The following is a 144,179-nucleotide window of genomic DNA, read 5'->3' as shown; positions in this document are numbered from 1 at the left end:
CATCGGGTGCCCTCCTTAATGCCCATCACCAGCTTACCCCATCTCTCCACACAGCCCCCCTCCAGCAACGCTCAGTTTGTTTCCTAGAGTTAAGAGTCTCTTATGGTTTATCTCCCTCTTTGTTTCCATCTTACTTTATTTTTCCTTTCCTTCCCTTATATCCATCTGTTTTGTTTCTTAAACTCCACATATGAATGAAATTGTGTGAGATTTTTCTCTGACTTATTTCACTTAGCATAATACCCTCTAGTTCGTCCATGTCATTACGAATGGCAAGATTTCATTCTTTTTGATGGTTGAGTAATACTCCATTATGTGTGTGTATGTGTGCATGTGTGTATCACACACCACATCTTCTTTATCCATTCATCTGTTGATGGACATCTGGGCTCTTTCCATAGTTTGGCTCTTGTGGACACTGCTGCTCTAAACATTAGGGGGCAGCCCCTATAAGGTATCATTTTAGTCTTATATTGCAGAGAAATAGAATGTCATGGTGGTTAAGAGCTCGGATCCTGTATTTAGGACTAGTTTCAATTCAGAATCTCTATATGACCTGGAGCAAGTTCTTTACATCTCCATAGATTTCTCCCCCCCTTATTAATATAGTAAGAATAAAAATAACTGTATTTACTGTATATGATTTTTTTTAAGTGGCAAAGTCATCTTGTATAGTACCTGGAATATAGAAAGCACTCAGCAAAGTTTTGATTGCAATTATTGTCCTTCTTCTGGCCCCAAATTGTCCTGCGTTATTGCTATTAGTATCTTCATGTTAGGCTCTAACTAGATGTAGGCTGTCTCCAAAAATCAAATTCACAACTGAAAGAGTAAGAATCATTAGGCAGTAATGGAAAATTGGAAAAAATAATAGTAATAAACATAAAGGTTTCTTTTTGAGATTGATGGCCCCGTTACCCGTAATGTTACCTGTAACGTGCTCAACCACCATATGGCAAGCACTCAGGAAGTACTCTGTTGGGAGGACGGTCAGTCTGCTTGTTCCACAGTGCCTGGAACCTAATTGCTTCTCATTAATATTTGTTGACAGATGCCAATTAGATAGTGTCGAGTGATAAGTTCAGTTTCTGACACTGATCAAGCAGTCAACAAATGGAAGCACTCAACTAGACTATTCCAGAGTCTTCCTGGGACCTGTCTCCCCTCCCGTCAGTTCCGTTTTCATTTGAGTACCAGTGTTTTTCTTTGTTGGAAACATAGTCCTCTTATTCACTGTATTCACTTATATCATGGATCAGGAGAAAGCCCATGCTCTTTTCCATGGCATTCAAGGCCTCCTGGATCCTGGGCCCTGCCCAAAGGGGCCCTGTCATCTCCTGCTCCTATATTCTACACTTCCTGTGCCTCTCTGAGCAGCCTGAGGACCCTCTTTCCTCTGCCCCTTTGACAGGCTGTGGTTACTGTCTGCTATGATCTCCCAAGTCCCAGCCTGAAACTCCGCTCTAATATTATCTTTTTGTGATGATATTTTGGATGTTGTCCTCATCCATCCCAAGCAATTTTAAGCTCCTCATGCACATCTTTATTATGTATATGTGAAGAATACATGTATATACAGATATATATGAATAGAATATATGTGTGAATATTATATATATTCTCACAACAGGCTGCACTGGTTTTTTAAAAAGATTTCATTTATTTAAAAATTTTATTTATTTATTTGACAGAGAGAGAGAGAGAGAGAGCACAAGCTCAGGGAGTGACATGCAGAGGGAGAGGGAGAAGCAAACTTCCTGATGAGCAGAGAGCCTGACATGGGGCTCAATCCCAGGACCCTGGGATCATGACTTGAGCTGAAGGCAGACTCTTAACCGACTGAACCACCCAGGTGCCCTTAGGTTTACTATTTTTAATGTGTCTATTAGCCCCACCAAATTGTCGTCTTCAACATATCATTCCTCAGAAGAATTACCCTGCCACCTAGTTTAGTGTCTAAGTGTATTCCAAGTAAATGTAGACTGATATATATCGTGATATCTGTCATTGCTGAGTGAAGGAGTGAGAGAGAGACTGACTGACTCACTGGCTGACTGACTGAATGAGTAATCTTACACGTCAGGGACTGTGTCTATCTATGTTGAGTTGAGTGGGGTTGGCATGATCACACAAGTCTGTACATATTTATGGGTTGAACAAGTGTTATCTGGTGATGAGACTGTCTTTTTGTGTGTGTTCTTTTTCTCTTTCTAATGTTTATCGCTTTGGCTCTGTGACTTCAGGTTTAGACATAGTAGGTCAGAGTGAAGGGTAGAGAAGAGATGGGTCCCCAGGGCTGGAGGCTGTGGTTTCTCCTGTCTCCCTCTACCTGCAAGTAAGGATGTGTCTCTTGGGATGGAGAGTTCATTCCTGGCATTTCATCCTTTGTATTCTTTTGAAGCTAATCTGAGAAATAGGGATATCCTCTTATCTGTAACTCACATTTCCAACCTCCCTTCTTAACCCCAGGGAGGCCTTTCCCAGTTGTGGAGGCATAATGTAGCTGAAGAGGTCACTGGGCGGGGCAGGGGACTTGGGTGTGGATTACAGCAGGTCACTTGAGCCCTCTGGACCTCTGTGCCTTCATTTATTAAAGGAGGCTTTGCCACGCCCCCTCTAGTCTTGATTATCTCGTGTTATACAATGACTATGGAGCTGATAAGGATGATCACGCAGTAGTAGTAGCCTTAGGAGAAGGTCATGGGGAGATCAAGTCCTCCAGGCAAGCTCTTGCCTCCTGTGCGTAAAATCAAAGAGGGCACATTTTGCTAATGTGCTTTATCTTGCCCATCAGCCCTGAACACTAATTCCATGGGCTGATCACAGTCAGCCGTCCTCATCATCTAAGGAGATGCAATCCCAGGAGCAGCTGCCCTCTGACCTGCTGGCTGGCCTGTGCATTACTCAGCCTGTCACTGGGCCCAAGACTGGCCCACTGCCTGCCGGGAGCTCTTCAGTCTGGAGCAGCCCCAGCGCCGGGGATAAAACAGGATGCTTGCTGGGAGGGGTGGCAGGGTGGAGACCCTCAGGCTGGGAAGATGATACAGGCCAGAGCAAACACACATGCTCAGCTTGAGTGCCCGAGGAAATGTGGCTGTATCATGATCAGGGACAAAGAGAGTGGCTGCGTGGGCCCCTGGGAGAAAAGTGTCTGGCTTGGTACCCAGACACTAGGAAAAGGTCATGGTTTTGCCAAACCAAACAATCGAGGCATGAGGGACAGGCTTGGCTAAGTCAACTCTCTGTCACCATTGTCTATCTTTCCCATTCAGTGCAGAGCTCTGGCTACAATAATGAAAAGGAGATTTCAAAATCTCAGTTCCTGACAGGATCCATCATGGGGGAGACTGAACACCACAAAAAGCCAGCCTGGGCCGGAGCCTGATTCAACAAGCTGCTCATCCCAGTGGGTGGAGCCTGGAAAGTTCTTCTCTAGCCGCTGTGGGTCTGGAGGGCCCCAAGGCAAATCCTTCTAGAAGGAGTTCCTGAGTTTTGATGGACCTTAGGTCAGGTATCCCCATGTTCCTGGAGATGAAATGAATGGAGAAAGGGGGAGATGGGGAGATGATGGAAACCAGAAGCTTGAAGAAAGAAAGGACGGGGGTGACATCGAGAATGAGTACATGACGGGGGTGCCTTGGTGGCCCAGTCCATTGAGCATCCAGCTCTTGGTTTCAGCTCAGGTCATGGTCTCAGGGTCGTGAGATCGAGCCCCGAGTTGGGCTCCATGCTCCGCAGGAAGTCCACATAAGATGCTCTCTATCTTCCTCTATTCCTTCCTCACTCACACGCATGTGCACACTCTCCCTCTCGATCTCTAAAGAGATAAATAAATAAATAAATAAATCTTAACCAAAAAAAAAAAAAAAAAAAAAAAAGAACGAGTACATGACCAAAGCTATCAACCATGGTGCTTTTAGGTAGCAAATGGGCTTTGCAATAGCTCATGACCCTGAGCAAATTTCTTACTCACACTGACTGAGCTTCCACTCTCTCATTGTGGACACAGGAAATGCAAGGAGCTCCTCATCAAATTCAGTTTGAAAACAGACGAGGGATTGAAAAGTCTGAAATATTACAATCACAGATGCTTCAAAGTACTACTCCTTCCTTTCACCAGTGTACATGATGTCATGCACTCATCCCCTCTTTGGTTTGGACTTGGGACACTACTGGCCGCTTAATCCAAAGACTGGAACCCCTTTCAAGGCTCCAGCCCGTTATGTGGAAGTCCTTCATCCTTCGGGCTGTTTGAGTCTAGGCAAACTGCTGGACTGGAATAAGATTACAGCTCCTGCTGGGATAAATCAGTGTTGCTGGACTCTAAGGAGTGGCTGGAGAGATGCTTGCAAAACCCAGTAAACAGGACATGGAGGAAGTCAGGAGCTGGACTCAGGCTGTTAACAAGCTCCCCCCTCATTGTCAGGAAACGTGGGGAGCTGAGGGCCACTGAGCACACAATGATGCCTCGGGAAGTGGCCTTTATAAATACCCAGGGGTCAGGGCCAGGCCCGAAACAATAGGGGAAATGATGATGGAGGGCAGTGGGTGTGGGGGGTGGGGAAGGCCAGGATGATTCCATCAATGACAATAGCTGAGCAGGCAGTTGGTGGGGGTGGAGGGGCTGGAGGTGCAGAGGGAGGATTGGGGATTGTGAACCAAACAATACAAATTGCCAGGCAACTCAGTAGCCATAACACAGGGCAGTGGATTCTGTAAATAGTCCCCCGTGTGTCCCATTGTTCCTTCAAGAACTTCTCCCTGGCCCCTACGTGTGAAAGGTCTGTGTTTTGCTCCATTTACAGGAAGCTACTCCAGCGTTCAGAGGACACCATTCCTCACCAGCGGTGAGAGTGGCCTATTCGGCCAGTTTCTGCCTTGCATTCATCCTTTTAAGCAAACAGGCACTATTTTTTTTTTTTTTTTTTTTTTTTTGGTCACTTTCCCAGCACGAGTTATTAGTTGCTGGTCAAGCAGGCAAGTGAATGGCTATGGTAACGCTATCTAAAGAAACTACCTAATTTCTTTCATAGATCAGTTCCTAGTTCTTTCCATGATAAGCTATAAAGGGGACAGATCATTTACATTCTTTGGGCTGCAATTTTCTTTAGCACATGCGGCTTGTTATTGAGGGTCTCTAAGTTGCTATACTCAAGGAAAGAAAAGATTTAGATAAACCCAATTTTCCCCTCCGTCTTTGTCGAGCCATTATCTGTTGAGCATTGGAAGTTCATCTTTTAGTCCAACAAACATGTGGACATGTTAGGGAGGGAGCACTGATTGTATCTGTTTGTGGAACATGTATGATTTCATGAAATTCAAAGAAGGATAAAGGAAAGACGTTGTCATCAAATGGCATTTTCAATCCTACTGTGTGTTCACAAATAATAACGTGATTTCCAAGTACAGAGTTGTGATATAGGACTATACCTCAAGCAGAAATTGTAAACTCACCACACTGAATATTCTATATCTCTGTTCATGTATTTTCTAGCACTTCATTGTAAACAGGATTAAAGATCTGATTGGGTTATCAATTGTTTCATACCACCCCTTTCTCTAAATTGTAAGCTCTGTGAAGACAGGGGTTAGGTCTTTGCTGTTCATGTGGTTTTCCCGGTGCTCAGTGTAGCTCTGCCCATGCAATTGGCTCTTAGTTGGCCACGTGTTGAGTGACTAGTGGAAAGAATGTTCTCTTGCTGAGGAGTTCCTTCTCTCTATACAGACTGTCCTAGCAGCCATCTGGAATCTGTGACTGGGGACCGGCTTCCTGTAGGGGCCTTCCCACAGCCCTCCAAGTGTAGGGATGGATTCAGCAGGAAGCATCTTCAGGGTGCCTCCAGAATGATGGGGTTCACTAAGCCAGCTGTGTCCCCCATGGCAGGGAATCTGCTCTTGAAGTAGCTCCTGGCATTCTTTTTTTTTTTTTTTTAAAGATTTTATTTATTTGACAGACAGAGATCACAGGTAGGCAGAGAGGCAGGCAGAGAGAGAGGGGGAAGCAGGCTCCCTGCTGAGCAGAGAGCCTGATGCGGGCCTTGATCCCAGGACCCTGGGATCATGACCTGAGCCGAAAGCAGAGGCTTTAACCCACTGAGCCACCCAGGAGCCCAGCTCCTGGCATTCTTAATTGACTAAAGTTGTCTAAATGGGAGTGAAATAAATTATGTGACATTCAAAAGAGAATTAAGCCACTTCCTAACTACTTTAATACTTACTGTTTATTATACACATTTAAAAAACACAGGCTTGATCGGCTAAGTGGGTTAGATGGGTGATGGGGATTAAGGAGGGCACTTGTGTTGAGCACTGGGTATTGTATATAAGTGATGAATCACTGAATTCTTCTCCTGAGATCAGCATCACACTATATATTAGTTAACTAGAATTTAAGTAAAAATTCAAAAAGAAAAACAACAACAACAACAACAACAACAACAAAACCTAAGCCCATGTAGGCTTTGCCTTTCAGTGGGAAAAGATTAAACAAGACATGAATTTAGAGCTAGCTGAGACTATCCTAATTCTAACCTTAACCTTCGCATACTGCTGGCGGAAGTATAAACAGGTATATATGCTCTGGCAAGCAATTTTGTACTAAGTTATATCAAAGCCTTAAAATATTTATATTCTTCAACCCAATAATTTTATTCTGAAAATCTTTCATAAAGGTGGACAAAAATTTATAATCAAAGATGTTTATTGTAGCTTTACAATATAAATTTAAAAAGTAGGAAATAACTTATCTGGTAGTAGAGGATATTTAATTAAAGGGCTGATACAAAAATAATAGAATATGATGATGCCATTGAATTAAATTATTAAATTAATGGTATCATTAAAACTACTTTTATATAAAGTTTGGATCAGTGACTCTTATTTGACAAAATGGGAAATGCAGGCTACAAAATATATTCAGAATATATTCTCAATTATGAAAAAAATACATATAAATCTAAAAAAGTCTATAAGCATTGTTATAAAACATTAACAGTGATGGTTTCAGGATGTTAGAATGGTGGTTTTTCTATTTTTCTTCTTGATACTTTTTTCCTTTTTCTAAAATGGTTCATTGTAATTATAGACATATATTCTGTAATAAGCTTTAAAAAGTTTTCCTTTGGTGAGTTTATCTTTAAAATTCCAAATGTAGGGGCGCCTGGGTGGCTCAGTGGGTTAAGCCTCTGCCTTCGGCTCAGGGCACGATCTCAGGGTCCTGGGATCGAGCCCCGCATCAAGCTCTCTGCTCAGTGGGGAGCCTGCTTCCCCCTCTCTTTCTGCCTGCCTCTCTGCCTACTTGTCATCTGTCTCTCTCTCTGTCAAATAAATAAATAAAATCTTTAAAAAAAATAAAATTCCAAATGTAATGTTTCTCTCTTAATCTCTGGAAGGAACTATGTAGGCATGAGGCCCTTTATGAAGAAAAAGAGAAAGGGAGGCAGACAGAGACTCAGTGTTGTCGGAGGAAATATTCTTTTGGTTTTGGAAATGATCACAAGGGAATCGCAATTATAATATACAAAGACATACAAAGTACCTGTGCTCTCCCTGCCCCCTTTCTTGACAAGCCATTGAATGGAAGAGGAGATCATTCATAAAGGATGTTTTCAGCAGAAGCTCTGGAGAGTGGCAGCCATGTGCCAACTTGAGATGAAGTTCCTATGGTCATAATGATTAGACGTTGGAACCGTCTTTGACATTAGAAGGTTTCAGAGGTCTGTTTTCATGAAAGAATGAGCTAAACAAAGTACAAACAGAGACACCACGGCACGATAGTGATGAGCTAGCTAACATTGGTTGTGACCTCACCATGTGCCAGGCCCTGGTCTTAGTGTTTGGTCTGTGCTAATTCCCTTAATTATTGTGGGAAACCCGTGAGTGAGATGATATTACTATCCTCACTTTATAGATTAGTAAATGAAGGCATAAAATATTAAGTCACTGGTCTGCCATCACAAAACTACTGAAGAAATCAGGAATTAAATCCAGGAAGTGAAGCTTGGAGTCTTTACTTTTTTATCATGATACAACCCTTCATTGATAAGCGTTCAGAACAACAGAAAGGCATTACATTATTCCCAGGTGTTTGTATTCTCATAGCCACGAGACTCATTCAGTAGGACAAGAAATTGCACTTTGAGAAAGAATAATATTGTAAAAGGAAATAATATTGTAAAAGGAAATATTGTAAAAGGAATATTGTAAAAGGGAAATTTCCCTTAAGACCTGTAGTCCCATTCAATATTCATTCATTCAATAAATATTTACTGAGGGCAGGATGCCCTGGCAAGAGAGATAAAAGACTTACTCTAGAAAGACAGACAAGTAAGTAAATGATATGCTGAAGGCCACTGCACACCTTTGATGGACGTACTCAAGATTGATCTAATATCATGGACATTTTAGAAAAGACACGTTGACAATCTGAACAATGCAAGAAGACTACAGGGAGAAAGATTTGGAAGTAACACAGCAATCAGCTCCAAGGACTTCAAATCAGTCATCTAAACTGGATGAAAAAGATAAAATTGTTGACTATCATAGTTGCAGTCCCATCAAGAAAGAGATGGTACATTCTAGCTTTAATAAGTTTAATATAAGGATTATTTACAGAGTGTGGGAGTGGGGCTTAAGAAATGAAGTGGGGATTGAGCCAGGCCCTGGGGTTGGTAACATCAGGAAGTAGGAGACTTTATCACTCCAAACCTGATGGGCAGCAAGAAGGAATGATTACCAGAACCCCGGAGGGCTGTGTGGAAAGGGATGCATGGTAGGGTCTGCCCTTTTGTCTAGGAAACGGCCAGACCATGGCGACCCTGCAGGGATGGGGTAGGAGGGAATACATGAAGCACCTTGACTGTCTTTCCTTATTCCAAGTCTCCCACCAGCGCTCACCAAAGTCAAACCCAGCGGGCAGCCAAGGAGCAAGGAAACTCTTATTGTTCATGTCCTATAAGTCAGTCTCCCTGGCTTGTGCTTGGGAAAGGGAAAGGTGTTGCGGGGGAGCATGTGGAAGGTATCTACCTCAGTAAGCATTCACACCTGGTAACAAGAGAGGGGGGTAGAATCTGCCTCCTGTCCCAGATTTGGGAATCAGGTCATTATTTCCAGGTCCTGAGATGGGAAACAAAAGAACATGAAGGGACACATTTTGAAGCACACATGACAAATTCATATAAAATTTCCAGTCTGTAGTTATTGTATGGAGAGAGGGCAGGAGTTACAGAAAACTTGTAGTTACCATGAGTTTCTATAGGTGGGAGTCCTAACTATGGTGGCAGGAGAGGTAAATCAGGAGGATATATAGAGAGTGACTTGAAGACATGAGGAAGTGTTGGGGGGGATGCGGTGGGGACAGAATCGCCAGCCCAAAGATGTAATGAACATAATGGCAGTCAGAAGGAGCAGCGTAGGGGTTCCAAATCCATCTACACCGGGTCTCTTCCTACGGGCCAGGATTCTTGGGTTGGTGTTGGCTTTATATGGACTCCCACAGTTCCCAAGGGAGAATGCACAGTGATTGGGGTTTTAAGCTGAGGAGTTAAAGATGAGGCCTCAGAATAGAACCATCCAAAGATGACCTTTCCTCTCAAAGCCTTCCTTACCTTTCTGCAATAGTATTCGTTGACCGCATCGCACCTCACAGGGTGTTTTTAAGGATAAATGAGATAACGTCTGTGAAGCCCCTGGAGAGGAAGCCCCAGTGTAGATAAGTGCATGCTCGGGTATTTTTAGCTGAGCATTGGGTGTTCAGGATGTGCCATTTTTTTTTTTTTTTTTTTTCAGGACGTGCCATTTAGCAATTCCTGGAGCCTTGAAAAGGAAAGAGAAAGGGGTGGGGAGACAGGGAATCAGTGGCATACAGCACATGTTGTTTTTCGAGAAATCCCTCCCACCCCGAGTGTAAGAATCCACGTCAAAGGAAGCAAACACCATGTGTAGATAAAACAGGAAGGTGACAGGTTTGCTTGCTTGCAACCAAGACTGGGGGGGATGGCAGTCCGGGCTGCGTGTTCACTCTGGTGGGGGGCAGAGGTCCCGTCGCCGGCTACTCCGCTGATAATGAAACCAGGGTTAACTCACTCTCTGTCCTGTGTAGAATGGCAGGAAACATCTTCATCACCCATGACTCCTGGAGAGAGTGGCCGGGGCGTGGGGGGGCGGGGGGCATTTCCTGTCAAGATTCCGGAAAGGGTGCTCGCTCTCCACGGAGGCAGGAGCACCAGCGCGCTGACCCGCACAAGCCCGGCTGCAGGGTGACCACGGGGCCCGGCCCAGCCTCCTCGGACCGTATCTGCTTCATAAGCACAAAGCCTTTGAGCAAGTCATAACAGGAACCTTGGAAAGATAACGTACTTGGAGAAAAGTCTTGGAAGAGTTCATCCAACTGCTTCGTCAATGCTCTTTTGCCTTTTCTTCCCTGCTCTGTAGTAAAAATGATTATTTCTCAGTCCCCTGCTACAGATCTGCATCTCCTTATATCTGAAAAGGCAGTTGCGTTTGAGCACCTCTCATGCACCGGCCCCGAGTTAAACATTTTGTGTATATTGTGTCATTTAACACTCCCTGCGAAACTGTGATTTGTTGATCCATTTTTTCATCAATTTATTTATCGATATATTGATCCATTTTCCCAGGCAATAAACTGAGGCAGATAGCTAAGACCGAATAGTGATAGTTCGATCCGGGTTCAGATTCTGTGTCGCTGTATATAAACAGCATGGCGTTCAGGAAATAATTTCAGCTTTCCAAGCTCAGTTTCTTTATTTATGGGTTGGAGGGCATGGTTGCCATTACAGGATCATTATGAAAGTTAAATGAGATAGAGCAGATGAAATTTGAATTTAGTCGTGTGTTATGTGTGTCTTCTTTATGACTATTCTGTTAAACTCAGAAGCCAAAAAAGACACGGAGTAAAACTAGGATGTCTTTCTCAGGCTGCTTGACCCCAGGCATTCAATTTATTTCAGAGTAAAATCCATGGGAGAGAGTAATTTTATGTTGACTTTGGCTATCCTGTTAGTTTTGCTTTCTTAAAACAGAAAGAGTATGCCCTCTGTAGATACCTGCAGAGATAATCTAGCTATGCCTTTTTGATTGTGTAAGATTATCCCTTGGTTTGTGAAGCAATGACAGACAGAACCTATTTTGAGGGAATGAGTGATGAAACTCGTATCACATCCCCTGGTCTCTCACGGTGAGTGGTTTAGTATCAAGCCAGCAATCACCTGCAAGATAAAGGATTGGGAGATATGCAATTTCCTTAGAAGATAGGAAGGTTTTAATTACATGAAGTCCTAAAACATTAGCTTCACCAAGGACCCAATTTACTTAATTACAAGTAGGAAATTAGGAGCCAGTTCAGTCAAGCTCAAATTCTCACAGCCAGCAAAGGGTAGGGGCGGGATTAGAGCTCAGTACCCGTAACCCAAGGTTCTTCTCACTGTATGGGATTCAGATTTTGCATTTCCTGTCCTCCACATGTTCTCTTAGTTGAGTATCTCGTACCCCTTTTCTGAGTATTCTCCCCCTAAAACAATGGATTCGGTTTGTAATAGGGCTTTCCCAAGGGAAACATTCATAAAATATTTGTAATGTGAAAAAAACAATGGTGTACCTGGAAACACTTTACTAAGCAGTTTCTCGAATCTCTGACTGGCTCTTCCTGTTACTAATACTTGGACTTGGATCAGTTAGCTCAGATAGTGTAGACAGCCATTCACCTGGAGCAGGACAACGCAGAGCAATTGTTCTCCCCCACCCCCCTCCACCTTCTTAAAAATGTGTCATTCTTTCCTCTCTTCTCAGGATTGTCCCTCATTTGAGGAATATTAACTATTGCAATTGCCTTCAAGTAATCACACCCCCCAATGACAGGTCAGTCTCTAGCAGCAAATACTTCTTACCGGTGGAGAATTAGACAAAGTGACAAGGTTAATTCCCAACAGGACACGAGGATGTTGGTGGTGTGAGGCTATCATGCTCGGGGAGGCACATCAATTACTTCCCTGACAGTCCAAAACGAGTGGGGGAAGGGCTTCATCTGTGCCTAGAATATTACCTCCTCTCAACATGTATCAAGGCCTTTGATGTTCTTCGTGATGTGAGTGGGAGGAAATCAAGGTGCTTTCTTGAAACCCGGCTTTGGAAATTCCATTTGTGCGAGGTTTGAAAATGATTGGGTAGAAATGAACTCCAAATGTGAAAGGGAAAGACATGCATTACGTGCCCTGTGCGACTGGAGTCTGTTCTTCTGGCAAACCTTGCCAAGACCCATCAGGCACGGAGGGAATTATCAGCTTATCAAGTGGAAAGGTGAAATGAGTTTTATCATCTTCTCACAAAAATGACAATTCTAGTGTCAAGTTTCATTTGGTTGATAAATGTCATGTGGGGAGGGACAGCAGCTGGCCCTCTTGGCTGGCCTGCGGGCAAGATGGCAGAATGGAAGGACTTGAGGGGAAGACGCTAGGATTTGGAGAGAAAGGCCGGTTGAAATTCGTGCTCACCTGAGAGTTACTGAGCGATCAGTGAGCCTAAAAGACAGCCATATTGAGTTGTAGCACCACGTCTAGCATGTAAATTTATGTCCGTATCAATTTATGTCACCCGCCACGGTGAAATCTCTGACAAATCCCAGTGAGGGACTGAGGATCTTGATGCTGCCTTTGGCATCTTTGTTGGTTCATCCCACAGATTCTTGAAGTATTTATACCAGATATAAAATGGTTCCTCAGATTCTAAACAACTGCGTATTTTTTTTAAAATTTTATTTATTTATTTGTCAGAGAGAGTGAGCACAGGCAGACAGAGTGGCAGGCAGAAGCAGAGGGAGAAGCAGGCTCCCTGCTGAGCAAGGAGCCCGATGCGGGACTCGATCCCAGGACGCTGGGATCATGACCTGAGCCGAAGGCAGCCGCTCAACCAACCGAGCCACCCAGGCATCCCTAAACAACTGCGTATTGTTCCATCTCTAGTATGTGAACACCTTTTTTTCTTTCTTTCTTTCTTTTTTTTTTTTTTTAGTAGGGAAGGGCTATTGATACTTAATATAAGCCAACTTCAGTTGATACTCAGGGAACTTAGGTTGAGTGAAAGAATGCCCAGTGAACACAGTGTTACAGAATTTGATTCCTTCCTTTAACACCTTACTACTCAAAATGTGGTCCACAGATCACCAGCATCCTCACTATCAGCAGAATTGTAACAGAAAGTGCCAAATCTCGTGGGCTCACTCCAGACCAACTGAATCAGAGTCTGTATTTTGCAAAATCCTCAAGTGATTTTTATGCACATTAAAGTTTAAGAAACTCTGCTCTCAGACACCATGACCATGAGCTGGATGGTTTATACCAGGTAAATGGTAATATCTTTTATGTCTTCTAATCTTAATTATAAAGAATCTTCTAGATCTGCATAACTGAAAGGGGCAAATGTGTGTATGTATAGCACAAAGCATGATCACACCATTTTTTAGGGGGAAAAAAAAACCTGAAGCTTTTAAAATAGCTTAATGAAAAATCTCTCATTTCTCTTTTCAAATATTATTATTGATATATCAATATACCTGAATTCCTTAGAGGGTTTTGAACTCCTGGAAAGTAAGGGTCAGATTTCAGGCACTTCTATATATCACTACAATTATGCACATAATGATTGTTTGAAAATGCCTATTGAACAGGCTCAAACTTCTGGATAAAAATATTCTCTTTCACAGCACCCAAAGGTTCTTTCTCTAAAACACTAATTACAGTTTATAATTATGTATTTCAGTGCTTGCTTCTTACATGTCTGCTCCTTCTGCTAGGTATCAAACTAGAGGAAAACAGCACAAGGTTTGTCTCATTCACTTTGGTATTGTGTTTGTCAAACCAAGGAGATCAGGGTGGTCCCTGTGGCATGAATTCAGATGTGCCAAAGGCATCCTTAATCAGATCATGATTTTACCTTTCTATTTGGAGGGGAGGGGAACGACAACAACAAAACCAAAAAACCAAAAAACCATTCTTTATACACAATCTTTATACAGAAATCCTGCTTCTGTAAGAGTAATTGTGTGAATTATCAACAGTTGTCAGTTTCTGACCCCCTGGACGGCTTAGCAGATTGAAAATGTACATTGCCTCCTGGAAGCCCCAAATTTGGCCTCTCTTTGCTCCACCCCCCCTCACCTTCAGCAAGAAGTCGTTGCCAATTCTCCGAAGTAGAAACGTTCAGTTTCAAGCCCTAAGAACAGTCAGGGGTGTTCTTCCCCGCTACCCCCACACCCCCACCCCGCCCCCAGAATTGCCTCCTCAGAGAGAGGCTTCCACACGTCTGCAGTACCAGCTCCGTCCCTAGATTCTTCTGGCACCAAACCCATCTTTCCTTTCCAGTTGCTGCTTCTTTGTTGGTGCAGGAGAGCGCTTCCTCCCGCTCTGGGGACTTGGGGTTTAACCCTGCCCGTGTGCGCTACTGTGTGTTTGCGGTGCTTCTCTCGCCTCCTGCGCCATTCTGTGGGTGTTTTTCTTGATCAGAAGTGGAACCACTGACTCTCCATAGCCGCCGATGTTTGTGCAATTCTCTGCAAAAATGGCTTCAAGTGTTACCTTGCCTGCTCCACTTCGGGGCAACCACAATGATGAGCAGGCACGAACCCCCCGACACACGCATGTCACCTCCCTGCCGGCCCCCGATAAGATCAACAAGCTTCGGGCTGCAGGCGCTGCACTCTGCACCTAACGAGTGGGGGGCACTACGCACTCCCTCACGGGGGAGGGGGGAGGGGGAAGAGGAGGGGCAGGGAGAGGGGACTTGCTTGGGCTGCCACTGCTCCCCCAGCGTCCCTCTTCCAGGAGGGGGAGGAGGGGCATGGCTGAGTTTGCGGGGGGGGGGGGGGGGGGGGGAGGGTGGTCTGAGGGTGCATTTCAGAAGCACAAAGGGGGCCAGAGGGACTGGCGACTTCTCCACATCCCATCACAATAACCAAGAAAATGGCTTACCCGGTGAGCATTTATCCTGAGCCCCACAAATTGCTACAGTGTTTACAAAATAAATATATAAATAGGCTCTCTGGGCCACCTCTCATCTCTCAAAGTATCTCTGCTTCCGAGCTGATGGGCGGAGACCCGCAGACGTCAGCATCTAACCCCAGGCAAGAACTCACCACCCTTGCAGCCCCGTTAAGGTGGGTGGTCTGTGGGGTGGTATTTCTTTTCTTTTTTTTTTTTTTTAAAGATTTTATTTATTATTTATTTGAGAGAGAGACAGTGAGAGAGAGCATGAGCTAGGAGAAGGTCAGAGAGAGAAGCAGACTCCCCGTGGAGCTGGGAGCCCGATGCGGGACTCGATCCCGGCACTCCAGGATCATGACCTGAGCCGAAGGCAGTCGTCCAACCAACTGAGCCACCCAGGCGTCCCTGTGGGGTGGTATTTCTGATAGATTTTTCAAATTTTTGTTTTGCATGTTACAAGGATTCCTTGTGACTCAAAAGGGAAGAGTAACCCTTGATTGGGACAGGATTAGATAGTAATTGTCTCATGGGCAGGATTATCTGGGTCTCATCTTCATTACCAAAGTCATGCTCAGTAAATTCAAACTGACATTGCCCGGGGAATGGAACCCTCAGTGTCAGGAACCTGATAACCCCTGACACAAGGAGCAGGTGGAAGGCGTTTGTGTTTAGGAGAAGACGAGAGGTCCAGGGCTGGATGGTGTGGGGGTGGCTTAAGGGACTTTTGTTTGGTTGAACCTAGGGTGGTAGGAGGCGGGGATTTTTTGCACACACCAGGAAACTGAGGCAAGGAGCGGAAGACTGGATCCAGGATACACAATGAGTCAGCCGACACAAGAAAGGTGCCATGGCAAGGGAATTATTTCCCCCTAACTCTGCGAAAGACGGCTGGTCATGAAAAGAAATTATTCATTTACATTTTTTTTTCCAGGAAGACAAGAGCTATTAAGTTTCACTCAGAAGAAGAAAGAAATGGACATCTGCAATGTTCCAGGTTTCCTAGATGGAGAATCTAATGCTATGAGAGAGGTTAGGCAACTTGGCTGAGGTCACAAGGCAAATGTGTGGGGTGGCAAGGAGGACGTTACCAGGTATGACTGTCAACCCCACTGCGGCCCCATGTCTGACATGCAAAACTGGCAGACAAGGCTTTAACTCTGCCCGGTGAGAGCTCACACCTAATTGTAGAGGGTTTCTGGCTGTCCCTTCCCGGCCTGAGGGTCGAGCCTTTTCTCCATGGGTTCTGTTTAGGTTGGGAAATCTGCAGAAGTTCCTGCAAAGGGGTGTGCTGACACCTTCCATACATTGGTCACAGCTGCCTGCTTCTCTTCCCAGGCTCAGCCTTTCTCCTTAGCCACACATGCTTGGCCCCAGGAACAGGTACTCCTAACATGACCTATTAGTAACTGCGAAAGTGTCCCCTGTCCCTGCTCCAAGGCCCAAAGAAATCCACCAACCGTCATAGCTGCCTCAGTAGCCACAAGAATGAAATTGGGAGACCACGTACTGAGCATGATCTTACACTTCTAAAAAGAGAACAAAAGCAACAGGAAGAAATGCAAGTAAAATTCTGGTAGGCTTCTGGCACTGCTTATAAGCAGTGCCCAGGAAGGAGACCCTGGAAATACCTAAGGCAGTCACTACGCCTGGATATTGTTGGGTTCATCCTGGGAAGGGCAACTCCAGCAAAGGGAGCCCCTCCTCCTGGGAATTTTGCACGGCTCTCTGGGGCCACGATCCCTTGGCCTCTCTGTCTTAGCTCACAGTTGGCCTGTTTCTCTCTTTCCAGACAGAGCTAAAGGTGCTAACTCTCTGCTGTTCCGAAAGGCTTTGGGGGCACTGCTTATCACAACTGGATCAATCATTGCCAGACTTTATTAAATACTCTCACTTCTGACCTTGACCAGCAATACTGCTCACAGATCTCACAATGCCAGATTCCAAGGTTCCAAAGATTGGAGCCGCTGAACCAAAGTGTTGAGAGTCTCCAGGGGAGTTTTTGCTTGCAAACAGAATCAGAAATTCCTGGGCAGGAGAAAAGTGAGGAGAGAGCATGGGGACAAAAACAAGTGTCCCCCCACCCCTCCTCGGCATCTTCTTGGAACACCTAATTTCTTGTCCCAGTTTCCTTTTCTTCAACACATAATCAGCAATAGGACAGGAGCCATTCATATGTATTTAAGAACAGTCACCTCTGACTGTCTCTCAGAAGCCGCTTTCCTCTCTCAACACTCCTCCCTCCCAGAGGAGCTGGAAAAGTTGCCTAGGTTATATGATCTTCATGCTTTCAGAAGCTTTGGTGTGAGTCAGCCCGGTTGCAGATCTCTCTTCAAAAATTTTGAACTGCAAAAGAAAGGCAAGTTCCATCCCCAAGGACAGTGGCCATGCAAATACTTCAGGTCACGATCGTTTGGTTTTGTTCAATCACAGATTTTCAAAACTGCCAAAACCCTCAGAGTTTCTCTCGTCTGTCATTTTATAAGAAGTAAACTGAGGCACTGAGCGGTGAAGCGACGTGGCTTTTACAGAGGAAACTGGACCTGCTCTCTGGCCCCGGGGCTCTCTGCCGAACCCGCTCATGACTGTCATGGCAGCCTCCATCTTTCTTTTTATTGAGTGCATGAGTGCAGAATCAGAGCAAGAAGGCTTTAAAGCGTTCCAGCATGACTTGATGCTCTTGTCACCTTTTCCTGCTTGTTGTTTTTGTATTCAGTTACAAATCTGGCTCTGACCCTTTTTGAAAGGGGTCACTGAAAGTGGTAAGGAAAGAGAGAGAGAAATAAGCTTGGTCGTGACCCAATCAGTCCATGGTTACTAAGTTTCTCGGGAATGGAGCCCTTTTCATGAGGTCGAAAAGTGGACGTGGAGGGAAAGCAGGAGCCATGGAGAAAAGATCCAAGGAAGGGCGAGACACCTGGCAACCCCCCTCGTTCTGGGGTTACAGAAGATCCAGTGGCCCACATTGGGCCCGAAGACTAACCAAAGCACGGTAGGAAAGCAACATCCACAGAAAACATTTGTTGCTGCAGAATTCTGATAAAGATTTGATTCCATCACTGGCTAAAAGAGGCAGGAAGAAAGAAGATAACTTTTAAGACAGTTGTTAGGAATGTCTTAAAAAAATAATTTTTCTTAAATTTTAGAACTTACTAAAAATGAGACTTCTTACCCCAGACCCCCAACTCCAGAGAGATTTTGTATAATTTAGTGTGGAGACCACTGGTAGTGGTGTTCATACAATCATCCAGTTGTGTTTTTTTTTTTTTTTAAATTTTTAAAAAATAAACTTTTGTGGGGGGTAATTCTAGCTTTACAAAAAAGTTGCAAAGATAATATTGAGAATTCAGTATAGCCTTCATCCCATTTCCCTTATTTAAAAAAATTTTTTTTAAAAGATTTATTTATTTACTTGAGAGAAAGAGGGAGAGAACAGGGGGAGTAGAGGGAGAGGGACAAGCAGACTCCACACTGAGCAAGGAGCCTGACACAAGGCTCGATTCCACAGCCCTGAGATCAGGACCTGAACCGAAATCAAAAGTCGGATGCCACCCAGGTGCCCCTGTTACTTCTCTTCTCCTCCTCCTTCTTCTTCTTCTTTTAAGTTGTGGCAAAATATTCATAACAAATTTGCCATTTAACCATTTTTGAGGGTACAGTTCCGCAGCATTAAACACATTCATAGGTTGTGTAATCATCACTGCCTTTGTCTCCTGAAGATTTTCATCTTCCCAAACTGAAACTCTGTACCCATTAAACAAAGACTCCCCTTTCTCTCCCTCCCCACCCTGGACACCACCCTTCTGCTTTCTGCCTCTGTGCATTTGACTTCTCTATGTATCTTATATTGGCGGGATCGTGCAATATTTGTTTTGTGACTGGCTTATTTCCCTTAGCATCGTGTTTTCAAGGTTCATCCATGTTGTAGCACATGATAGGATTTTCTTCCTTCTTAAGGCAGAATAATAATCTGTGATGTGTATATATAGTATATATGTATATATGTAGTATATTTAAATATATATACACTACCTTTTATATATATACTATATATATTTATATATACTGTCTATTTATATACATTTATATGTGTATATATATGTAGTCTATCTATATATTGATCTTATCTATATATTGATAAGCAATATATTTATATATATATCTTTATTAACACTTGGGTTGCTTCTGTTTTTGACTATTGTGAACAGTGCCGCTATGAATGCGATCTGTAAATATCTCTTTGGGTCTTTGCTTTCAGTTATTTGGGGTATATACCCAGAAGCCTAATGTGAATTTGTCACATAACCATGGCACATTATATTCACTAAACTACAGATTTTATTCAGATTTCCCTGCTAAAATATAATCTTTTACTAAGCACCCCAGGGGACTCTGGTTTATTGAGTTAAGGTTTTAGAAATATTGATTTATTTAATTTAATTAATTAATCAATTAGTTTTTTTATGATGGATTTAGTTCAGGAAGCAGTGCTGGCTATTGGAACGACAGTCAGCCCCCATGCTGAACCCAGAACAGTTTCAGTGGTGGCCTTTGCAACTCACTGCCTTTCACTGGGCCCAACTCTCCAACCTTCTAAGAAGAATGATCACATGGATGCCTTGAGAATTTTCTGGAGAATTCTAGAGAGAAGAAGTTCAAGGATCTCAAGTTGTTCTATAGGTAAGAACTTCCCAGCCAGCAGCTATCAAAGGGGAAACTGGCCAGTATTTCTGAATCTTAGAAGCAGACTCAGGAACAGTAAAAAGCCTTGAAAGAAATGTGACTGGAGGTTTCCTCTATCTCTTGTTTGTCCGGGATTGTCTGACTCAGGGTCCAGACTGGGGACATCTGCCTTCCATAGTCACTGAGCACAGAATCACAAGAAATGGTCTTTGCTTATAGTGGGTGGGATCCATGTTTCACTTGAGGAAGCACTTCTGATACAACAGTGGGTGACCCAAATCTTAAGTGCCTTGGTTTCACTTTCCCAAGCAAATGACTCTTGTGTAGTTTCTCAAGTAACTACTGCTAGTTTTACTGCTTCATTTACTCAACAGATATTTATTAAGAACAAAGTATGGGGGCACCTGGGTGGCTCAGTGGGTTAAGCCTCTGCCTTAGGCTCAGGTCATAGTCTCAGGGTCCTGGGATTGAGCCTGGCATTGGGCTCTCTCCTCAGCAGGGAGCCTGCTTCCTCCCGCCCCCTCACCTCCTCTCTGCCTACTTGTGATCTCTCTCTGTGTCAAATAAATAAATAAAATCTTAAAAAAAAAAAAAGAACAAAGTATGTACCCAAACTCTATGAGGCCATAAAGATGCAGGGATTGGTCAGTTGATCCTCTACCCTTTAAGACCCGTGCAGGCTAGTGAAAGAAACCTATGAAAGAAAGGTGCCTATGTAAATACACTTCAGAGCAATGATTATTTCAAATTGCGAGTTATTTTTACATGAGTTTAGTGTAGCTTTGACTAAATGTCAAGAGGCCTGGGACCCTTTTACAGCAGCATCAAGTACTTATGAAGGAGCATGGGAGTATTTTTCTGTCAGAACCAGCTCTACATGGCTTTACAGCAGTGAGCCTCTGAAGGTAAACACGGAGGAGACTAAGTCTAGACGATCGCTGACTTAGGACTGTTCAATGTCGGATTTTTCAACTTGACAGTGGTGTGAAAGCAATGTGCGTTCAGTAGAAACTATACTTCAAATTTCGAATGCGGATCTTTTCTTGGGCTAGTGATTGATCTGTGGTAGGATCCTCTCTCAGGATGCTGGGCAGGGGCAGAAAGCCGCAGCTCCCAGTCAGCTAGGTGATCACCAGGGCAAACAAGCCATACAATTACAACCTTCCTGCACCCATCCAACCATTCTGGTTTTCTCTTTCCGTGCAGTATGCAATAAATTACATGAGATAGTCAATATTTTATTAGAAACTAGGCTCTGTGTTAGTGAGATTATTTTGCTCATGTGTAGGATCATTTAAGCCTTCTGAGTCCCTGTAAAGTAGGCGAGGCTGAGTTATGATGTTGGATAGGTTAGGTGTCTTAGATGCATTTTTGACTTAAGGCATTTTCAACTTGCAATGGGTTCGTTGGGACCTAACATCATCGTAAGTCGAGTAAGATCTGTATGGAGCAGAAGAGCTTAAAGGTCTATAAACATGTGAAGGAGCATTATTACGGCTGCCCCAGGCATATGGTATTCTTCAGGCATCCTTTCAACTCAGTGTTTTCATACAAAGATGTGGGAGAAAATGGAAAATGAACCCAGGGGGCCATCTTTATGATGCTGCTTTAGATGTACACAGGGATGTGCGTTTCATGGTGGAAGCATGTGAACCCCAGAACAGGCAACCCAAGACACTCCAAGGAAGTATTAAAACAGGGAAATGAGGGGAATTCAGAGAAAGGGGAGGACCTGTGCCGAAATCTGGTTTGGCTTCTAGTCATCTCAGTGACTTGGGAAAAGCCCTCGAGGGCCCATAACAAAGGTAAAGGTGGTCATGACCTCAGCACTAACATCCTTACACCTTTTTGGAGAGATGTCAATTCCTGGGGACCCCCTTGTGGCAGCCCTGACTCAGAAGGAAACTCATCAGCATCACATCACAACATCACAGACCACTTCCTGAAGGGCTTTGGGTTTTCCCTAGAAGGCTCTTGTTCATGTTCAGATCCTGCCAGGAACAGAGGAGATCTGCTAGGCAGGCCAATTTGAAACTGAGACCTCCTATATAATAAGCACACACACCATAACACATAAATAAAGAATAGCTATAGAGCTAGGAGGAAAAGGAACAGAGTAGACGTTGGACCTTTCTGTATGTGTGTGTCTGTGAATATGTATATACACAGACATGCACAGCAGGGGTGTTTGGGGGGTTTGCACAGGTGGACAGGGATGGCTGGCTGAGGAACCCCAGCGAACCATGTCATCAGAGTTAAGGAAGAAAGACACCATCCTTTTTCTGAGGACAGAGAGTTTCTTAGAAAGTAAAGAAATGCAGACCGTCTTCATAGCAGCTGTCTTATCCCCTCAATCTCATTACTCCTTGTTAGCACAAACCATTCAGGACAGTTATAGTGAAAGTCCTGATAAGGAGGAAGTGATCACTTTCAAACTAATCTAGTGTATCTGTCATGAGATGGTGATAAACAAGGACGGTCTAACTGTTAAGTAATCAATGACATTGATTTGTAATTGGAGATATAGTATTAGTTCCTCCTTAACTATCTCTCCTACCACCCATCTCACACACACACACACACACACACACACACACGTGTGCACACACACAAAGGGATTAACCAAGTTGAGTCTGGTTCTTTTTTTCTTTTTCTTTCTTTCTTTCTTTCTTTCTTTTTTTTTTCTGTACTGATTGCATCCAGTATTTCTCTTTACCAGAGAATTTACCACATGATGATGAAATTAACTGTTCATGTGTCATCTTCTTCACTCAACTATATACCCTTCCAAGATAGGGTCAACATATTATCCCCTTAGGGGTACCTGGGTGGCTTAGTCTGTTAAACACTGTGTCTTGATTTGGGCTCAGGTCATGATCTCAGGGTCCTGGGATTGAGCCCCATGTTGGACTCTGCACTCAGCAGGGAGCCTGCTGGAGATTGTTTCTCTCTTTCCCTCTGTTCCTCCCCCAATTCTCATGCACTCTCTCTCTCTGTCAAATAAGTAAATAAATCTAAAGAAGCAAGCATATTATCCCCTTAAAACCTTACTGACCAACACAAAAATTTCTCCACAAAAGGGGTGAGTATATCAGGTCTAGACTAGTTCTGGAGTCTCGATCGTGCCATACTCACAGATGACTTTGACGAGGTGTTTCCTTCTTTGATACAGTCTGTTCTTTTTAGATGAGTGGCCCATGAGGAAATTAGCTTTTTAGTCCAGAATACAAAGTGGAAATACCACCTCTAAGAAACCTACATGCATCTTTCCATGAGGAATATAACTTTGAAACATAATTAGAGTAATACAAACGTAAGACAATTCAGGTCAGTCTCTTTTGTGAATGCTTTCAAACCTGAGAAGCCCAAATAATGATTACATGCCAGAAATGAACAAATAAATAATCCTTTTACCATGAAAAATATACTATTATAATAAAATTCACCTGTCTCTTTTTATTTTTAAATTAGGTTATTAGAGAATATGAAGTTACAAATATGGCTAACGTTATATTTCTGTTGGAGAGTGCTGTTCAAGAATATACTATTCCAGTATCTAAAACCAGTTTAGGGGAAGAATGTTAGGATGCAAATCAAAGAGTAAGGAGTCCAATTTCTTAATCATCTTAGAAGGAATACATATTATTTGCATGTGAGGAATAAAGATTATAGGAAGTGAACTCCCTTCTACATGGGGTGCAAATCTCTTTCTTTTCCAGGTATGAAGCAAAGGAATTTTGGTAGAACTCAGAGAGGATTGGGGACCCTAAACTCAGGTGATGGTATATCTCTAATATACTATCATTTTAACACGTAATCAGTGTAAAATTATTCAGGAGATATTTTGCATTCTTTCCTTTGTACTAATTGTTTGAAATTCATTGTATATTTTATACTTACAGAACATCTCAGTTTGGACCCGTTACATTTCAGTGCTCGATAACACATGAGGCAGGCGGCTACTGTCTTGAAAACCACCATCTATGAAGCCCCTCACAGCAGAAAAAGCTATCTGTTTTCTTATGGCATATATGGTTTTGTGGAGAAGATACAAGTAGCAGAATTGAGTTGAAATATGATATTTGACAAGTTATAGTTACCAAGTTCTTAACACTTTTTAAGCTTTATTCTAGGCACTGGCAATATACTTGTGAACAAAAAGTCAAAATGTCCTTCCTCACAGAGTTAACACTTTGATAGTGGGAGACAGACAGTAATCTAGGCAAACATTTAAATTTATTTTAATGTCAACAAATAACAGGGAAAAATTAAAGTTGGATAAAGAGGATACAAAATGTTGAGGTAGGAATTAGGTTTTACAAATGGTTGCCAGGGAATATCTCACTGAGAGGGTCATGCTTTGTTAAAGACTTTCACATTGGTAATATTCCAAGAAAATTATGGCATTGGAGAACTTTTATTTTTATTTTGGTAAAGAAGATTAATAATGAAAGATATAAATTAATATGATTTAATGTTTAAATCATATGTATATGTATATATATATGAAACAGAATGAATAAAAATAAAAAAGCTTTCATTCGACTTTTTTGTGAGGACTGACCATGTGCTAAGCATCGGGGATGCAACAAAGAGTAAAACATTTAGTCTCTGCTTTCCTGGGATTTGTATCCTAGAGAGAGAGAATATTCATATACTAATTAAGTACTTGGGATGATAAATATGTAATTAAATATTGGGATCAGTACTATGACTTCATATAACTGAAGGACCTAAAATCAGACCTGAGCTAGACAAAGGATTTCAGAACTTCCTGAGCCAAAAATGAAGGGAAGAGTGGAGAAAACATTCTAGGAGGAAGGAGTAGCCTGTATAAATGTTCTTGGTAGTGTATTTGGGAAACAAAAATATAGCTTGTCTAGCTGGAGTGAGGGAAGAGCTCTACCAAAGTGAAGCTGATAGCGAGTGTACCACAGAGTGATTCAACAATTCCACACGTCACCCCATGCTCATTGTGTTTGTCTTTATCTGACTGACTTATTTCACTTAGTATTATGCTCTCTAGCTCTATCCATGTGGTTTCAAGTGGCATAATTTCATTCTTTTTTATAGCTGAGTAATATTCTATTATATATATTATATATATAAATGCATGCCATGAGCAGGAGTTCATCATCACTTATCATCCAGGAAATGCAAATCAAAACTATAATGAGATATTACTTCACCTGTCAGAATGGCTAAAATCAACAGCACAAGAAACAACAGGTTTTGGTGAAGCTGTGGAGAGAAGGGAAGGCTTGTGTACTGTTGATGGGAAAGCAAACTGGGGCAGCCACTGTGGAAAACAGTATGGAGGTTCCTCAAAAAGTTAAGAATAGGGACGCCTGGGTGGCTCAGTTGGTTGAGCAGCTGCCTTCAGCTCAGGTCATGATCCCAGCGTCCTGGGATCGAGTCCCACATCGGGCTCCTTGCTCGGTGGGGAGCCTGCTTCTCCCTCTGCCTCTGACTGGCATTCTGTCTGCCTGTGCTCGCTCTCTCTCCCTCTCTCTCTGACAAATAAATAAAATCTTTAAAAAAAAAAAGTTAAGAATAGAGCTACTCTACAATCAAGCAATCACACTACTTGGTATTTACCCAAAGAATACGAAAACACTAATTCCAAGGGATATGCACACCCCTCTGTTTACAACAGCCTTATTTACAAAAGTCAAAATATGGAAGCAGCCCAAGTGACCATTCATTGATGAATGAATACAGAAGAGGTGGTATGTATGTCCAATGGTTTGTTTCTTTTAAACATTTAAGGTTTTACAGAAGGTAACTTGACAAGGTTTTGTGTTTAAATAATCCCACTGGCTGCCGTATGGCGAATGGATTGGAGGGGCTGACAGAAACCAGTAGGTAGCTCCTGGACCTGTCCTCAATTCAAGAACAGAATATACATCTTGTATGTGTACTCCTTGTGAAGAGAGATTCAGCAGGCTTTAAGATACTGTGACTCTGGGGTGCCTGGGTGTCTCAGTGGGTTAAATAAAGCCTCTGTCTTCGGCTCAGGTCATGATCCCAGAGTCCTGGGATCAAGCCCCGCATCGGGCTCTCTGCTCAGCGGGGAGCCTGCTTTCTCCTTCTCTCTCTCTCTGCCTGCCTCTCTGCCTACTTGTGATCTGTCAAATAAATAAATAAATAAAATCTTAAAAAATAAAAAAGATGCTGTGACTCTTCAGATGAAGTGGATGAGGGTAGTCTCTAAAGACTCAAGCCCTCAGAAAAGAGGCTGTTAGAGGATTTTGCACCACATCATTTGGAAATGAAAATGTTGAGAAGATGCAAATGGGACAGAGCTCTAATCAGGGAAAGTTCTCAGAGAATGTGAAGGGAGTTTGGACGGCTCAGGATCATAGTACATTAGATAATTTAGAAGCTACATATTAGCCTTTTGTATTAATTAAATTTCTCTGCAGGTTTCAGTTCTGCTTATGATAGCTTCCCCCCACACTTTGTCTTTCTTTTCTTTTCTTTTTCTTTTCTTTTTTTTTTTTTTTGATGAAAATGAGTAGAGTGCAGGAGGCAGTCATTAACTAGTTTCCCCATTTTAAAATTATTTCTTTGGGCCCAAAGTGACCAAGATATAAGGCCATTGAGGTTCTTGGAAAGTTGTTGTTGATCAATACAATCTATATTATGTTTGGACAGGTCACATTGAGTGGCGCAATATAATCCATTCTAAAAACTTGGTAAGAGATCATCTAATTTTTCCTTATAGCCTAATAGGACAGACGATTGGATTTAAAAGGTTTTTTATATTAAAAGAGTTCTCTTAAAGTTTTCCATTGACTGAAAGTAACCAGAAAAGGATGCTATGGAGTTCCAAATAATACAAAATCTCTTATATGGGAAAATCTTGTTGGAATGATTGATAATAATGATAGCTATTGAATGCTAATTACGTCAACTCTATGTTTCCACATGTCATCTTCACAATAAACTTGCAGTATAAGCATTCCTCTCTTTACCAAGTTATAAAGAGGCAAACTAAAATGTAGAAATATCATATTTACCTCACATCATTTGCCTCAATAATTATACGAGTTGGGTGTTATATAGAGCTGGGATATGAGCCTCATCAGTGCGTTTTGGGAGCTCATGTGCTCACTTAATCCTAGATTTGTGTGTTTTCCCTTTACCCCGGCAAGCACGAGGTGAGTTATCCCATTGAGGCTCACAAAGTGAGAGCATCTTTTGAACTGAAAGGGTGTTGAGTAGATGTTCTGCATAACTATGGCCACAGAGAGTTTTGGGTTGTCTTTGAAGCTCTGCTTTCCAGGTTGTCCCTTAACCAAGCAACCTCACTGCATTCTCTTGCTCATCGGCTCCTGCCGGTGATACCCTGTCTGAACCTCTCGTAATACATAAATGGTACACGTGGGCAACAGATGAGCTCTGTCCATCTCCCTGAGCTCTCACAAGTGTTCCTCAGGGTGCAAAGACAAACACTCATATAGAACGTTCCCCACTGAGAGGCTTAAGCTCTTTTTCTTTTATCCTCTTGTTGGTTTCCACAACTGTCAACGTCTACAGTGTACCTCCAGATTACTTATTTTCCAATTGAAATGATTCCAGGTTATCTATTTTATTTGAAAATTTAGACTGATGTGATACTCCTTTTGGCAACAAAAAAAGGAAGAATCATTCTGAAAGTCACATGAGTATGTGGTGATGGGAAGGAAAACACTGAGTTTAGTCAACCAGGACACTTAACTGAAAAAGAGCCTCGGGCAGAGAGAGACCCACTATACATCGAAAGGCATGAGACTGTCTGGGACTTCACTGTACCTTCCACTTCTTACCTTAGGAAGGAATTTAATTAAATAATTCAGCAAAACTGAACTTTGTTTAAAAACGTTTAAAAGCTACAAGAAAATCCCCAAAGAGTAGAAAAGCCAAGACAGGAAAAATTATAGCCTCTTTAAAAGGCCCATCATGGATTGAACTTCTAACTTGAATCCACCCAAGAGATGAAAGTCATAACAGCTGTTCTCAGGCCAGAGCCAAGTGTAAGCTCTGAGTCCATTTGTGCTGGGGCTGCTATGTTCTTCTCCTAAACATTCATTAAACAGGGTCATTTGGTTAGTCATTCATCCATCACTCTAGAGCTAGGGAGATCAAGCAAATATATGTCAGAAAGTTGGTCTTTGTCCCAGGAGGGCCCCTTAAGCTCTCCTCTTTCCCTCCCCACCACCCCTCCTCAGCTCACTGCCCCTCATGGACCTCCATGACTAATTTCCCATATTTTATTCCCTGACACTGTCCATGATAAGTAGGTCACCTCAGGACTCATTCCATTTGAATAAAGGGCCTTGCAGCCCAAGACTCTGCTCAGTGATACACATTCCAGAGCTCACCTTCAAAGCCATGTCTACCGTCCCTGCTGGACTAGAATGGGGAGGATACCGTGGAGGTATAGGGGACCCAAGAGGCCACAGCTTTGTTTTATATTCACACCGTTACTGCTACCTGCCTGTCCCTTCTTGTCCCAGTCTTCGTTTCATTTCTGTTTTCTTTCTTTATCCTTTGTTGGGGAATTGCTCTATGTAGTCAAGCGCCATTTTGGTTTCTCATAATGAAGGGAGGTAGCGCTGGAGGTGTTCAGGCATAAATTTTCAGGGAACAGCCAAAAAAAAAAAAAAATGGGACAAGAGTCTTCTAATTCTGTCACAGCCCTTCTCACTGATAGATGGAAAATTGTTCTGTAGAGGAACAGTGTCATGGGATTTGCCTTCTTCACAAAAACACATCTTAAGACCAGCAGTTGATTGTGATGATGGCTCAAAGGGATTCCTAGATCTAAGGGACCAAATTCAGAAAAGCTGAGCATAAGACATTGAGGGACCTGCTGAGGCAAAGGAAAGGGAGGGGGCAGAATTGCTTATATCAATAGCGTGGCAATTCATTGCAATTGGGACTTCATCTGAAAATAATATTCAATCTAATATACTTCATTCTGTCGGTTCCACTGTCTGCAGGCTTCTCTTCCATCAGCTAATGGCTTGGTCTCTCCAGTGACTCTGAGTCTGGGAATGAGGGGTTTATGCCACAAAGAAGAGTGGAGAAGAGCAGATCACTCAAAGGAGATAAAAATGGGACATTGGAAGCACAAAGCTCTTCCTAGAAATAACGCCCAATACTCTTTCTTATTTTTGTAGACTTCTTAAGCTAGGCCCATTGGAACTTTTATAGCATATGTGTAACAAAAAGAACCCAAAACTTACATTTCCCATTCAGATGTGCACCCAGAAGCTGAATCCCTGAAGTACCTGTGACTCAAGTCCCTAAACTGTTTGGATCCCTGGGCAAAGACAAGTGTTCTTGGGTGCTGAATATTGCATTCCAGAGGGGTAAGCCAGATCTGTCTATTACTATCCTTGCTCTAAAGTGCAACTCCTTATTGATCTCTTTATAGTCATTCATTAATTTACTTATTCATTCAACAAATATTTACTGATTAGCTGCTCTGTGCCAGGCACTACTGTGGGTCCCACTGCCAGGAAGGTAAACAAGACAAAGTCCCACCTCTTAAGAAGCATACATTCTGTAATTGTGCTTGACACTTCTACAGCACCTTTCATATGTTTGTTTGTTTTTTTTAAGATTTTATTTATTTATTTGACAGAGAAAGAGATCACAAGTAGCCAGAGAGGCAGGCAGGGGAGGGGGAAGCAGGTTCCCTGCTGAGCAGAGAGCCTGACACGGGGCTCGATCCCAGGACCCTGAGATCATGACCCGAGCCGAAGGCAGAGCCTTGAACCACTGAGCCACCAGGTGCCCCCTTTCATATGGTTTTGTCAACACCCACGTGGATGCACTTGGTGGAATGGTTTTCTCCAAGCTCCAGCCATTGTTTCCTTCTATCAGAAGGTCTGCGTTAAATATCCAACTCTTCCCTTGTTCCGACTGCATAACCTCTTTCCACAACTGTCCCAACCTGTCCTTTCACGGACTGCTCTCCTTATCTGTTAGAAGCTCTTCCTTCTGTACCTTTGTTCCTGTTCTTGACTTAATGCTTGTAATTGACTAATTCTTCTCATATCATTTTATGCACAACATCCTGTCTGCCCAGTTACACTGAAACTTTTCTGCATCCAGGGTCTAAGTCTTTAAATTCTTATTTATTATTCTTGAGCAACAAATCTAGGAATGTAGTACAACTAATGGCCTCATACAGCCAGGCTCCCGCCTCTAGTCCTTTCATCGTGTTATTTTTGCTGTCAGCTATTCTGCTCATCAAGGGATGTCTATTAAACAACACTGCTTCGCTTCTTGCTTTCTCCTGATGATTCTTGAACATCTGTACTATTCACCACTTGAGCATCTGTATTATTCACTGTATCCCCTGCATGCAGCAGAGTACCGGGCACAATAATGGGAAATTACTACTTCTTTCTTGATTCCCAGTGGACGGACTGATTGGCTGGGACAGAAGTAACAATCCTCTTAGTCTGTAGTGTGGCCGATCTTTAGGAATACGGTGGTATAGGCTAGAATTCGGGGGTCCTGCTTACTGAGTTCTACAAGTGCCTTTCGACTAACTTGGAGAAGCTGATGTTGGAGAAAAGTTGGCCACTGAGGCATAGAATGATGATAAATATGAGAGAGTCAGATGTCACCTCGTGCCCTGTTGAATGATTTCACTTTGGCTGAAAGGCCCAGACTGCATTTTTACATTTGACTTATAAACATGAGAGAGAAGGGGGGCAGATAGGGGAGGGGAGGGAGAGACAAAGATGCTACACTTCTGGCTTGGACGATTCAAGAAGAGGCAAACCAAGGAATGGAAAGATCTAGAATGTGGAAAAGGAAAGGAAACAGATTCTCTCCTAGAGCCTTCAGTGGGAATGTGGCCCTACCAACACGTTAATTTTAGGATTTCTAATCTCCAGAATCATAAAACATTAAATTTGTTTTGTTTGAATCACTAATTTTTGGTGATTTGTTACAGCAGCAATAGGAAACAAATACAAGATAGCAGGGCACAGTGAACCCAGAGAGTTCTGGAACAACCTTTGGTTTGGGCAAAAAACACGTATAACCCAAAATGTCATATACCAGAGTAGAAGAGCTGGATTATCTCAGAAGAGGAGGGATCCCTGCTGTATGAGGCACACAGTGAAGTGCTGATTTTTCTCAACGTCTGTAGAGAACAAAATTACTCTTGAGACAGAGGAGTGGCGTTAAACCCCATGCTAATTTTGACCACATAGACCTTGTCCTAAAAACCCAAAAAAGACTTTTGGGTATGGGAGGGAGATTGAGCACATGGTTTATATACTCAAAATGAAAATAAAAGGAGGTACAAAGAATCTGACCTATAATACAGAGAACGAGCTGGGAATTGCTAGAGGAAAGGGGGTTTGGGGGATGGGCCAAATGAGTGAAGGGGAGTGGGAGATACAGGCTTCTGGCTGTGAAATGAATAAATCATGGGGATAAAGGGAACAGAATCAATGGTATTGTGATAGCGGTGTGTGGGCCCAGGTGATGGATACACTTGTGCGGAGCATAGCATAATGTATAGGATTGTCGAATGACTGTGTTGTAAACCCAAAACCTGCTCAAACTTAAAAAATAAAAATAAAAATGTAAAATTTAAAAAAGGAGGTACAGGGTGGGATCTATGTACAACTTTATATGAAATGTGATTTTTGATATGTTCTTAAAGTCTCATTTGCTCCTAAAATCTCCATTTCCTGGTTATCGTAGTATCTGGGTTAAAGGATTGTCTCCAATCTCCATAGTTTTGGTATCATTTGCAGAATAGTCTTACTATAAAAATTTACTCTATTTAAACGGATTCAAAATATATAGACACCCATGAACTAATGGAGGGTGATTTTCTTTATAAAAGCTGTCACGTGGTTCTATGACTAGGTCTCTGAGATGTTCTTTGATTGGTACAATATCCAGCACACAAGCTCCCAGCAGGAGCTCCTTCATCCCAAACCCAGTGGGAAGTCCCTGACCTTCACTTAAAAGAGATGTAGCAGCTAGAGTCCAGAGTCAACAGGTTTGTTTAATTGACCCTGATTCTGTGTGGCTCACATCCACTCTCTTCTGTAGTTCAGTTTCCTTTCTGTTCTCCCAACCTCCCTTCAGACAGTCCTGACAGGCACTGCCCAGGATTCCTGAACTAACTCTACTTGTGTGTTTTTCTGAAGACTTTATTGTTTAGAACAGTGTTTGTTTCACAGCAAAATTGAGCAGAAGGTGCAGAGATTTCCCAGATCCTCTTGCCCCCACACAGAGGTAGCCTGTCCAGTTATCGACATCCCCCGCAACCCCTCACAACTACCCCCCCCTCCCCCCCCCCGCTGCCCAGAGTGGTGCATTTGTTACAATTAATGAACCCACATTGACACATCATTACCACCCGAAGTTCATAGTTTCCATTAGGGTTCACTCTCAGTGCTGTACATCCTATGGGCTTGGACAAAGGCATAACAACGTGTATCCGTTGTGATTGTATCTCACAGAGTATTTTCACTGCCCTAAAAATCCTCTGTGGTTCATCCCTCATTTCTCTTGGCCCCTGGAGACCACGGATATTTCATCGTCTCCATAGTTCTGCCTTTTCCAGAATGTCATAGACTAGAATTATACAGTAGGTGGCCCTTCCAAATTGATTTTCACTTAGTAATATGCATTTGGGGTTCCTCCATATCTTCCCCTGGCTTGATAGCTTCTTTCTCTCTAGTGTTGAATAATGGTTCATTGTCTAGATGTACTATGGTTTATTACTCATTCATCCGCAGAAGCACGGCCTGGCAGCATCCAGACTTTGACAATTATGAACAAAGCTGCAGTAAACACCCATGTACAGGTTTTTCCATGAACATAAGTTTTAACTCCTTTGGGAAAATACCAAGGAGCAAGATGGCTACATCATATGGTAAGGCCATGTTTAGTTTTGTAAGAAACTGCCCAATTGAGATTCCCCAGTGGCTGTACTGTCTTACATTCCCACCAACAATGCGTGAGAGTTCCTATTGTAGCAGGATTTGGTTGTGTCTGTGTTTTAGATTTTGGCCATTCTAATAGATGTGCAGTGGTTTCTTACACGTTTTTGCCTTTACACCATAAACTCTTTAATGACAGGGACTGTGTCTTTTATCTTAACTCATAGAAATAAGGAAAAATAAATCCTAAAGTCTGCTCAACCTTGCCTACTATGTTACTGTATGATCCTTCCCAGATTATTTTATCTAACAATGAATGCATCATTCCCATAACTCTTAAAATCTAGCCCCCTTGAGGGCCAGGATCATCACATCATTTTTCGCAAAAGAAAGACGGAAGACTGTTATAGACCTGGACTTGGAGAGAGAGAGAAGGTGGCTCAGTCAGGGAGTGGGATCCTCCCCGCTGGAGGTGTGCACTCGATGTTATGCAACGTACACAGGCACTGGGGACAGGTGTTCTAGCACATGGCCCCTAACCTCCATCCAGCATCACAATTCTATGACCTTTGTCATTCAAGTTGCACCCTCTGAGAAATTCTATCCAGCCAGGTCTTTGGCTGTAAATGATACCAGAAGAATGCAAGATCCAAAGTGATATTAGGTCTGATTTTCTCTTCAAATTCATCTCGTTCTATTCTCTATCCTCTATGCTGTGTCTGGCCATAGTAAAAAAAAAAAAACCTTGTTGGTCCTCCTGTATAATCTGATCTCCCCCACCTTTTGGCTGGACTCATGGAGCAGAAGGCAAACCTTTGGTCTGTCTTCACGGGCTGTCCCTCCCTACACCACAACTTAGATATTATATTTTCTGTGAAGCTTTTCTTGAGCTCCCACGACCATTCCGAGGGTCCTTGCCTGCGTTCCCATCCTACTCCGAGCTTCTCACAACTGCATCTTCATTTACTGTTCATTTGTCTATGTCCAGGAGCCTGCAAGCTTCTGAATGGCAGGGAGGGCCTTGCTCCCCTGAGACCCCCAGTGACTCGCATACTGCCTTGCATATAGTAAATGCTCAATAGGCATTTGTAGAACACATGCTTAAACACTTATATTTAACAAATGAATGATTGAAGGCCCAAATGCGTCAATTGGACACTCAACGTAAGCCCAGTTTTTAGTTGCCACAGTTATACATCAGTAATAGTTTAATTAGATATGGAGAGGGCGAGGGAGACAGAGAGAAAAATACAACTGAGAGCACTGTGTGCTGAGATATTATTTCCTACTTTTATTCATAAAGGCCCACAGTTCAGCCTTACACTCCCAGGCAGGAGACCTGGGGGAAATTGTCCTCTGTGTGGACACTTGCCTTTTTCCTGAGTGAAGCTCTGTAGCAGGAACTTGGAAGAGTAGAATAGTGTATCAACTCAGGGCACCTGGGTGGCTCAGACGTTAAGCATCTGTCTTCAGCTCAGGTCATAATCCCAGGGTCCTGGGATTGAGCCCCACATTGGGCTCCCTGCTCAGCGGGAAGCCTGTTTCTCCCTCTCTCACTCCTCCTGCTTGTGTTCCCTCTCTCCCTGTGTCTCTCTCTGTCAAATAAATAAATAAATAATAAAATCTTTAAAAAAATTTTAAAAAAAAAAGAGTGTATCATCTCCCCCAGCCCTGACTCCATGCCTGGACAAGGTGAGCAGCTATCTGCATGGTCTGATTGTACAAATTCCAGAACTTTGTCCATAATTAATCTCTTCTGCCAGGTTGCCCTGATGCTTGTAAACTCTGTAACTAAAATCACTCCTCTCACTAGAGTAAGACTGCATCTCTAGAAGTTCACTTTTTACACCCAAGGCAGGTCCCCAAAATGGCTGTCACAATCAAGGTTTCAGGAATGTGGATTTGTCAGCCCTAGTTCCTATCACTAGAGAGCTGTGCCCTGAGAAAATGGATGATGGAGAGATTCTTGGTGAAGGACCTGATGTCAGGAAATATTCGGGCTCGAGGTTCTGAAAGCAGCTAGAGGCGGAAGGTGCCTGTGTGAAACTCCGTGTCAGTTCAGGAAGCTTAAAATCTCTGGCATCCGCTGAGGAAGAAACGGGGAAGGTGAGTGAGGACAACCCAGCATCTCAGTTTTGTCATGGAGTCGTCCCACTCACCCCTAAAACAGGCTTTCCAAGTTGGGGTGCATTTTTCTTGTACAAGCTATCACAACATATCTTGGTTTCTCTGTTTTCTTGTAAAGGTGTAAAGTTCTCTGTCTACTGGGTGTGCCTCACCCCATTGCCACAATTAGAAGTGTAACATTCTGACTGCGCTTTTGAAAATAGAGTGAAGTTTTGTGGCTACGTATTTTCTCTGACTGCGAGGAAAGCAAACAAAAAATACAGACTCGATGTGTTGCAGGAAAGGCTTGAAGCAAACAATAAAATATTGATCGACGGAGGTTATTAATAGGATATGGTCACACCAGTTTCGTTTCCACAGAGATGGGAGAAGCTCTGCTAAATCCTGCTCTGTGAGATATTTCTCTCTTCTACGGGGAACTTTCTTTCTGGGACTTGGTATGGGAGAGACTGTCCATGAACATTTTCCCCTTCAAGCAGAAATGCTGAAGAAAGGTCAAGTCTTCATAACTAATAACCACAGATAATAGAAACTCCATATACTCCATAGAATCTGCATTCCCTGTAAATTTCTAGATTTATTGTCTTAGTTGTCAGGCTTACTTAATAATACCTAATAGTTTCTGCTGCTTTTCTGTTTGCTCATGTACCCCAACCCAGAGCTGAGAATTTGAGGAAGACATAACTTTCCTGCTGCTGACCTCATGCTCTGTTTCACACACAGGAGTAGACTCAAAGTGATGGTTCTCACCAGTCATTTGTTTTTCCCTAGAACTTATTGGAAGATCAAGAAATGTTGCTTCTAATGTCTCATACAGAGTGAAAAATGTGCTTTTTATATTCTACACTGACCATCACATACAGTTAAAAAAATCCAACTGTAGCTAAATTTTGAAAAAGGTGCTTCAAAGCCTGGTAAGTAGTGTCATATGTATTTTCTCTTTTGATTCCTCTAAACTCAGAAAATAGTGCTGACTCCATTTCAGAAATGAAAATGGAGGCCCCAAAAAGTGAAGTGACAAGGCCATGCTGCTCACAAGGGACTGAGCTGAAACCAAAACTTGACTATAGATCGTATTCTTTTCACACCCACCAGTGAGGGAGACAAAGGTGGGTTGGCCACCTAAGTGTTTATTATGATGCCTTGCAGAATGCCAGGCCAAAAATCAAACAAAACCTTACATTAAAGATCAAAACCTCCCTGAACTCAAACCCCCAGAAAGAAGGAAATTAAGGAGGAAAAAAGGAGGCAAATCGAGATGGATATCTCTGGGCGATTTCACATAGGAGTAGTACTCACCTCTGACTGGCCTCATGGTCTCCAGGATCTTCCTAAACCAATCTCTGGGGCATGAACTAATCAGACTGAGAGTGCAGGAATTTATCTATCCTCCTATTCCTGCCAACTGCTGATTTAAAGATGTGAATCCACTCGATTATCTAACAGTTAAGAAGTGAATCCAAATTTCAATGACACGGAGATGAGAGCCCAGGGCAACACCAAGGACTAGGACTGGCAATTAATTAGGCAGATAGCATCTTACATTTGGAAAGGACCTCAGAGGTCTAATCCAATCCTGCTCCTAGTACAGGAATCCTTCCATGGCCTTCTCTCTGTGGATGGGAATTTTCGTGTTTCTTGAAGCAGCCATTCTTCTATGACTAGATGAGATCTTGTGGGTACTAGGTCTTGCCTCCATGGAATTGAGCTCTATCCCCTTTTAAACTGTAAGTCCACCTTTTGGACCCAGTTCTTCCCTCTGGCACTGTAATGAGTATGGTTGCTTGTGCATTTAGGCGCTTTTCCCAATATGTGAAGTCATGGCTTTCTTAAGTCTCCTCTCTAGCAAAATAGACTCAGTTTCTCCCACACTTTTGTATTCACTAATTTTCAGGCCCTCCATAGAAGGTTTTTTGCTTGGACACCCCCCACCCCTCCACCACCTTTTTAGTGACATAGTGACATACAGTCTGTTTTCCCTGCTTAGTCTGACCCAGTATTAACATACTTTCAATACCTTTACTGATCATAAGCTCCATAGCAATGAGGCTATACATATATATTGTGTTTGGAGATGGTATCACTCCCTGAGCTCTGTAACCCCCTGGAGTTTACCAAATGAGAACTGGTTTTCATCATGTCATCTACCTCAGAAGCCACACCACCAGTGAGGGGGCCAGATCCAGTTGTCAAGATACAGGCCACAACTAATACACAATTGTCCCTTTGAACCAATTTTTGCTTCCATAAGCTTTTTGTTTATCTAGTATTGCATCTCTTAAAATACAGAGGAAAAAAAAAAACAGGTAAGAGACTAGTTCACTTTGACAAATAGCCTTTGAAAGAGACCAAATGACATTCGGAAAGTTGGTAAAAGCCACCAGAGTCAAAGCAACTTCTCAAAAAAAAAAAAAAAAAATTGTGGCTATGCTATGCTCAACCAGGCCACACCTGTTTTGAGAAACCACCAAGTGTTCTTCAGATAAACAGAGATGCCAGGTCTGACAGTCTCTAAGGCAACCAGATACGGATCATCATCACACATGTGAGAGGCAGAAAGAGACAGCAGTGACAAACATGAAGTCTCGTTCTCTCATCTGCTCAATGGTGTGGCAGCTGCTGGAGACAACTCTGCCTCCGGAGCCCACCCCACATCTAGTTTCAAACCCTAAGTTCTAATTGTAGTGAAGAGAATCCTGCAGTTGGGAAAATATCCAAAGGATCTGGGACCCAACCCTTAAGCAGGCATCCTGTCCCCTAATGTGGACTTCAACATGGACTTCTGAGTAAAGAAGACAAGGCGTAGCTCCTTGCAGTGTTCACAATAAAACAAAATGTGTATGCAGCTAGAATTCATGAGGGTATACACTTGGGGATAAGCCAGTGAATCTGGGCAGGAAGAAAGAGACCGCTTATCTAATTTGGCTCATTGATGCCTAGATTGGATTTTTCTTAAGAAACCACCATCAAAATATACCCATGTCCCTGCATTCTGAGTGTTTATATCTACTGAAGATGTGTAATATCGTAGTTCCCATTCTGTGACATTTCCAACTTGTGAAATTTTAACAAGAATGATGCAGACGAACATTCTCTAGGAAGTTGACAGATACGGGATGGATCCAGGAGTTGGAATGGGTGCGTAAAGGATGCTTTTGAAATCATTGCACTGCGTTTACTTAATGCCTGGGTTTTCTTGTTCCCTAGATTTTGTGCTTCTCTGTCTTGTTCTTTGGTGCCATTCCCACTATTCCTAGTGTCACGCTCTGCACCTTGTTCATACTCAAGAAATAGCTGTTGAACCGAGTTACTACGTTGCTTTGAGGAGATACAGCTCAAAGACAAGGAAGATAAACCGAAATCTCATGGCTCAGGAAGAAATGGGAAAGCATACTGCAAAGATGGACTAATTAATGAGTTAATGAACTTTGAAAAGGTAGAATCATAAATGCTAATGATAACTATTTGTTTATGAAGCTTAATTATAAACAGAATAAATAAATTCATTGATCTAGCTGGTCAGAGAGCAACCATCTTTATTAAAAGGCCTGAGCAGGGCAAGAACAGTTAAACAGAGATGAGTGGAGGGCAAAATGTGTACAATCAATCATGGTGGTGAATATAACCGGTTTTATATCAATACCAAGGCATGTACCATAGAGACATCAAAATAAAATTGTCAATATCACTCAGACAGTGTTTATTTTATATTTTATTGTCACAAACTTATGAACAAGCCAAGAGACAAAACCAAAATCATAACAAGTCCTATCACCAAGAAATAAAATAGCCATTTGAGTAGTCTCTCTCTATATATCCTTTGAGTTTGTCTGCAAATATCACAATACTTAACCACACATACACACATTTTTTTTAATTGGACTAACATTACCCATGTTATTTTATAGTTGTGTATCATACATATTATGTAATAATAGACATTTAGGTTGACTCCAAGATTTTTTCCTACTGTTTCTCTGTTAAGCCTATTGTTGAGTTTTCTGGCAAGGTTCTGCAATTTATTTTCTTGCTAGCAGTATGTAGATGGGCCTTTTATCTTCTACTGTAGAGGGAAGTGTGACCGTAGCTTAAAAATGATATGATATATATATAGATAGATCTATCTATATCTATATCTATATCTATATATCTTTCCATTAATTTAAGAACTCTTGCTATTGAAAAATAAGAAGGATTTAGGGGAAGTGACTTATTCATCATATTTGTGTCCATTGATTAGGCCCCTAAAGTTGATCCTTATAACACTGCAACATTTTTTAAACATAAGGTTTTGAGTCAGTTTAGGATAGCATTATCCCAAAATATTTTTGCATCACCCAAAGTTAAATGAATATTATCACTTTTAAGAAAAAAACCCTCAAAGTTACATATTCTTATTTATTAAAAAAAGCGACTAGAAAAAATATGGGTAAAAATACTAAAGAGTAAGTACTCTGTGGACAGTGGATTCTACTTTATATTGTAATTTCCATCTGGTTTTACCTCTGCTGCCCTTCTCCAGAGGCATCCTGTAAGCTTTTTGCTTGTGTTCCATATCTGAGAGACTCTCCTACGAAAGCCAGGATGGTGGGTCAGCTGGTGAAAACACTAGCACATGTAGTGAGAGCAAAGCTGCTCCCTTTGGGTTATCTGGTTTTGAGTAGGAGACATGAGACACTCCTTTACACACCCAGGTCATCTGTCTCCTGCCCCCACCTAGTCAGTGGAAGAAAAGATGGAGGTTGGATGGCTCAGGAAAATTTGTCACCACAACTAGAAACAGTGCCTAGCTTAGAAGCCTAACCGACTTCGGGTCAGGAGTGTCACCCTGATGTGCAAAACACAGCAGCTTTCTTCACCCAACACCTTCCCCACTGGTCTTTCACTCAAGTGCTTGGAAATAATGACAGTCATGGCGTAGGCTTGGCGCTGGCAACTGTGCCATGAAAACTAAGAAAAAGAAACCTTTTAGGATGGAATCAGGAGGCCAGCAGGGGGAGCCCTACCACTTGTTGCCATGGCCCATCCAACAGGAAGGGACAGATCTCACAGGTGAGTATTACTTGGGTGTCTCAGCAGCAGGAAGGAAGTTTTTCCTACCCTGGCAACAGCCCAGCCAATGAGAGCCCACCACAACTCAGCCAATGAAAAGCCGCTATACTTTGAAACCCCAGGTTACTCCAATGGACATTTTGTTTATAACAACTTTCCCAATGTTCCTCTTTCCTCTATAAGAGAGTGTCCCTGTCCTTTATTCCCTGGACTTGCTTGTGGGTTTGCCAAAGACTGTCTGGGATTGTAATTCTCTGCTATTTTTGGATAAAGGGATTTTTTAAAAAAGGATTTTATTTATTTATTTGACAGACAGAGATCACAAGTAGGCAGAGAGGCAGACAGAGAGAGGGGGGAGCAGGCTCCCCACTGAGCAGAGAGCTCAATGCGGGGCTTGATCCCAGGACCCTGGGATCATGACCTGAGCTGAAGGCAGAGGCTTTAACCCACTGAGCCATCCAGGTGCTCCAAATAAAGGCATTTTTTGCTGGTAAAATATCAGGAAGTTTTATTTTGAAGGTTGACAGTATGGGGATGGAAACAGCATAGTTCTTACTTTAAAATGTCCCCACAGCGCTTGGGTGGCTCAGTGGGTTAAGTGGCAGACTCTCAATTTTGGCTCAGATCATGATCTTGAGGTGCTGGGATTAAGCCTGGAGTTGAGCTCTGTGCTCAGCGGGAAGTCTGCTTGAGGAATTCTCTTTCTCTCCTCCCTTCGGCCTCTGCCCCCTGCTCCTGCTCTCTTCCTCTCTCTGTAAAATACATAAATAAATATATATTTTTAAAGATTTTATTTATTTGTTTGACAGAGAGAGGGAGAGCGCACAAGCAGAGGAAGGGGGGTGGTGCAGAGAAGCAGGCTTCTCCATGACCAGGGAGCCCCATGTGGGGATCCATCCCAGGACCCTGGGATAGTAACTTGAACCAAAGGCAGACGCTTAACTGACTGAGCCACCCAAGCACCCCAATAAATAAATCTTTTAAAGTAAATAAAAAAATAAAGAAAATGTCCCCATTTGTAAAAGAATTAGTACTTGTTCTTATTTAACAAATGTTTCATTTCTTTAATTAGTGATGACAAGGTTAGTGTAAAATAATGACTCTTCACTCTCCCTTTTTTTCATTCTCGTCGGCCTGGGAAGAGGAGAGCTTAGAGATGTTGGGGTCCAACTATGTAGGTCTGAGTCTTACATCCTCTACCTATGATTTGTGTGACCTTGGTAAGTCTCGTAACCTCTCTGTGCCTCAGTTTCCCCATTTACCCAAAGTGGATAATGATTGCGCTTTCTGGCTAGCATTGTTATGAGGATGAAATCAGTGAATTCATGTCAAGTGATTTTAGAAGAGTACTTACCATGGGTTAAAGACTCAACAAATGCTAGCTGCTACTGTCATTGTCACTCCTCAGTTCTGAGCAATGTTTGGACCCACGACTTAGTGAATGACTCTCATGGCAAACTTGGTGCTGTTTCACTGCAGCTCGTGTTGAGAGCGAGTCTAAGAATATTTACTGAAAGCTGTAATTCTAAACCCTGGAGGACCCCAAGGCATTAGCAAAGACTGTGGGAAATTTGTAGCGGACACCAGAGAATCACTGCTTTCACTTACATGATCATTGCTTCACCAGCCTTTTCCCACCCCTCAGTGCAAGACAAATCCACAGAGTAATAAAAAACATGCATGACAGTTGGGTCAAGAAAGCAGCATAAAGCAGAAATCAGCAACAGAGCTGCCCACGCTGTTCAGCGGGTACTGTGATGCCCTGAGTTTCTGTCCCCCTCCTCTTTTCCTCCTGTGACTAAATGAACAGGCTTCAAGCATGCAAACATATGTGCACACGATTCCCACAGCCACTTAAAGGAGACCCTGTGCCTGGCCAGAGTGATCTGCTTCCTTGTGTCAGGGTGGGGGCTGGTGGTGGTGGTGGTGGTGGTGGTGGTGGTGATCTCTCTGGTTCCAGGCACTGGAGGGAAGCACAAGAGGAGATGGCTTCAGGGCAGGGACTGCAATGTGGTCTTGCCTGGAATACTTAAATCCCCCTCTCCCTCCCTTGGTTTTCACTTGCATCAGAAGCCAGGAGAGTAGAAGACTGGGTTTACTTGGTCAGGTCAACTTAACTTATCCCCTGGGTGTGTATAATTCCCTTCTTAGCCCACTTGTCATATATAATACAAGAGCCAACCACTTCTATGTGGGCCATTCCAAATATGTTTAAGAACACACTGTTCTTAGATTTACTGTGACTAGTGTAAACTGATTGGAAAGGATCCTCTTGTACAGTTGGGAATGAAGGTCTTTTTTCCTTAAATATGTGTCAGGAAGCTTCTCTTCTCACCTCTGTCTAGCTTCCTTTTTGATAGTACAATGAGACAAATTAACACTCCATTTTTAGCCAGACTGATTGCCAGAAAAGTCAGGGAGCTGGAGAGTGCTTGAGAAAGGCCAGTATCAACTTGGGGCTGGTTTTTCCAGAAGTAAAATAAATAATAGGCTTGGAGCCCAGGTTTCAAGTTCATCACAGCAAGCTCCTCTTCCCTGAGCCCAATTCCAACTTCCAAATTACAAATGAGCAGAATCCTCATAAGCATTTCAGCTTTGAAAACAGAAGTCTTGGGTTTGGGTTCTAGCTCTGCACTCACTTAGCAGTGCACTTGGACAAGTCATAACCCCTGAGATTGTCTGCTCATCTTTAGAACAGGTGCTGAAAACACCCACCTCTGCGTGGGGACTAGGTGACGTCATGACTGTGAACCATTTTGTTGCTGTAAAACATAAAAAAAAATATGAAGAGGGTTTACTGCTGATTAGGACATATAGATGCATGACACTAATACATATGATTTCACTTATCTGGGGAATCTAAAAAAACAACAAAAAAAAACCCCAACTGAACGAACAAACCACAACAACAGCAACAGCCAAACAGACTCACAAATACAGAGAATAAACTAATGGTTACCAAAGCAGATGAGTGACACAGGGAGAGGGGATTAGGAAGTTCAGAATTCTAGTTATAAAATAAGTAAGTCACAGGGGTGAAAAGGACAGCATAGGGAATATTGTCAGTGATAGTGTAATGACTTTGTATGGTGACAAACAGTGACTTCAGCTATGGTGTGGAATGCTGTGTAATGTCACACACCTGATGAGGATATAACACTGTAGGTCAACTATACTTCAACTAAAAATTGAAAAAAATAAAGCAGAACTGAACCCTCAGGCCTAGAATTGAACGGTGCTATCTCTTATGGCAAGTTCTGAAGGTGAAAGCAGATCATCTGCGAAGAGACTATGAACATTCTACTATACAGAACCTTGTAAATGTATCGAGGTTAAGACACAGATGGCACAGGAGGGAATGAACACTTCCGTGAAAAGGAGAAACGCTCCTTTGCAGATCATTAAAAGCATTCTCATTTGCCTTTTGTCACTGGAGAAGAATTCCAGTTTGATGCTCTTCCCACAGTTGTCCCTCGGGATTAGATCCCGTGCTGGCCTGGGTCTGCCACCCGCACATTCACTGGGAGACCTTGTTCTTTACAAGGCCGCTTTACCGATCCCAGCAAACTTCCATGTTGTCTCAAGTTTCCACTTGCAGATGAAAAATGTACTATATTTTCTGCCATTTGTACTTTAGACTGCTTCAAATAATGAGGTATTATTTTGATACCACCCTTCTGTGTTTCTTTGTTCTAAATAAAGAACTCAACATCCTATCAGTATTCATCTTCATTACTCTCTGGAGAGGCAGGCGAAGGCAGGAGATTTGGAAAATGGAGGCACGGATGTTTAAACCATTAGCACAGAGACTTATCCAAAGTGACCAAGTGAGTAAGAGGCAAAAATGGAACTCGTGGAGATCTGGTCCGGTCCTAGAGATCCCCCGGGAGAAGCATGGCTGCGTAAACACGTGCACGGCCAACATTTGCAAGAGCAGATGTTTCTTCACAAGCCTACTGTACAGCAAGGCCCACCCTTGCCTATCTGTTCCTATCTGCTTTTATTATGCTTTGGGGCTCTAGCATGATAAGACTTCCCATATGGTACTTGTATTAACATTAAATAATGGTCATTGTATTGTGTATGCTATCACCATAGAAATATTTACTTAGTTGAACACAGACACCGGTCAAGCAGAGTGATTGAAAACAAGCTAATCATAAAAACCATTCATGCTCACATCTATTTATAAAATCTGTTTCGTTTGTGCCAGTTAAGTATAGGCTTTGTTCTAAACAAACACGCAAACCTTCTGCACATCCAGAGACATGAAAGGCGCCCGCCTCCCCCTCTTCAGAAAGCCTGGCCATGGGGTGTGGCCTGTGCTGTGTGTGAACTAGCAGGCATGCTTTCTGGGGCTCAGCTCCGCTCCTCTGAGGCTGAAGCTGCTGACCCTGGCTTTCAGGGTGCCTTTGTGTTCTCCCCTCTCTGGGCTCTCCCGGTCCTCTGGGTCTCAAACTTGGATGTGCTCAACAGCAGCCTGGGGGTCTGGAACAAATGGAGTTGGTCTAGTTCCACACCAGAGATCCTCTCTGGGTGGCTGAGGAGCTGGGGTGCAGGAAATGGATTTTTAGGAGACCCTCGGGTGGTTCTGGTTTTGAGGGTGTGTATTTTCCACTTGAGAAATGGCCCTCTGGACCAGGCTCCTCCAGGACTCCTTTCCCCCTGCCCACCCCCTCAGACCCCAGCAGTTGCCATGGGGATAGAGCTGGTGCTACTAAGCATTGCCTTTCCATGCGCCTAAATTTTGTCTTGACGGATACCAACGATATACATAAATGTATATTCCTTCCACCCTGTATAGCAAAATGTGTGAGAACCTGGGTTTTAGAGTCAAACAACTTGAATCTGTCTCTGCAACATACTAATCATCTGGCCTTGGGCAAACTATGTAGCCCCTCCAGGCCCCTCTGCCTTTTTAAATATACGAAATGGGGATGGGGTGCCTGTGTGGTTCAGTCTGTTAAACGTCTGCCTGTGGCTCAGGTCATGGTCCCAGGGTCCTGGGATTGAGCCCCATATCAGGTTCCCTGCTCAATGGGGAGTCTGTTTTTCCCTCTGCCCCCTCCTCCAACTCATGTGCTCCCATGCATACTCTCTTCTCTGAGTCTCTCAAATAAACAAATAAAAAATATTTTTAAAAATACAATGGGGGAGGGGCACCTGGGTGGCTCAGTGGGGTAAGCCTCTGATACAAGATATTAATACTGATTTCACTTACCTGGGGAATCTTAAAACAAAACAAAACAAAGCAAAAAACAAAACTAAATGGCTCAGATCATGATCTCAGGGTCCTGGGATCAAGCCCCATGTCGGGCTCTCTGCTCAGCAGGGAGCCTGCTTCCCCCACCTTACCCCCCAACCTGCCTCTCTGCCTACTTGTGATCTCTCTCTCTGTCAAATAAATAAATGAAATCTTTAAAAAACTACAATGGGGATAATAATAGCACCTGCCTTATTGAGGACAATGGTCACAAGGCATGTAGAAAATGCACACGATCCATGCTATTAGTATATCTGTTTCAGAAATGAAGTTGAATTGAGCTGTCCTTTTGGATCAAAGAGTCTGGGAAAATGCCACCTGAGGAAATGTGGTGTGGTGCAAAGGAAAGACATGACCTATGTTGATTCCTGGGGCTGCTACCAAATGCCTGAGTGACCTTGGGCTGGTCCTTTGTCTCTGGAAGAATCTATAAAATGTTACCCGTGAAATGAGAGGGTAGGTCTAAAGCAGTGATTTGCGAACATGAGGAGCAAGGGATTCCTGTCGAATCTCAGTAAAATGATGAAATCTTTGTGTTTATACACACAGCATTCATCGACATACAAAGACAAAGTTTTCTCTATATTTTTTAATTTAAAAAGTGGATTTATATTTATTAAACTCAGCCCGGTTGACCCGTGTTTGGGAAATAGTCCTGCTTCTTTTGTAGGAGAGATATGATGGCCTTGCTCCACATGGACTCAGTCAAAGTCAGCCCCCTCCTGGGGCTTTAGTCCAAGTAGCCCCAGCCCAAGTGGACTCAGTTAACCTGGCAGCAACTCACATGGGCTGAGTCAAAATGGCACCCACTCAAGGAAACTCTGTCCAAGTGTCACCAGCCCACAAGGCCTTGGTCCAAATGGCACCTACTCAGGCGGCCTTGGGTTGCCTGGCTGGGTTCCCATGGTACCCTCCTGTACCCTCTCAGACAATAGACAGTGTTTGGCAAGTCATGCAATAACACTGGGCTCCCAGCAGTTGCAGTCTTTCAGAGTGGGGGAGCCACTGGTCCAGATGGCTGTGTGTGTGTGTGTGTGTGTGTGTGTGTTTTATTTGCTTGTTCATCTTATAGATTCCACTCAGTAAGAAGGTAGATCCGGAAGCCATTCTGGATAAATAGGGGTTGGGGACTATTTAAGAGCTCTTCTTTCTCTCCCTCAACTCTAGAAAAGACCTGCAAGGAAGCTCTCTTTCCTCAGGAAGTAGTTGCAGGGCACCTACTGTAGCAGGACTGTTCTAGATGTTTGGGGTACATCACAGAACAAAACTCCATGCCTTGCTGGGGAATGCCACCTCTGAGGTCACAGTTGGGAGGTCACAGCCTCTTGGTGATGACAACTTAGTCTCTTGGGTTAGGATCCCTGGGAAGACCCAGGATTAAAAAAAAAAGAAAAAAGGAAAGCTTGCTTTCGCCGCCTGCTCTCCGCCTTTACCTCCTCTCACCCCTTTTCAGTCGCTTCGTTCTGTATCCTGCACATTTTCACAAAACTGGCAGCTGAATTTGTGACTGTGGACAAAAGCTTTTCTCTTTCCAGAGTTTGTTTCCCTATTTACAAGAAGAGGGGCTGGGACTCTAGAGCTCCAGTCCTCTTCCAGCTCTGTAATTGAGTCTAATTAACTCAGCAGAAATAACACCACCCCATTTAGCCCAACTGTCTCCTCATCCTCCCCCTATATACGCAAATAAACACTTGGTGGTGTCTTAGAAATGAGCCAAGCGATGTTAGCATAACTTTGAAGCTATGCTGGTTAGCAGAACCCAGTACTACCTCCGTCTTTAGATGCCAATCTTTCAACGGACATTTGAGAACCTTGCTTTCCTCGGGCCTGGCCAGGGATCTGTGGACAGTGATCGCTCTGGAGGCCAAGGGAATGACATCAGGAGCTGCTGGGATGCTTGGGTGTTGGATGTAAAACAAACTGAGAAAAAGAGCGCTCCCCCCCTCCCTACAGCCCCCATCACACTGTCCTTTATCACATCTGCTTGTGTGGCATTGAAATGCGAGTGGGAACCGTGTTCCCGGCACATGGTAGATGCTCAAGGAATATGTGTTGAGTGAGTGAGCAGACTCTAGTCTAGTCCTTTGGTTCACGTGGTTCTACCCACCCTTTACCAGCCAGCTCTGCTTTGGGGGAATATGTACCATGCTGGGTGGAGTCATCCACAAACAAAGTTGAGAAGAGGCTAAAGTCAATCACGTCTCTGTGCCAGATTGTTCCATGTTCTTCTTCCTTTAGCTCAGTGTTCTTACGCTTACCGCTCTTCGACACCTGACAAAGCAGCGAAGGCCTTTCCGATGTGCAGTCCTCTAAAGGGAAATGGATCTTTAGCAAGGACTCTGTAGGCCCAGGCACCCTGCAGTGGCAAGTGGGGGGGGTTACTTTGGGGAAGCACAGGCCGAGCCTGCTACGCCTGACTTCCACCTGCCACCAGGACCAACATCGGAGCAAATTCTACTTGCCCTCTACCTGGCACTTCCAAGGGAGCCTTTCCAAAATGATCCTGCCTGGGAGAAGTATCTGATATACGAACCCATGGAGCCGGCCTTAGTGAACGCGAAGTGGTTACATTAAGGATTGGGGTTCTGTTTATTGACAGGGTCATGGCCTCTCATGGTTATGACCCCCGAGGGACCCCGGCATGGAAACGGGATTTGTAACGTAACACTAACAATAACACACTAGAGACAGCCGTGACAGGGCCTGTTTCTCCTACATGCTGCAGCTGGCTCCTCAGGATGAAGACAGAGCAGGGAGCGGGCAGGAGACAAAGGGGCAAGCATGGAGTCCGTGGGCCTGGAGGTCCCCAGCCAGGAGTCCAGCAGGGGCTTCTGCAGTCCCTGCTATTGGAGAGTTGCCCCCTGCTCCTGACACCTGCTTCACTCTAACCTGTCTGGAAAGTGTTGTTGGCTCTGGATGCCCACCCCCTCCCAGCCAGCTCCCAGCCTCAACCCAGGAACCCCCTCCACAGATCCCCCTCTCAGCAAGCAAACCTGCTCTCCATCCACCACACCTCCACTCCTTATCCCTTGTGAAGATGGTTTTTTTTTTTTTTTTTTTTTTTTCTCTTTCTCTCTCAGGGACTGTGGAGGTAAGAAGACAGAGCATAGAAAGGAAGAGGGGGAACCTGAAATCCCAGGGATTTTTTGGCGGCGCAGACAAAACTCCAATAGGATGTTCCCTGCAATTCCCGCCCTTGCCTCTTGGGGGCAGGGTTTGGGGGACTGGGGTGAACCAACTGAGGCAAAAGGGGTTCCTGAAATCACATCTCCTTTAGCTTTTCATCTTGGCTTCTTCTCTGGTCTGCATGAAAGGAGAAATCTGTGTGACCTCTGGGGCCAGACACAGGAGAATTTCCTGGTTGGCCAGTGAGTGGAGGGTTTAGAAGAATAGCCATCATTTCTGCTAGTTTTCCCATCAGTCAGTATGTCAGCCCTCGTCCATCTAAAAAGCATGCAACACCAGTGAGTGGAGATTCTAGGATAACCTGGCATTCATTCAGTGGTGGTTTCCAGAGGAAATAGTTAAGAAATTTTTTCTCCATCGTGCACTCTGGGAGTGTCGATTTCCTTGAACTGAGGCGTCGTGAACAAGAACAGTGTCGGCAGCAGCCCCCCAGTGGTCTCCACTGAGGCCCTCCCTTCCTGAAATCCTCTAGTATCTCAAGTTTCCAACAAGTTTTCTTTTCTGATGCCAGCATTCAACCAAGCCTGGTGTCCCAGAGGTCCTCTCAGGGCTAGCCCTTCTTTGACCGCATGGTGTTGTCTGCTTGGCGGAGAAGCCAAGGAACTCAATGATGTGCTTGAATATTAAAAACAAAACAAAACAAAACAAAACAAAACAAAACAACAGCAACTCAGCCCTGAACTTATCTATACACTTAGCTTCACACTCACATAGTAAGGTTGCAATGGTCACTAGGAGCTGGGCACACCCAGGTTTCACAGACAAAAGGAGGGACCTTCAGAGATAGTTAATTTGCCACCTCATTGATTTTCCATATTCGATGATCAGAATTGAAACTGAATAAGGTTTCTCCCGGCCTTTTGGTTACTCTGTGGAGATTTGGAACAATCTACTACATTTTGTGCCTTTGGATGGCTAAATTTCTAGATGAGGAAGAGGTGGCTGATAACTCAAGGTGACTTTTAAAAATTCTTCCAGAGAGACCACTCAGTGTGTGCACAAACTCACATCTGCCTCATAATTCAATTCCCACCTCACTCGAGATCACTTCCTAGAGGTGTTTTCTGTCTGTCTTGGATCCTACTTTGTACCCTTATATCTCATCATTGTTCATTAGTTCATGGCCAGTTCTTATTTCCCTCAAATAGTGGCATGCCCTCTGAGGGCTGAGGCTTTAGGAACGCTGACACCATTCTCAACAGGTTGAGGCAGTCATGCTTCTGCTCAGCACATGCGTGTTGGCCACACAGGAGAACCATCACGGCTTGAAATTCAGTGTTTGCTCAGAGCCAGGGATTCTCAGAAAGGCAGCCAAAGAAAAGAGGCCTAGATCATTTGCAAGTAATTTAGATATTATTTTTCTCATCTGTGCATGAAAAAGACATGCTTAATGTCTTATTTGGGTCCATTTTTTTGACTCCTCTCTCTCAACTCTCTCTATCTGTCCTCTTCCCCTTCCCCCCCCTTTTACAAAAGTAGAGACAAAAGTTACCGGAAGTCTCAATTGTCAGACTTCAAAGTCTTTGCTAAACATTTGACATTTGACAGTGTGTCCCCCTCCCTTCCTCCTCACCCCCATCTCGCTTGCCTGGGCACAAGCCTCAGAGAGATAACCATATCAGGCAGAATAAATGAAGCTTGTTTCCTTCCAAATTTGCTTCCTCCCACACAGCATGGCTCTGGGCCTTGGGGTTGGCAGTGCACCTCACCCCAGACCTCTCTCTATTGACTTACGTGGAGGCAGTGGGAGAGAAATGGCAGAAAAACCCGCATTCACCAGCCAGAAATCATGGACCTTCTGCATCGGGAAAATTGTAACAGAACTCTTGTCTCACATTCCCATTTTATGGATGAGGAAAACAAGCCCTGAAGGAGCTCAGTGAACTATCTGAAACCAGAGTTAGACACCCCAAAAATAAAGCAGGTACTAGAAGCCAGAAGTCTTCTAATACCCAGTCTGGTATTCTTTCTGCCTCCACACAAAGTCTGAGAAACTACAAATTTCAGCAATAACACTGAAAGTTCAGAGGGTGGACATCTCCAGTATTCAAGTAGACTAAACTGTCCCATGAACTCATCATGGGTGATACAGAGACCTTTGTCCTCTGGCAGCCTGCCCTGGAGGACACCTAGAGTAGCTGCTTCCTATGTGACTAGGGGTCTGTGTAGGAGGGAGGTGGCTGGGTTCTCTGTAGCGTGCGAGTGTGCAATAGATTCTCATGTGCACTGTGTGGTGTTACCCAGGACGTGACTCCTGCAGCCTGCTCCCAGCCCACTGGACACTGGTTGGGTTTCATGCTGAAACGTTATGGCAGTCGCAGCCAGGAAAGGGAAACTGGAGCCATTGGAAACAGGGCTGGGATCCTGAGGAGTTAGAGTACACAGCTCCCTACTGGGAAGCACAGAGGATTGCTTCAAATACCCTTCAGAGGGACCGAAATTCCACCACTGAAGTTTTTTTTTACTTTAGGTCTATAGGGGATTTTAGAATGGAATCTATAGAAAAATAAAAATGACTCCAAAAATGGTAACTCCTCTCCTCACTAGGAATTGGAAGATTGAATAGAGATAAAAGTTGGAGGAGGAAAATGGAAAGAAACCCCCAAACCTTGGCTGTCTCCATTCTCCTCCTTCTAGCATACTCGTGAGCGCACACACACACACACACACACACACGTACTCACACACACACTTTCCCTTGTGCTGTCCGGAAGACAAAGAGAGGTTGGCAAGCCTTCCTTCATCTGCCACCAACTGGCTGAAATAAATCTCTCATCCAGAGTCGCCTGCCCACTGTCACCTTTGTGGGGGCATCAAGAGAACTAGCTCAGTGAGGACGCCCGTAGCTTCTAACCAACCTTCCGCCTTTTATAAGGGTTCATGAATCTGGCCTGCCCCAGTCCTCCTGGGCACCTGTAGCCCTCACATCGAGACTAGTTTTGTGCTTTTTAAAAAGTATATTCTTGTCCCACACTCCCAGTCTCCAGGGACCCTCTGAGGCAGGAGAACCTCCCACTTGCTCACCACCCCGCCTGTTGTGCTTCCCAGTCAGCAAGGGCAATTTTTCAGAAAACTATTTTTAGAAATAGTAACCTCAGAATAAACACAGCACACCAGATGCTGGTGTTTTTCTGGGGCAACTGAGCTGAGGATCATTTGTTTAAAGAGAAAGGTGGAAACAGCCAACCTTGCAAAGGCTGTGGGTTGCAGATTGCTGGGTTTTACTCCCCCTAGTGGCGCGATTTTAGAAGACACGACTCCCCCTTGACCCAGACTGGTAAGCCTTCATTGTGGGCAGAATTTTTATGTGAGCTAGATTTTACCTCGAGGTTTCTAGTTTGAAGAGCGAGGATGGATTGCACCTTAATCTGACGGGTACAAGATGTGCTAAGAATATTAGGGCACTTTCTCTGCTTATTTTCCTTATGTCTAGAAGGATCAATTGCTAAATACAACTTAATGTTGAAAATGAGGTTATAGCAAACCTGCTAGGTATTTTTGTTTAAATGAAACCTATTCCTTAAACAGAATATGCATATAATAGAGGGAACTGATAAGGCAAATACCACAGCATACACCTCTTTCCTAAGTCAGGGTCAGTGGTTCTGCTAGCTTCATAAAAGGCAGGATGTAGAAGAACAGGAGAGATGGGGGGATTTGTTAGCCCAATATTGTAAAGAAAGCTCAACAAAACACTAACAAAAAAAACCTCTCTGGCCAGAAGACTTGTAAGACCAGAAACACATTACCTAAAGTCACAAGGTTTAATCATATTTCTCACAATAATTTTTTTTTCTCGGTTAAATTGGTATAGCCTGCAAACAGACAACAGAAGAAACTAAAGGACTTTTGTAGATGTTCTCAATGATCAGATCGACAGCGCAGTGCTGTAAGAGTCTTCTTGCTGGGGGAAGGCTGTAAGTGGAAAGACCTTCACTGGCCTGAAGACCCTAATCCTCAGGTCAAAGATGGTCCCTCCGTGTGGAAAGAACAGATGGACAATTCTCTGGTTACATTATAAATGACTGGGTTTCTCCTACAACTTGGCTGTGGCTCACTAGTATCTGGGTGACAGAGTAAAACCAGAATGACAGTGGCTGACAGGAGGGAAAACATATGCAGTAGTCGATCAGCCAAATCATGCTCATAACTCAGCCCATTTTGAGTCACTTTTTGTAAATTATGGAACTGTATTCATTCATGCAACAGAAAGCATTCCATTCACAAAGAGTTGAACTGAGCTGACAATTGATTCATTATGCGTTCTTTGCTGAAAGGCAGACTGGTTTTCCAGAGTAACAGCCTCTTCTTTGACTGTCCGTCTCTCTCTATTCATATTCACCATCTTTGCATATTTTTACTCATAACTTATCTAACTGCTAGCAACTACTGTTAGGGAGACCAGCAGATCCAACCCCCATAGCCCGTGGGTTCCAAATCACACATTTGTCCTCTGAAATGGATAGTCACATAGAGCATGTTGGGGCTGATTCTCCTATACACGCTGCTGAGCTTCCCTTTGTTGTCACAGAGAAGAAGAGATACACTCCATCTGACCCTGGGAGTAAAATCATACCCAGTTGAGAACCACTGACCTAAGAAGAGGTGATGAGATTGGGAAAGATTTCATTTTTTCCTTTTTTTGTCATTTTCTGCTCCCCCTACCATTTATATTTTTCAACAGTTAATTCTAGAAAACCTATACTATGGAGTAGGTTTTATGGTTTAGTAGCGAACAAAAATCAAATTCCTGTCCTCAAGTACCTTATATTCTAGTACATGTGTGAGAAGGAGACAGAGCGTAAGCACAAAACAAATATACCTGAAGGTTCCTGAGAGTGACAAACATCATGATGAAAATAAAACAAGGTCATGAGGAAGAGAGTGACTAGGTCAGTCTTGACAAGGAAGCATGAGGCCCCTGAAAGCCCTGAATACCGGATCTAGTGTTTCGCTCCATCTTGAGTCTCAGCAGATGAGAGACACTGTCATGATTTTTCCACATAAAGATGTTCAAACGAATTAAACACCATAACTCACTTGACTCTATGACATAGGACCGTTTTAACACATGAAAAAGTAGAGAGAACATAGTCTCAGAATGAAGGGCAATCTTCTAGGTACATTTCAATTTTGTACATAACTAACTGGACCGTCTTATTTTCTCCATTGCATCATAGACCAGTACCCACTATGTAGGTCGAATATGGTTCTAAGAACAGCATTTTGTAAAATGTGGACTCCAGGATTACCTGAAGATGTGATGGGCTATGAGACTGGAAGAAAAAAAGTTATGTAGAAGATCACTCCAAAATTTTGTATGAACAAATATTTGAGAGAATCATTAATAAGATTTAGGTAGAGGAGGTAGGTTTGAATCCATAAGTCTGGATTGAAAGCTGACCCTAAGATGGTGGGGGTGCCTCCTGATAAAAGGTTTGGTGACTAGTGGTAGACATAGTATCAAGGTGAAGGTTAAGAGTTAGGACCACAAATCTAGATTTTCATAATCATTCAAATGAAAATAATCGAAGTCATTGGGATGGGCACAGTCTCTAAGGGAGAAAGGAAGAAAGACAGGAGACTAAGCCCAGAATATTGGAGAAAATCACCAGGCGGAAGTTAGCCACAACTCAAAGGATAGTGGAAGACAAGGAGCCACGAGGATGAGTGAAGCAGAGCAGCCCAATGCCAAAGACTGAACTGGTTATAAGAAAGCTGGGGCCCAGACTGTAGACACCATCTTTTTAAATGTAAAAGGAAGGGCTGAAGATATTTCATGTGCTAGTAAGATAAAGGGAAGTTTTTATTTTATTTTATTTTATTTTTTAGAATCATGGTGATTTGGACATATTTATAGGGAAGAGAAAATTCATGATACATGAGGAAAAAGTAGTAAAAGGGCAATAAAATGCCAAGAGGATCTTGTGGCTTTATGGATGAATACATTTTGAAGATAAAGGGGATCACCCTATGCCTTAGAGAAGAAGATGGATCTCATGGATGAAGATGTTGAGATGTCAAAGCAACTAGAAGAGGAGAGTCACAAGGGAAGAGAAAAGATGGGAAACGAAGCCCTCATACATGGCCTCAGCCATCTGCTCTAAGAGGCAAGGAAGGACTAGGGTTTCAAAGAATGAAAATGTTTTGTTATAGCCCTGTGGAAATTTAGTGAGGAGTTAACAAGTTAAACTGAAAAACAAAAACAAAACAAAAAAAACATAACCAAGAAGGACTCGGGGACCAACTGGCTTTAAATAGCTTATGTTTATTATGGACCAAATCAGCACCATGTCGCAAATTTCTTGAGCTATGCTTGGCTGTTGAGGAAAAGGCAAAGAGAAAGCAAGAGTCAGGCATTAGCCCTAGAAGCAAGAAGAAAGGTAAAAGAATTTGAGGTGTCCAGTGTTTTAGAGGGAGAGGCACTGACAGGGCCACATCTGGCGGGAAATGGGTGGAACAGTAGGGAGATTAAGGATATGTTGAGGGACAACAAGTCATAATAATGGAAGAGCATGTTCAAGGGTTTCAGCAAGGAGCCTTGTTTGTGTAGTCGGAAAGGAGGAGGCCTAAGATTAAGATTAATTCCACAAAAATGTTTTGCTCATCAGCTATGTGTCTGATTGTTATGGTTAATAAGATGTGAGAGGTCCCTGCTTTCATTGATTTATATTCTAGTAGTGAGAGCAGAGGGCAGGACAGGATAGAAAATTTTTTTTAAAAATGGGGAAAACATCAAGCGATGATGATAATTTAAATAGAGTCCCATGATTGCAAGTGGCTATGGTTGCCATATGCTGGGTAGGAAAGGAAGGTCTCTGAGGAAAGACATTTAAGTGAAGATCTGAATGATTAGATGGAGGTGGTCATGGGATGATTTCACAAGACATGCCTATTTTATGGAGTGGGGAAACACAGGGGAGACAGGCATCAAGGATAATTCCTAAACGTTTGAATCAAAACAAGTGACACTTTTTACTGAGATCAGGAAGACTACAGAGGAGTAGGTTTAGAAGGGGGTGAGGATTGGCAGAAAATCAAGAATTCTCTTTGTCACATAAAGCTTAGCATGTCAGATGGGTCATCCTGAACACAAAGATGTTCTAATGAAGAGATGAAGAGATGATGAGTGAAGGTCAGTAGGGGTTGTGAAGGTCAAAGAATATAAAGAGTAAAAACCTTGGGTTGTAAATATCATCCTTGTTCAATATCCTTGAGGTTGTTATAGATGACAACAGGATATTAGTTGGAAAAAAAAAAAAGAACTTGCAGGAAGAAGTGAAATTTCATGAAATAATGGCAAGTTTTCTTGATGACATCCTAGAGGCTAGTGGATGGTAAGGAAAAGTTTTCTATAGATAGATAAATAGATAATAAACAGATGATCGATATGTGTGTGTGTATACATGTATATATTTATATGTAAAGCAGTTGAAAACAGTAGTTGATGGAGACTAAATAATTCTACTTGACAATAATTACAATAATATTTTAGTAATTGAGCAAGGATGCTCATTAGCAGAGAATGCGTAAGAGAGTAACAAAAATGTAGGCAGTCAGCAAACCTGTAATAGATGACAGCATTATTGTCCCATTAAATAAAGCAATCTACTGAGGCAGATAAAGCCAGGACATATTAATAATAGTAGCATATAGTAGGATCCATTAAAGGATTTAAGAAGATCCAATGTTGCAATTCTTACAAGTTCAACCTAATATTTCCTCTCCTCTGCATCTACTTGTGTGTGTGAGTTTGTGTGTGTGTGTGTTCTCAGCACAGTTTTTGGCTACTATTTCTCTAAGTAAACATGTGATTCTAATGAAATTTGCTGAATTTCAAGCAGCCACACGTGTAGGAAAGCTGCCCAAGTTGGATATTTGTGGAATGCTGATTTTCCATACGTATCAACATTTAGTAATTATCATCAGAACTATTCATGCACATTTAAAAGTGGAAATAAATTTAAGAGAGTCAACAGGGACCTCAGATGACCTATTGGGTAACCCTTAGAGGTAATCAGTCCGTTCAATGAATGCATAGCCATTGAGCCTTGTGTGACTAACCACTCTTCTTAGCTCACTTCTGGAAATATTCTTAACAGAAACATCTGATGTTTCTCCTTTAAAACCCCACACATAGGGCGGGGTAGCACTTTTCTAACTAGTGAACTACAAACAAATCATAATAAGTATGCTTCAAAATTGACACTAGTCTGTATTTGTAAACTTTTATAATTTTCTAAGTTTCCCAAGACCTATTTCTTCATATTTTTAAAAATCTCTTTCAAAGGATTAGCATATAGGTTTTAAATAACACCCACTGACAAAGTATATTAGTTATTGATGGCTAGCTGTGAAAGAACAAATATTTATTTTTGGTGGATTTCTGTGAATCAGGAATCTGGAAGAAGCTTAGCCACACAGTTATGAAAAAGGGTCTATCTTAAGGGTAGAACCAAAATGTTGGCAAGGGCTGAAGGCATCTCAAGGGTCAACTTAGGGTGGACCCACTTCTTAGATCACACATATGGGTGTTGGTAGCCCTCAATTCCCTGTCATGTGGGTCTCTCCGCAGAGCTGACTCCACAGAAGCTAACATGGAAGCTAGCTTCTCCCAAGGTGAAGCGATCCAAGAGAGATGGGAGAGAGAACCTAGTAGAAACTATTCTTCGAAGTGACATCCCATCCCTGCTACAATATTCTATTCATTAAAAACAAATTAATGACTCTACCTAATATTAAAGGGAAAGAGAACAGGCAAGAGTGTGAATATCAAAAAAGGGCCATCGGGGACAATCTTATAGACTGGCTTTACTCACAATTGCCAAAACTTGAAAGCAACCAAGATGTCCTCCAGTGGGTGAGTAAATTGGTATATCTAGGCAATGGAATATTATTCAGTGTTGGAAAGAAATGAGTTATCAAACCATGAAAAGACATGGAGGAAACTTAAATGTCTATTACTAAGTGGAAGTGGAACCTTAAATGTATATTACTAAGTGGAAGAGGTTTGAAAAGATTACATAGGGGATGCTTCCAACTGTATGATATTCTAAAGAAGGCAAAACTTTGGGAAGAGTATAAAGATCAGTGGTTGCTAGGGACTGGAAGGAAGGGCGGAATGAATAGATGGGGCATAGAGGATTTTTAGAGCAGTGAGAATATTCTTTGTGACACTATAATGTTGGGTGCATGTCATTATATATTTGCCGAGACCCATAGAATGTACACTGAAAGCCAGTCCTAACATAAACTATGAACTTTGGGTGATAATGATGAGTCAGTTCTAAGAAGTGCACTACTCCAGTGGGGGATATGGATAATAAGGGAGGCTCTGCATATGTAGGGCCAGCAAGTAAGAGGAAAATTTCTGTACCTTCCTCTTAATTTTTCTGTGAAGCTAAAACTGCTCTAAAAAATAAAGTATTTAAAAAAGATACCCAAAAGAAAAGAAAAGAATGTAGATGCAGATTAAACTGATTCCAAAACTTCATGTATTTCCCAGCATATCAAGCTGCAATATAATAGCATTATATTGATAGTCACATGTAAAACTGTATTTAAACTGTTAAAATAACTCAATATGGTTATGGAAATGGCTTACAAGTCTGCCTTTCTAGAGCTTTATTTATCCCAAAACATTTGCCAATGACCACTCTATAAGTCATATGCTTTTATTACTACTGTCAATCAAAAGTGTTAAAACAAGGTATCTATATTGAGGTCTTTTAAAAAGATGTTATTTATTTATTTATTCATTATTTATTTATGTATTTATTTGAGAGAGAAAGTGTGTGTGTGTGAGCAGGGGGAGGGACAAAAGGAGAGAGAGAAGGAGAAAATCTCAAGCAGACTCCTCACTGAACACAGAGCCTGATGTGGAGCTAGACCTCACGACCCTGAGATCATGACCCTGAAATCATGACCTAAGCTGAAATCAACAGTTAGATGCTTAACCGACTGAGCCACCCAGGTACCCCCACTGAGTAGTTTATAATTCAACAGAGAAAAACAAACCAATGACCAGATGATAACAATACAAACTGATATATAGAACACACAACTATGGAACCCAGAAAAGAGATGCCCATGGATATGATATTTGAAATGCAGGGCGGCCTTAATAAACAAATAAGAACCAAGGAGGAAGGGCAGAGATAACTGATATTCCAAGTAGAGACAAAAGCATGCTGAAAAATATATTCTCAGGATAGTTTCATGGCTTGAAAGTGTGTGTTCTTTTTACGATCACTCCTTATTAGTTTTGTAACCTTGGGAAATTTTGAATTTTGGACTTGATAGCCTCATGTTTAAGATTTTATTTATTTATTTGACAGACAGAGATTACAGGTAGGCAGAGAGGCAGTCAGAGAGAGGAGGAAGCAGGCTCCCCGCTGAGCAGAGAGCCCGATGTGGGGCTCGATCCCAGGACCCTGGGATCATGACCCGAGCTGAAGGCAGAGGCTTTAACCCACTGAGCCACCCAGGCGCCCCATATAGCCTCATGTTTAAAATAGAGTGTAAGAACAAAGCCTGCCTCATGTTATTAGTGTAAAGATAAATGAGAGTGTGAAGGGCTTAGAACAGCGTCTTGATCTGGAAGGGTATGACTTTTTGGCACAAGACTTTGGGGGACATGTTATTGAAATTGATCTCTATTTGTGGAATTTCAAGTAAAAATCGGGACTTTTGTTGAAGATTTTAGACTCAATAGATGTAGGAATCCCTCTGACCCTGTTCTATAGCAACAGGAATTTTAGAACTATTCTTAAACTTGTACATATATAACATACCCAGACTTAAAGACCAGAAGTGGCAGTTTTTGTGTCAGAAATGAAGAACAGATCCACTCTGATAGTGACAACAGGAAGCTGGTGCTACACAGCCAATGAGAGAAACCAGAGTTATTGCAAGCTACTAAGGACTAGAGATGAAACACCTGTGTAGAATGAGAGATGAAGGGTATGAGGGTGGGGGAAAGGGAGAGTTGTTGGTCAAAGGATACAAACTTCCAATTAGATAAACAAATTCTGGGGACTCTAATGTACAGCAGGAGTACTATGTTAACAGTACTGTGTTATATGTACATGAAAGTTGTCAAGGGAGTATAGATCTTAGATGTTGTCACACACACACACACACACACACACACACACAATGGTAATTATGTAAGGTGGGGGGTGTGTTGACTAACCTTATTGTGGTAATCATTTCACAATAATACACATATCAAATCACTACATTATACAACTTAAATGTATACAATGTATACATTGACCTACATTGATATAATTGACATATATATCTCAATAAAACTGAAGGAAAACTATCCCATAAAGATATGTGAATCTGTACACCTCTTATGGAAGATAGCATCCACAGAAGATACTTACGTACAAATTGTTAACACATACAAAGAAATCTAACTGAGTTCACTCTTGTTATTCACCATAGTTACATATTATAAAGTCACCAAAAATATTGAATTAGTGAATACCGAATCATTGCCTTGAGGGGAAATGAAGGGGTTCCTGTAAACCTCTGGTCACAACTTTTGTGAAGCTGATCAAGTCATAACTTAGTTTTATGTATATGTCTGTTTAAAGAAAATTTATTTAATATATGTCGTTGGTTCTTTAAAATTGAGCTCATAGCCAACAGCACTTTAACTCATACCTGATGAAGTTTGTCTGACACATGTATTTCTCCTAAGGCACATCACTGCCTTCTTGCACTTAGGGGCGCCAGACAGTACTTCAGCACACACTCGGGATTTTTTTAAACAGAGAAATCACTACCAAGAAGCACACACACGCGCCCAAAGGCAAAAATATCTGGCAGTAAATATCCTATGAAAAGGACACATTTGTAATATGAGAGCCAAAACAGGAAGACAGAGCATCACTTTGTTCAACCTCAGCTGGGAACATCATGTGCATATCTGCAAATGATTGCAAAACTACTTCAGGATTGACCTGGAGGTTGTGAATAAATTTTAGCAAATAAGTGAATTCACAAATACAAGCTCTGTAATTAATGAGGACTGACTCTATTTAAAAGTACAGTCTAGGGATCCAATAAACAGAATAATTTATATTCAAATACATAGAAATATGAGATTTAACAATAAGTTTAAAAATACTGGAAGAATATAATTTACAAGGCAAGTACATGATTAAAAAAATGAATAAACTGATACAGAGAAGAACCATGAAAGATGTTAAAGTTGAAAAAGACTTACTGAAAATAAAAAGTCAATAGAGGGGTTGGAAAAACAGAGAAAAATAATTATGAATAGCAAAAACAAAGGAGAGTTAAAAACTAGATTTTAGGAAAATATTCAAATACACATGAGAAAAAGATATTAAAAATTAAGTTGAAGTAAAGAAGTAAAGAAATATATATAGAAAATCTTGCATTATTTCAGAGAAGTTTGAGGAAGAGAATACAGAGATTGGGGGAGAAATAAAAGGTAATTGAATTGAATTAAAAGGTAATTGATGAGAATTTTCCAGAACTGAAGAAAGTGATGAGTACTAATGTCCATAAGACACATAAATATAGACCCAATTTAAAAACATCCACCACACACACTGTAATCAAACGGAGAATATCAAGCATAAAGCAAATATTAAAAGTTACCTATCGAAAAGAATAAAGAGTGCCCAAACAGGAAAAACATAAAACTTCTCATCAAAATCTTTGAATAATAGAAGAAAATAAATTCACATATTTGAGATGTAAATAGGTTTGAACTAAATACAATTCTATACCTAGCTAATCTAGCCTTCAAAATGAGGGGGAACATGGCATTGGTGGTATAATGGTGAGCATACCTACCTTCTAAGATTGAGGAAATAATAAACACATTTTTTAGATATCTAAGGGCTCACAATGCTTCCAAGAAAGAACTGTTAAAAGTCATAGTTTAGCCAGAAGGAAATAAATCAAGAAAAATAAACTGCACGGTCTATGTAGAACAATGGTAATAGAACCACGGTAAACAAAAATATTGGCAAAACCTATTAATGAGTCCAAGATAGCACTGACTCTAAAACATAATGGTTTGTGTTTAAAATCAGGAAAAAATCAAAATATTAGATGAACATGGCTTACCAGATGCAGAGAGAGGAAAGTTACTGTATAGTAACTTTCTGTATAACTGTATACACTAAGGTCATTACCTTTCTCATGGGGTAGGCAACAATTTATTTTTTTTAGAAAAATGTAACTTCAAATTGTTAAATTTTTAAATGTAAACTCTGGCAGAATAGAAACGGAGCACACACCTTCCAAATCAGCAAAAGGAAAAAAAGAATGAAAATTCCATTGAACTGGAGTTCTAGTCCAGTCAACATGTACTATAATCTCATAATCTGAGAAGGGTCCTGTGTTGTTAATATTTAGTAATGATAGATAAAATTAAAATAACAAAAAAGAAGGGAAAGATATGAAACATTTTTAAACAGGGCCTAGAAATTAATAACTTAAATCAATAAGCAGTGAGTGGGGTGAAGTCTTGGGGCTGTTCCGCCTGATAACATGGGATGGGATAAGAAACATTTTTCATCATCTCACTGCGCTCATTTGGCATATTGAACATTAAAACTGCTCCATACATTGGGGGTGCCAGAGCCTTGTTTAAAATTCGACTTGAGAGGTTTGAGACAAACTCATGAAAGAATGAATAAACGTAGCTTCATTTGCTGTTTTTGATTTAAGTATAAGGATGGGTATGGCAGTCCATATCCTTGAACCAGGCACAGAGCCAAGTTGCTCCTTGCCTCGCGGACTAGGTTAGAAATATCATCAGTATCATAGTGGAACAGAGTACAGGAACTGATGATCTAAGACCTAACTCCTCAGAAGGGTTCGAAGGGGCTTCCTGGACTGAAACCCCAAACTGCTAGACAATAAGAATGTGATGGATGAAGGAAAATATAAAGCACATTAGTTTTTGTTATTTTCAGGGGAGAATAAGAATAGGCATACCAAAAGATAATACATTGCTAGAAAAAGATGTATGGCTGAGTACGTAAGTTAAAAACGTAAGGGTAAATTTTTCACTTCCGGGTAAAATGGAGTGATTTATGGCAAATCAATGTTTCCAATAAACTACAACCAGAAAAGCCAAATTAAAAAAAAAAATGCTTCAAGTCATCAGGACATTGTAGATGTAAGCAAAGCTGAGAGGGAAGAACATTCTAGAGAAGAGAGAAATGTATGAAAGTGACTATTTTGTTCTGGGAGCTCTTTCCTGCTTCTGATGCAGATGAACTCATTGTTATCTGAAATTCAGATTTAACTGGGTGTCCTGTTAAACTCTAAGCTTGTCTCAGGGGAGAGAGGTATTGCTGGGGACAGAGTAATCATCAGAGCTTTTGGCTGGAGTGACAAAATGGAGATCTATTTTGAACTTTTTTTTTTTTTTAAGATTTTATTTTTTTATTTGCCAGAGGGAGAGAGTGAGAGTGAGAAAGCATGAGAGTACAAGCAGAGGGAGCGGCAGGCAGAGGAACTCAGCAAGGAGCTCAATACAGAACTTGATCCTAGGAATCTGGGATCATGACCTGAGCCGAAGGCAGACTCTTAACCAACTGAGCCACCCAGGTGCCCCCAAATAGAAAACTTAACCCACCCAGTCCACTCCTTGGTGTATTTGCCGAATTGTAACTCTGCATGGGGAAGGGGCTGAAGAGCTAAGACAGCACCTTCTAAAAGAAGAGAATTTTCCACCTTTACTGTAGAAGAGACAAAGACCAAGGAAAGAGACACGGTGGAAACACTAGCTCTCGGCTGAACCCTGATGGGTTACACAGCAGGAGAAGGGTGAAATGGAAGTACACTAAGCTTTACCAAATTTAACAAGTCTGAAATCACTCAATCCCCAGATGAGCTGATCAGCTTGCCTCGTGATTTATTTGCCTAGCATTCACAGAAAGGTGAAGGTGATTTGTATGGACTCTATCTGCCTGTCAGAAAAAAAAAAAAAAAACACTCTTGGAAGGAGATAAGACTATTCAGACTAGTAGAAACAGACCCAAAGTGATTCAGATATTAGAGTCACCTGGCCAGGGCCATAAAATAACTAAGATTAATACATTAAAGAACATGGAAGATAAATAGAGCATTTCAGCAGAGAATTTACTTGAATCTATGAGTAAGAATCAGATGAAAATTCTAGAACTGAAATATATAATAAATGAAATTAACAATTCAGTAAATGGGTTTAATAGAAAATTAGACAATAAAACAGAGGATCTGGGAACTGGAACACAGAGCAGTAGAAAGCATAGTTTGAATGCCAGCTAGAAGGTAGGATCAGAAATACAGAAAAGAACATAGCAGGTATGTGGGGTATAATAAGAAGGGCTCGGATACCCACAATCAGAATCCCAGAAGGACAGGAAGGGAGAATATGAGACAGAAGTATATTTATTTATTTTTTTTTTAAGATTTTATTTATTTATTTGACAGAGAGAAATCACAAGTAAACAGAGAGGCAGACAGAGAGGAGGAAGCAGGCTCCCTGCTGAGCAGAAAGCCCGATGTGGGGCTCGAACCCAGGACCTGGGATCATGACCTGAGCCGAAGGTAGCGGCTTAACCCACTGAGCCACCCAGGCGCCCCCAGAAGTATATTTAAAGAAACCTTGTCAGACAAGTTCAGAAACTAACAAAACACATCACAGCACAGATTAAAAAAAATTAGCAAACTCTATTCATAATATTTTATGAATATTTTATGAATATGAATTCTCTGCTTGGCAAAAATATACTTTAAAAGTGAAGGTGAATAAAATCATTTTTAGCCAACCAAATAAACTAAAAAGTTCTTTTTAGGGCACCTGGGTGGCTCAGTGGATTAAGCCACTGCCTTAGGCTCAGCTCATGATGTCAGGGTCCTGGGATCCGGTCCCAGGAGGGTTGTCAAGATGAATATAAAATAGTACTGATGTCAAAAGAAATTATCACTTCACAATGCAATTTTGTATCCTCTGTCTAGGTCCACACAGTGTTTATAACTTTCAATGTCCTCAACCTATTTTCGGGAATGTATTCAAATAAAATTTTCCAAGAAATAAAAAGAAAAATGATATACCGTATATGTTCATTTCAGCCAAAAAAGTTCAATAATAAATAAATTGCTACATAAGTTAGCACACATCTATATGACAGGATATTATATATTCATTTAAAATTATGTCTGTGGGAGTGCTTGGGTGGCTCAGTCGTTAAGTTCTGCCTTCGACTCAGGTCATAATCCCAGGGCCTGGGATCGAGCCCCACATCAGGCTCCCTGCTGGGTGGGAAGCCTGCTTCTCCCTCTCCTACTCCCCATGCTTGTGTTCCCTCTCTCACTGTGTTTCTTTCTGTCAAATTAAAAAAAAATTAAAAAAATGTGAAATCTAAAAAGTTTTAAAAACATAACATTAATATACCAAAAAGTTATAGAATGGCATTTAAAAATGTAGACCTACTACCTGCAAATACAAAATAAAAAACCCACAAAAAACCCATACATTTGTGTCAGTAAGAACTGGGAAGAAATGAACAAAAATGAAAGTACTGAATCAGTTGGGATGATAGGCTTATTGGCAATGTGGTATTCTTCTCTTTTAAAGTGCCTTTAACAGTCTTGTTAATTTTGGTCACTCTAACAGGTATAAGGTGGTATCTGAATGTGGTTTTGATTTGAATGTTCCTGATGGCTAGTGATGATGGACATTTTTTTCATGTGTCTGTTAGCCATTTGTATGTCTTCATTGGAGAAGTGTCTGTTCATGTCTTCTGCCCATTTTTTGACTTGATTATCTGTTTTGCGTATGTTGAGTTTGAGGAGTTCTTTATAGATCCTGGATATCAGCCTTGTAAACAACATGTATTGGAGAGAATGTGGAGAAAGGGGAACACTCTTACACTGTTGGTGGGAATGCAAATTGGTACAGCCACTTTGGAAAACAGTGTGGAGATTCCTTAAGAAATTAAAAATAGAGCTTCATTATGACCCTGCAATTGCACTACTGGGTATTTACCCCAAAGATACAGATGTGGTGAAAAGAAGGGTCATCTGTACCCCAATGTTCATAGCAGCAATGGCCACAGTCGCCAAACTGTGGAAAGAACTAAGATGCCCTTCAACGAATGAATGGATAAGGAAGATGTGGTCCATATACACTATGGAGTATTGTGCTTCCATCAAAAAGGATGAATACCCAACTTTTCTATCAACATGAATGGGACTGGAAGGGATTATGCCGAGTGAAATAACTCAAGCAGAGAGAGTCAATTATCATATGGTTTCACTTATTTGTGGAGCATAAGAAATAACACAGAGGACATGGGGAGATGGAGAGGAGAAGGGAGTTGGGGGAAATTGGAGGGGGAGACAAACCATGAGAGACTATGGACTCTGAAAAACAATCCGAGGGTTTTGGAGGGGCAGGGGGTGGGAGGTTGTGTGAGCCTGGTGGTGGGTATTATGGAGGGCACGTATTGCATGGAACACGGGGTGTGGTACATAAAAAATGAATTCTGGTACACTGAAAAGAAATTTAAAAAAATAAATTAAAAAATAAAAAAAAATAAAGTGCCTTTAACACCATAGATACTTACAATCACAATAGAGTAACAGAAATTTATGTGTAGCTTTTGTGCTGTGAGATTGATATTAAGTCTATTGTTGAAGAATTCCAGGTTTTTTTTTTCTTTTTGAAAATAAAGTGTATCTGTATACTTAAACTTTAAGGAACGTAATAATTTTCTGTCACTTTTACAAGATTATCAACTCCATTAGAGACCATCACTGCTCCAAATTTTTTCTATTCCCTGAGAAGAAATTATTCTAAGCATTAATCTACTAAAAACGGCTAAATGTTCCTTAGTTCTTTTCTCTCTAATTTAAATTTCTTATCATGATTTTCTAAGTATCTTTTTTCAGCTTAAGCACAATTCTTCCAGAAGCAAAATGCTCTTTATATAGTTTTGCCTTTTTTCTGCCTTATGATAACATTACATTATGACTCCCAACTACCTTCCACATTCATCTTCCTGTTCCAAATATAGCTTGAAAAGCATGTTTTGTTTTCCTGGGCCTTAACCTTCCTGATTCTATTGTTAGCAGTTTCTGACATGCTGCCTTCCAGGATTCTGCAGCCCTCCGTGCAGTTCATTGTTGGTGTGCAGACTTTTTAAAAATAAATTTCTTATAAAGTGATTTGCATAGGTACATTGAATTTATTAGTAGCTCTCCTCCCTAATTATCCTTAGATCATTTCACTATAGGAGTTTTCTAACATTCTTTGACCTTTTTTTTTTTTTAAATACAATTTCAGGCATTCCTATCAAATCTGATTTCGGATGTTTCTGGAACGGGATCCAGTAGGGAAAGTGGAGAAGAAAGGGTTATCGCAAAGAAAATGAAGCAGAAAGTAACAATAGCCCAATGTAATGATCTTTTCAACTCCTTTCCAGTGAACATTGGAAAACAAATATAAGTCTAAAGAACATTTGAGTGAATTGTTCCAGAAACAGACTTATGTCCAGATTTGAAAAGGGATACATTTTTTACATGGGAGAGAAGTCAAACAGCTCTCTTCCCTAGTAGAGAACTAAACCAATTTCAGCTTAGAAAAAATAACAGAAATAATGAATTGCTAAGCAACAGAGATCCTGTTTACATGCAAATATTGGTAGTAATAACAACAAAAAAACAGTGCAAAAATAACACAGGAAATATGATCTGAAAGCAAAATGGCCTACAATAAAATATTTGGGTTTTGTTTTGGAATTATTTGGTTTTCCACAAGTCAATAGCTATTTATGTTGACACCATGTGAATTAATTTGCCTCAAAGCTAAGCTGATATTTAGTAACCTGCCATCTGTCTAGGAAGGTAGTTTATTCTGAAAAAGACACAGGGCAAAAAAGGTGTTTGTGTATCAGCTTATCTTTTCAAAGGAACTTAAACCAGAAGGCCAGCTTTGTGGTGCTTCAGACCTTTCTTATTATCTTTCAAAATCTAAGGAACATTGAAACATTAAATATTTCCACTCAGGATGTTGCTCTGTATACTTCCTTATCCTTTTTAGCTAGGGTGGACTTTTTATCTTCCAGTGAAATGCATGGATATTGTCATTTATCCTAAAATAAATTTTACATATTAATTTCAGAATAGACCTACTCTCTTTAAGTTAAGAAAACTGTATAAGAGTCTCATGTTTAGGATGTTTGTACTACTGATAAAAAAACATTTGGGATGCCTGAGTGGTTCAGTTAAGCATCCAACTCTTGATTTCAGCTAAGGTCATGTCCCAGGGTCATGAGATCAAGCACTGTTTTGGGCTCCACACTGGGTGTGGAGTGGGCTCAGGGTTCACTTTCTCCCTCTCCCTCTGCCCCTTACCCCTGATCTCAGTCACTCACTCTCTTAAAAAAAAAAAAAAAGAAAGAGCATTAGAGGCATCTTTATGAATCATAATACTCATGTACCCACATAAAACCTTGAAGGTAGCTGGTCCTGACTCAAATAACACCTGCATTTTTCAATCTTTAACAGTATTTCTGCTCTCCACCCCTCCCACCATAATAAAAATTTCTTTAAGGAAAAGAAGAAGAGCTTTTGAAAATTAATTTTTATCCATTATATTACCATGGTTTACAAATTATTGGTATATAATAAATATTTATTAACCAAATCCACAGTTCATTGACTAACCTCCTAGTGCACTAAATACACTATGTCTCATTCACAGACTAAGTCATATAGTTAGTAACTACTTACCACCTACTATGTGCCAGGCAATGTGTTCTTAATCTAAGAACAGTACAAATTTTTAAAAATTTTTTTATTTTTTTGGAGAGGACAGAAAATTAAACAATAATTATCTGAGAATGAGTATTTATGACAAGGTACTCTAGAAGCATACAACAGACATCTCAGGGAGAAAGAAGTATGTAGACCAAGATCTCAAGGATAAGTAGGAGTTATTCAAGTAAAAAGGATGGAACATATGGAGGAGGAGTGGCAAAAACACTGGAGACAAATTTAAATGGTGTGAAGTCCAAAGAACAAGGGAGCATGACATTCTTGAGAAATGGAGGCAAGTTAAGCACGGCTAAAGCTTAGATAAGTGGGTGAAAGAGAGGGGCAGACCAGGTTATTGACTGCTCTGTAAGTCATTTTCCTTTTGAAAACAATAGACACTTCTCCATGTGCCAACTATGTTTAATTAAAAAAAAAATAAAATGCATTCATTCACAAATCCAGAGAGAACAGTTATGTTCAGACTCAGACTGTTCTTAAGATTTTATTAAGTCTTTAGAATGATTAGGATGACCTAATTAATGACTTTTAGTCTATTATTACTGTCTATTTAACAACTGTCTGCTTATTAAGACTTTATTGTCTTAAGAGCAGTTTTAGGTTCACATTGAAACTGAGAAGAAGGTACAGAGAGTTTCCATATACTCCTTGCCCCAACTCATGAACAACCTCTCCCATTACCAACATCCCCCTCCAGATGGTACACTATTTACAATTGATTAGCCTACATTGATTGGTACATCATAATCACCCTAAGCCCACAGTTTACATCACAGTTTATTCCTGGTGTTAGACATCCTGTAGGTTTGGATAAAGGTATAATGACACGTGTCCTTTCTGGTATCATATAGGGGATTTTCGCGGCCCTAAAAATCCGCTGTGATCTACATATTCATACCTCCCCACAACTTCAACCTTTAGCAACTGCTGATCCTTTTACTCTCTCCATAGTTTTGCCTTTCCCAGAATATCATATAGTTCACAGCCTTCTCAGATGGACTTCCCATACTTAAAAAAAAGCATTTACGTTTCCTCCATGTCTCTTCATGCCTCGATAGCTCATTTCATCTCAGCTGTGAATAGAATATTATCTGCATGTACCAGAACTTACCTATGTACTTACCTACTCAAGGACATCCAAGTTTTGACAACTAGGAATAAAGCTGCTGTAAGTATCTGTGTGAAGGCTTTTTTGTTTTTTGTTGTGACATAAATTTTCAACATTTTTGGGTAAATATCAAGAAGTGCAATTGCTGGGTCATAGGGTAAGAATATGTTTAATTTTGTTGCAAACTTCAAAGTGTCCTCTGAAGTAGCTGTTCCACTTTGCATTTTCACCATCAATGAATGAGAATTCCTGCTGCTCTACTTTCTTGACAGCATTTGATGTCAAATTTCTGAAATTTTGCTCATTCTAATAGGTGTGTGGTGGTATCTAATTGTTGTTTTAATTTGCATTTCTCTGGTGACATATATTTTGCATCTTTTCATATGCTCATTTTCCATCTGTGTATTTTCTTTTTTGAGGTGTCTTTCAAGATTGTAAGGCCACTTTTCAATTGTTTCTTTTTCTTATTGAGTTTTAAGGGTTCTTTGTATATTTTCAAAAATAATCCATCAAGTGTCCATACTTAGTGCTTTAAATTTGCTCTTTCTTTTTAATCATAATTTTATAAAACTTTCCCCATGGTCAATCCTCCCTGAAAAATGTTGCAGTTCCAATTTTCTCTTGAAGACCTCCCTCGCAGAAATTACAGTCCTCTCCTTTTTCAGTTTAGACTGGCCTTGCTGAGGCCTATTGCACAGCTGTTATCCTGATAACATTTTTTTGTTGTTGTTTTTAAGATTTTATTTATTTGTTTATTTATTTATTTGAGAGAGAGAGTGAGAATGTGTGTGTAAATGGCAGGAGGGGCAGAAGTAGAGAATCTCAAGCACACTCCCTTTTCTGTATGATTTTAGAACTTCTCTTTATCCCTGATATACTGAAGTTTCATAATGAGGTACACTGGTTTGCATGTGATCCTTATGCAGGGGCCATGCTAACCTCTGTATTGTTCCAATTTTAGTACATGTGCTGCCCATGTGAGCTTGATGTACATTGGTTTGGATACTCTTTCTTTCTTTCTTCCTTTCTTTCTTTCTTTCTTGGTGGGGGGAGGGGCAGAGGGAGAGAATCTTAAGCAGACTCTATGTCCAGCATGGAGCCCTAGGTGGGGCTCAATCTCATGACCCTGAGATCACGGTCTGAAATGAAATCAAGAGTCATATGCTCAACCGACTGAGTCATCCAGATACCCCAGCTCCTTTAAAAAAAAAATAATTTCCTTAATATTCAATGTCCTTTCAATCTAATGACAATTATTTTTAATTATGAAAAAAATTATAACATTTCATTGATAATTTCTTTGTTTCTTCATGAAAATCCTATTGGTTGTCAATAGGATATTATGGACTTATACTCTAATTTTTTTTCATCTTTCCTATTCCATTTTCCATCAGCTTGCCTAGCAGTGAGATCTCAAAATTATATTTAACAATTTTCCAAGATTTTAAAAAAATTTAATTCCACTATAGCTAATATGGAGTATTATATTAATTTCAGGTATACTGTATAGTGATTTGACAGTTCTGTACACTACTCAGTGCTCACCATGGTGAGTGCCCTCCCTAATCCCTATCTCCTATTTCACTCATCCTGCCTCCCACCTCCCCTCTGGTAACCATCAGTTTGTTCTCTATAGTTAAGACTCTGTTTCTTGGTTTATCTCTTTTTTTATCTCTCTTTTTTTCTTTGTTCATTTGTTTTGCTCTTAGATTCCACATGTAAGTGAAATCATACAGTACTTGTTTTTCTCTGACTGACTTATTTCAATAAACATAATCCTCTCCATATCCAAACATGTGGTTGCAAATGGCAAGATTTTATTCTTTTTTTATGGCTGACTAACATTTCATTATATATATATGTGTGTGTGTGTATCACATCTTATTTATCCATTTATCTATTGATGGACACTTTGTTATCTTGGCTATTATAAATGTTGCAATAAACGTAGTGGTGCATATATATTTTTGAATTAGTGTTTTAAAGATATTTCTAATTTTTGATTTTATATATTGAATTTTTAAAAAGTTTTTTATTTATCTATTTGACAGAAAGAGAGAGACACAACGAGAGAGGGAACAGAAGCAGAGGGAGTGGGAGAGTGAGAAGCAGACTCCCAGCTGAGCAGGGAGCCTGATGTGGGGCTCGATCCCAGGATCCTGGGATCATGACCAGAGCCGAAGGCAGACGCCTAACGACTGAGCCACCCCTATATATTGAATTTTTAAGGGCTTTTTTACTATTCTCTAATATTTCTTGTTTTATTGCATTCTGGTTTTGTTTCATGGGTACAAGTTTTCTCTCAAGTCTCCGGCAAGTTTCTGAGACTAGATTTTTATTTTGAGGCTCATGGAGCTTACATTTTGGTGTCTGTGGGTGATAGATACATATAAGCAAAATAAATGGTACTATTCAAAATATTAGAACACATGTAACATATATGTGCTAAATATTTGTATTTATATTTATATCTATATTTATAAATAATATAACAGTGGTAAGTAAAATTAATGAGATAGAATGATAAAATGAAATTTTACTTTCAGTGTCACATCAGGAGTTCCACTGTTCTATAACCCAGTGAAAATTGTGAAAATTATTTTTTTTAAGTTTTTAATTTTTATTTATTTATTTATTCATTTATTTATTTATTTGTCAGAGAGAGAGAGAGAGAAAACACAGGCAGGCAGAGGCAAGGGAAGAAGCAGGCTCCCTGCCAAGCAAGAAGCCTGATGTGGCTTGATCTCAGGACGCTGGGATCATGACCTAAGCCGAAGGCAGCTGCTTAACCAACTGAGCCACCCAAGCGTCCCATGAAAATTATTTTAAAAAACAATTTAAAGCCTTTGTTATTTATTCTAAAAACAATAAAAAAAGAGAAAGAAAAAAGAAAAAAAGAAATGAAGAAAAACATTTATTTAAAAAAAAATCTATGGAGGCGCCTGGGTGGCTCAGTTGGTTAAGTGTCTGCCATTGGCCCAGGTTGTGATCTCAGGGTCCTGGGACTGAGCCCCACATCAGGCTCCTTGCTCAGTTGGGAGTCGGCTTCTTCCGCTCCCTCTGCCCTTCCCCTCTACTCATGTTTTCTCTCTTTCTTTCTCTCTCTCAAATAAATAAATAAAATCTTAAAAGAAAAAAAAAAGAAAATCTATGGAAATTCTTTAAGATAGTAGGCATCTGTTATTTTGAACCAAAACTTTTCCTTCTCTCCCACCTTCCTGCTCAGTAAGGCAGAGACTCCACTCCAGATTACTGCAGCCAAGAACACATGACTCCTTCTTTACTCAGCTCCCAGCCATTAGGGCTTCATACCCCGAAGAAGTACACCTTCAGCATTTCTTATCCTGCTGCTAACTACCTGTTGTTGAGCCTGTGTCTTAGGGGAGTGTGATTGACAGATAGGGCTCCTTTCTTCTGCCTAATCCCCACTTATAGTATGGAGGCTTTACACTAGGCATGGCATGGCATTAAGATCACACTGGGACCCTAATAGTCCTTTCCATTTTTGAGTCAGTGGATGCATGCCAGGAAAAGCAAGATGAGAAGACCAATAGGCTATTGACCTTTCTCCACTGACTGTTCAGATTCTAAAGTGAGAATGTCACCCAGAAAAATGACTGCCATAATCTTTACCCCCAGGTCCAGAACCTTAGTTCAGAGATTTTGTTTAGAGGAAGAAGCAGACCATAAAACAGATACTTCTTGATTTTTTCCCCAAAGGAATTGATTTCATTTGCAACACAATGGAGAACAGTGTAATTCTACTGACACTCTCAAGAATAGTGGCAACTGCTGCGTAAGAAAGTTGGAAGGAGCGACGCCAAGGAGGGACATCTGGGTGGCTCAGTGGGTGGGGCCTCTGGGGAGCCTACTCCTCCCCACCCCTCGCATGCCTCTCTGTCTACTTGTGATCTCTGTCTGTCAAATAAATAAATAAAATCTTTCAAAAAAAAGAAAGACAGTTGGAAGGAGATTCATGTATCTAAAGAAGGTAGATCCTAGACTGTAATATGGCTAGTTTACATGAAAGAAACTGGGAATAAGACAGCTGGGGTCAGAACAAATATCACTTACCTCAAAAACTGTTCTTTCCAAGGAAGGAATCACGGTTTGGTTGGATTAATTTAAAGAGTAATATATACCCCAGGGCATTACTGAAAATAATAGAACAATTTCTTGGCAACTGGTGATGTTTAATGGCATGGTTTGGTCAGGGAAAGAGTTTAAGAGAACCCTACCAGCACCACTCTCATCCCAGGGTGACTGTGAGAATACTCAAAGACGCACGTCACTGAGGAACAATATCAGAGCCTTAACACTGTGGAGATGAGGGAATTAACCTCACTGAAATAATTCAGCCAGGAACTAAACAAAAACAAGCCTGAGGAAGGAGTATTCAAATTTGGTACAATAGATCATCTAAATTATTTTCTAATAAAATATCATGAGACATGTAAAGACACAGGTATGACCAAAACATTACCAAAAAAGTAGGCAATAGAAACTCATAAGAGTGATCAGATATTAGATTTAACAGGAAAAACTTTAAAGTAGCAATTATAAATGTGTCCACAGAACTAAAGGAAAGCATTTAAGGAATTAAAGAATTAAGGAATTTAAGAAAGGTAAAAGACAATGCTACATAAAATAGAGAATATCAGTTAATAAATAGAAATTTTTAAAGAACCAAATAGAATCTCTGGAGTTCAAAAGTATAGTAACTGAAGTAAATATATATTTACTTAAATTAAAATATATATTTACTTCAGTTACTATACTTTTATATATATAAATATATATAATGTATTATATATTTTATATATATAAAAGTATAGTATATATAATGTATTATATATATTTATATATATATTTAATATATACATATATGTATATATTTAATATAATATTTAATTTAATAATTTAATAAAATTTAATTTAATAAAATTTAATAATTTATATATGTATATATACATATATGTATATATATTTACTTCAGTTACTATACTTTTATATATAATATAAATATATAAAAATATAATATATATATATACATATATATATATATATATTAGAGGCGCTGAATGGTAGATTTAAACTGACAGAAGAAAAACTTAGCAAACTCGAAAATAGATTGATAGAAATTATAAAAGCTGAAGAAAAACGAATCTCAAAATCAAAGAAATATGGGACACCATTAAGTGAAGCAACATATGCATAATGGGAGTTCCAGGAGGAGAGCAGAGAAAGAGAAAGAATTAGAAATACTTGAAAACATAATAGCTGAAAACTCCCTAAATTTATCTTAAAAAGGTTATATCACATGAAGGAAGCAAAACGAAATCAAGAACCATAAACAGACACAACATAGCAAAAAAAAAAAGTTCTGAGTCAAAGATAGGGAGGATATTTTGAAAGTAGGAAGAAAAAATACTTATGAAGGGATCTCAAGATTAATAGCTAGCTTCTCAGCTGAAACAATAGTGGGATAGAATATTTGAAGTACTTAAAGAAAAAAGCTATAAAGGAAGAATTCTATATGCAGAAAAACTATTGTTTTTTATTGTTAAAAATGAATGAGAAATACTACATTAGAAAATATTCACTAAATGCAAAATAATGAAGCAGTTAAACCTGTAAATGGTTATATTAAAAATGATGAGAGATCTCAAATCAATAATCTAACCTTTCACATAGAATAGCAAACTAAATATAAAGCAAGAGAAAGAAGGAAAAATAAGGATTAAAGCAAAATTAATTATTAAAAAGTACAGAAAAACCAAAAGCAGTTTTTTTAAAAGCTCAGCAAAATTGACAAAATTTTATTTAATTTGACCAAGAAAAAAGAGAAAAGATCCAATTACTAAAATAAGAAATGAAAGGAGACGTAATTACTGACCTAAGAAAAATAAATATGGTTACAAGGACATACTATAAATGACTGCACACCGATGTATTAAATAAATTGGACGAGACAGAAAAGTTCTTATAAAGACACAAACTACCAAAACCAACTCAAGAAAAAGTAAACAATCTGAGTAGGCTGATAACAAGGGAAGAGATTAGAGAAAAACAAAACAAAACTGTCCACAAATAAAACCCTGGCACAAATAGCTTTGTCACTGAATTCTACCAAAAAGAAAAATTCCAATTCTTTACAAACACTTCCAATCAATAAATGACATGGAAAGATTTCCCAACTTATTCTATTACTCTCATGACAAAACCAAAGACATGACAGGAAAACAAGCTCCAGAACAGTATCTTTTATGAATATGGAGGCAAACATTCTAAACCAAGTATTTGCAAACTTAATCCACCATCATATAAAAAGAATTATTCACCATGATCAAGTGGGATTTATTGTTGTGATGTAGGATGGTTTTTCATCTGAAAAATCTGTGTGTGTAATATTTCTTATTAATGGAACAAAAATCAGAATTTGCATTATCATCCTAGCAGGTGCAGAAAAATATTTGACAAAACCCAAAGCTCTTTCATGGTAAAAACAGTAAAGAAAGTAAGGATATAAGGGATCTTTCTCAACCTACTAAAGAGCATCAGTGATAAACCCACAGCAAGCATATTTAATGGTGAAAGACTGGATAATTTATCCCTAAGATTCGGAACAAGACAAGTTCCAGCCAGAGAAATTAGGCAAGAAAAATAAATAAAATATTCAAATTTTAAAAGAAGTAAAGCTATTTCTATTCACAGATGCCCTGATATTTTGCACAGAAAATCTTAAGGAACCACTAAATATTATTAGAACTAATGAATGCGTTCAGCAGAGTTGCAGGTATAAGGCCAATATACAAAAATAAATTGCTTTTTTATGTACTTACTTTGAACAATAAGATAAAATAAATGAAGAACTCAATTCCATTAACATTGTATCAAAATGAATACAACACTTAGAAATAAATTTAACAGAAGGAATAATAGGAATTTTAACAAAAGGAATAAATAGTAATAAATTTAACAAAAAAAGTGTTAAACTTATATTCTGAAAAACTGTTACTACATTTTTTAAAGAAGTTAAAGAATATCTAAATAAATAGGAACATCTCACGTTCATCTGTTGGAAGTCTTAACATTGCTATCATGACAATACTCCTCAAACTGATCTACAGATTCAGCACACCTCCAATAATCCCAGCTCACTATAGAAAGTGACAAGTTGATTCTAAAATCTATATTGAATTACAAGGATGCCAAAAAGCTGAAACAATTATGAAAAAGAAGAATAAATTGAGAGGACTCGCACTTCCTGATAAAAACTCACAAAGATAATAGTAATCCAGACAGTATGGTACTGACACCAGGGTGTGTGTGTGTGTGTGTGTGCATATAAAGTAGAACTGAGTGTCCAGAGACAAAACCACACATCTATTGCCAATTGATTTTCAGTAAGGACAGCAATACTGTTCAATATTAGATGAATAGTGTTTTCAACAAACATTTCTGGTACAAATGGATAAGCACAAGCCAGAAAATTAAGTTGGATCCTTATTTACACTATATACAAAATTATTATCAAAATTACACATTATGGGGTCGCCTGGGTGGCTCAGTGGGTTAGGGCCTCTGCCTTCAGCTCGGATCTGATCCCAGGGTCCTGGGATGGAGCCCCGCATCAGGATCTCTGCTCAGCAGGGAGTCTGCTTCCTCCCCTCTCTCTCTGCCTGCCTCTCTGCCTACTTATGATCTTTGTCTGTGAAATAAATAAATAAAATCTTAGAAAAATAAAAAAAATTATACATTATGTGTTATTCACATTATAAATGTAAGAGCAAAAATTTTTATAAAACTCCTAGAAGAAAACATAGGGATAAATCTTCCTGATGTTGAATTTGCAAAAAATTCATAAGTATGACGCCAGAAGTATAAGCAACAACAGCAACAGCGAAAATAGACAGATTATACTTGATCAAAACAAGACTTACACTTCAAAGGGCACCACCAAGACAACAGACAACACACAGGATGGGAAAAAATATTTGCAAATCGTATGTCTGATTAGAAACTTGTATAGGAAACACATAAAAAATCTCTAACAATTCAAACATAAAAAGACAATTAACCCAATTAAAAATGGATAAAGAATCCTGGACAGTCATTTTTCCTAAGATGTACAAATGGCCAATAAGCATATGCAATGAGCACATAAAAAGATGCTCGGTATCATTAGTTATCAGGAAAATGCAAATCAAAACCACAGGGAGTTATCGGTCTATGTACACTAGAATGGCTAGAATAAAAATGAAACTTGAATACATTATGCTAAGTGAAAAAACCCAGTCACAAAGGACCATGTACTATATGATCTCATTCGTATGAAAGTCCAGAACTCAAAAATCTGTAGAGACAGAAAGTAAATTTATAGTTGCTTAGGCTGGAGTGGGAGAAAGATAGATAATAGAGTGATATTTAAAGGGTACAGGATTTCTTTTTGAGGTAATGAAATATTCAAAATAGACTGTGATGATGGTTGCATATACTTGTGACTATAATAAAAATTATTTAATTATACCTTAAAAAGGCAAATGAATGATATATAGATTATATTAATAAAACTAATAAAAATGATAGAAAATGTTTGTGCTTAGGTAAGGTCTCACTGAAAAAGTAACCCTTGGCAAAAATGAAGGGAATGAAGTTAAAACAGATATCTTCAGGAAAAGTGTTCCAAGATGCAAAGTAAAAGACTATCAATTTGTATTATCTTTGCATGATCTAATCTAGTGCTAGTTTTGGATTAAACTAACTTGAGCAATAAATTTGCTTTATACATAAGCCACTTTGGGGGAGATTTTCTACTATTTACAACCAGAAGGATATTAAACACTACTATGAATTTTGTGCCAGAAATGGTATTTTGTAATAATTAATAGACACAAAAATGTGAAATGTCTCTTGTCAAAGGGGTAGGATTGAAAGCAAAGTACCTTGTGTCTTAGGCTTGGTTCCTAAAACACAGAGCTCTGAAAGTTAATACAGCTTACATTCTCAAGATCCCCAAGACTACAGCAAACAAAGTTACAGGATTTTGTTGTTGTTGTTGTTGTTTTGTTTTGTTTGTTTGTTTGTTTGTTTGTTAGAGGTGGGTGAGGGGTAGAGGGAGTGGGAGAGAGAAAATCTTAAGCAGGGTTCACACCCAGTGCAGAGCTGGAAGAGGACTCTGGGCTCAACCTCACAACCCTGAGATCATGACTTGAGCCAAAATCAGGAGCCAGATGCTTAACTGACTGAGCCACCCAGGTGCCCCACAAAGAAACAGTTTTTAATAAGCCCCTGAAGACTTGCCATGACTCTGACCTCAAGGCTCAGTGCAGAAGAGCAGACAAAAATACCCATCTCCAAATATTTCCTTACAAAGTTCTATTTAAGTATCTTAAAGCTGCAGCCTGAGGGTCGGGCTCCTACTTTTGACTCATCTAGGGACAAACTGCTCTTCACTCAGGAGACAGGAGACTCTAGCAGACACCATCTCCACATTTTCCCTATACCCTGCTCCAATTTACCAATATCTACTTGGAAGAAATGTATACATACATATTGGCATCTCAGGTTTTATGACTGCCACCCAGAGGTCACCTCCTTAATCACTTGGCTCTGGTAAGGAGTTAATACCCAGAATATAAAAGAAACTCATATATCTCAATAGGGGGGAAAAATCTCAGAAAATAATTGAAAAAGAGATCTAATAGACATTTTCCCAAGGAAGACATATGAATAGCCAACGGATATATGAAAAGGTCCTCATCATTATTAATCATCAAGGAAATGTAAATAAAAATCACGAGATAGCACCATACACCTGTTAGGTTGGCTATTTTCAAAAAGTCAAAATATAACAAGTGTTGGTGAAGAAAAGAGAACCCTTGTACACTGTTGGAGGAATGTAAACTGGTATAGCCATTATGGAAAATAGTATAGAGTTTGCTCAAGAAGTTGAAAAGGGAACTACCATATGACCCAGCAATTCCCCTATTACTTTTACATGCAAAGGAAATGAAATCAGGATATCAAAGCATTATCTGTGCTCCCTATGTTCTTCACAGCATTATTCACAATGGCCAGGATGTGGAAGAAGCCTAAGTGTCCACCAACGGATGAATAGATAAAGAAAATGTGGTATATATGTGTAATGAGATACTATTCATCCACAAAAAAAGGGGAATGAATCCTATCATTTGCAACAACATGGATGAACCTGGAGAACATTACACTAAGTGAAATTAGCCAGACAAAGAAAGACTGATACTACATGATCTTCTTTATATATAGAATCTAAAACCATCAAACTCATAGACATAAAGTAAAACAGTGGTTGCCAGGAGCTGAGAGGCGGGGGAAATGGAAGAATTTGGTCAAAAGATAACATACTTTCAGTTATAAAATGAATAAGCTCTAGGGAATTAATATACACCCTGGTGCCTATGGTTAATTATGTATTGAATACCTAAAATTTGGTAAAAGAGTAGATTTTTTTTAATTTTTTTTTATTTTTTCAGCATAACAGTATTCATTATTTTTGCACCACACCCAGTGCTCCATGCAATCCGTGCCCTCTACAATACCCACCACCTGGTGCCCCCAACCTCCCACCCCTCACCCCTTCAAAATCCTCAGATCGTTTTTCAGAGTCCATAGTCAAAAGAGTAGATTTTAACTGCTCTCACCACACTAGGAAAAAAAGGGTAACTGTTAGATTATAGGTTTGTTAATTAGCTTTATTGTGGTGATCATACAAAAAACATCACATTGTACCTCATGTGTGTGTGTGTGTGTGTGTGTGTGTGTGTGTGTGTACACACAATTTTGTCAGTTATACCTCCCTAACAACACTAGGGGGAAAAAAGAAGATAAATATTTATTTGAAATAAAAAAAGAAAAAAGAGTGTGGAATTTGGCCTGAAGATTCAGATAGTAAATCCAAAGAATTTCTCTGACTCTCAACATGACACCTCTCGCTCTGTCTTGTTGTCTCTTTCTGTCTCTCCATCTCTGTTTGTCTCTACTGTTGGAATTACGGTACTTGACTTTCACCCCTGTTTTGTCTTGTTTTGTTTCTGTTTGCTTTGTAGTCTTACTCTGTAGCAAGAACTCTCAAGCTATTTATGGAGAAGTCAACTAGGGAAATTCCCTAAGGCACAGCTGAAAGATTCTTGTTGGTCCCTGTAGACCTTGAACCTCCATGAAGCCTAGTGGGATTTGAAAGTGGGAGTGGGTGATATTTTGGACTTCACAACCATAAAAGTTATGATGGGCTAAAGATATGGGTCATTGGATGCAAACTTCCTCAGGAAAATAAGTATCTCAAATATGCAAAGGATATTCAATCATGCAAAACGTGGACTTGGGGAGCTACTAAGTGATTCAGTCTGGCCATACTGTTGACTTCTTTCCAAAATGGGAGGAGGCTGAGAATAGCAAAAACAGCTTCAGTTTAAGGACTCGTCAAGAAACTCTAAAAAAGGAGAGTGTATCCTTATGCTCAGACTACTGAACTTAAACACGAGACACATACACTTTGGAGGCAAAGAAATGAGAGCTGTGTGTCCTTCCCAAAGTTATTAACTGCTCTGAGCCTTTGCTAACCTGACCAAGGACGGAAACAATCATATATTGGATGTGAATGTATTGTGTAATTGCCCGGGGCAGCGGAACTCTGATGTTCACTGGTAGCTAGCTGGATGTGTGCAAGACTGAGAGTGTTGCAAAGTGATTTTGGAAAACGACAGAATATTTTAATCTATGATGTGGGTCCTGAATGAGTTTTCTTTTCTGCTTTGGTAACTTACTTTACCTTGGGAATCAGAGTTGAGCTTTGGACTTTTCTCCATATTTACAGTCTTTCTAACCCTTATCCTGTGCAGTTCCTACAGATACGAAGACCAGCCGGCTCTGGCTCATTGTAGCCTTTTCCATGCTTCAGGAGCCCCAGACATAATAAAACCTAGATTTCGTGGAGTCGTTTATCCTGCCATTTCCCCAAATATACTGAATAAAGAAACCCTAAAGTGCGTTTTCATGGGCTATTTATTCTGTTTCTTCTCTTCTCCCCTTTTTACTTAAATTACTACTAAAGTTAGCTCCAAAGCACATAAGGGCCAGTGATTTTGCTCTTCACATGCTATAGTTCTATTGACTTCAATATTAATCTGATCATTCAAAAATCTGCCAAACCAAGCCCTGAGGAATAAAGAAACAAGAGGCAACCCTAAATGGGGGAGTGTGGGGATCCAGGGCTGCTAAGGGAACACTTCCCCCCAGGTGTGACTATATTAAAGCCATATTTCACTTTAATAGGGAAGGACTGGGGAGGGACTGGGGGTCAGGTGGCCCCTCCTGATGCTCGGAACTCCATTTGGGCTAATAAAAGACCACTTAGCTATGAGGTCTCGTTACAGTTAAATTGTCTCTAAACAGTTGGTTGCTGGGTAAGCCTCAAGAGTACAACAGCTGGAGCATATGCGGTTGGGGGAGCTGAGGTCTGCCCCCCGGTCCTGGAGCTGGAAAACATTCAGTGACCCTCGTAAATCTAACTGCATAGTAGGTGCCGCTGAAGGTCTTCTTGGTCCTTTTTCTCAGCAGGGGACCCACAGTTAAGGTATCGATCTGCTTCAAGCTCAGATCTTTCTCATACTCTTCTTCTCAAGTATCATCTCAAGGTAGTGTTAGTCTCTTTAAATGACCTAAGGATTGTTCTTTCTGTCTTTATTTCCTGAAACAATTTAGAGAACAGACAATATTTATCATTGAATAGTTTAACTGAATTTGCCACAGAGCCTGAGCACAGTGACTTTGCTTGTAGACTATTATTTTTTAAATGTACAACTAGTAAGTTGTGACATATGTGTCTACCCATGAAGGTGTCACCACTGTCAAGATAGTGAAAGTAACCATAATATCAGAAAATTGCTCTTACCCCTTTGCAGTTCCTCTCTCTGATTCCTCCAGGCCTTTAGCCCAGCCTGGGTCCTAGAGGAATATTGATTTATTTTCTGTCATCATAGTTTGCATTTCCTAGACATTTACATGAGTGGAATAAAACCGTATACACTTTATCATCTGAATTCTTTAAATAAACATAATTATCTTAAGATTCATCTATGGTCTTAAGAGCATCAATAGTAGATGCTTTTTGAATTGCTGAAATGTATTTATTGCATAAACAATAGAGTGTTTACCCATTTACCTGTTATCCAATAAAGATGTGGGTTGATTCCAGTTTGGGGCTAAAAATCAAGATGCTATAACATATGTGGAAATCTTTGTATAAATGTACGTTTTCAGTCCTTTTGAGTAAACACTTCTGAGTGGAGTGGTTGTGTGTACATTTGATTTTTAGGAAATTGCCAAACTGTTTTTCCAAAGCAGTTTTACCATAATCACCTTTCTGCCAACAGTGGAAAGCTCTGCATCAGGCACTTGGCTCAGTGGGAGTCTCCTCCCTCTCACTCTCCCTCCGTGCTCTCCCTCTTCCTCTCTCAAATAAATAAATGAAATCTTAAAAAAAAAAAAATCTCTAACTCATTGTCACAAAGGTTTTCTCCTACATTTTGTTGTTGAATTTGTACTGTTGTAGGTTTTACGTTTAGTACATCATTCATTGACTTAATTTTTGTACCTGGTGTGAGGTATAGATGAAAGTCTTTCCTTTTCTCCTTCTTCCATTCCTCCCTCTTTTCCTCCCTCCCTCCCTTTCCCTTTTCTTTCCTTCCTTCTCTGTCCTTCTCCTCCTTTCTTTCCATATTAATATTCCTTTATTTCAGAATCCTTTCTTGAAATGATTACCCTTTCCCACTGGGTTTCCTTTGCATCTTTGTTGAAAATCAGTTATTCACGTTTCTGTGGTTCTGTTTCTGGACTCTCTATTCTGTTTCATTGTTCTGTCTATCTTCATGCCAATACTTTATCACCTTAATTAATTAATACTTACACTTACTTTATAGTATAATACTTAATACTACACCATAACTTCTTAAGTCTTTAAATCAGGTCATGTTAATTCCTCCAACTTTGTTTTTCTTTTTTAAAGTTGTTTTAGCTATTCTAGATCTGTTGTATATCCATATGAATTTTAGGATCAGCTTGGCAATTTTTACCAAAAAATTCCATCAGGGTTTTGACTGAGAAAGCAGTAAATTTCAATTTAGGCGAGATTTGATATCTTTTGGCCCACAACTACTGGGTAACTCTCTATTTATTTAGGGATCCTTTATCTTCTATCAGCAATATTTTGTAGTTTTCTGTTTAGTTTTATGTGTACAAGGCTTGTGTTTTGGACCCAATTATCCACAAGTACTTCATATATTTGATGCTACTGTAAATGGTATTTCTTTTTAAATTTTAATTACTGATGATTTCTTGTTAGTATATAAAAGTACACTTAACTTTTGTGTATTGATCTTGTATCCTACAAACTTGCTCCAAATCTACAAACTTGTTAAACTAACTTTTTAGTATTAATTGCTTTTTTAATAGATCCTCTCAAACTTAATAATGGTAATTATATCATCTAAGAATTAAAAAAAATTTACTTCTTCTTTTCCAATCTGGATATTTTTTTTCTTACGTGATTATGCCACCTAGAACCTTCAGTATATTGTTGTTAAGAGGTGATGAGAATGGAGATTCTGATCCTTTACTGATCTTAGGAGAAAAGCATACAATATTTCACCATCAAGTGTGATGTTAGCTGCCAGTTTTCCACAATTGTGGGAGTTCCCTTCAATTTCAGGTTAGCTGAATATTTTTATCCTTGACCTAAAAAGATGTTGGATTTTATAAAATGCTACTCAACATATTTGAAGATGATTATATTGTTTATCTTATATGGTCTATAAATGTGGGAATAATATTGATGGGTTTTTTTAAATGTTAAACTCTGGATTCTTGGGATAAACCTTGCTTAGTTATAATGTATTATCATGTTTATATTGTTGAATTTTATTTGCTAAAATTTTGTTTAGAATTTTGCATTTATGCTCATGAGGAATAAATCATTGATCTATAGTTTTCTTTGCTTATAATGTCTCTGCCTGGTTTTGGTATCAAGGTAATATTAACCTCATAGGATGAATTGGATGGTATTCACTCCTATTTAGTTTTAGAGAAAAATTTGTGAAGAGTTGTTATTATTTTTTCCTTAAATGCTTTGATTCATGGTAAAAACAGTTTTAAAGCTGATTTTTAACCACACATTAAATAATAGATATAGGGCTTTTTTGTTCTGTATTTCTTCTGAGTGACTTTGGTACTTTGTTTCTTTCAAGTAATTTGTCCATTTTACTGAAATTTTCAAATTTACAAGCATAAAATTGTTTATATGTTCTTACCCATTTAATACTGATGGAATCTGTAGTGATATTATCTATTTTATTACTGATATTATTAATTAGTATCTTGTTCTTTTTTTTCTAATCAGACTGGTGCTTTAAAATGTGGGTTTTATCTTTATTTCAATATGGTAAGGCCAACAGATCAAGAAATGATTACCACTGAAAAGCTACTTTGTTATTCATAATTTCCAAGAGAAGTGGGAATAGCACATCATAAAGGGCTACCTATTAAAAACACCAGGATGGATAACAAAGAGCATGGAGGACAAGGGGAGATGGAGAGGAGAAGGGAGTTGAGGGAAATTAGAAGGGGAGGTGAACCATGAGAGACTATGTACTCTGAAAAACGATCTGAGAATTTTGAAGGGGTGGGGGGTGGGAGGTTGGGGTCACCAGGTGGTGGGTATTGTAGAGGGCACGGATTGCATGGAGCACTGGGTGTGGTGCAAAAATAATGAATACTGTTATGCTGAAAAAAAAAATTCCTGTTATAAAAAAACAAAACAAAAACAAAAACAAAAAAACACCAGGACGGGTCAGGAGGCAGAAGGAGCAAGGTAGAAATGTGGGCAAGAGCCTTTGTTCTGGTTTCTACAAGAAAAAGTAGATAAGGACATGCAAGTAAATTTAGGGTTGGAAAGTTTGAATAATTTCAACAGTCTCTATAGTTAAGGACCATCTCTACTTGTCTGATTTTAGGCCCTGGGCTGATTAGGACCAAGGGAATAATGGTCAAGATGTGAGTCCTTTGAGTGCCCCATAAAATGGGGATTGAGGTTTGGGTTCTGGATTGGTTGGTTTTCCTGTGAAAGGTGTGCTCTCAGATGAATTGTTTACTATTCCCAGGAATTGGATGGCCCAGGGAGGGGCAATCTCTCTAGGGCCAGCAAAGCCTCAGAGTCAAAGCATCAGAAACATAGGAAATAAAAAGACATGATTCATAGGCTATAGGTATATCAATTTTATTAAATTTTTCAAAGTACCAGATTTTGGTTTTATTAATTTTCCTTATTGTTTTTCTGTTTTCTATTCCATCAATTTCTGCTTTGATCTTTATTATTCCTTTCCTTTTGATTACTTTGTATTTAATTTGGTCTTTTGCTTCTTAAGTGGAAGCTGAGGATATTCATTTAAGACCTCTTCTTTCTTTCCTTTTTTCTTTTTTAAAGATTTTATTTATTTATTTTAGTGTGGAGAGAAAGAGATCATGAGTGGGGAGAGGAGCCAAAGGAGAGGGACAAGCAGATTCCATACTGAGTAGGGAGCCTAATGGAGGGCCCAGTCTCAGGAACCTGAGATCATGACCTGAGCTGAAATCAAGACATGGATGCTTAAACAACTGAGCCACTCAGGCACCCCAACACCCTTTTCTTTTTGAAGATAGGTACTTAGTGCTAGAAATTTCTTCCTAAGTACTGCTTTAACAGCATCCCACAAATCTTGAAATGTGTTCTTATTTTCATTCAGTTAAAAATATCTTCCAATTTACCTTTTAATTTATTTGGTGTCCATTGTGTTAGTTAGAAGTGTGTTATTTAGTTTCCAAATATTTGGAGACTTTCTTGAGATATTTCTGTTACTGATTTTTAATTCCAGTGTCATCAGAGAACAGACTTTCCATGACTTGATTCTTTTTAAGTTTATTGAGATTTTGTTTTGGCCCAAAATATGGTCTGCCTTGGTAAATGTTCCATATGAATTTGAAAAGAATGGTTTATTTTGGCTTATTTTGTTTATTTTATACTTGTTAGGTAAAATGTTCTGTAATTGTCAATTAGGTCAAGCTGTAATTGTCAATTAGGTCAACAATACTACTATAAGTAGTATTGTTCCAGTCTTCTATATTTTTATTGACTTTGTCTGTTCTACTCATTATTGAGAGAGCAAAGTTAAAATCTACCATAATTATAGATGTGTTGATTTCTTCCTTCAGTTTTACCAGTTTTGCTCTATGTATTCTAAAGTTCTGTTATTATGTGTATAAACATTTAGGATTATTATGCCCTTTTGATGAATTGACCCTTCTTCATTATAAAATGATGTGATTGTAGTTTTTTGCTTCTAGTAATATAATATGTTCTGTAATACATTTTGTCTGTTATTAATATAGCCACTCCAACTTTCTTTTGATTAAGGTTAGCATTGTATCTATTACTTGATCATTTTATTTTTAACCTATTTGTGAATTCATATTTAAAGTTTGCCATAAAATTGAATCTTACTTTTTATCCAGTCTGGCAATCTTGGTTTATAAAATTAGGGTGATTAGAAAATTTGCATTTAATGTGATTATTGATAAGGTTGTATTTCAGTCTACCATTTCACCATATGCTTTTTATTTGTTCCATCTGTTTTTTGTTCCCTTATCTCTTTCTCCTGCCTCCTTTTGGATTGAATATTTTTTTAGCATTTCGTTTGATCTCTTTTGTTGGTTTAGTAACTATATTCATTGGATATTTTTTTCTAGTATACATCTTTACTTTATCTCACTTTACTTTCTTTTTTTTTTCTTTGAAGACTTTTTGTATTTATTCATTCATTTGTTTGTTTGTTTATTTATTTAGAGCATATGCAAGCAGGGGGAGGGTCAGAGGGAGAGAAGAGAGCGAGAATCTCAAGCAGATTCTGCACTGAGTGAGAAACTGACTTGGGGCTCCATCCCATGACCCCCAGATTGTGACCTAAGCCAAAATCAAGTGTTGATGCTCAACCAACTGAGCCACCCAGGTGCCCTATCATGGTTTACTTTCAAGTGACATCACACACATCATGTATAGTATAAGAACCTTATAGTAAAATACTTCTACTTCTCCCTTCCTGTCTTTATGTTACTGTTATATATTTTACATGCATATGCTATAAACTTTATGTTTACATTTTCCTAGTTAAACATCCAACTATCTTTTGAAGATATTTAAATAATAAAATGTCTTATATATATATGTTATATATATATACATGCATGTATATATGTGTATATATGTGTACATATATACATATGTGTGTATATACATATAAATATATGTGTATATATACATATGTGTATATACATATATGTGTATATATATACACATATATGTATATATTTTTATATTTTTAACTTTTTTGAAGAAAGTCCATACTATATTCTCATAATGTTTTTGAGAATTTTTACATCTGTGTTCATGAGGGATATTAGTCTGTACTTTTCTTGTCTTTGTCTGATTTTGGTCTGAGGGTAATGCTGGCTTTGTAGCATCAGTTAGGAAGTATTCCCTCTGTTTCAGTCCTCCAAAAGAAATTGTAGATAATTACTATAATTTCTTCCTTAAATTTTTGGTAGAATTCACTAGTGAATCCATCTAGCCTGGTGTTTTCTGTTTTTGAAGGTTATTAATTATTGATTTAATTTCTTTAGTAGATATAGACCTATTCAGATTGTCTATTTCTTCTTGTATGAGTTTTGGCAGATTATGTTTTTTTAAGGAACTGATATATTTTGTCAATGTCTTCAAATTGTGGGCAATTCTAGTTTTTGCCTCATATAGTTTGACTCTCTGCTGTTAGGTGCATACACATTAAGGATTATTATATTTTCTTGGATAATTAACCACTTTATCACTGTATAATTCTCTTCTTTACCTCTGATTACTTTTTTCTGTTTTGAAGTTTGTTCTGTCTGAAATTAATATAGTTTCTCCTATTTTCTTTTGATTAGTGATACTATAGTGTATTCTCCATCCATTTATTTACTTTTAATTTTTTAATGTCTTTTTTTTAGAGAGAGACAGTGATAGGGAGGGGCAGAAGGAGAGAGAGAGAGAGAGAGAAAGAGAGAGAAAGAGACCCTTAAGCAGGCTCCATGCTTGGAGCCTGACTCGGGGGTCAATCTCATGATCCTGAGATCATGACCCTGGGCTGAAATCAAGAGTTGGATGCTTAACTGACTGAGCCACCCTGGTGCCCCTCCATCCATTTATTTTTAATCTTTATATCACAAATGGTTTTCTTATAGACAACATGTATTGGGTCTTAATTTTTGATTCACTCCAATATTCTCTGTCTTTTAAATGGTGCATTTAGACCATTTATATTCAAAGATTAAAGATACAGTTGGATTATTATCTACCATATGCATTAGTGTTGTCTATTTGTAATCCTTGTTCTACAATTAAACTGAATTTTCTCTCCTTTCTTAGCATACCATTTATACTTTTTAAAAACTTCTTTTAGTGGTTGCCCTAGAATTTGCAATACAAATTCACATCTAATCCAAGTCCACTTTCAGATAACACTAGACTATGTTACAGGAAGTATGAGTATCTTATAATAATAAAATAAATCTAATTTCTCCCTTCCATCCTTTGTATCACTGCTATCATTAATTTCATTTACATATAAGCATACAAAAGTGTGTGTATGTGTATATATGATAAATACATAAGAATACATAATTGAATACACTGTTGATATTATTTTTTTTTGAACAGACTGTTACCTGTTAGGTCAATTGGGAATAAGAAAAATATGTTTTTATTTTACCTTCATTTATTCCTTCTTTGATGCTCTTTCTTTATGCATATCTACCTTCTGAACTACATTATTTTACTTCTCTCTGAAGAAATTCCTTAAAAAATTTTTTAAAGTCAGGTTAACTGGCAACAAATTTCCTTAATTTTATTTTGGTCTGAGAAAGTTTTATTTCTCTTTCACTTTCAAAAAATTATTTTGTAGGTATAGATTCTACTTTGGTGGATTTTCCTTTCAACATTTTAAATGTTTCTGTGCTTTCTTATTGCCTGTTTTCTGAGGATAAATTAGATGTAATTATTATCCTTGTTCCTCTACAGATCACGTTTTTTCCCCTATCGGACTTCTTTCAGGAATTTTTCTTTATATCTGGTTTTCTCCAGTTTCAAATTTATTTGCCTAGATTTAATTTGCATGGTACTTTTCCTGCTCACAGTTCTCTAAGCTTCCTGAATTTGTGGTTGGTGTCTGACATTAATTTGGGAGAAATTCTCAGTCTATTGTTTCAAATATTTCTGCTGTTTCTTTCTTCTTCTGGTTATTTCCTTTATCTATGTTACACCTTTCATAACTGTTCCTCAGTTCTTAGATAGTCTGTTCCAGTTTTTTTGTCTATTCTTTTTTCATTTTTCAAAGATTCTACTGATACATCTTCTAGCTCAGAGATACTTTCCTCAGCTGTGTCTAGTCTACTAGTAAGCCTATTGAAGGCATTCTTTCTTTCTTTCATAGTGCTTTTCATCTCTAGAATTTCTTTTTGGTTCTTTCTTAGCATTTCTCTCTGCTTTCTTTGCCCATCTATTCTTGTATGTTGTCTACTTTATCCATGAGAACCCTTAGCATATTAATCATTGTTGTTTTAAATTCCCAGTCTGATAATTCCAAGATCCCTCATTCCGATGTTTGCTCTGTCTCTTCAAATTGTGTTTTTCCTTTTATTTAGTATTTCTTACAATTTTTTGATTGTTGGACATTATGTATTGAGTAAAAGGAACTGAAGTTATAGGCCTTTAGTAATGTGGCAGTAAGGTGTTGGGGTAGGGAAGTTCTATAGTCCCATGATGAGGTTTCTTCTTTTAGTGAGCTTATTCCTCTGGACTATAAATTTCACAAGTATTTCTTAGGCTTCTCCCCTCCTTCCTTTTAGGTGAGAAAGGATGGCTAGAGCCAGCTGGAGGTGTATGGTTTCCACAGGTCAGTTAAGCTCTACTAATACCTCAGCAGGTTAGATTCTGACTAACTAGTTTCTCCTGAGGCAGACCTTGTTAAAAAAGCAGAGTCCACTGGTGTATTTCAAAATGGTTCCTTTCCCCCTCCATTTGCCAGAAATATGAGTGAGTCTTCCCCATTATTTACTGTGGAAACCTGGTTGAGTTCCTGGAGATAAATGTCACAACAATGTGCACCCTACCCCCAGACTGGGTCCTCCAGGATTTTTTAACTCTCAGAATGGCCCACATAAGCTTCCAGCAATTTGGCAATTATGGTTCAGAATTTTCTCAACCGACAATGATTCCCTTGACAGTTTCCATTCTTGAATCTTTGGTAAGCTGCGACTCTTTGCATCTGCCTGAGTTTCTAATCTTTTTTTTTTTTTTAAAGATTTTATTTATTTATTTGACAGACAGAGATCACAAGTAGGCAGAGAGGCAGACAGGGGGTGGGGGGAAGCAGGCTCCTTGCTGAGCAGAGAGCCCGATTCGGGGCTCGATCCTAGGACCCTGGGATCATGACCTGAGCTGAAGGCAGAGGCTTAACCCACTGAGCCACCCAGGCATCCCGTGAGTTTCTAATCTTGTGGGCAGCAGTTTTTTCTGTGTTCTCTCCTCTTTTATGTTTATTATTTTAGCTTATTCAGTTTTTTTTTCCTTATTGAAATGTATTGGTGACTCTAAGCTACTTACACGTGGAACTAATACTGTATTTTTTAATTCTAAAATTTCATTTAATTCTACTTCTTCAGGGATTTGGTGTTTTTGTTTTTGTTTTTTAATCTCATCACAAGCATATTTTCCTTTATTCCACAGAGCATCCTTGTATAGCTGCTTTAAATCTGTGTCTATTTACTCAAACATTTGCATCATCTTGGGATTGGCTTCTAACAACTTCTTTGGAGTGGATCTCATTTTCCTGATTTGTTATATGTTGAGCAATTTGTATTATGTCCAAATATTATGAATGTTATATTGTGGAGTCTCTGGATATACACCTTGAAAAGTTTAAATGTTTTTAATTATCATGCAGTTAACTTGGTGGGCATAAATTATAATATTTGCCTCTTGGTAATCAGCTCAAAGAGCAATTCAGTTATTTTATCATAAGCTGAATTGCTTGTTTCTGCCTGCATATGAGTATTTACAGAATCATTCAGAGCCTTGACAGAGTTAATACACAGAATTTGGGGCTTTATCTATCTGACTCTTTCTTTTTTTTTTTTTTTTTAATTTTTATTTATTTTTTTAAAGGTCTTTCAAGTGTTCCAGAATTCATTGTTTATGCACCACAACCAGTGTTCCATGCAATATGTGCTCTCCACAAAACCCACCACCAGGCTCACCCAACCTCTCACCCCACCCATAAATTCCCTCTTTATTGTGGCTCTAGGTGCATTTCAATCTGTTTTCTTATTCTTCAGATTACATACACAACAGGTTTTTAGATAGATGTCTGTTTCCTGGGATATTGCACAGGCTGCAGCTGGTCAAAACTTAAGCAATGCAAACAGCAAATCCATCCATTTCTGGTCTTTCAAATTTTGGGTGTCTTTCAAGTTTTTCTTCAGGTGGTTGTTTTTAGTATTTTGCTAAGTTTTAAGCTGCTATAAGCAAGATGGTAGGTCTGTTTGGCCGTACCAGAAGCAGAATTTATAATTTGATTATTTAAAGGTACTTGTCTGAGTACCTTTGTCTCTAAACTAGAAATTTTAATCTCATTTCATAAGTGATATATTTGAATTTATTATCACATTATGCCACAATCTCTTTTTACTTTCATTTTTCTTTTATTCTATTAGTTTTCCTTTTTCCTTAATTTCTTCCGAGACTTTGGAAGTAACACACCTCATTTCTACTTGTTTAGTCATTATTTTTAAATTTTTAGCATATGTAGTGCACTCGAAAGTTAAATGATGTCTGTCCTCCAAAATGTACAAATTCTTAGCACACACTTTCACTCCGATCTATCTTCAGTCCCTTGCTCCTATTCTTTTACATATTCCACATTGGTGAGGATATTATTACTTATCATTAGTCAATGTTTACTCAATGCTTATTTTTACCTTTTAATTTTATCACTATTGCTCTTTCTTCACATTATTTTGTTCTGGGTTCAATTTTCTCCTTGAAATTTACACACACACACACATACACTCACACACACATTCAGTGAGCTATCTCTTTTTAAAATTTTATTTTCACTCTTGAATGAATGACTGTGTAGCTAGGTATAAAACTCTAGACTGAGTATTGCCATATTTTTTCATTGTGAATAAGTCTTCTGTCAGTTTGTTATAGGGGATTTTTTGTGAGTAAATTGTCTTTCCATTAGGCTGTTCTTACAATCTTTTACTTCCTTTTTTTTTTTTTTTAGGTGAATGTAGAGTACCTTAACTTATTTTTGAGTGTGTTTATGTTTACTTTTTTTTGTTCAGGATTTAGGTGTACTATACTTCTTGAACCTGACTATTCAGATATTTCATCATTTGTGAACATTTCACCACCATTATCTTCATGAATATTTTCTCCCCTCCTTTCTTTTTTCTCCTGATATTCCTTGAGGATATATCTTAATGTTTCTTATACCAGCTTTCCTTTTTCTTAACCTCTTTCTCAGCTTCTTTCATGTTTTCCTTGTCTTCATCTCTCATTGCTCTAATGTAAGATCTTTATTAATACTTATCATATAGTATATTAGTCTTATACTCTTTTTAGTCTATTTAGTCTTTTTAGTCTAAAAAGTCTATTTTAAGTCTATTCTGCTTTTTCAGCCATTTATTATTTTCAATGATTCTTTTTGATTTCTAGAATTTATAGTTTATTGTTTGTTGTACCTGCCAGGTTTTAAAAAAATAGTTTGTTAGTATTGTCTTGTACTTTTTTAGACTTTATTTAATGCTAGACCTCAGATGTACATTAGTATATTTTTGGTTATTATTTCATATTAAATAAGATTTGTCTTGCTTTTAAAAAAATTCTACTGCTGGGGCACCTGGGTGGTTCAGTGGGTTGAGCCTCTGCCTTTGGCTCAGGTGATGATCTCAGGGTCCTGGGATCGAGCCCCCACATCGGGCTCTCTGCTCAGCGGGGAGCCTGCTTCCCTCTCTCTCTCTGCCTGCCTCTCTGCCTACTTGTGATCTCTCTCCCTCTGTCAAATAAATAAAATCTTTAAAAAAATTTTTTTTAAAGATTTTATTTATTTATTTATATCTGTGTTTATTATTATCTGTGTCAAATAAATAAATTTATTATCTGTGTCAAATAAATAAAATCTTTAAAAAATTTTTTTTAAGATTTTATTTGTTTATTTGACAGAAAGAGAGATCACAAGTAGGTAGAGAGGCAGGCAGAGAGAGCGAGGAAAGCAGGCTCCCTGTTGAGCAGAGAGCCCGATGCAGGGCTCGATCCCAGGACCCTGAGGTCATGACCCAAGCCAAAGGCAGAGGCTTTAACCCATTGAGCCACCCAGGTGCCCCTTAAAAATTTTTTTTACTGCTTTGTGGCCAGAGTTTTTCAGGTATCCTTACATTATGGTTTTACATTTTCTTCTGACAGGCAGAACTGAGAATGGAGAGATGTGATGAGGCACTATCTTTTTGGGTTGAACATGATGCACAAAATGGAAATAAGGATGATTCATAATTCACCTGGAGTTGTTCTCCACCCTAAAGATTTAGAAACTCCCAATTTCATTTAAAAATCGAGTCCTTAGTTCTTTTCCTGCTAAAGATAAAAATCCCTCTGCTTCTTGCTACTCAGAAGGATAAACAGCAGCGGCATGGTACACACAAGTTGCCAGCAACAACAATCCATCGCTTGCAGAGCATGTTTTGAAGGAGAATAAAATTATATATAATCAATTAAGAGGTTCTTAGTTTAGGGTCATAAAAATGTTAATTGAATTTTTTTTTGTGTTTTAAGGCTGGAATTCTGAGTACCTGTACTCAGGTACTTAATTATATCTTTTTATGTACATAAACATAAAAAGATGTAACTGGTACTAAAAAAGTTAGAACAAAGGGACAATTATTCTAGGCCACACGAAACAAAGAAAGGGATTCAGACACTACTAGCAAAAGGAAATTTCTATTAGCCTTTGGTCCTAAATGTGATGGGATTGAATTCAATTACCATAGCGGTACTGTATATTCATTCATTTACTCATTTGTCAATGATGCTGAGTCCCTGCTATATAGAAATTATTCTGCTAGGCCTTTTCCATATCTAAAAGGAAATAGAAGTGGTCAAAGCAGAAATGGCTGCTCCTGTCTTAACTTTAAAAATTACTTTTGTTATGCTGCATAAGTAAATTATTTATGAAATTAGATATGATCACTTCATCATGGGGGTTGAGTCATTCTCAATGAACTGTTTGTCCTTAAAGAATTCTGACTATACAATATACTCCAGCTATACCTTAGCTTTCAGAATAAATAATGCACTTTGGCTCCACCCCACACCTCTGGTCTTATTTCATTCCCCCTCCACAAATGTTAGTCCCTGTTTTTAAGTCATGCTGTCTTCTATTTGGGTTCATTAATCAGTGAACTGCTCTGCCCCTATCTACTGCACATAGTGAAGTTCCAATTATATTTCAAATATGTCTTCTTATCACTTTATATTTCTCCTTTATTGTAATTATTACAGTTCACAAGGAGCTCCTTGGTCAGCTAATCATATTGCCCTAGGTCTGATTTCTGGGAGGATATTTCATATCCAATATCCCACTTGGCCACAATTGAAGGGGGCATTAGGAAGGATGCAGCCGTACTGCTTTAATGATCTACTTCTTTTTGATATGAGTTTAGGGACGTAGAAATTGTTGGTGGCCAAGTAATTATGGCTAGGTTTGGGATTTTATTTACTCGATGAGAAACTCAGTGACTTGTAGTGAAAAAAAATTATTTTCTTGTCTATAGATCAGTAAAATATAGGAAGAGCTCCGTTTCATACTGCCAGCCTCAGGATAGGTTCAAGTCCACTTTGTGCCTTATTTTGGTTCCTTGGCCCTGGCTGAATCACTAGCAGTGGTTACTTGGGGGTGTGGTTTTCTAATGGTATTTCAGGAGCCTCAGAGCCCAAAGTTTAGAAGTACATCTAAGGGATCCTCTAGTGTCACAAACATTAATATTTCATTGACTAGATAGAGCAAGTCCCCTAGCCAACACCCAATATATTAGTAAGGAGCTGCTTTGATATTAGTGGAAGGGTACCCCTAAATTACATCATAAAGGATATCTATGAAAAATCCATATCACGGTGGCCAGTAATCCAGCCAACCAACAAAAGTGACATTGAAAGGAATAACTTTTTCCTTTTGACCTCTTGCCAGAGCGCACACTTATGAAAGGTTGGTGGGATTATTATCCTACACTTGACATTTTCTTTCAGGTTTAAAGTTACCCTTTCCATATAATCTGAGTAAGAATCTCTCAGTTATATATAGCTCATATATGTATATACATGTATATATGTACTCTATATGTACATATACATGTATATGTACAGTATATATATATACACACTTCTTGCATATATTTTTGTTGTCTGTATCTATAGCTCAGTTATGGACAATTATAGTAATTTTAATTATATGTACTCTTGTCATGAAACTTATTTCCAATTTTCCAGTTGACTTGAAATTCAGTTTTCCTCTAAGATGGCCGCTTGTTTTTTTTCCCCTAGGATAGGTGAACCCCAAATTTCTGTATGAGAAGTCAAACAATTCTTCATATAGCTGTATTGCCCACTGGCCACTAGACAAGGCTTACTGGACAATCCCTTAAAGGAATTGTCCTAAGCAGATATGATTTTTAGTAGTCTTATTTTTTTAAAAGATTTTATTTATTTATTTGACAGACGGAGATCACAAGTAGGCAGTGAAGCCCGCAGAGAGAAAGGAGGAAGGAGGAAGGAGGCTCCCTGCTGAGCAGAAAGCCTGATTTGGGGCTCGATCCCGGGATCCTGGGATCATGACCTGAGCTGAAGGCAGAGGCTTTAACCCACTGAGCTACCCAGGTGCCCCTAGTAGTCTTATTGTATAAAATCAACACTCCTCCTACCCTTTAAATTGTCTGGTAGTATAGAAAGTGTTAAAAAAAGGTTAATGGCATCCTGCCTTATGTTTAATGACAAATCACAGTGTCTGTATAATTCAGAAATTTTATGGAGCGATGTTCACGGGGGTTGTTCTTTGCACTGGGCTTCAGATCCTGCTGCCTGTGCTGTCTTCCTCTGTAGCACCACTTTGTCTTCTGTGTCACTCTTCATTGGGGAGCTGATGGGAGTGAGTCATGTTCCTCGTTAAGTTTACTATGGAAGTCACATGTGCTTGGGAAAATACCAAATGTAATAGATCATTATGTGATTAACGAAACTCGCACAAGGGGACATTGAGCTCATAGGGAATGGATCTCTTAGAGAAGGAAAATGTGAAATGATCTGACATTTCTATGAGATACAGGCAGTGTCTCTAGACTGCAAAAGAAAGTGATTTCAGTGAGAAAGCTCTGTGCAGAATTTATCAGTCACTATTTGATTTTCTACAAACCCCATACCACTTGATATCTGCTTTAATCAAAAGATAATGCTATTTTAATCACTTCATCCATTTGTAAATTGTCCATTTATTTTTTAGTAGAGCATAAAGTTTGGTCTTTCATATTGAGATCTATATGAACCAGAAGAGCTATCTCTGGGCTTTTTGAAGACATTCTTATCTTGGAAGTGAGAAGAATGTTGATGTGAAAACTCGAGATGTTTTGGTGTTAAAAAGATGCTGAATATCCTATAATCTCTTCCAAGAAGCTTTCTCATATTTCTGCATCAGAATCATTTCTACACAATCTAAAATCTTTTTGTAGCTATAGTAAATATGCTCATTCCTACTACAGAGCAAGTTATTCTTACATGATGTCCCAGGATACAGAAATTTACTTTTCTATATTTTTCTGTGAAATATTTTAGTCTGTGTAAACACAAATCTGAATCATTTTTGCTGGCAATCATTTGAGAGATGGGGTATGTTCTAAAATGTATCCCTGGGATAATTAAGAGAGGCTGTAGAAAATAAAACTAAGTATCAAAAGTATGCTTCAGTATGAATGTGAAATACTGGATTAAGGGGACTGTGGTAGATGGAAGAGAAAGCTTCCATATATGCTCTGTGCTATGATATGAGGTTATCATATGGAGTGGAGTTAGAGCTACAGTACTCTATGTCTTGGAGAGGGTATTTGAGAAGCACCTGTGAACATAAGTGACAAATTGGTCTATGATAATGGGAAAACTCAAAGTTGTAAGAGTAACAAACTAGGTAATAAAATCAGAAAACTATAGTACATCTTGACGAGAGAAGAGATAGAGTATTGTTTTATTATGCATGTTAGTGGAACAGAGTAAAATAAATTTATACACATTATATTTAACTTTCATAAGAAGAAGTTCTTGAAAAGTTTTAAAAGAGATTATTAAAAATTGATATATTATAAAATAGCTTTATTTTTAAAAATTTGCATGAGGTTCACAGTACTGTTTACTGGATAACATTTTTGTCAATGTCGATTTATTTTAAGAGAGGTTATTATAATATAATATGAAATTCCTTGATGTGCTTACTGAAATATTGCTAAAGATATTGTTCAATAAGTAATAAAGTATATTCTCTATTGGAAACTATAGGTTCAGGAGAATTTTTTTCTCTGTTAGCAGTATCAAAAATAATTGTGCTTTCCACACAACTGATTTGTTTCTACCTTAAAACATCTATTCATCAAAAAAATAACTACTTAGTGCATACCATGTGTTGGCTTTTGTGCCAGGTTCTGAGAACACAGCAATGAACAAAATAATAAATAATCCTTCAGGAAGCTTATATCCTAGTGGGGGAAGTAAAGCAGATAATAAATAACAAAAATGAATAATACACATAGTAGATATAACACACATAGAGGATGAAAAATTCTATGGAGAACAAATTAGAACAGGGCAGAAAATAGGGTAGGGATGGTGATCAAATAGGGGGTCAAAAGAGTTATCCTTGAGATCGCGACATATAAGCAAGATATTATGGAGCAGGTAGCATGCATGTCCCGACTCTGAGGACGTAAGAGAGAAAGTTACATGCATATCTGGAGGAAGAGCTTTCCAGGCAGAGGGAAAAGCAAGTGTAAAAATTATGAGGTAGGGACATGGATATAATATTTGAGGAATGGCAAGGATTTGTCAAGTGGCTGAAGCAGAATAAACAAAAGTAGAAGTAGTAAAAAACGAGATCAGGAATGGATCCAACCCAATCCGCCAACAGACAGAAAACACTGTGATCTGAACAGGGAAAGTTTACGATAAAGAAATGCTCATGATAATGGGACACTGAAATAATAGTAAGGGCAAGAGAACGCTAATGAATACAGACATAGTAAATGCGGGGAGCAGTGAGTACCCCTAGGGCTGAGACAGAGCACCCAAAGAAGGAACAAATCTGGAGAGGGGCCTTCCACCTACTGCTGAGATCTCCACCGCATTGGTTTGCTCTATTTTTAGTGTTTAACTAAATTTCCATGGTAAAAACAAGAAGATGGCCTCTTACAGCACAGTCCAAAAGACAGGCTCTCACTCAAATTTGCCTGTGTTCAAAATTGCATCTTCAACTGTTCACTAGTTTCACCACTTAAGTATCTTGTCCAAGACACCTAACTTTTGTGCTTCTGTTGCTTTTTCTGTAAATAGGAATCATGATGTTCAGTCACGTAGAATGATCATTCTGAGGATTAATAAGATAATCCCTATAAAGCACTCAGAACAATGCCTCCCACCTAGTAAGCATTTATTAAGTGTTAACTGCGATACTAATAGTATTTGACAGATTTCACATTGTTTTTACACTTTACAAAAATGAAGATATTTTTGTAGTCACTACTATTCGTTATGTTATGATAATTTTTTTTCAGAAAAAAAGATCTTTCTCATTAAGTCTTGATGCAAGGACAAGTTCAATTTAATGCAAAGTTGATTGAAAACAGTTGCTCCCTCCTCCAACCAATTAGTGAGAATGAGTACAAGAGATTCTTTTGAGATATCACATGTGAGTACTACCCTAAGTTTTTTTCCAGCCATGGGCTTCAAGAAAGATGCTCAGTTACTCCTGTACCCACTGAGTTTGAAAGAGAGGAAATGGGGTGAGATATATGGCCTTGTGTCATTGGGGATGTGCTGGGGAACAATATCTATTCCAGAAAGAGGATGGCTGCACAGTCATGAACCCGACGTTCAGCCTCTTAGAAGCAATAAACACTGAACCCAAGTGCATTAGCCTTCTCCATGACTTCTTAATCAGCACTGCAAAAATAAACAGTTTATACATTCAAAATAACCCTAGGATACCCTCACCAATTATTTTTTATAAGTATTCTTTGGAAGACAAGCACATTTTACTTGCTCGCCTGTCCACAGCAGCCATTTGTCTGCCATGAGCTGTTGGATTGAGAGGGTAACCTAATTTCCCTGGGGCCTCAGGCCCAGAACTATTTTGAGTAATAAGGTATCTGTACTTTTGCCACTCTCTAGCGAAGTGTTCCATCATCTTTAGTTTCCCTCCCCATAAAGCCCTCCTATCTTTCCACCTGCATGAGGTTTTTTTATTCCTGGACTATGTGAGCACTGGTGGTTGCCAAGGGAGGTAGCTGAGTTTGGAGTGTAATGAAGCTGTAGTATAGCTCATACTAAAACTTCTCTGCTCAGATCTCTGGAATAATAAAAATATCCACCTCTACTGAGCGCACCCTATTGGTCAAGAGACTGTTATTCAATATGGATGAATGAATGGATTTAATCCATGTTAATTAATGTCTCATGGGTATTATTAACCTTTCTTTAAATGGAAAGAACCAGACCCAAGATTACACAGCCAGGTCAGTGCATGACATGTTTTTCAAATGCCACTTACCTTATTCCAATGCCATAGTTTTTCTACTGTGGTGTGCTGTTTCTCTATAAGGACAGGTAGCATGAAGTTCATGACTCTCCTGCTCTGGGTATGGTTCAAAGAGATAACAGTTGCCAATCATTAGGAGCCATGCATGGAGGCATGGATCAGATAGAAAAGCTAACGCTCATTTATTATGCAAATTGCTCATGGTCACATAACTAGAAAGCGATGGATCTGATATGTGAACTCAGGTCTCTTTTTTCCAATTTATGTTGCTGCTTACTAGTTGAGTCAAAAATCTATCTATCCCACTATTTTTATCTCGTCTTCTCCAATCTTAACGATTGTCAATAACTATAGATCTGAGCATATTATATGTCCCCTAAAAAAACTAACTTCTTAATTTACTGGGCAGAGTACTAAGTATATTAATAGCCTTCTCCCCAATATTTTAGTGTTTCATTAATCCAGCAATTGCTTTTTTCAAATTTTTACTTTGCCTCATCTTATTAAAAAAAAAAAAAAAGATTGTATGCAATCTTCTTCCTTTGAAGAGCCCATATATAAACTATTTCTTTAAGGTCATTTTGTCCTTAGTGAAGAGACCCTTCCAGAGTCCTCCAGGATTTCAAAATTTTATGGGTTTTATCATTAAGGACTGGATTTTTATTAAGTCTGGGATATGTTTGAGTTCTAGATGAAACTTGAAGCTCCAACAGGCCCTACAACTGGACAAATACTTTGTTTCTCATCTGAAAACATATGTACCTTTACACTCCTGAACAATTGTAAATTAAAGTGAGCTGGATCTGGGAGAAGGATTGAGATTATTAATAAGTCAAATTACACAATAGTCATATCAGAGTTAGCTGAGAAAGTTAGGGATGAAGTAAGATTATTTATGGAAACCCTTCCTATAAGCTTCTTATTAGAAAGAGATTTATCTTAATCCAACCTGAGATCCAAACAAAGGCTGGATTATGGTTTTAAAGGATCTCAATAGTACGTAGACTTCAAACTTGGAATTAACCTAAAATTAAGGCACAGGCTTCAGAATTGAGAATACATGAAATTCTTTTTGAGGCATATAGGGTTTGTTGTGGAAGTAGTAAATCTATTGGGTAATATTTTAAATGCCAAAATCCCTCTTCTCTCAAAACCCACTAACTTTAGGGCACCTGGGTACCTCAGTGGATTAAAGCCTCTGTCTTGGGCTCAGGTCATGATCCCAGGGTCCTGGGATAGAGCCCCGCATCGGGCTCTCTGCTCAGCGGGAAGCCCACTTCACTCGCTCTCTCTCTCTTCTTGCCTCTCTGCCTACTTGTGGTCTCTCTGTGTCAAATAAATAGATAAAATCTTAAAAAAAAACAAAACAAAACAAAACCCACTAACTTTAAGTGAGAAACAAACTAGTCATATCCTAGGAACGATGTGAAAACAAATGATAAATAGAGGAAGTTATAATAGCATTGTTTATTGTTTCAAATAGTGATAGCTCTACTTCTTTTTAGCTAACGAGGATCCTTGATTAAACTCTCTTGTGAGAGAGTTCGGAATGAAGTCCACTAGAATGAAGGCATTGCATCTTTTTCTTCCACTATGGGAACCCACGCTGCAGCCCCTTGTTTTACCTTCTTGAACCCTCATTTTGTTGCTCATCTGCCTAACTAGATTGAAACTCCAGTTTTGCCCAGTGGGGTGCAAAATATCTAACATTTATCAAACTCTAGCCACATGCTAGTATTCTTCTAAGCATTTTAAAAGGATGAATGCATTGAAATATCTTAAGACCCCTATTGGGTAGCTACTATCATTACATCTATTTTACATGTGAGGAAGTCAAGACCTCTATAGGTTGAGTAACTTAGAGAAGCACACAACTACTAAGTGGATTTGAAAAAGATGTAACTTGGAAAGTCTGATGCCAGAATCCAAACTTTAAACTACCAAGCTATACTACCTCAATAAATAGTAGTTGAACAAATGTTTATAGTCCATATTATTGTATTACATCTGGATATTTTCTATGTGCAATAATTCAGCATACCTATGTATATTTATAATTGCATATAATATCTATATGTTACCTATAGTTTATTTCCATATTAAAGTTGCCAATATAGCATCTTCTGTTAATATTTATTGAATAAATGCACATGGACCCACATCCAGATATAAATATATCCCATATATTGTAACTGACTGCAAAATTATTCCATAATGTTTATTAGGGTAATGTAGTATATATATTGTTATATATAATGTATAAAATAAATGAATGTTATGTTCTTGATATATAACTTATAAAACATGAATATGAAATTAATGCTAACATTTCTTTAGTGAATGAATAAATGAAAGAATACACATAATCCCTGTGGTCAGCTTAGCCTATAGGCTAAATAATGCCAAATAACAGGGACATTTCTATTCAGGTTGTTTACAGAGAAGTGAGGGCATAGAAGCATCTGTAACCTCAATTACTTCTGCCATTTCCCCAGTTCCTGAAAGAATAAATGCTCTTCACTAGGGTAATTTCCTATCACTAGGGTTTCTTGTTTATGATGACAAAGCAAAACTTGTGTTTCAATGATTTTCTTCTTCTTCTTCTTTTTTTTTTTAATCCCTTCTTCCTATGACTTACCAGCAACATATAAGACATGGGTAAGGGCCTCATAATTATGGCCAGACACACTTTTATCAAGGAGAATCAGAACATTGGCTGAGCACCTTTTGCAAAAGATCATTTGTTGGTTTTTGCCTGAAAGATGACCATGCTACTAGCTTTCCCTGCTAACAGACAAATATATGATTCATCTTGTACTTTGGCAATAAAATGAGAGATACAAAAATGACAACAAAATCTCCTACGCTATTTTTTTGAATGAAAGAAAAAAGAAAACACCCTATTGTTTGATCAGACAATACATTGAAGACGAAGAGAGGAGTCTGGGAACATGCACTCCGTTGATTTAGATTGTGGAATTCAGGCAACATGCCCAGATTGGAAATGGAGCAAGAGATGGCCATTAGAACCAAGAATGAAGGCATTAGGAATCCGTGATTATATATTGCTTCATCCAAGAATCAGAATAGACAGATCTTCAATGAAATAGCTCCAGCTTGGCTAATCGAAAAATCTCTCTCCGTCTTTCTCCATATATACATACATACATGAATGTATTTTTTTATTAGTCAAATAGAGTTGTTTGTATTCATGCTGTTGCTTTAAGACCCCAGCCTTTAGTGAGAGCTCCCATTTTCCCAGAGCAGTTCAAATGAACATGGAATTGAAAACAGATGTGGGCTCCAGCATGTTATTGCACAAGGCGAATGGGGCATAGGGCGGGGAAGGAGGGGGAGGTGGCAGGGACCGCGTGAAGGGACCTTCAGCAGCCCCAGGACTCTCATCACTCGAGGGGGTCTGAACTCCAAATTCCACCAGCCTGCACTCTGAAAATGAACTCCTAACAGAAAACAGATGGGAGCGGACCTCGAGGTGGGGGAGGGGAAGGAGGAGGCCTGATGGGGAGAGTGTAGTGAGGAAGGTCAGGGAGTAAGCAGCATTAGCGAAGTGTAGAATGTGGGTTTATTAATATTCCCTGTGTGGGGGAACACGAGGGCTTGAGGAGGTAGTGGGAATTGAGGGTGGACATGCCTAGAACACCTAAGTCTCCTGCAGGCGGAGTTCCCATCGCTTTTGCCCTGCTGAGACGAACCAATGACGTGAAGTTCCAAGAGCAGGGATAGTCAGGCCAGATTTTTTTTTTCTTTTTGCCTGGGAAACATCTCATCCAAACAGACCACTTGATTTTGCAAATGCCAGTAGTCCTGATAAATCAAACTCGCTGGAGTCAGCACAGTCCTCATGTTACTTTCCATAAGGGCTTTGTCTGAGCAGAGGCATGCCAAGGAGTGTCTGCGGGGGCAGGGGGGGAGGAGGAAGAATAATCTGGACAATAATACCTCCTGAGTCTTTCCATTCTGGGAACCACAGTCAAATCACTTCTGTTTTCTTGGACCAGCCTATCAGAGATTTGACAGTTCTCAGATCTGAACGAACCTTTCTTTTCCACTTTTTTTTTTTTTTTTTAAACAGCTTACCATCCTTCCCCATAAGTAAGAGGAAGATGTAGGTTGGTCTAGTGCCATACTGAATCTAAGTAGGACGCCATTTTGGGGTTGCTATGTTGGGTCGTGAGAGTGCTGAGCTAGCGCTGCACGCTTGAGGCGTTATGGGGCCCTTGGTGTACTTATTTGGTAAGATAGCTTTAAATGTTCTTATGCATACCATATAAAGCAGTGGTTTTTAATGGGGAGATGGGGGGAGGGAGGGGGATTTTTGCCCTCTAGGAGACACTGGCAATGTCCAAAGCAAGTTTTGGCTGCCATAACTGGAGAGAGGGTCCCTATCTTTTCAATGGGTGGTGGTCGAGAATGCAGCTAAATAAGCTTTCGTCCACAGGAGAGCACCCCACAACAATGAATATCTGACCTGAAGTGTGAATCTTTCCAGTGTAGAGAAAACTTGATTATAAAGTTTTATGATCTTTGGGACATTTGGAGGACAAGGATGGTATGGATGTACAGAAGTCAAGGACTGTCCTGGAATCTCTTCTCTTTAAAATTCTTTTCTATTTTTAAAAAAATATTTTATTTATTTATTTGAAAGAGAGATAGAGAGCACAAGTAGGCAGAGTGGCAGGGAAAGGGAGGAGCAGATTCCCCACTGAGCAGGGAGCCTGATGCGGGGCTTGATCCCAGGGCCCTGGGATCATGACCTAAGCTGACGGCAGATGCTCAACCGACTGAGCCACCCAGGTGCCCCCTGTCCTTGAATCTCATTTTAAAATCTCCTTATCTTAAAATCCTATGTCCCCCCCAAATAACTTCAGAATGGTGATAATAAAATAGCGAATAATACTTACTCATTATATTGTCCTTTATGCCAGACACTATTTCAAGCACTTTACGTATTAATACACTTGGTTTGTGTAACAATTTTATGAGATAGGTATAATTATTTTTGTAACTTACAGAAAGAGAACTGGAGGCACAGAAAGGTTTAGCAATATGCTTGAGGTCACACACCTTCTGAGTGCAGGGCTGACTGCACAGATATTTAACTTGTTCCATTGCATAGAGTCCCATGCTCAGAGGGGTTGGTTTAAGGCTCTGTTATTGCTGTCTTAAAATTTTTAATAATTTTATCTTTGAACTTGTGTTTTGTAACTCAAGCTCAGTGGAACAATAGAGTGTGTGTGAGTGGAGGAAATATGAGTCTTCTGTTCCTTGCCACTCAATTCACATATAGTGTTTATGGTGTTTCATTGAGTGCAGAGTTCAAGTAGATGGAACCCCATGCATGGGAGTTCAGAGAAACTCAAGACAAGTACAAAGTAAACATGTTATTTTTATGACTGAGTGGGGACACTGAAGCCCCAAGAGGCCACATTCTCTCTTCTAACCAGAACCCGCACTGAGCACAGAAAGAGACAATGGCATTCTAAGAAACACAAATGCCCAGGCACCCTGTCATATGTCTTCTTACTCATGTTACTTCCTTGTATTACCAACAAATTATGCTTGAAATGATGATGTGGAAGGAAAGGGAAAGATAGGGATACCCATAGTTCCTTTGCCTCTCAGCTTTTCCTTCCTCATCAGTAAGCCAAAGGTAGAATGTTCACATATCAAAAAGGGAAATTATAACAGTTTTGTGCTGCATTCCCACTGTTTTGGTAAGAATATAATACATATGTTTATATGAGCTGTGGAATATGAACTATGTGATTTCAATGATTTTGCATACAATTTGTAGAGTTTTTATTGAAGCAATCTCTACACCCAACAAGGGGCTCAAACGCACAATCCTGAGATCAAGATTTCCATGGTCCTCTGAGTGAGCCAGCCAGGCACCCCTCCCCCTTTATTTTAAGATTTTATTTTTCAGTTTAAATGTTCTTATATTTGCATTTAAACTAGTAGTGCATAATATGAAAAGGAATGGTAAAATTCACGCTAATTTAAAATTTTACTTTTTCTTTACTTTAGACCTATGTTAACTAGCAAATCAAACACCATGGCAAGAGAAAGAGACTGTGGGAAAAGAAAAAAAAGAAAGCTACTTATTTAAGTCTCTTTAATGGCGCTGTCTCTCTGAATTTTGGACGAGGGACCCTATGTTTCCATTTGGAGCTGGGTTCTGCACAATATGTAGCTGGCTCCGAATGACAGAGTCATGATTGGAATTCTGGCAGTGTGGATCTAAAATATATGCTCTTATCTGCTAGAATATCCATTTCCACTGCAAGATCCAGTGTTAGAGACATGAACTAGATGTTAAGAGAAATATTTTCACCTGTGAGCAAAAGTCTCCCGGGGCAGAAACGTCCCCAGTCTATTGGAGTGGTGAGCGGGTCCATTTCCTCCAAACTGCAGTTGTTGGTTTCTGTGGGTGGTGAGTCTTCCCCGAAAGGCTTCTTCCTGAGCAGCACATTCAAAGCTGTCTACTGGAGCAGCTCAGTTCTTATGTGGTATACTATCTTTTGTATGCTTCGCTATCACATTTTCCAACGATCTGTGACGCTGGTTAGTAATACATTATAAAGCTTTATAGATCCCTGTGATTTTACATATATTATCTCATTATACATCTATTATCTCAAATTAATCTTCTTTACATCTTTAAAGGTTGATCTCCTAAGTAGATGACAATCAGCTATCTCATAGAAGGGAGTTGCAGAATCTTGTTTGAAACCAAAGTCCACAACTCGTTTAGTTCTTGGGGGTCTCCTCTACCCCTGCCACCCCCCATTCACACTATAAAGTTGTCACTGTCTAGCCAGTCTATGTCATGTTTCACTTGAATATCTTCTGCAAACTGCAACATTATTTGGGATACATCCTGTGATTTTAACATAGGCAGCAAGGCTGACTTCTTTGGAAAGCTACATTTGTATAAGCCCTCTTAATTTGTAGCATCTTGCCTTAACATCACACTTACTGAAATAAATTATAGAGCCTAAGAGAATTACTCAGTAGTATTTTGTTGAAATAAATATGAATGACCCAAAAATGCTTTCCTCTGAAATACATGGGGTTAGAAAGCTTGACGTGAAATAATTTTCAGCTGTTGCATCTGACTGCTGCATTTTGGTGGTGCCACTGGTTTTATCCTGGTTGCAATCACCAGTGAATTTTTTTTAGCTTTTGCTTTGAACTTTTTAAAACTCAAAATAAAATGCTCAAAGAAAGACAATTCTAAGAAAATTTGGTCTTAATCTCTATGTCTACACTTTGACAATGTTGGGAAGACCACATTCATCTTCAGGAGTTTTATTTATAGCCTCTGATATAACCCATAAACTGATGAATACCTTGACACATAGCTTCCATAGGGTCCATGATGTAAGGATGTATTTTATCTCCCCCACTCTGAAGTGTGGTTCAGCACGTGGTCCTCACAACAGGAGATATTGGAACAATGGAAGTGATTTGCAACATCTTATTCTCTTCAAGAATATCTTTCCTCCAACATTTCGGGAGAAATATGGAGAAATCTCCAGGCCTTTGGAAGACACTTATTCCTGAAATGTGTGGTCTGTGTGTACTTCTTATTTACATACTATCTTTGACTTTTTCTTTTTTTGGCCAACTTGTGTAAATCAAGACAATGGAGAAGCTACCATACTTTAAGAAGGCATGCATAACTGGGCTTAATTCCCAGCATCTCTTTTTAATTCCCAGCATCTCTACTTGTTACCTTTTTAAAATTTTTTTTAAATCTTGGGTACATTTACCTAACCTCTCTTCTCTGTTTATTACAGCGTGGGCTTTCAATGCTAATGCAAAACGAAATAATATAGGTTGTTATTTTGTTCTTAAATATTTGCAAGAGATATGCTGAAATGTGTTCAATCTCTGTTGACACCAACATATTACAATTACCAAAGCACAATTGCCAAAATTTTTGCAAGCACCGTATTTTATTTTTAAATGATAAAATGCGGGGAGCCTAGGTGGCTCAGTCCTTAAGTGTCTGCCTTTAGCTCAGGTCATGATCCCAGGGTCCTGGGATTGAGCTTCACGTTGCCTTCCTGCTCAGCGGGGAGCTTGCTTCTCCCTCTCCCACTCCCCCTGCTTGTATTCCCTCTCTTGCTGTCTCTCTGTCAAATAAAAAAATAGAATCTTAAAAAAAAAGGATAAAATGCTTGGCCAGCCAAGACATATAATTGTGAGTTACTGGATTTAATTTTTTAGTATAGGATTTCATTTTATTAAGAAACTAGAAATTGCTATATTAAAAGTAAAATTAGGGATGCCTGGGTGGCTCAGTCGATCAAGTCTGCCTTCAGCTCAGGTCATGATCATAGGGTCCTGGGATGGAGGCCCCCACTGGGCTCCTTGCTGGGCGAGGACCCTCCTTCTCCCTCTGCCTGCTGCTTCCCCTGCTTGTGCTCTTTGTCTCTGACAAATAAATAAATAAAATCTTTTTTAAAAAAGAAAAAAAGAAAAGTAGCACTTACATGAACACATAAGTAGCATTTGTAGTTCTGTGATTTCTCAAATCATCGATAGATAAATTATTTCAAATCTCTGCTTAGGGACCCCTGTAACTGACATCAGAACATAAACACTGACATTCACAATGAGGGCAGTTTTGCATATTGATGTTAATATCTATTTTTCCCTTAGGCTTGGTATTGATTTAGGAATGAATATATGTGTTACAGTGCAATCTCTATAATATCATGGATTAGCTCTTCAGGGTTTTTTTTTTATCAATTAAATTTTTTTTCTAGAAAATTATAAAAAGACAAAAAAGTATGGAGATTTTTTTTTCAGATTTTTTTTTTAAATTTATTTGACAGAGATCACAAGTAGGCAGAGAGGCAGGCAGAGAGAGGAAGGGAAGCAGACTCCCCCCTGAGCAGAGAGCCCGATGCGGAGCTCCATCCCAGGACCCTGGGATCATGACCTGAGCCCAAGACAGACGCTTTAACCCACTGAGCCACGCAGGTGCCCCAAGTATGGAGATTTTAATGAGTTCTTTTTCCTGTTAGTTAATATTTACATCAGAAAAAGCATCCCAAACCCCATCAACCAGTTTACATTTCTTTATGACAAAATTAAGCATTAATAAAACATTAAGCACCTTTCATTCATTTTCCTGAAAAAAAAATTTGCATGACTCAACCGATTTTATAAGACAGACATCGAATTTAGGCAGACCCAAGAAAACTGAAGTGAAAAGATCAAGAGTCTTATTTCTTGATGATACTGAAATTCAAGCATAGTGAAATTTAGACATAAGGTACTTGATTCCCTTTGATGACATTATAGACAGAAAAGCATGTCATTCATTCATTCTTTTATTCATTTTTTTTTTACTTTATGTCAGTTACTGCACAAAGTCCTGATTCCCTATTATGACCTTATGTTCTTTAGCACCTGTTTTTAAAATAAGAGCTAACTGTCTCCTGGCCCCTGGAAAACGCGTGAATTTTCCAAAGGTCGTCATAGCTCAGTATCTGCTAAATGGAACTCGAGAGGCCCCAAATGAAACTCCACTTAGAAACTGTGTTCTGAGCTTTGTTTGTCATTAATCTGGAGACAGATAGCCTTTTCTAACAAACGTGAAAACTCAGGCATGGCAGCCGGTACACACACACACACACACACACACACACACACATACAATCACACTGGCGCCCGAGGGTTTTGCTGAATCAGCTGAACTAAATGAGGCATGGGAGGCAGAGTAACGGCCCTTTCAGTTACACATCAGATAATTGATGCTATTTATGATAGAAATTGGAGACTGAGAAACTAAAAACAACAACAACAAAGCTTCTTTGGAACTGCACTTCTGTTTTCTGTGGAAGAAGGGAAGGAGCCAGTGACTCAGTCTGTCAATCTGCTGACCTCATCAGAGCAAGCAACGCCAGATCTTGGGCATATAGCTGAGCATTCTGCAAGCGAATGTACTATTGAGACCTATTTCACAACCATTTCCTGGCAATCCGATTCACTCTAAGAGGACGACAGTGGACAAGTTTGAACAGGAGGGGGGGAAATAGACTGAATACAATCAGTTCTAAACGCATTTTAAGCAAACCCAAGAATCATGCCACTATTAAAGAAAACCACGCAATGCTCCCTAGACTCTTAGAAACGGATGTGAGCGTGAGATTTCCTCTGTCTAGGCGATGTGGATTATACGGTGTCGCCCGTTCCTTGTAGTCATGATACTATACTAAAAGAGAAGCTAATGATAGTGATAGAATCAGATGGTGAGCAGCTCCTCGTGTTTTTGATATTTTACGTAATACAATGAAATTAATCCTCACAACAGAACTGAGGATTGGCAGTGTTATTCCCTTTGCAACTGAAGAGTAGGAGGCTTGGAGAGGATAGGAACAAAAGAGGAACAAAAGAATCTCTCTGTTGTCCTATATTTGGTAAAGCCACCCCTGCTGAGATGTTAGGGAAGTGTGATACTCTCTGTAAACACCTAGGTGAGAAGTGAAAAGACAAGTGAATCTTAACATGGACAGAGGAAAGGGTTGTTTCTTTGTAGATTTGACTTAAATTCTCCTCCTGGACCCATTCATTTCCAAATTCACTTTTCTCTAAGGTCTACGTGTTCACTGTTTGCTTTGTTTTTTGACCCATAGGTCTCAACCAAACGCTGGGTGGGTGGAGATACTGTCAATCAGAAAGCCCTAGAAGAGTTTTTTCAAACTATATAATCTAGTCTTCCCAGTTGATCAGAGAGATGCCAGTGCTCTGGGAGGAAGCTAGAACTGAGAATGTTATTATTTCAAAGGGGCTTCAAAGACCACACAGTAAGGACAGTTCTACTCTCCTTCATCCTTCACAAAAACAAAATCTCATAGCACAAAATGCCAGTTCACTTCCAAGGGTCCCTTCTCACAGCAGAAAGTGGATTTTCAATGGGCCCACGATGAGTCTTTCAACACTGAAGTACTTCCTTGGAACTTCATCACTCAAGACCACCAGGAAACCTTTCCTACTTTAGTAGGGTACATCATCTGGAATTACATTTGTTCCATAAAAAAATGTTCATGCAGGTTTGCTTGGAAATTGTAGTTTATGTTTGTGAGTGTGAGTTTGTGAATTCAGGAGAGAAGTGGGGGGGGGCGGGAAGAGAAAGAGAGAGAGATTGTAGGTATATGGCAAGCATGTTTTTAATTTCCAAGACCTCGTTCTTGTTTTCTGATTGTTCCTTATACACACCTTCCTTTTCCTGCTATAAGTGCAATACATACACTTGAATTTTGAAGACAATGATTCAAATAATATTAAATTCTTGAATTAATATTCTTTTTTTCCTCTGTGTGCATATATGTACTTGTATGTGTATATGTATTTATGTGTTTGTACAGAGTATTTCTTTATTCAAACAAAGAAAACTGAATCTAATTTAAAAACTAAATTGCCTCTATACAAGCTCAAGAAGAGTGAGGTTGATGGTGGCCATAACTGGTCGTGCCTCTCATATCTGGTGTCTGCTTTTTCAGATGACTTTTGTTTCTTTGTTTCAGCTGGCTACAGGGGTCTCTTTAGCCCACTGTTCCTTGGTGAGCTCTTCTGTATAATGGGCATGGGTGTTTGTGTATGTGTCTGGGATAGCCCTGAAGCACATGAGGGTTCTCCCCACTGACTACTGTTAGCAAGAGAACAGTCCGTTTGTTACAGGCATTCCTTAGTATTAGTGGTATAATTGCTATTCTTTCTTATTAAATCTGGAAGGCATTTATATACATTAATAGGTATTAAGTAATGTAATGGCCACATGGTCCCTGATAATTTCTATCATTTACTGAGCTTCTATTTCATGTCAGAAACCTAAGGACATTATCACATTTAATTTAATAATCTAAAATCATGTAATATAGCTGATCAAGTCCCATTTTTAGATAAAGTATCTAAAATTTGGATATAGGAAGAAAGTTTCCCGGAATAGCACAGCCAGTAAGTACTAGAAGTAATAGAACATTGAGTCAAACTCTCACCATTCAAAAGTCCCCTCCATCCAGCCTTAGAAAATGTGTGTCATGAACTTTGTTAATCACGGATTTCAACAAGAATTTGCTGAGCACACGTCACAGAAGAGGCTCTGTCCTAGGCCTTAGGATACGGTAATGAATAGAAGGAGGTAACAATGGAGACTCTCCCCCTGTCTGAACTGCCTGATCAAACCCTATACCTCATTTCCTCTGCTATCCCTAGGATGCTGCTAAACAGCATCCAGACCCTATTCTAAGCCCATTGCTAAGGATTAACTGTCATCTGTGATTTAAATTCAGTAGCTTTGATTTCCAATCAGTCCCTTTAGAGAAGGATAATATCATTCCCACAGGGTCCCTAGAATTTCCCGTTCTTACTTGCCTTGTGATTACAGCTTATAGTTCTGCACAAGCAGAAAAGTTATGAATGGTTCTTACCCCCATTCTTTCCACTCCTCCACCTCTGCCTCCAACAGGAGCAGCTGTTTCCTATTACAAAATAGCCTGACAAGGTGCTGGTCTGGAGCAGCGTCTCTTTGGCAGGTAATTTTGATGAGGCCCAGAGGTAAGGGGGTGGGTGTCTCTGATGGGTTTCCGGTCCTGTTATCAGCCCCATCCGGCACCCCCAGACATGGCTGCCGTCTGTACAGAGGGCTGATTTCTGGCTGGGGGCCCATGCTCTCTGAGAGCATCAGTCATCTGTCAGGGCTAATCCATTAACTTTTTTTCTGTTGAAGCCGAGAGCTTGGATATGAGGCAAACATCCAGGCTCCCTCTGGCTGAGAACTTACTTGGTCCTTGAATACTGAGTAAGCCTACCAGTTCTGACTGGACACTCGTGTTTTGTTTGTTTTTTGTTGTTGTTCTTGATTTAGGAAAGTAAAGTAGCAATTCTAAACAATAAGAAGTGGTACCGGGGGGGAAAAAAAAAAGAAGAAAAATTTCCCTTCCCAGCCAAGCTATCTGCAGAAGAGTAGACTCAGTGATGTTTTTGCACAAGCCACTTTTACCTGTGGCTCCAATTAGACTTTATATATTTCTTGGCTTTCAGGACAAACAGGTACCTTCGCAGCAAAGGTCCACTAAAACCAGCTGAGCTTTATAACCTGGGTCCTATTCTACTCACTGGTCCTCTGATGACTATTTCCAGGAACTGGTTTTTGCTTGTACTCGGCTTTACTGTTTAGATACAGCAAACAGTTGGATAATCTAATAAATTTATCATTAAGAAAGAAATTGTTCTTGCCCCTAATTGGCTTTGCTAGATCTGAATGCTTTCTTTTTGTGAAGCACACCGGATGTCAGGGGACTTGGGTGCTTATTCCAATTCTGTGATTAGTAATAATGCTAACAATAACAGACATAACAGAAACATTTAGCATTCAGGAGCATTTAACACTAACAATATTTATCAAGCCCTTACTCTGCATTAATATGGAATAATGTGTGCATGCAACATACATTATCTGATTTTAACTTCACCACTACAATAAAGTTGGTATTATTAGTATCATCTTCTTTTACAAATGAGGAAAATGAGCCTTAGAAAGATCCCATAACTTGTCCAAGGACACTGCTTATTAAAATAGTAAAAATAAAATTCACTGCTGGGTTTATCTTTTTCCCAAGCTCTTATCCACTGAGCCAGCCTGCCTTAACAATTACTCCATGACCTTGGACATGACCTGAGCTCACTTCTTCATACCTAGAGCAGAGGTGGGACCAGAGGTCACAGGCTATATTTGTAAGTTTCTTTATAACCCCGTGATCTTTTTTTTTTTTTTTTTTTACATTTTAAAAGAGTTTATTTATCTATTTTTTTTCTTAGAGAGAGAGTGAGCATGAGCGGGCAGAGGTGAAGAGGAGGAGCGAGAGGGAAAGAATCTTAAAGAGACTGGACTGAGCATGGAGCCCGATGCGGGGCTTGATCTCATCGCCCTGAGTTCATGACCTCAGCTGAAACCAAGAACCAGACGCTCAACGGACTAAGACACCCAGGCCCCCCAACCCCGTGATCCTTAAGAGAAAAAGACAGGATATCATGACAGGCTCTAATAAGTTATATGAAGCCTACATTAATAGTGATGATAATGATAATATAACGCATTTATAGAGTTCTATTTTATTTATAAAACTCTCATTTTATTGCTGCCAGGATATGAATGTTTGTATGTCCAAAATTCATGTTTAAGCCCTAATCCTCAGTGGCATGGTATTTGAGAGGGGCCCTTGGGAAGTAATTAGGTTTTAGATGAGGTCATGAGGGTGGAACCCCCATGATGGGATTAGTGCCCTTAGGAGAAGAAGGGAGCAGTGTTCTCTCTCTCTCTCTCCTTCTCTCTTCTCCTTCTCTCTCTCTCTCCTTTCCTATCTCTCCCTTCCTCCCTCTGTCTCTGTCTCCCCTTAAGATACAGCAAGAAGACAGCTGTCTTCCTGCAAGCCAGGAAGACAGCTCTCACCAGACACCTTAGTCTTGGATTTCCAGCCCCCAGAACTGTGAGAAAGAAATGTCTGTTGTGTAAGCCACTTTCTCTCTGGTATTTTGTTATAGTGGCCGAAGCCGACTGAGACAATTACCTTATTGGAGTCTCACAATCAATCACCTTACTGAGATGATGGCGTAGGTACTACTGTTCCAGTCTTACACCGGAAAAAATCAAGTCAAACGTACAGGTGTCTGCAAGTGTGCCGATGCTGCCCCTGGCCTCAGGAGTCTCCTTCCCGCCCAGTTCAAGTGTACAGCCTTAGTGCACGATGAATTCTGTATTATCAGAGCTACTCTAATGGAACTTTACACTGCTTTTGCTACATTCTTTCCAGGTAACCACAAGTATGCACTCAGCCTCAGAACTTTCCTTCTGCATGCAAATACCTTGCTGCTGGTTTCAAGTGGAACTTACTGGGCACTAACTTCTGAGATGAGTTGTACCCAAGATCTGGGAGCAAAAATTCAATTGAACTTTTTACTCACGATTCTCTAGTTTTCATAAATTTGAGAAGAGCCCTTTACAGGTTCAGAAATTCCAGCTCCAGGAATCTTTTCTCAGTCTCTCCTGCTCACAAAATATAAAAAATTTCCTCTAGCTCTCTGCCTTGGTTACTTTCTCCGCTCAGCAGAAATCCCTGTTGACTGGCATTTTCAAAGCATTACAGAGGGAGAGCTTGATAGTGGACAGAAGCAACACGAATGTGCAGATTTCCCTAAACATTCTTCACTGCTGCCTCTCTGGGTTTTGGTCAAGTGGCCTCTTTGGATGGATATCTGGAGACATCCTTGAGACCAATGCCTTGGGATCTGATACCTCTCCTACACTTAGGTATCTGTACTTGTCCCAGGCAGGCTTCATTAGAGAAGTCAGTTTAAGTGTCTGTGACATTCTCAGTATCTTGATCCTGATGGATATGAGAGAGAGAAGGAGGAAGGCAAGAAGAGCAGTGCTAAATGGAACTTCCTGTCTAGAGGAAAGTCAAGCACATCAGGAGAGCTCGAGAGAGTTGCTTTTGCTCGCCATCTTGTCCTCCCTCAGACTCTCCCAAAAACTAATGATGGGCCCCCCACTCAATGTGGCTGAGACAAGACGGCATACACGTCAGCATCCTGTCATTCCTCTCTTCCCACTGTTTTATCTCTTTCCCCACAAAACACTTCGAATTTAGTTGTGGGTATGACCCTTGACCCCAAACACTGAGCCAGAACCCATTTAATCCTCCATGTTCTTTTTGAGGAATTGGCGTAGCCAAGAGAATCCAATGACAGATACTTTCTGGTCTGAGCTTAATTCCCTGGCAATTCATCTCCTCTGCTTTGACACAGTGTCTTTGGGGAAGTGTCCTTAACCAACAGAGACATTGAGACTAAGTGAACAAATTGCATGTCATCCCCAAAAGGTTACCCAGCCTGGGGGAGTTAGTAAAACTCAGCTTTGCAAACACCCACACATCTTTCACACCACACATTAAAACTCTGGCATATTTGACTCATCTAATTCTTTCTTCTTCAGATATAGATAAAGTGAATGCCTGGCAGTTAGCTGTGTGGGAAGGGTTGGTTGAAGCTAGGAGAATATGTAACAGATTGTGCAAGTGATAAGAAATGAGCATATGACAGGACTAGAATGGGGGGCACTTTGAAAATTTGGACCGTGTATGGTCATTGAGTCATTGGTTGGTGAAACACACACACACACACACACACACACATACACACACACACAGACACACACACTGGGAGTCTTAAAAGCCAGGCTTTGCACTTATTTTTTCTTTTGCAATACTTTGCCATCATTTTCTCACAGCTTCATATTAAGCTGTAGAGTTCCTTGCATTAATAGTATTAACACTAGACTTCAGGAGACCAAACAGTACTATTTAAATTGCTCTTGTAAGTGATTTGCCTTCAGCAACTTTGACAAACCCCAAACATCTTCAAAGCTATTCTTTGTGTATCTTAAATTCCACAACTAGAAACCCATTTCTTTGATTACATGAACCTTGATATTCAAATAATAACAGGAAACTTACTGAAGTGTTCAGGTCTCAGAGTTAGAATACTCTGGATTCAAATCCTTACTGATCTAATATTAACCTTCTTTGGTAAAATGAAGACAATGAAATAGTATTCACCTCTAAGGTTATTTGGGTTAAATGAGGTGTTATCTCTCTGGGTGGCTCAGTCAGTTAGGCATCTGTCCTCGGCTCCGGTCATGATCCCAGGGTCCTGGGATGGAGTCCCACGTAGGTCTTCCTGCTTAGTGGGAAGGCTGCTTCTCCCCCTCCCTCTGCCTGCTGCTCCCCTGCTCTCTGTCAAATAAATAAAAAAAATCTTTAAAAATAAATAAATAAACTCATTGGTATCATCACTATTGCCATCACCACCATAAACAAGTTTCAACTGTGGCACGTACTGGTAAGTTCTCAAAGCCATATTCATAAAGGTTTTATCCATGCTAGACTTGACCCACTCTGGCAATAGAATCATACTGCCTCCTGAGACTGCCAAATAATTTTTCAAAAGTTGTAATTATTAGACATTCCTGCCTAAATTGGAACTTACTCTGCATCTCTGTAACTTCCGTTTGTGCATTTCAATGAGAACCCCTAAAGCAGAAGAACACGAGCCAGGGACAGCTGTTTCAGAATTCAAAGGAATTTGTGTTGGCCTCACTCTCTGCTCTCCTCTGTTCTGTTACTTGTTCCCGTAAGATGCATTTGGGGTGCTCTCACTATGTTGGCTATTCTGCTTGTATATATGTTGTCTCTTCAAGTCCCTCTTAAATTTTCCAGGTCAGAAAAACCCATAGCACTCACTAAGCCTCTTGAATTTAGGCATTTTTTCTTAATTGAAAGAGAATAAATGTTAATAAATACCCATTTATCCATCACCAAAATGGAATAACTGTTCATATTCTTCCATATTTTCTCCAGACTTGTCTAAAGGCAAAAGAACCCACAGTTAAAGTTGAAGTCTCTGTGATCTCCTTAATTGCATTTCCTTCCTTTCCAGAGCTAGCCAGTAGGAAGAATCTGATATGCATTTAATTCATTATATTAACTATGTATGTAATAATATCGTGTATATATTGATAAGCTCTATAATTCCTTTGTGGCATTATTTAAATTAATATGTCAAGTTTTCTAACATACTTTTTCACTCAATATTATATTATGCCTAGTAAGCTATTCCTTTTTAACTGAAGTATATTATATTAATATACCGCTATCAATGTATCATCCCTCTTTCTCCCTTTCTCTCTCCACTGCTGTTGACATTTGAATTACTCACATATTTTCACTACAACAATGTTGTATTGGATACCCTTGCATATCATTAAACATTTCTCTTTGTAAGTGTACACAGTTTTTTTTTTTTTTTTAAGATTTTATTTATTTATTTATTTGACAGAGAGAGACACAGCGAGAGAAGGAACACAAGCAGGGGGAGTGGAAGAGGGAGAAGCAGGCTCCCTGCTGAGCAGGGAGACCGATACAGGGCTTGATCCCAGGATGCTGGGATCAGAACCTGAAGGCAGAGGCTTAACCCACTGAGCTACCCAGGCGCCCCAGTTTTTCTAGGGCAAACACACATGTGCACATACATATACGCTCTTAGCTTGAATGCTAGGTCTTAGAATATGTAAGTTTGGGAGTATGCTCATTGCTCTTCATGATGGTTCTACTAAGTTACACTGAAAACAGTATTAAATAAGAAGTCCTACTTCCCCACGTGCTTGGCCAGACATTGCTATTTTTCCCAGACTGGTAAATTTCAAATTGCATTTCACTTTTTGAATTTCCCTGATTACTTGCATAGTTGAGTATGTTTTCATATGTATTTTGCAAGTTCAGTTTTTATTTTCTATAAATGGCACATGAAAATACTTTGCCCATTTTTCTATTGGGTTCTTTGATATTTTTCCTTATTGATTTATATTTCTCTTTATATCTTGGGTATAGAATTAAATATGCTGACCATATCTCTTTTCAGGGAACTTCTACTTTTGTTTACATATCTTCAGTCATGCAGAAGTTTTAAGTGCAAAGTGGTCAGATTTTCCAGGCTTTTCCTTTATTGTTTTTACTTTGTATGTCTGGTTCAATAAATCTTTTACAACTCTGAAATCTTAAAGATATATACTTATTTTTCTCCCAGTAGCTCCACAGCTCATTTTTACATTTACGTTTTAATTTATTTATAATATGAACTAAGGCTCTCTACCTATCAATGATTTCTGTATAATACATATTATATATCTTATATAGGTAATATATACCACCTATATGCATAACCAGCAACTCCAGTGCCATTTCTCAAATAATCCTTTCTTTTAGTTCACTCTTTCTATCTTCATTCCATGTCCAATTTAGATTTTATTCCCTCTATTGAAATTTTATTTTAATGACTGTATTTTTCAATTTTAAGATTTTGAATTGGTTGGTTTTTACATCACCTATTTTTGTTTTGTTTTACAGTACTGTCTGCTTGTTTTTAAGTGGGTTTCATTCTGGGGCTTGAACCCACAGCCCTGAGATCAACACATGAGCTGAGATCAAGAGTTGGACATAACCTACTGAGCCACCTAGGCACCCTTACAGTACTGTTTTTATTTCATGAAAAATTTCCTCCCTATCCTTAAAAAAAAAAAAAAAAAGAATCCTAAAGATGTTAATATCATTTTCCATTTTTCCATGTCTTTCCTTATTTTCTAAAGTGAATTCCCATCTGAAATGGCTTATTTTGTTGGCTGTCTTTTCCAAGAGACTGTCTTCATGTACTCTGGAATTTTTATTTGCAAGCTCATCTTTGTGAAGAAATGCTTCTGCTCTGACTCTCCCTCTCTGTACTTGTTTTCCCTTTTTGACCTCTCCAGCTCTTTTCAGCTCCCAGCAGGACATAACTAGGTCTTTCATCTGTCTCCTATTTTGTCTTATGACAACAGCAGGAAGCAGTTACTGGGCAAGCTGACCAAAGCTCCAGTGACACAGCTTTGTGTCATCTGTGTGTCTGGGCACGGGTCACAGCTGCACCGAGATCCCTGCCAGTGAAATCGGGTTTTGTCTCATTCACTGCATGGGTGGCCTTGAACACCAAGATCCCATAAGAGGTGACTTTACTGCTACACAATTTAGTTCTTTTCTGTCCCACAGTGAGATTTGTCTCATTTTTGAAAATAGAGTGGTTTGTTGAGAATATAGTTTATGTATATTTAGTTTAAAATACTAATTATTCAGAGGGGGTTTGTATGCTCTGACTACAAATTTGATGTGGTGTAACTGTTCTGCATGAAATAGAAACTAAATCTGATTAGATAATCATAGTGAATGAAGGAGTGAATAAAGAAAAAACATCAGATTTCCTATTCTGGTACAGCAATTTGGAATAGACCAGAACAGTGGTCCTCTATCGGTTATATCAGAATGATCTGGAACTTTGGATTTTTTTTCCCCTGAATTTTCCAGGTAATTGTTATGTTCAGTGAGGTTTGGGAAACACAGATATAAAGGAATGTGCTCTAGGCAAAAGAGTCAGAAACCATGATATTCAGTTCTATCTCTTCTTAACATTCATCTTAACTTGATTGAGCTAAGGCCTCTCTGGGTTTTGATTCCCCCAATGTAAAGTGAAAAGGTCTCTGAGAACCTTTTACACTTTGAATACATTTAATTCTAGTATTAAAATCAAATTATTTTAGTAACTTGGCCCCCACATCCCACTCTTGATCTGGATTGAGAATGTGGTCAATTAAAACCCATAGAACTGGGGCGCCTGGGTGGCTCAGTGGGTTGAGGCCTCTGCCTTCGGCTCAGGTCATGATTCCAGGATCCTGGGATCAAGCCCCGCATCGGGCTCTCTGCTCAGCAGGGAGCCTGCTTCCTCCTCTCTCTCTCTCTCTCTGCTTCTCTGCCTACTTGTGATCTCTGTCTGTCAAAATAAATAGATAAAATCTTAAAAAAAAAAACCCATAGAACTTTCCCATGTGTTGTCATCAAGCCAACATTTCTCTAGTCTGCAATTAACTTTTATACCTAAGTAAAGGGCTGTATATTTTTCTGGCTTAAATTTATTTTAATATTTGTGAACATTCTTTATTGAAACTATAATATGCAAAAAAAGAAATAAACATATCCTAAATATACAGCTTGGTAATTATTTACCAATCTTATCTGTGCATTCAGCACCTAGGCCAAGGAACAGAGTATTTCCAGCAACCCAGAAGCCCTTCTTTATGTTCTTTCCCAGTAAATACCCATACCCCCTTGGATAATTTATTATGACTTCTAGCAGATTAATTTTGCTCTTATTTTGACCTTGTATGAGGAATCACAAATATGTGTTAAAGTAAGGCATCTTTTGCTCAATATTATGTTTATGACATTCATGCATGAAGTCATAGATGATTAATTCTCATTGTTACAAAGTATTCCACGGTATAAACATGCCTTAGTTTATTGATCCACTCTAGTATTGGTGGGCATCTGGATAGTTTCCGGGTTTGGCTATTATGGACAATGCTACTATGAAAATCCTAGTACATGTCTTGTGGTGACCATATGTTTACATTTTTCTTGGGTATATAGCTAACAGTGATATTGCTGATAAGTGGGCTATGTATATGTTTAGTTTTGGTAGGTACAACTGCATAATTTTCCAGCGTGGTTGTACTAACATACTCATATACTCTTCCACCAGGAGTATATGAGTGTTCTTTTTTTTTTTTTTTAAAGATTTTTTTATTTATTTGTCAGAGAGAGAGGGAGAGAGAGCGAGCGCAAACAGGCAGAATGGCAGGCAGAGGCAGAGGGAGAAGCTGGCTCCCTGCCGAGCAAGGAGCCCGATGCGGGACTTGATCCCAGGACGCTGGGATCATGACCTGAGCGGAAGGCAGCTGCTTAACCAACTGAGCCACCCAGACGTCCCATATATGAGTGTTCTTAATTGCTTTACCTCCTTGTCAAACTTGGCATTTTTATGTTTCTTATTGTAATTATTGTGGCCTGTGTGTTTTGGTATCACATTCTGGTTTCAATTAGTATTTACCAATGATTAATAAAGTTGAATAACTTTTTGACATGATTACTGGTGATTTTGATATCTTGTGAAATGTCTACTCAAGACTTTTGCTCATTTTTCTATTAGGTAATTTGTCTTTTTATTGGTTTGTTGTAGTTCTTTATATATTCTAAATGTGAATCTTTTAAAAAATGTGCTTATTATAAATACTTTCTCAAACTCTGTGTGTTACATTTTCACTCAGTCATGTCTTAACTTAATTTCCAGAATTTCTTAATTTTTAATTAATTTAAGAATTAATTTATGAACCTAAAATGTAATTTTGGAATGTAAAAGGTACACATTTTATTCATATGCAACTGTGAGCTATCTTTTGTGGCAATAATTTTTACAAAGTCCAAAATTTCCTGTGCAAAACCTCAGATCTAAATTTGTAAAGATAATTTGGTCCTTCAGCATTGTATAACTTTACTTATTTTGGGTCTGTATGCAATTATTTCTATAAAGTTTTTTTTTCTCCTTTTTAGTGATAAGATTAAAGTAAGTTTTTGACCAGTGTTTGATTTACAAGAAATGTTATTGTATGGAATTTTTGCCAGTATTCAGTGCATTTTGTACTGATAAATTCTAGTGTAGTTGATTTTTTTTAATGTGTCAATTGTGAGAATTTTTACTTTGCTAGCCAATTATGATTCTTGACTCAATTTTTTACTTGTAACAACAGAATCAAAATGCCTTGCTAATTGTTTGATTTTCACTTTTCTAAATCTTCATGAAATGGCTCTATGTCTGAAATTTTTTTTCTGTTCTTTAGAAATATGTGTTCCTGTGGTTGACTAACACCTGATGTCTGAAGCTCAGGTAGAAAACAGGCAGAAGTGATAAGAAATCTGAGGTGAGGACTGGCTATGAGAAGAACTATTTCTGGGAGCAGTTATGAGACACCTTCTAAGTGGTGATGAGTGATCTCTGGGTTTTCAGTAAAATCTGGACAGTAGTCACAGCTAGTTCTCAGTTGTGCTAAGGAGAATTCAGAAGGAGCAACCAAGCAGAAAACAGAATTCTTTCAAGCCACAGTGGAGGTGTCAGTAGGTATCACCTGAGAATGGGGGTTGTCCACAGTAGCCACAGTGACCAGATGCGGAAGCCCAAGTGAAAGAAAGGGAAACCCCTGTTGTACAACATACAGGAGGAAATACTTTGGAAGGAAGCTCAGAGCCTGCTCAGGGAAGATGCAGAATGGGGTGCAAGTTTGATAGGGAGATCAATGTCACACACTGAGCATAAGAACAAAGTGCAGTCTTATATTGAGGCCTGCTGAACGGAAAGGAAGAGCATGGCTTTGGCCATGAGTGGACGCACATTGAGAGAAGGGGTAGAAGAGGCGGAGGGAAGTGTCAGTTGGCTCTGAGCTGGGTGGCTGTGTAGCCCTACCTGCAGAGTCAGAACTTGTTCCTTCTTGCGAGCACACTTAGCAGAAAGAAGGCAGTGGAAGTGGTCAAAGTGACATTGTGATAGAAATATAATGCATTTCCTTTAGCATCAGCTTTACTCAAAAATTATTTTGAGGGGAAAGATAGGTGATTTATCTCATAAGGAATCCAATTTTTTTTTTACATTTTTTTAATTAATTTTATTTTTTATAAACATATAATATATTTTTATCCCCAGGGGTACAGGTCTGTGAATCACCAGGTTTACACACTTCACAGCACTCACCATAGCACATACCCTCCCCAGTGTCCATAATCCCACCCCCCTCCAAACCCCCCTCCCCCCATCAACCCTCAGTTTGTTTTGTGAGATTAAGAGCCACTTATGGTTTGTCTCCCTCCCAATTCCATCTTGAATATGAAGAAGTATGATGAGAGAGTTGCTTTAGAAATATCAATATGAAGATTCTCTGGAGTGTGGATATTAAGGGGAGTGTCATGAGGGGGGAAAAAAACTTACCAAGAATGAATTGTAATGTTCTGTGTCTAGATAATCCATAGCTTGGTACCCAGAAGAATAGATAGGTGAGGAGGTGACAAATTCAATAGACATTTACAAAGGAAAAGTCATTGTGATGGCTTGGTGAACTAACAAGAGACAAGGGAGGTAAAAATGAATGTAAAACAGAAGATTCCAAGTATTCAAATTTGGACAACCAAGAAAATGATAGCACCTTTGACATCTACAAGGGAAAGAGAGAATCATGTGATTTGTGACTTTTTGCTGTGGTTTTCCTTATGAATGTTGAGTGTTGGAGAGGGTAGAAACTCCTTTCTTCACTCAGATCCCCCTGTGGCATCATCTTCTAGACTAAGCCAATCCCCTCTTTCCTCTTAGATGTGTGTGTTGAATCCTAAAGTAGAAATACTCTGGGGCGCCTGGGTGGTTCAGTGGGTTAAGCCGCTACCTTTGGCTCAGGTCATGATCTCAGAGTCCTGGGATCGAGTCCCACATCGGGCTCCTTGCTCAGCGGGGAGCCTGCTTTCCTCTCTCTCTCTCTGCCTGTTTCTCTGCCTACTTGTGATCTCTCTCTGTCAAATAAATAAATAAAATCTTAAAAAAAAAAAGAAATACTCTGAATTCCACTTGCAGCTAAGGGTTTACATGAGCATAGGACAGGTTAAGTCTCCTAACTTAGGGTTTCTTTGTGGCTATTTGAAAAAAATCAGAGATGAGCACCTCTTTGAGCTCAGGGGGATTTCTCAGGGAAACATCCAGAGTTGGATTCCTGCACTGAATAGCCTTTGCATGGCTTCCCATGACCTACTTATAATCTGAAGAATTTTCAAGTATTAAGGGAATGACTTCTTGTTTATAATCAAAGAGAACACAAAACTTGAGGGGTTTCTTACTAAGGCCTGAGGGATAATCCTCTAAAGTCTTCATTTGGGATAAAGTTGCTCTCCCTAGAACCTCCCAGCACTGTTGGTTCTTCAGAACCACATGCTTCCTCAATAAGCTTCTGGGACAGAGAAAGAAACATCTCTCTCCATATCTACACTCCTAAAAGATGGAGGCCAGATAGCAGGTCCTGTATTTATATGATCTGTAGAAATAACTTTCATTCGTTTGTTCATTCATTCATTTTTTTAAGGAAGGCACTTATTAATCATTGAGCCTCAGCATGGCGCCATTCTTTGTGTTGTGAAAAAAACCCGAAAATGAAACCAGAGCCAACCATAGCACATTATGTCTTTCCTCAAGGAGACAATATAAAAGAGGGAAAAAAGATGAATGATATTACATTCCAGGTCAATGGCCCAACATTACCATGTGAATTCTACCATGTGATGTTCAAGAGTATGGAGAAAATATGAACATGCAGGTGCAAAGACACGCCTTATTTGCCATGGGCATAATAAAGGCATGGAGGTGAGGATACGGAGTATGATGGCGCAAGTGGAGTCCGCAGCACTCATGCTGAGAAAAGGTGAGAAACAAGAATTAGGGCAGGAAAGGTGAATGGAGGCCACGTCGCAGAGTGTTTTGAATGCAGGATGACTCTTCTCTTTTCTTTGACAAGCATGTATCATTCCGAGAAACTGGCTGCTTCTGTTAACGGACAAAGTTCTGAGGGCCAGATGTTTTCTACTGCCCTGCCCAGAGTAATTATTCTTTGACCATATCATGAAAGCAGAATTTATGATTCATCTGCGGAAGTGGACAGGAAACCAGAATTAGGACATCAGTGCAACCCAGCTAGAGATGATAATTTTTATACATATAAACTGATCAAGCTTCGTAACAGCCCTTCATAATAAACAGAGGATATATTATTGTTTGATTTTATAGATGAATACATTGAGGGTCATAGAAGTTAAATGACTTATTAAAAGTTACACATCAAGGGATGCCTGGGTGGCTCAATTGGTTAAGTGTCTGCCCTGATCTCAGTGTCTGTCATGATCCCGGGGTCCTTGGATCGAGTTCTGCTTTGGGCTCCTTGCTCAGCAGGGAATCTACTCATCCCTCTGCCTGCCACTCCCCCTGATTGCGTTCTCTTGCTTCTCTCTCTCTCTCTCTCTCTGACAAATAAATAAATAAAATCTTTAAAAAAATAAATAAAAGTTATACATCAAGTAAAAGCACCAGTGTTTACCGAAACCCAAGTTGTGTCTTTGGCATAACAAATCCATCCTGTTCCAAAAAGTCACCAAATCAGATTTACTCTAAAATAATCTGTGAAATGTAAAATTTATTTTAATAACAGAGGGGCCCTAATTTTGATACACAGAGGCAAGGAGGGAGGACAGGATTGTGGAAGATCCCTTTGCAGAAACCTTTAAAAAGGAGAGGAACTATCTGCTGACTTTTTGAGCAGCATGTCTTAAACAATCCTGTACATTTCAGTGTCTAGAGATGAGGACACATTCCTCAAAGCTTAGTGAAAATATACCCAAACTCAGTGCTAACTTTATTCCTTCCTAGTAAGTGAGCTCTTTCTGGAGTCTTAAGAAAACCAGTCAAAGTTGCTCTGAATTGTTTCTTCCAAGGCTTCTTGATTCTAGTCTTTAAAACAAAAGTCTTTCTACTCTTCCTTTTCCCACCCTACACTGTACCAACCACTAGGAATATGCATTGTAATTCCAGGGCCCATATGTATGGTTTATTGCAATCTAAGTAGAAGCTCTGAGTTTCTACAAAAACTGGGTTCATTCCCTAACCTGCTTCTAGTAGCAAAGTCACTTTGGTAACACTTCACCACTATGCTTGATTTTAATGTGGAGGATGAAATTCTGGGTATGTTAAGATGGTATTAATCATGTCAATGTGATGTCACTAAGTTTAGCAATGTTATTTTTTTTTAAGACAACATTTTTTGTTTTGTTCTTTTAAGCCAATCTATGTACTAAATTGCTTCCTGGTAGTTTGTTATTTCCTAAAGTGTAGTGAGGCTATCTGGGTGTATTTTTTGGACAGCTGAATTCATCAACATTGAGCAACTACCACTGTATAGTTATAGGTTAAGGGATTGGGACTGGTTTTGTTTTTTCATTCCTCGGAATGAAATGAATGAATGAATGAATGAAATTTCATTCCTCAGAGCGGAAATTACAGGATTTTGTTGTGGGGAGTAATGGTGTACAGCAGCAGAACTTCAATATCTGGTCTTGATTCAGAAGCCTTACAAAAGAAAAAAAAAACATGAAGAAAAAGAAGCATCATCTAATGCTTCAGAGATAGCATTTTTATTTATAGCACTCATGTACATTTTGAAGCTTTCTTTCAGGGTGGGAGTTAAGGGGAAGAGAAGGAGGAAGGTGTGAAGGAGATGAAAGTTTTAATTTAAAAAGAAAAAGTTTGAGTAAAGGAAATTATTTTGCATCGATATCTTTTATTTGATCTGGGTATGTGGGGACCACATTATTAAATTACTTGAGGTGCATTTGAATTGCTCAAATTAGTGGAATGGGCCACGTATGGACTGTAGTGTGCATCACTTGCCAAGGTCATTCATAAAATGCAATTCTGTCCTGTATGTGGGAGGCATGTTACCTGCACCTTATTTGTACGTTTACCATATACTTTGATATTTGAAATGTTATGTACTGGAAAGGCCATTTATATTTCTAAGGGGGATTAGATTTTATACAACCTTTTTTTTTTAAAATCAGTAGCAATTAAAACAATTTGTAACCCCCTCTACACACACAAAAACAATAATAAAAAAGAAAGGAACATCTATGCTGATAGACAGGAATATTAAATTTGTTTTTTAATTCTGTCAAATTTGGGGGTTAACTTCATTTTGTTGAATCCCTAATGCAGTTTTATTGAAAAAGAAATATTGTTTAACCTGACACCCATTTCCTTATACTAGTTGTGATGGTTAGTCACATGTGTTAACTTGGCTAGACCAAATAACCAGCATTTAATCAAACACCAATCTAGATGTGGCTGAGAAGAAGTTTTGTAGATATGGCTAATGTCCATTTAGTCAGCCTGTAGTAAAGATTAACCTTGGTAATGTGGGTGGGTCTCATCCAATCAACTGAGAGCCTCAAGTACAAAAACTGAGGTTTCTCAGAGAAGGAATTCTGCTTCAAGTTCACAGCATCAAGTTCTACCTGATGTTCTAGGCTGTTAGCCTGACCTATGAAGTTTAGCCTTGCCAGGCTGCCCAGTTTTGAGATGATCCAATTCCTTAAAGTAAGTAAATAAGTGTGTGTGTGTGTGTGTGTGTGTGTGTGTGTGTGTGTATGTGTGTGTGTATTTTGGTTTTGCTTCTCTGGAGGACCCTGACTGATAGGTAGTTTTCTTATATCCACTACTAAAATGCCTGCCTTTAAGGAGTAAATATTGCTAATTTGATCGGTCACTTGCCAGAGCCAAGTTTATGCCAAATTCACTATTGCCTTAAAATGGTATATGCCTCTCTTCTTCTGCTTATATTTCCTTTGTGCCAAACTTTCATGGATTTAAGAATTTCACATTCATTTGTCTTCCCAAGGGCCAAATGACTGTAGTTACTCAAGATGGCCTAATTCAAGGGTTTCATAGATTCTTTCAATGTCAGACATAGAAAAGATCTTAGACATCATCTAGTCCAAATTTCCACTTAAAAGATAAGGAAGATAAACAGTAAAATGTTTGCTAATATTAAAAGTGGGCTAAGCAGTCATGTTTTCTCAAGCACTACTATGCCATTCTACTCTATCATCCTGTTTTTATGCCAGTAGTCTCCTCTCTTCCCCAGCCCTTGAAAATCTTCAGATTCAGCTACCACAGGGTAAGCCAGAACTAGCTCTTGGGATGAAGACAGATGATTATGGATGGGGTGGAAGATACCATGGAGAAAAGAAGTTGCTTCATTTTGTTCTGGAACCCTATCATGCACAAAGGCATCCTGGTCTCCCAATGTTAAGGTGACCAGACACATCCTCTGATTTTCGGAGGCCTTGATGAACTCTGGCATAATCAAAACTAACATAATCCATTTGAAATCACATATGGTTCAAATATGCAATTTACCCTGTCCAAAAAAATAAAAAAAAAAGAAAACAAACAAACAAACAAAACCACATTGAAGAAACAAAAAGAACTTTGTTTCCAAGAAGGACCAGTAGAATTTCTTTCTCCTCAAGTGTACTTTTATTTTCAATATCAAGCATGCAGAGATTAACAGACAGATTATGAGACTTGGTACCGAGAAGGTGAAATATGATATTTCATTTTTTTATAAAGATTTTATTTATTTATTTGAGAGAGAGAGTATGAGAAGGGGGAGGGTCAGAGGGAGAAGCAGACTCCCTGCCAAGCAGGGAGCCTGATGCGGGACTCGATTCCAGGACTCCAGGATCATGACCTGAGCCGAAGGCAGTCGCTTAACCAACTGAGCCACCCAGGCGCCTGAAACATGATATTTCAGACTTGGTGCTGAATTGGGCCATTGGCTTTCTTCTGGGAAATATGACCCTTCATTGTGTATAGTTTCACTATACATTCACTATTTCACTGCCACTCAATACTTTGTATTACAGGGGCACTTGGTATTGTGAGGAATGAATTTGGGTGATGAAACAAATATATACTTGTTCTTAATGCCTAAAAACCGATTGAAATGCTGTATTACAGATCTTATAAAATTTTCCTACAAAGATAAAAAAACTTGTAGATTCTTGAGTTTTAATCACACTAAGTTTCATGTCTAAGTCTTTTACTCCAAATTTTGCACACATAATTCTAAGAATAAATGCACAGGGTGTTCTATGTTTACAAAAGATTTCCAGACACAGCACTTTGGTGGATCTCCCTCTTATCTTTATGAAGCATGTTGGACAGCAACTGGGAAAACTAAGGCAGTAGCGTTTTGTCATTTCCCAGGACCAAATGACTAGTAATCAGCAGACACTATATTTTACACTAGATTTACACTATAGATTTTTGGCTACATAAGTATGAAAACAAAATATTAGGTTAAACAGCTTTTTCCTTTCTATTTATGGTTCAGGGAAGATTAGCTGTCCTGAATTTTAATTCTCAATGTCTAAAGAACTCAAATTATTCTTTATTTTTATATCCATAGAATGAATGTCTACCATAAACATTGGGCTCTTGCCCCAGTATTATAAACAGTAATTACAAAATTCAAGAGCTTACATGATTTGTGCAAGCTTGCTGTCAATCACCCATGACTCACAGCTCCCAATCAGCAGTTCTAAATCTCCATAGTCCCTCTTCTTAGCTGGGGAGTTCCCAGGGTGAGTGGGCTTCAGAGCCAAATTGTTCCCTGAGTTGGCTTTGGGAGTGATTCATTGCTCTGGTATGAAGCTTGAGGACGAGCCAATGTAGATGGGAGTCTGTTAGGCACCCAGGTCAATAGAAAACACAAAACTGATTAATTCCTTAGCTCACCCACCTGTAAGAATGTAACAGAATCAGCAAGCATTTGATTTACAATAGTTTGAATTGTACTTCTAATGTGGTCATTAGTCATTCACCTAAGACTGCTGAAGGACAGTGTTGGGAAGACATGTCCACTGCTTATCACTGTTGGCTGGAAGGTTAATCTTTACCCAGAAAGTATAATATACCTGGATGTTAAAGCTAGTCTATGAGTCAGGAACTCCCCGCTCAGTACCAAAGCTATAATTAGTCCCAAAGAAGTTTATTTTATACCCCCTACCATAATGAAGGTTCGTATTTTTGCTCACATTCGAGCTCTTTCTTCTTCAACCTGTAAAAATAAACTTCCTTATACTAAGAAAAAAAAAATCACAGAAAAAATGGTTCCAAATTTTCTTGGAAATCAAGTAGCACTTATGAAACACTGTTTTCTTATGTTACTGTAAGTGTCAATGAATCAGTGTCATATGGATTAAATTTCCTTGCAAATAAATAGGGCTCACTAATGAAGAGTTGAGTTTGCATTTTGCAAAAACTTGTGCACTCTCTCTCTCCCTCTCACTCTTTCTCTCTGTCAAATAAATAAATAAATCAGTCTTTTAAAAAAAAATGTCAGACACCTAACTGACTGAACTACCCAGGTGCCCCACAATTAGGTGTCTTCTTACCATTTGTCAGCATGGACACCAGGCTTTATTTAGCTGAAACTACTTATTTGAATGCATATATAATTCCTGTAGAAACTTCCAACAATAATTTATGTAGTTAATCTTTTTTAAAAGTCTATTTCTCAATGAAAAGAATTACCAATAAAAAAACTAGGGGTAAACATTTAAGAAGCAAAGAGACAAAGTCATTGACAAAGGGAAGCAAGAATTGAAAATGTCTTCTTCTGAGCCCTGGCCATCCTTTTTTTGCCTTCCATGTTCCTACTAATGATGCTTTTAACAATGACATGTGATATTAATAATGACATATATGATGGAACTAGTACTAATGTTAATGCAACCTTAATGAAATATGTAAAAGTAACATTAAGTCTATTCTTAGAAATGAATTCTTTAATGATTCAAAAGAGGGATTCATTCAGCTAAAATATATGCAAAAATAAGATTCTAACCTGGAGGAATTATGATCTGAAGATGATTAATAAGATCATCATGTCTTTTTCCAACTATGTTCCCAGTAATATACAAGTGACTATAGACTGTAGTGAATAATTTGACTTGTTCTGGATAATGCTGGACAAAACTCTTGAGAGGAATTGGATAAAATAAATGTTTTTATTTTTATAATGCATTTGACCCACAGCCAAGACTTACAGGATTTTGCTTGGAATTACATTCTGTTATTTGCAAGCAAAGAGTTCCCTTGGCTGTTAGATTGGCAGAGCTAGTAAAATACTGCTCATCTGAGGCTATTTAATCTTAGCACTCTGAAAAGACCTAATCTATTACTACTGCTAAATTTAACCTCATGTGAGCCACACCACCAGGGCACGAGGTTCACCCTTCTTCCCAGTATAGGAAGTGAAAGTTTCTTCTGCTGATGGGTGGCTAACACACTCAAACAAGATCAACATGATGAAGTCTGTTCTGATGAAGACCCCTCCTTCAGCTTTTTGTGAACAGTTACTTCTTTAGTGTCTACTATGTATTCAGGCTTGCAGTGAGGTCCTGGGGAGATTTCTGTTTCTTGAGAACTCAGAGTATAGTAGTGGGGAGAAATGCATTAAAAATCATGGTATTTCTATGGCATTTCAGAATTCAGAATGTCTAATGACCTGAAGCTGGACTTGGGGTAGGATTGTGCTACTAATTTGCTGCTATATACCACATCATTCTAGAACTAAGTGGCTTAAAACAATTGGCATTTATTTGCCCATGATTGTAGTGTGGGGTCTGGACTTAAGCACCAGTTCTTCTCTTGTATCTCCTGGGATTATTCATGGTAGTTTTGCTAGGGTCAGATAGTCCAAGAAAGCCTTATTCACATTCCTGGCTGTTAGGTGGGATTCCCATCTGGGTATTTTATTTCTCCTCCGTGTGGACTTTCCAGAAGATTAGTCCATGTGTTTAAAAGAGTGGCAGCAACTTTCCAAGGGAATGAGAACAAAAACTGCAAAACCCCTTACACTAAAGTTCGGCAGTCATACAATATCATAACTACTGCATTTTAGAGAAAATAAGTAACTGGGCTATCCCAGCATCAAGAATAACGGGAATAGTCCCCACCTCATGATAGGAGGAGGAGCTGAAAAGCAGTTGTAGCCATTTTAAAGTACCACAGGGATTAATTAGTTAGGGGGCATGTCAAAGGAAGTACTTTGGAGCTGGGTCTTAAAAGATTTATATGAGTTTTCTATGCAGAAGTGTGTGTATGTGTGTGTGAGTGTGTGTACTTGTATGTAATTTTACCCCTTACATAGATGGTAGCAGAACTCCTCCATCACTACAAAGGTAACCTTCATGCTACTCTTTTATTTTATTTTATTTTTTTTAAAGATTTTATTTATTTATTTGACAGAGAGAAATCACAAGTAAGCAGAGAGGCAGGCAGAGAGAGAGGAGGAAGCAGGCTCCCTGCTGAGCAGAAAGCCCGATGTGGGGCTCGAACCCAGGACCTGGGATCATGACCTGAGCCGAAGACAGCGGCTTAACCCACTGAGCCACCCAGGCGCCCCATGCTACTCTTTTATATTTGCATATCCCTTCCTTTGAGTTTGAGTCCATCAATAAGGTGGTGTTGGGATAATTATACTGAAGACGGTGTGCCTTGAGAAACTATGCTCCATCTTTTGGGCCCCCTCTGTGTTACATATTACGGGTTATACAAAGTTTTCTTGCCTTTTGATCCTGGCATTAGTTAGCTCAGTGCTGTGTGAGTGAGGAATTTGAGAATATTAAATTGGTTCCACGTTTAAAGACTTATTTTGCTTGCATGTCTCTCTCTTTATTGGAACAACTTTTATGGCCCCCCCCTGCTGCAACCCCACCATAAGAAAGACAACCTATCTTATATATTTACTATCTTTTTATTGGCAGAAGTAATCACTTCAAGTGCCAACACTTTCTCACAAAAGCCCAATGAGGTATATATAATGTGTTTGGAACATAAATAGTTACCAGTGTTTTGAGGGCTCTTTTCCTTTAATTAAAAATGATTGAAAATAGAGTGATTAAGGATGGATGAGACAGTGATGGTAGAGTTGGCAGTGATAAAGACAGTGATTAAAGTTGGTAGTAATTAAGGATGATACAGGAAGAGGTCTAATTTAGCATCATCTGGAAACAAACTAATGCTGGATATTCACATTACTTTGATATGGACTTTGACTATTATGTATGATATTTGGTTGTGAATTAGCCATCAAAAAGACTCACCTATTATTTAAGCTGCTGTATTTCATGGTTTTTCATTGATTTATGGGTTCACTGATTATTAATATAACAATATTTCCTAAGAATGAAGACAGGAAAGATAGATACATTTTTCCCCTGAAAGATTTAATGGGTGACTGAGGGTTGGTGATTTCCATTGTATGATAGAATTAGAATGGTGTAAGACTTAGAATTTGATAGAGGAAGAAAGAAATCCTTAAATAGTCTAGTACTATTTCTTCATTTTATGGTCTACAGGAGTAATGTGACTATGCTCATTACCTTGTACATACATAAGATTGTCTTTCCAAAACTACATGTCAATTATGATCTGATTTATATACTCACTCAGGATATACTGTAACTGTATTTATTTTATTTATTTCCAGTCAATTCAAGAAACCACTAGGGGAAATTCCATTTGAAAAACGGAGCTGGTTTTGTCGGTGAGACAAGGGTAAATGAAACACTTAGTATAATACGTCTTGTTGCTGGATATCTTTATTGACTGAAGAGAACTAAAGATAAAAAACTCACAGATATGAGGGCGATCTGGCTGCGACATCTGTCACCCCATTGATTGCCAGGGTTGATTTGGCTGATCTGGCTGGTTAGGCAGGTGTCCCTTTCCTCCCTCACTGCTCCATGTGCGTCCCTCCTGAAGCTATGTGCTCCATTGAGGATGACCTTCCCCGATAGAGGATAGGACCGTTCTTCCGTCAAGGGTATACAAGTAGCTGTGCTCCCCTGCTAGAACCTCCAAACAAGCTCTCCAGGTCCATTTGTTGGAAAACGTAGGGTAGCCGAACTTCCAAGACTCCAGACACATCCAAATGAGGGGCTGCACGTGGCAGTCTGCCTTTCTTTAAAAAACAAAAACGAAAACAAGAACAGAAACAAAAAAAGAAAGAAAGAAAGAAAGAAAGAAAGGAAGGAAGGGAGAAAGAAAGAAAGAAAGAAAGAAGGAAAGAAAGAAAGAAAGAAAGAAAGAGAGAAAGAAAAGAAAGAAAGAAAACTCACATACACTACCATGGTTATACTAAAAATTCTTGCTAGTTTGGAAATGGTGCTGGCTCACTCCTAAGGAATCTTCCTGAAAATGGCTGATGCAGAAAAAACTTGTATCTGTCAGAGAGAAGTAATTAAGAAAAACTAATATTCTGGGGATGCCTGGGTGGCTCAGTAAGTTAAGTGTCTACCTTCAGCTCAGGTCATGATCCCAGGGTCCTGAGATGGAGCCCCGCACCGAGGGAGCCTGCTCCTTCCTCCGCCTGCCACTCCCCCTGCTTGTGCTCTCTCTTTGACAAATAAATAAATAAGATCTTTAAAAAAAATAAAAAGAAAAACTAATATTCTTTCTATAAAATTACACTATAAAATAAAGGGGAGTTGGGGAGCCTGAGCAAATGTGTGGCATTCAACAGAAATATTTGCTATAAATTAAAAAATAAAATAATGAAACATGATTCTATAAAACAAAAACACAAAGATGCAAGACCTCAGGGAAGAAATGGCAAAATACACTAGAAGGAAATGAAATGCGAGTATCAAAACTCAGGAACAGACGGGAAGGGTTTAAGAAAAATGACAGGATTGAGGGTAAAAGGAGCAGCAACTCAAAGTAGATAAAACGCTTTTAAGGGGACAGAAGACAAGAGTGGTAGATGTAAACAAAGTAAAATGAAGATAATATATTGTTAAGATGATTGATTTAAAAAAATTGACATTTACAGAAACAAGAAAAAGATATTAAACATATGCATAATTGGGAGTCTTCAAAAAAGGAATTAAAAATGAATTCTAAAATACCTTTAGAAATAAAAGATTTAAGAACCACGATTCCCCCCCAGGACTGAACATTGAGATCTATATCGTTACACTTGACCTGAGAGAAAAATAATTTTTGGACTACTAAAATAAAAAGATTACCCAAATAGGAGAAAAATAAATGTGGGTTATTACCTCATTTGTTACATCAAAATGAATTCCAAATAAGTGGTTTAATTAAATATTTAAATATGGGATACTAAAAGAACTAGAAAACTGATGGAAAATATATATTAAAATCTTATTGATGCTAAGACTTTATTGGTATTAAAAATAAATATTGATACATTTAAATACATTTAAAAAATCACTGCATGACAAAAACCACCCCCCTACCCCCCAAAAAAGTTGCAGCTCAACTGAAAATTAGGAGAAAAATATTTGGAGTTCTTAACACAGATGAAACCTTCAATAATCAATAAGCAACCCAATAGGAAATTGGAAAGTGACTTGAATAAAGTCATAGAAAAAAATACAAATCAATTTTAAGCCTAACAAAAAGTGCTAAATTTTACTTTGAGAAAATAAATTTTTAAAAAATCAAACAAAGCAGGCGGCACATGGGTAGCCCAGTCAGTTTAGCATCTGCCTTCAGCTCAGATCATGATCCCTGGGTCCTGGACTGAGTCCCACGTTAGGCTCCCTGCTCAGAGGGGAGGCTGCTTCTCCTTCTCCTCCACCACTTCCTTGGCTTATGCTCTCTCTCTCAAATGAATAAATGAGTTCTTAAAAAAAAAAATCAAAGAAAGGGATTAAATATTTCACTTATCAGCCCAGGCAACTCATAAGACATGCGGAAATAGGCCCACTATTGCACTATGGCTGAAAGGATAACCTGAAAATTAAACAAAGTAGCAAAATACAGAATAGTGTCTAGAATGTGCTATTATTTTTTAAAACTAGAGTAATGTGAATATATATACGAATATACAAAATACATGAATATATGTATATGTGTATGTATAAATGTATATAACTAATAATAATACATAGCATATCTTGGGGCGCCTGGGTGGCTCAGTGGGTTAAGCCGCTGCCTTCGGCTCGGGTCATGATCTCAGGGTCCTGGGATCGAGTCCCACATCAGGCTCTCTGCTCAGCAAGAAGCCTGCTTCCCTCTCTCTCTCTCTCTCTGCCTTCCTCTCCGTCTACTTGTGATCTCTCTCTGTCAAATAAATAAAAATAAAATCTTTAAAAAATAATACATAGCATATCTCTTATGCACACCCAAAGACCTCAGAATTGATAATATGGTTATTTCTGTGTGGTTTGGGATAATACTAGAAGTGACACCTTTTATAATAAGTTCTTTTGAAATATTTGAATTTTTCCCCTGTAAATCTATTTCTTAATAAAATACTTTTTATGTCAAAAGAGGGAAGAGTGAAGTCCATTCCATCCCTTACTACGCCTGCCTGGGTCTGCCTTGAAGATAAGGTACTCGGCTAGCACGTAATGTAATCTACATATGAGACAGGGCATTAGTGGTGTTTGAACTTGTGCCCAGGGCTCACAACACTGCTTAACTCATACTCACCAGGCTCAGCCTCTGTTCCTTAAATTGAGTTCACGGGGATGGTGAGTCTGAGAGCCATGTGCTTTCTCATATTAGCCACACACTGAGGAAATTTTGCATCCCCTCAACACATAGATGCTTACACAGAGTACTGGTAACAAGTTGAGCTTTTTATCAACCTAAATATAATACTCAAACTTTGGTGTCCTGCCCTTCCACTGGGCTTTGGTCAAAGCCCTTCACTGATTATGACAGGTCTACCTAAACTCTAAGTGAGTTGGGGACTGTATACTTCTCTTTCCAAAAAATCCAGCCTCTTTGTGCAAATTAGCTTGTCTCTTCCTTGGCCAGACTCAGGCTCATGGTTCCCTGCCCACTGGAGTCAGTCTGCAGCCACGTGCTGGGGGTGTGGGGCGATCCTCCTTGCATTCCCCTATTCACCATCCTTATCCTGGCAACTGTATATCAGCTCTGGCCTGGGACACTCAGTAAACTTTTCCACCACCCAGTGGGCTGGGTCACACCTTCTACAACAAGCTCTGAATTCCAACCTTCTAGAGGGGACCCTTCTCCCTAGTATGTGCCTCCCTTGGATACTCTACATCAGCCCTGGAGTATTTCCTACAGTCCTCCCTCATCCTTGTTTAATAGCTCATCCTTTATAAATAGTTAATAAGTTTTATATTACCTCTTTACTGTACAATGTATATTCAAAATGATATGAAAACTGAACTCAATGAAAGGCCTTTCTCACAGTGTTCTAGGACATTGAGAAATAACTTGCCTCATATTTGCTAAATTCAGCGGGACCCTCAAGCTTTATTCCAGGTATTCCTAACTATATTGTATGAAGAATGGCCATCAGCTACTTGAACTAGGGAAGAAAGAGAGAAATGACTTTATAGGGAATTCTGCTACACTGAATTGCTTGAACTTTGGACCACAGGGATTAGGCATGTGGGGGGATGAGATGAGAACTTGATGCTGACCCTTACCAATCGCAGAGCGCTGTTTTTACAAGGTGACCATCTCTTAATTGATTAATTATGAATACTAGAGGTAACTTCATCTCTAAAACTTTTCACACAAATCAAATCTAGGTAAGAATTTTAAAAGCCACATGATAAAAGGTGTAGGGGTCCTGAGACATTGAAGCTGATTCATCTCTCAGGGTAAAACATGGCCAGGTGGGGAGCAGTGATTTCATGGTCCCACAAAAGGGTAAGGTGTGATGAACAGACATTGTGACTTTAGAAATGGATGAAAACCAAGTCCTTCTACGTTGCAGGGACTGTTTTCTAACATTTGGAAAAAACATAAATGCTTTTAGTACATTTATTCATTGGATGTACAAGATGCTTTTAGTTTGTTTCTTGGTGTTTAAAATCTCTGAATAGAGATTTTAACAAAACAGAGAGAGAAATGATGAGAGAATTTGAGAGGCCAAATGGCACAGTGAAAGCTGGACTATTCAGTTCATAAATCTTTGAAACTTAACATAACCTTTTCACCAACTTATTAAATTATCCTGCACTGGGCAGAGCTCTACGCTCACAGAAAGCTTTGCCATTTATGACCTTAGCTTGAAATCTTTCCCAGATTTGATAGCTATTTTTTTTTAATCTTTAATAAAACTCCTTGTCAATGGATGGACAGATCCTGGGCCAGGGTGGAGGCTCTGAGATGTATTTTGCTCTCAGCCAGCGGATAATTGGGATGGCTCATCTGCCTCCATAATGCACTGACTGCTGGCCACATGGAAAACAGAAACTCCCTGCCAAGCCAAAAATGTTGCTGTTCATAACTGCGTGAGTAGACAAAGAGGTGACATGAGTCCCAGCTCTTCATGTGCTGGGTTTCTGAGCAGTTCTAGACAATAGAAGATGTGTTAGAAAGCCCTACCCTGTCCATAGTTGTCATTCACTGTGTGCCATCGAAGAACAGTATCTGTGAGGGAGATAGACCCCTTGTTATCTGTTTACAGATAGAGAACTATCTGGTCACTTTCCATGCTAGGAGCGTGGAAGGCTAAGAGACAGGTTTTCACCTCAGTGACTCCACCCCAGTAAAGGAGGTATTGTAAAAACCAGAAGACATTGATGATGGTCAATAAAAAGACCCCAGTATTCTGCTATTTTAACTTTTTTATTGCTTCTAATATCTCTTGGATATATCTCAATAAAATTTTGGGATCAAATGAGTTAATATTGTAAAGTGGTTAGGATCACAGAGGTTCTGGAATTAGCCCTGGGCATGATTCCTACATAGAGTATGGACTATGCAAACTTAGATAGGCTATTTAAAATTTCTGTGTCTCCAGTTTCCTTATTTGTAAAATGAGTTTAAGAATATTGCCAAAATCATCGGGTTTGGTGAGAATTAAATGATGAAGATAAAGTGCTTGATGTATAATTGGCACTGAGTAATATTAACTATTATGTTGTTACCATTGTATTACTCCTTAAGTGTAAGACACCATATCTCTGTCAATTTAAGATTGGTGGTATAGAGGGCTACCGTACCATTTTACCAGCTATCCCTTGTAACCATTGCTGAGCATGGGGAAAAATGGGGTATGAGCTTTCTCTAACTGCTCTTTTATTTGTAAACATCTTTGAACTCCTTGGAGAGGGTACATTACAAAGCTGGGATATTTGAATTGTTTGTGACACCAACGATAGTACAATGGTTAAAATAACTAACTGGGATTCCGCCAAGGATTTTAACAACCTTTAGAAGGCAGTATTTCCAGACATTTATCACGTCACCAGGAAATTTAGTTTTCTGCATTAGAGTATGGTAATGTACTTAGCCGTAAGGCTCTTATTTTCAAACAATTTGCATCAGATTCATCTGTGTTAGGAAAATGGAAATAAAAAAATTTGAGTCAGCTAAAACTGATTGTCTCCTTTCATTGGCTTATGGGATTCTACTCCACACAAACAACGACAATGCCAGCTGGTATGTCAGCTGGAAACATCTGCAGGACCTTAGATCCTTTCTTGCATCATTTTTTTTTTCCTGTTAAATCAAGTTTTTTCCCCTCTTCTGTTGGTGATTGCACTCATTGAAGAAAAGTGGGCTTGAAGTGAGACAGACAGTTATGGACATAGATGGAGCAGAATAATAAGACACACACAAAAAATATAGAAATGAGGTGATTATTGGATTATTAGGACAAAAACTAAATTACTTAAAATGTGCAGTTAATCAGAGCTAAAATGGCATAATGAAACAAAATCTGTTTTTAACATGGAGACATTGCACAATGTTTTTGCTGTACTTTCCAATAAAATTTCTCAGTTCCACAAATTATCAATAGTGAAATCTTTGATATGTGATAGAAGATACATAACTCATAATTTTTATCAGATAGTTAATTGATGCAACAATACAGGAATACAATATTATTATAAGATTACATTATTTGATATGTTAATATTATATCACATTGTCATATAATAAATATAAATATATTATTGCATTTATTTCAATAATGACTTGACAGTACTAGGTTATCTATTTCACTGATAACTCTCCCTTCCCATCTTTTTACATATTAGAACAAAATGAATGTTACTCATCCAAGCTATCCTTGGCATAGAGAAATTGTTTAGGTGTAGTTTGAGTTTTGCTGGAGGACAGCACATTCTTTAAGAACCCGAAAAGGAGGTGCCGTAGAGAGTACTATAGCAATGACTTACTGTCCAGTAATCAAGATGAAGCCCCTCCTCCTGCAAAATGTTTATGAGTTGAGAAGAAAAGAGAAGATGAAATAGAGAAATAGCTCTATAATAGTGATTATAAAAATGAGTTCCATAGATCATCTACATCTGAATTATCTGTCGGGTTTTTATTACAAATTCAGACTCTCTATCCTGGATCTAGACCCAATCTTGGGTGCAGCTTCAGTCTACACATTTAACAAACCACTTAGGTGTTTTGCATGTTAATGTTTGAGAATTCTTGGCCGGGAAAGTCGGGACCTCTGGACCAGAGAGAATATGGAGGTAGGACGTTTGCTAAAATGAAAATTTTCAAGATGCCCGAGTGGCCCAGTTGGTTAAGCATCTGCTTTCAGCTCAGGCCATGATCCCAGGGTCCTGGCATCAAGTTCCACATCAGGCTCCTTGCTCAGTGGGGACCCTGTTTTTCCCTCTGCCTGCTGATTCCCCTGCTTGTGTGCTCTCTCTCTCTCTCTCTGGACAAATTAATAAATAAAATCTTTTAAACAATAAATTAAATGCAGATTTTCTCAAATGAACCCTGAGAAATGCTTTCTGAGAACCATTAGCATGGATTAATAAATACAAACACCATGAAGCTGTCAAAACTAACTAAATATTCAGTAGAAAGGTAAGAATTGTACTATTTCTATTACTACTATCTCCAATTGGTAAGTCTTGTCCAGAAAAATCATATCCTAAAGAGTAGTCATTACTGCATATGTATTATTTTTAAAATCACTAGACAATGTAATTTGTGATTAGTTACTTCTCTGGAATATAGAGCTCTGTGTGGTTCTTAAATATATTAAGTCCCACATTCAGATAGATTTCTTTTTTCACTCTTTTCCTATAAGGAATTCAAATCCTAAAAAAATGTGGAACAAATTCCTTCCCAGACTAATGAAAAACAGTCTTTTACAAATTGTGAATCCACATGTGGGAACTCAGGAGTTTACATATAGATGTATGTGAACGTATAGCTGTGCAAACAAGTTGAAACCATTGCCAACACCATTTAATGGGCGCTGGTCACCAAGGTCCCAGAGGCTTTAACATTGCATTTTTTATTTATCTTGCCATTAAAGTCATTTACTGTGTTGTTCAATTCAAGAAGGTCTCTGCGTCCACCAGAGTTTCCCATAGACTGACACTTGCTCTGAGACTCGGTGGAAGAATGCTTCATGAAGTTTTCCACTGCTTTGGTTTCTGTTATCTGCAGAATCTTTCTGGGGGTCTGTAATACATTAGGATTTCAAAAAGGGAAGGTGACTGCAAATGTGCTTTGCAATTTGACCAGATGGGCAGCCAGTGTCATGAAATGCATTCAATTATACTATAAATAGAGGGCACAGGCATACTATTTACCACTTGATAATTAATAAAACGTGCAGAATGCTAAGACATATCTCACTCCCTAGTACTGAATACTGCAACAACTCTTCTTCCAGCCAAAGACTAATCTTGCAGATGTTAGAGAATGGATTTCAGGATGGGAGTCTCTTTATAACAGCCTGAGAAAATGCAGCTTAGATTGCAAACCAGAAGAGGCTGGATTTCTTTTTTTTTTTCCCAAAAGTATTAAAAATGAAGACAGTAAAGAGATGTAGGTGAAGAAAAAAAATCTCCCATCTAATTAAATATTCTTCATATATGAAGGCAAAAGCTACACATACATTGGGAATAGTTTGCTCTTAAATTGGGTTACTATAGTTTCAATAAAATTTACAAGTAAACATATACTAACCTGCTATTGTTAATCAAGCTACTTGCCTTATGTGAAAGGTCTTAAACCTTTTTTCTCTGTGTGACTTCAGGTTAAGAGGGTGAGGGCACTTTGTGTCGATTTCTTAGAGGATCATATGCAATGGGATGTGAATTCGGTCCATTATCATGCAGGTAATCCTCTAAGGTACTGAAGGGAATTAAGGACTAGGAGATGGCCAGGAAAAAATACACATAAGCAAAATATGTAATATTATAACTTATAAGCATTATATGTCTAATAGTATAAGTATATATAAATATATAAAATATTTAACACCTATGTTATATGTAAGATATATGTATTTATGTATATTTATGTAAAGGATACTCTAGAGATGAAAAGTCCAGGGAAATATAAAAGTTGTATTTTGGGGTAGCTGCATGTATACACTTTGTGGATGAAATGCTTCTCAATGTAAACTTTAACCCAGCCACTAAACATTTGTCTGTTTCCACACCGTGAGAGCTAGGGAAGGCATGTAAACACACAAGCAAACTTCCCTCCCCAGAACAGCATTCCTGCTGAGGATGCAGGGATTATTCATCTAAATTCAAAATAAATCTAGTGTATGTTTCTCTAACAAGAGCAGGCACTCACCCTTCTCAGTCTCTTTCCCCTCCGTCCCTCCCCACCCCCTCGGACAAACTTAAGCACTGTCATTTGCTGAACATGATGATTGATGCCTGGGTATATCTTTCCTGTGACTGGTCTTAGCTATACCACGCTCTCATTTCCCCCAGCTGTTTCCGATGTAACTGTTGCATAAGATCACACTTGCTTTGCTTACTTCTTTTCTGGAGGAACCGTTGTGGTTCAGTTGCTCCCAAATGTATTTCAGGGTAAAGAAGTATAATAGAAGCAGGAAGACATGGCTTCATGAGTTGATGTACAGCAAAGCCAAGTGGAAAATTAAGAAATTACATAATAAATTTGAAATATGTCAAGAGGTATTTTGGATAATTCTAGATTAAGGAAGACTCTTTGCTTACAAAACAGAATGCTAATCTCACTCCTATTGAATTCAAGCATTTTTTATACATCTCTTATATTTTTAAATGATTACCTGATAGTAAAGACTATCATCAATTCATTGGATTTATGTCCCATTTCTACTAGCTATTTGATAAGATCTTCCTATCTTTTTGTGTATTCTCTTATTCTTAACCACTCTTAATGTAGTCACTTAAAGTTTAGGCTCTAAGACCCGACTCATTCTTTAAAATTTAATGATGGAAGGGGGAAAAGATGTTTGTTCAAGTTGTCATGCACTTCTGGGAAAAAAAAAAAAAAAAAGATGGCAAGGAATAGAGGAAAAGGAAGGAAGGAAAAAAAGAAGGGAGAAAGTAAGAAAGAAACAAAGGACAAAAAGAAGGGAGGGAGGAAAGGAGAGAAGAGAAAGGAAGGAAGCAAGGATGGAAGGAAGGAAATAAGGAAGGAAATGCATCAATATCACTCTTTGTTGAATATAATTACTTATGGAGAAAGCTTCCCAAAATAACTACCATATGTGACTGCTTGAACCACCCCTGGGGCTATTGACATTTGTTCCAAAAATGAATATGTTATTTAAGTAAGAAACACAGTCTCAAGTTCTGATTCAGTGAATTGGTATTGGTGTCAAGGTAGAAAAGACCCATTAACTCTGTTTTTGCCTTCTCATAAAAAAAAAAAAGAAGAAGAACAAGAAAAAAAATCCTACAAATGATCCCCTAGTACTGGCCTCTGGGGTTCAGTCCAGTCAAATTTCAAAATATTTCAAGGTTGAAGGTTCCCACCATTTCCCTCAGAGACTATTTCATCATCCAGCTGATCTTAGACATAAGGAAATTTTCCAGTTATTATTCCCCAAGTTCCTTTTTTCCTAAATGTCATCCCATTATTTACACTATTTCACTATGCCTCATTTTTATATCTTGGATTTTATAGCCTTCAAGTACT

The 144,179-nt window shown here is 39.2% G+C and overlaps 1 protein-coding gene and 1 non-coding gene across 5 annotated transcripts; both read right to left on the bottom strand.

The window, feature by feature from the left end:
• Positions 1 to 40,716: 40,716 nt before the first annotated feature.
• Positions 40,717 to 116,938, bottom strand: LOC125078886 (mitochondrial fission regulator 1-like). 4 transcript variants are annotated; one of them, XM_047692123.1, is made up of 4 exons: positions 47,174 to 47,358; positions 46,799 to 46,886; positions 42,482 to 42,528; positions 40,717 to 41,729 (listed from the first exon to the last, which is right to left on the bottom strand). In XM_047692123.1, the coding sequence occupies exons 1-4, from the start codon at positions 47,189 to 47,191 to the stop codon at positions 41,580 to 41,582; spliced, it is 303 nt and encodes a 100-aa protein (XP_047548079.1). In that variant the 5' UTR covers positions 47,192 to 47,358; the 3' UTR covers positions 40,717 to 41,579. The 4 variants fall into 4 exon arrangements, 1 of the variants encoding a protein (XP_047548079.1); XR_007120998.1 differs by lacking the exons at positions 46,799 to 46,886; positions 47,174 to 47,358 and adding an exon at positions 116,801 to 116,925; XR_007120996.1 differs by lacking the exons at positions 46,799 to 46,886; positions 47,174 to 47,358 and adding an exon at positions 116,763 to 116,938 and having other exon boundaries at positions 40,717 to 42,528.
• On the bottom strand, positions 70,029 to 70,130 carry LOC125080260 (U6 spliceosomal RNA). Its single transcript, XR_007121283.1, has one exon. It is a non-coding gene; the product is annotated as a U6 spliceosomal RNA (small nuclear RNA).
• Positions 116,939 to 144,179: the final 27,241 nt, after the last annotated feature.

This window comes from Lutra lutra, chromosome 10 (genome assembly GCF_902655055.1).
Source record: "Lutra lutra chromosome 10, mLutLut1.2, whole genome shotgun sequence".
In the NCBI taxonomy this organism is placed as follows: Eukaryota; Metazoa; Chordata; class Mammalia; order Carnivora; family Mustelidae; genus Lutra; species Lutra lutra.
Note: the sequence above shows the minus strand (reverse complement) of the source record. Positions and strands in the feature narration are given on the sequence as shown.

Bases quoted from the DNA above. Each gene is read 5' to 3' on its own strand.
- LOC125078886 (XM_047692123.1), bottom strand. The intron at 42,529-46,798 runs GTAGTACTGGGT...TATGTTTTACAG, and splicing joins ATTGGCATCTAAAGACGGAG to CAACAAAATGGTTCACAGTC. The intron at 41,730-42,481 runs GTGGGTGTTTTC...GCTTCCCTCCAG, and splicing joins CACCTAGTCCCCACGCAGAG to TGCCTGGAACCAGAGAGATC.